The 144179-nt window shown below is 42.0% G+C and overlaps 1 protein-coding gene and 1 pseudogene across 1 annotated transcript; both read right to left on the minus strand.

Annotated features, from left to right (window-relative positions):
* Positions 1-12559: 12559 nt before the first annotated feature.
* On the minus strand, positions 12560-104109 carry LOC124619697 (toll-like receptor 6). Its single transcript, XM_047146252.1, has 9 exons — positions 103988-104109; positions 83902-84138; positions 73777-73950; positions 51327-51470; positions 46964-47158; positions 40283-40532; positions 20205-20377; positions 18467-18648; positions 12560-15062 (listed from the first exon to the last, which is right to left on the minus strand). Exons 2-9 carry the CDS (start codon positions 84049-84051, stop codon positions 14798-14800), a joined length of 1533 nt encoding a protein of 510 aa, XP_047002208.1. The 5' UTR covers positions 84052-84138; positions 103988-104109; the 3' UTR covers positions 12560-14797.
* On the minus strand, positions 52834-52951 carry LOC124620454 (annotated as a pseudogene).
* Positions 104110-144179: the final 40070 nt, after the last annotated feature.

The raw sequence follows: 144179 nt of genomic DNA on the forward strand, positions 1-144179 counted from the left end.
AGTGGGCATGCGGGAGGCCGGGTGGACGTACCGCCGAATTGCTCAACACGTGGGGCGTGAGGTCTCCACAGTACATCGATGTTGTTGCCAGTGGTCGGCGGAAGGTGCACGTGCCCGTCGACCTGGGACTGGACCGCAGCGACGCACGGATGCACGCCAAGACCATAGGATCCTACGCAGTGCCGTAGGGGACCGCACCGCCACTTCCCAGCAAATTAAGGACACTGTTGCTCCTGGGGTATCGGCGAGGACCATTCGCAACCGTCTCCACGAAACTGGGCTACGGTCCCGCACACCGTTAGGCCGTCTTCCGCTCTTGCCCCAACATCGTGCAGCCTGCCTCCAGTGGTGTCGCGACAGGCGTGAATGGAGGGACGAATGGAGACGTGTCGTCTTCAGCGATGAGAGTCGCTTCTGCCTTGGTGCCAATGATGGTCGTATGCGTGTTTGGCTCCTTGCAGGTGAGCGCCACAATCAGGATTGGATACGACCGAGGCACACAGGGCCAACACCCGGCATCATGGTGTGGGGAGCGATCTCCTGCACTGGCCGTACACCACTGGTGATCGTCGAGGGGACACTGAATAGTGCACGGTACATCCAAACCGTCATCGAACCCATCGTTCTACCATTCCTAGACCAGCAAGGGAACTTGCTGTTCCAACAGGACAATGCACGTCCGCATGTATCCCGTGCCACCCAACGTGCTCTAGAAGGTGTAAGTCAACTACCCTGGCCAGCAAGATCTCCGGATCTGTCCCCCATTGAGCATGTTTGGGACTGGATGAAGCGTCGTCTCACGCGGTCTGCACGTCCAGCACGAACTCTGGTCCAACTGAGGCGCCAGGTGGAAATGGCATTGCAAGCCGTTCCACAGGACTACATCCAGCATCTCTATGATCGTCTCCATGGGAGAATAGCAGCCTGCATTGCTGCGAAAGGTGGATATACACTGTACTAGTGCCGACATTGTGCATGCTCTGTTGCCTGTGTCTATGTGCCTGTGGTTCTGTCAGTGTGATCATGTGATGTATCTGACCCCAGGAATGTGTCAATAAAGTTTCCCCTTCCTGGGACAATGAATTCACGGTGTTCTTATTTCAATTTCCAGGAGTGTATATCGTTCCGCTCGGATTGTTAATTTAACTAACTTTCTATATCCTGGACTTCATTTGATGAAAGAATATAACAGTTTCCAACTTCACAAAATGTATTGACAACTGAACTGCATACTCGTCACATTAACAAAAACACTGACTGACATACTTCACAGATCTCTTTGACTGACTGACAAAACAACTCAACCACTGACTCCCTCGCAGCATTGCTGTTGTACTTTATATAGAATTTTAACAATAAATTCCAAAATATCCCATTATTAATTTTGTACAATTTTGATGTTACAATTAAAATTTACAAAATGTAGAGAAACTGATGTTACAGCCGAATAAGGTATAAAATACAATATAAATGGACATAACTTTTAAAGTATCATCACTAGTTTTAAATATGAACTAACATTCAATGACAGTACAAATCTTGTGCTTTATCTGACTACATACGTAAAATTTACAAGTAAGGCCTTCAGAAAATGGGGAAGTTGTGTGATGTAAACAATTGGAGAAATAAGTAGAAATGTAATTACAAGGTGTATTAATTACAGAGGAGGACACAAAAATAGATAACAAATGAAAATACATCGTTTGGTAATAACTTTTAAGCCATTTCTCAAGATAATGATGTTCTCTGTGTCAACCCACCAATCAGCTGCAATTAAGGTAATTAGAGGCGCCAACCACTTATGCCAACATTTCCACAACCTCTTAATATTTGCCGCCAGAAATTTAACACTTCAGTTTCTTGATTAAACATCTAATTCAGCACCTGTACATAATTTTGTTAATGACAATAATCCCCTGAGAATCATGATAATATACGCCCTTCCAGAACAGTCTATATGCTTTCACAATGAATATCAAGTGTTTTAGCAAACTGGACAGAATGACACACATACAAGTCCGTGGGAAGCACTGACTTGTCTGATAACTCTCCGGATGAATGTTTAGGTTCATTTGAAAGTATTGTATTAAAAATCATGAGAGGAAAAATATTAGCTGCCAATGACTCACCATATGCATCACAAGGGTGGCAGAAAATGAATGTCCAGCAGATCCAGAGATCAGCCTTCTATGGGATATGTTTATTACACTTCGCAAAACGGACATAATTGACATTCAAGATGTGTTCAAAACAAACCATTAACTTGCACCATGAGCACCAAACAAGAAATGGCTTGCCACAGTGATCACAAAGGTTCATACCATTAAGATCAAAGGCAAACTCCTTGGAAGTTAAAAACCATGTGGAGCATTCAGTTGGGTATCTAGTTTTAAAGAATGCATGTAGAATCATATTGGTGTAATGAGATGATGAGAACTGATGGAACATGATAGCATGCAACAAAATGCAGCTGCAGATAGTGTGATGATATGTTTTATAGGCACAGTAAAAAAACAACTAGAGGCTGAATTTGTCCAGTGATTGCAGGTGGTATGAATTGGAATGTCACACACTTTTCAGGAGGAACAGTTTACTCTAAAGGAGTATGATTTTTACGTGCACATCAGGAATAAAGGTAAAGCAAGTTATTTTGACCAGCTACTGGTCAGAACCAGTGCTCATACTATAGCTGTAGTTCTCTTACACCCATTTTCCCATTCTTGCTTGCTGTGACAAAAATATTCCCTACTCCCCTTGCAAGATCTCACACATGAGAAAGAATCAAAAGGGGCAGAGCACCTCCAACTTTTCACAGCACAAGAAATAACTCTCCAGCCAGTTTTATACCTCTAATTTCCAGGGTTCCTTTCATATGCATTTCCTCTTCAAACTCCCATTGATTGGAGTTGAAATGATGGGCTTAGTTTGTTTATCTCATCTACAAAATTTTTGGTTTATTCTGCAGTTTGCTATGCATTGCCAATTGATGCTTTGTTCGAAATTTCGTAATCTTACATTTTCCAATTATGTAGAACTATTTGAAGTTATGCAACCATCCACTGCTTCCCTTGAAATCACTGTAATATATCTTGTGCTATTTGATATGCATAACATAGTAGGTTACTATCATGCATATCCTCTCAATTGTATCAAGCATCCTGAAGCATGAAAACACTGGTTTTTATAACAAGTGTGCCATGTCCTCCCTTGAATATCTCTAGTTCTTCTTATGCACTACATGGTCATATTGCTGCAGATTTCTTCAAGATGTGTTCATAACTGTTTCTTTACTATGATGTGGATGATGTTGCATGTGCATAATTGTGTTTAGTACCTGTTCCATGGACAATGATAGTCCTTCACTATGTTTCACTAGACACAGTATATGTGGCTTCCTGTCTGACAAGGAGAATAAACTACATTGTTTGATACCTGTTTCAGTATCACTTTCACTTGTTAAGTATGTATTGTCATCATTTTACTCTTCTTGTACATTGTTCACGCAGTCGAGTGCATATGACACTGCACATTCCACTGACTCATCTTGCAGATACGCTAATATTTCATTTGCCACTTCTTTCTCACTCTGCAAAATTCCTTGCATTCCTTTCTGACAAAATGTCAATTTCTGCAACTGATGTTGTAGATGTAATGCAATGTTTACTTTGTTCATTGCACCACTGCTCTGCTTAGTATCAACAGCACCACTATTGTAGCAGTGTTGCGAGTTACTCATTGACTACCGTATTTACTCAAATCTAAGCTGCACTTTTTTTCCTGTTTTTGTAATCCAAAAAACCGCCTGCGGCTTAGAATCGAGTGCAGAGCAAGCGGAAGTTCTGAAAAATGTTGGTAGGTGCCGCCACTAACTTCTGCCATCGAATACATGTAGCGCTACACAGGCATGCTTTGTAGGCACAAAGATAAATACTGGCGCCAAAACCTCTGCGTCAGTAAATAAATTTAAAAAAAGGTGGTAAACGAGCTTTTTTTTCTCCGCTCCGAGTTTCGACCACTACATTTTTTTACATTATCCAACGAAGTAAATACAAACTCCGTATTGTTCATCTTCAGATGTTGCAGAAATTCAATGTACTACGAAAATCCGACTGGCAAGACTGTTTGGGATGTTTGTCAATATGGCCAACTCTACGTTCTGAATTTTTTCCTACCTGTGAGAAGAGATGGTTGCTAATAGGAACCTGATGAAATGTGAATCACATGCAGTATTCTCTTTACCATAAGAATAATATGAATATAAACATTTTGCCATGTATTCTTTCGTGTTTGCTGCTATCTCATTTAAATCCTGTCTGCCTAATAAACTACGAAACTAGAGTGAGACAACAGCAAACGCGGAAGAATATACGTATCGTGTCATGTTTATATTTGTATTATTCTTTTGCCTAGTAGTGATACAGTCAGAAATTAAGCACGGCAACTGACTAGATTTTTAAATCTAAGATTACTCTAATTTCTGTGTAGAATTTGATGTACTAAAGAAGCGGCCGCAAAGATTTTCAAACGGAGAAAAATTTTCACCTAACTCTCGTTCAGAACATGTTCTATCATACGCGGTCTATTATTTGGTTCTTGTTGATCATTATCAAAGAAAGCAGCAGTGTAAGTAACAACAAATAGCAGTCTCTTGCCATTGTTTCGCTAATGAGACGATTCCTCTCTTTTTTTTTCTTAATTGTAAGCGGCTTTAGCGTGCACAAAAGCAAGCCATGCCGTGAGCGGCGACAGGCCGTAAACACGCACTATCAGAATGCGACAAACAATGCATGACACAGTACAGTAATGCATTTTCAGCTTAGAGTGACGTAAACACCTATTACAAAGAAAACGGCACTTATCAGATCGAAGCAAAATAAGCAATCGATTCAAACCAGACGAAGCACGTGAAAAAGGAAGGGTACGCTTATAAATACGAACGGAGCGCCTGATGCATAGCAATGGCTACCTGGTAAAGCTTAACTGCTAAGCTTACGACTCGAACCAAACTACTGTAGGTGTATCGTCATTCATTCGAACTAAATTGTGTCTCATATTACAATGGACCAACTTTGTTTCGATTTGGAGGTGTGGCCTAAAACTTTTCTCTCCCCCTGAATTTCGAGTCTCAAATTTCAGGTGTGGCTTAGATTCGGGAATATTTTTTTAAAAATTTATTTCGGGTCTCATTTTTCAGGTGCAGCTTAGATTCGAGTGTGGCTTAGATTCGAGTAAATACGGTAAGCAGTTCAACTATGCTCTGTAGCCTCATGCTGTGCTCACCATTGGATACCTCCAATCCCATGCCCTATTGCCATTAGTAGCCAGTATTGTCATTGCATGGCAAACAACATGTGGGGCACTGAATGCTGTAAACATCATTGACCTTTTGTGAACTCGCATTGAAGGGGTTCCTTGTTAGTGTTTACAAATGTATATGACTATATTCTTTGAAAATACCAATGTAGTCAAGAAAATATTAATCTAGCAATGGAAGATACACAGCAGCTATGTAGTATAAATGACACCGCAGCACCTTTTTTTCAAAATAGCAGCTTTCTTTCTAATTTACTTGGTTAAATTTAGGTAGCACATACACGAATAGCATTAAGCAATTTATACGGTTTATTAGCTTTTTGTTAATGTATTCCATATCATTGAAGGTCCCCATGATGGAGCATGATGAATGAATCAATCTCCTGCTTCCTCAGATCTCTGCAGTTTCAGTCAAATCTGTCTGTTACCTATAAACTTAGGGAGAGAATTGTTGGCCAGTCCTTACCTTCACGAGAAGTATCAATAATGCCAATAGACACACTAATAGTTTCCTCCTTGGAGAGGAGAGAGAGAGAGATTGTGGAAGTTTAAAAAGGAAGGACCCATCTGTTGTGATTATGTTCTCTCCTTGTACTGAGGTCAAAGTGACTTGTCCTTAATTGTTAACCTTCACCAATTTATTCCCCCCAACTCCTCAAAATTAGGAACTATCAGTTCCAAAAGTGATGATGGTGTAGGTATTTTTATATATGTGACTACTGGCAGCACTGATATTACTGGCCAACAATTCTATATCAAAATTTTATAATTTTCTTTAGGAAATTTTCCTTTTGATACAAGTGATGGTTATTTGCTTAGTTCCTGTAGATTTGTGTCACCTTTATACTTTTTATTTAAGAAGAATGTGTTAATTATTTAAAAATGTGTATGTGAACCAGGGCAATAATGGCTTAGTATATAAAAGAGAGAAAAAGAAAACATGTTATAATGCATGTATGTTTTATACCTAAACATAATTCCCAAAAAGTTTTATTGTTGGCATTTGACCATTAAGTTCAGATAAACTATTAATTTCTATTGGTAAATCATTGTTGGACCTCAAAATAAGTTGTAAGCGGCCACCTGCTATTCCCATCAATTCTTGTTGGGAAGTTTGCTACCTAAAGTAATCTAGAATTGGACATCAGTAACTCAAGATGCCCACCTACCTGAAAATCAACATTATAGTGTCTCCAGATTGTGAATCTCCATTTAAATCTGCAAAGCCTTATTAATCTCTAACTACTTAATTAATATTAAGAGATTTTCTTCAGGTGATAGCTAAGCTCTTAGCACTTTAGATTATGTGTACCCATACCACTATTGTGGGACAACATTCTGTTCAGCTTAATATTGATTAATCTATAAGAGTGGGACTTTAATTTTACATATGATTTAGTGTCCATTTTGTAATTAATAATAAAAATCAATACCACCTTTACAAAACTTGCTGGCGAAGAGTTCTCGGGCTTCCAGCCGGGTGGCGATGTCTTCAAACTGCGACGTTTCGACGAGTGACATACTCATCATCTTCTGGCGAAGTGCCGAGACTTTGCGGATGCCGGTCCCTTTATACCTGCGGTGTGCCCCCCACCACCTGGCCGCAGGAGGCTGGGTCCAGTGGAGCCGGCGGGCGGGGTGGAGGGGGAAGCGGGTGCGCCGTTCGTGTCTCCGTCAGAGCATTCTGATCGCGTCTCGTGAGCTGGACGGTTCTTGTTGCGTTCCTGGCGTACTGCGGCTAATGCTGGATTCCAGGCCGTGCTCAGTTGATAGCCTTCGTCCCTGTTCACAAGATTCTCGTGGACCCGTATTTCTATTGATTCTTTAATGACGCTATCCCAATAGCTCCCGGCTCGACACAGCACCCTGGTGTTTTCGAAATCAAAGGTGTGGTTTTCTTTGATGCTATGTTCAGCTGTAGCAGATATCTCTATCTGTCCAAGTCGAACATGCCTGATGTGTTCCTCGCACCTTTTAGAGATGCAGCGCTGCGTTTGACCAATGTACTGCACACCACATTTGCAGGCAATACTGTATATACCAGGTGTGTTTAGTTTGAGTGGGTCTTTAGCTGAGCCCAGCAGCTCTTTCGTCTTCGGCGGTGGTCGGAAGACGGTATTTATGTTCGATTTTCTTTATAGCCTCCCGATTTTGGCTGATGTGGGCCCCAAATATGGAAGAAAGGCGAGTCTCTTGTTAACTTCCTCTTCCTCTTCCTGAAATTTGTCAGCCTGTCTCCTCTTGAAGGCCCTGCCAATCTGTGTTTCACTGTACCCGTTTTTCCGAAATACCTCTCTTAGGTGGTGTAATTCTTCTGAGAGGCTTTCTTTGTCACAAATGACGTGCGCCCTATGTACCAAGGTGGTCAGTACTGACTGACTTTGCGCCAGATGGTGGCAGCTAGTTGCATGGAGGTACAGGTCTGTGTGCGTCTTTTTTCTATATACTTAATGGCCCAGCGTGCCATCCGCTTTCTTCCTGATCAGTATGTCCAGGAATGGAATACAGCCATTCTCTTTTACTTCCATCGTGAAGGTGATATTTTCATGTATGCCGTTTAGGTGGTCCATAAACTCCTCCAGTGCCTGCCTGCCATGCTGCCACATCACGAAAGTGTCGTCCACGTAGCGGAAAAAGTGCCTGGGTTTACGGTGAGCAGTTTGTAGTGCCACCTCCTCAAAGTGTTCCATATAGAGATTCGCGATACCTGGAGCAAGGGGAGATCCCATGGCCACTCCATCCACTTGTTCATTATGCTCTCCATTGCACTTGAAGTAGGTGGTCATAAGTGCATATTCAAAGAGCTTCACTGTTTCAGGCTCGAAGTACTGATTAAGGAGCGCCAGGGCGTCTTGTAGCGGTACTTTCGTGAACAAGAAGGTGACGTCGAAGCTCACGAGTAGGTCATCACTCTGTATTCGGATGTCCTTTAGTTTTCTAACGAAATCTGCGGAGTTTTTCACGTGATGACTGCAGTGTCCCACCAGTGGTTTCAATAGTGTCACCAGGTATTTGGCCAGTCCATAACTGTGCGAGTTGATAGTGTCCAGAATCGGCCGTAGAGGCACCCCATCTTTGTGAATCTTGGGCAATCCATACAGGCGCGGTGTCGTTGGCGCTCTGGGATACAGCCGTTTCTGCACTGCCTCTGGTAGATCTGAGTCCTTCAGTAGCACCACGGTTTTCCTGGTCATCATCGATGTAGGGTCCTCGTTGAGTTTCCTGTAGGCTGGGTCTTGCAGCAGAGAGCAGATTTTCTGTTGGTAGTCGACTGTGCGAATCAGCACCGTCGCATTTCCCTAGTCTGCTGGGAGGACCATGATGTCAGCATCATCCCTCAGTGCGCGGATAGCCTCTCGCTCCGGCGCAGTAATGTTAGATTTAGGGAGTCGTGACTTGTCGATGATCCTGCAGGTCTCCCTTCGGATCTGCTCAGCTTCCTCCTTGGGTAGGCCCCGGACTGCTTCCTCTACGCTGCTGATGATGTCCTGTTTCAGTATGGTCCTTGGTACAGGTGCAAAGTTCAACCCTTTTGAGAGGACAGAAGTTGTGGCTGCATCTAGCACCTTATCTGTCAAATTTACAATAGCTCTGGTGCTATTTGTCACTTTCTGGGTCGACTGAGCTCCAGAGGGTCTGCCGAATTTGTTGATCTGTTTTGCGGCAACATGTCGTTTCTGCACCTCACTGTCGGCGTGAGAACTGCAGTCAACCCACTCCCAAGTGTGTGCCGGTAATGCTTCTGCCATTTTCAGGTGACATGCGATCAGGATGCGTGCATTCTTGTCCAATTCTTGCCGTGTGTAGTGAATGCGTTCCCTGACAATGGCCATCCCTGCTCACCGTAGAATATGTTTGGTTTTCTTCGTTTTCACAGGATGTCTTAATTCCGCAAATTGTGGCAAGATGTTCTTGTCTCGGCAACGTTGGAGGAAAGCCAATGAGCTGAGCAATTTGGCTTTCCTGTTGCATTCTTTCTGCAGCAGCTTGAAGCTACAGAGCATCTCCTCCCCGTAGAGGTGTCGTAAATGTGAATGTATGCTTTCCCGGCGTATACAGCTGGCGAAGAGTTCTCGGGCTTCCAGCCGGGTGGCGATGTCTTCAAACTGCGACGTTTCGACGAGTGACATACTCATCATCTTCTGGCAAAGTGCCGAGACTTTGCGGATGCCGGTCCCTTTACACCTGCGGTGTGCCCCCCACAACCTGGCCGCGGGAGGCTGGGTCCAGCTGAGCCGGCGGGCGGGGTGGAGGGGGAAGCGGGTGCACCGTTCGTGTCTCCGTCAGAGCATTCTGATCGCGTCTCGTGAGCTGGACGGTTCTTGTTGCGTTCCTGGCGTACTGCGGCTAATGCTGGATTCCAGGCCGCGCTCAGTTGATAGCCTTTGTCCCTGTTCACAAGATTCTCGTGGACCCGTATTTCTATTGATTCTTTAATGACGCTATCCCAATAGCTCCCGGCTCGGCACATTACCCTGGTGTTTTTGAAATCAAAGGTGTGGTTTTCTTTGATGCTATGTTCAGCTGTAGCAGATTTCTCTATCTGTCCAAGTCGAACATGCCTGATGTGTTCCTCGCACCTTTTAGAGATGCAGCGCTGCGTTTGACCAATGTACTGCACACCACATTCGCACCAGGTGTGTTTAGTTTGAGTGGGTCTTTAGCTGAGCCCAGCAGCTCTTTCGTCTTCGGCGGTGGTCGGAAGATGGTATTTATGTTCGATTTTCTTAATAGCCTCCCGATTTTGGCTGATGTGGGCCCCAAATATGGAAGAAAGACGAGTCTCTTGTTAATTTCCTCTTCCTCGTCCTGAAATTTGCCAGCCTGTCTCCTCTTGAAGGCCCTGCCAATCTGTGTTTCACTGTACCCTTTTTCCGAAATACCTCTCTTAGGTGGTGTAATTCTTCTGAGAGGCTTTCTTTGTCACAAATGACGTGCACCCTATGTACCAAGGTGGTCAGTACTGGTGGGGGGCACACCGCAGGTATAAAGGGACCAGCATCCGCAAAGTCTCGGCACTTCGCCAGAAGATGATGAGTATGTCACTCATCGAAACGTCGCAGTTTGAAGACATCGCCACCCGGCTGGAAGCCCGAGAACTCTTTGCCAGCTGTATACGCCGGGAAAGCATACATTCACATTTACGACACCTCTATGGGGAGGAGATGCTCTGTAGCTTCAAGCTGCTGCAGAAAGAACGCAACAGGAAAGCCAAATTGCTCAGCTCATTGGCTTTCCTCCAACGTTGCCGAGACAAGAACATCTTGCCACGATTTGCGGAATTAGGACATCCTGTGAAAATGAAGAAAACCGAACGTATTCTACGGCGAGCAGGGATGGTTATTGTCAGGGAACTCATTCACTACACACGGCAAGAACTGGACAAGAATGCACGCATCCTGATCGCATGTCACCTGAAAATGGCAGAAGCATTACCGGCACACACTTGGGAGTGGGTTGACTGCAGCTCTCATGCCGACAGTGAGGTGCAGAAACGACATGTTGCCGCAAAACAGATCAACAAATTCGGCAGACTCTCTGGAGCTCAGTCGACCCAGAAAGTGACAAATAGCACCAGATCTATTGTAAATTCGGGAGGCTATTAAGAAAATCGAACATAAATACCGTCTTCCGACCACCGCCGAAGACGAAAGAGCTGCTGGGCTCAGCTAAAGACCCACTCAAACTAAACACACCTGGTATATACAGCATTGCCTGCGAATGTGGTGTGCAGTACATTGGTCAAACACAGCGCTGCATCTCTAAAAGGTGTGAGGAACACATCAGGCATGTTCGACTTGGACAGGAGGAGGAGGAGGATATTAGTGTTTAACGTCCCGTCGACAACGAGGTCATTAGAGACGGAGCGCAAGCTCCGGAGAGGGAAGGATGGGGAAGGAAATCGGCCGTGCCCTTTCAAAGGAACCATCCCGGCATTTGCCTGAAGCGATTTAGGGAAATCACGGAAAGCCTAAATCAGGATGGCCGGAGACGGGATTGAACCGTCGTCCTCCCGAATGCGAGTCCAGTCTGCTAACCACTGCGCCACCTCGCTTGGTGACTTGGACAGATAGAGAAATCTGCTATAGCTGAACATAGCATCAAAGAAAACCACACCTTTGATTTCGAAAACACCAGGGTGCTGTGCCGAGCCGGGAGCTATTGGGATAGCGTCATTAAAGAATCAATAGAAATACGGGTCCACGAGAATCTTGTGTACAGGGACGAAGGCTATCAACTGAGTGCAGCCTGGAATCCAGCATTAGCCGCAGTATGCCAGGAACGCAACAAGAACCGTCCAGCTCACGAGACGCGATCAGAATGCTCTGACGGAGACACGAACGGTGCACCCGTTTCCCCCTCCACCCCACCTGCAGGCTCCGCTGGACCCAGCCTCCCGCAGCCACGTGGTGGGGGGCACACCGCAGGTATAAAGGGACCGGCATCCGCAAAGTCTCGGCACTTTGCCAGAAGATGATGAGTATGTCACTCGTCGAAACGTCGCAGTTTGAAGACATCGCCACCCGGCTGGAAGCCCGAGAACTCTTCGCCAGCTGTATACGCCGGGAAAGCATACATTCACATTTACAAAACTTGTTTTACATATGCATGTAGTATGAAATTGTTTTAGTGATTGTGCTTCATGTATCAGATAGGCTCAAGATAAAAAGCATTTATGCTAAGCAACATTATTGCTGATGTTCATTTACTCTTCAGTTTTTCGTAATTTTTTCCTGTATTGATTGTCATTTGACCACTTCATGCTTTTGAACACTGTGTTATTAAATGTTGGATTAAAACAGATTTACTCTGAACACCAATATTTTTGGAAAATCTTGTTGTTTGGGGTAAATCTACTTTATTGAAACATTTTTTCGAAAAATGTTGTGGTTTGGAGTAAATCTACTTTATTGCAACATTTAATAACAAAGCATGCAAAAGCATAAAACAGTCTGAGAATAACAAGTGACAATCATTACGTGGTATAGTTGCAAAAGCCCAAGAATAAAAAAAGCATCAGTAATAATGTCACTTAGCATGAAGATTTCATGTCTCGAGCATATTTGATACACAATGCACAATTGCTACACTGTAATACCCAAAACAAACTGAATGGTTCTGGAAATTTTGTTAGTAATCAACCTACTAATTATATGTACTCAACATTAATGCATTTTGTCAAATTATTTTTTGGTGAAATGAATGTAAGCTAACAAAAGTAAAGCTTAAGTCTTTAAATAAATAAATTTATTTGTGGAAATGTTAAAAATTACAAACGTGAATTCAGTTCATGATTGTACAATGTAATGATATACATGATGCATTCACAATTCTATAGTTCACATTTATTGTGGCATGTTATTTCAGCTTTCTTAAGCACAAAGTTTTCTTTATGCAAAGGTGCAGTAAAAAACTATTCCTTTACTTTTAGGTACACATCTGCATCTTAACCCTCTAGCGGGCATGCCTACGTATGTAGTGCGCCAACCACAAATAAAATTGTCTTGCAATGTTCCATTGTTAGCCCACAATTGTGAGTCCATACCCATTTCTTCATTATCACTTCAGTTAATACTGTGATAAATTGTGTTGTCATATAACAAGTGAGCAGCAGTAATATAAAAAACAGCAAGTTAAAAAAAAAAAAATGTTCCGTGCAAGAAAATAACCCAGATTGCAAGCAATGACCCACTCAAAACATTCAACAGCACAGTTGCATTACATCCCAGCCAACTGCACAATCCCACTATGAGGCATTTATCTACAAGATAATTAGTAACCAAACAAGTAGTTGGCTGGGATCTAATGCAACTGTGCTGTAGAATGCTTTGAGTGGGTAATTATTGTGAGGTAACACCTGTCCGTGGTAATAGAGTGATACAATGAGAGTTTATTACATCATTGTTTAACCAAACAGTGCTTCAGCTTGTATTATGTAAGTTTATTTTATCACTGTTTAATTAAACTAATAGTAAACAGTGACTTTATTAACATGTGTTTACCTTGGTAACATAAAGACAGCTATTCTTTCCATGTGTGCAAAACATGCTGCATGTCCACCCATATTATTAAAAATGGCAGACCCGCTCAAGGGTTAATGACAAGTAGATGAATATTTTTCTCATTAACTTTACAATGTTATCAGAACAGAAAAAAATCTACTTTTGCTGCTGCGATGTTTCTACTGTGTTAAAATAATGAGATCACTGTGATGGAGAATGTAATAATGACAGTTCACAAAATCACTGAGAGAATGACAATAACGAAGTTACCGTTCAGAAAACTCAAGAATAATTCACATAGTTTTGAGACTTCTGGGAAGCCCCGTATCTCAGAACGTATGCAAAAATCACAGTACTTAGCAGTACTTAACAGAGGATAATTTATGCTGTACAGAATAACCTACAGAACAACTGGGAGATCCAGCTTTGGTAATTATCATCTGGAGTGAAGTCCAACAGTGAGTGTGTGATGGTGGAAAACATGATATATGGAGTAATGTTGTTGCTTAACATGAATCTACAAAAGATCAAATACAAATAACACTGAATAATTAATAATTGCACTACAGGTTTGTACAACTAAGTTGATATTATTACGACATCTTGTTGCAATACTCAATGTCATAACACTCAATACTCAATGTGGTAACACTAGAATCTGTAGAAGAAATTAATTCACTTATACTCCTCCTGTTTAACATCTATCATATTACTGCACCACCTCCTTGCAAATAACATACTTTTTCTTCCGCCATTTAGTTGTTGAATCCTTGACATTACAATTTAACACACATGTGCTTCTTTGTTACAGTAAATAGAATTTGCAATACACATATTACTCTGTATGATTCAAATCGTTTTATACTGGACACCAAAGAGGGAAATGATAAGTTTCAAAAACTTGGATGTACTTCAGCACTATAAGGAGATACAGTAATGTTGAATTAGCATTCCTAATTTTTTTGCCATTACTGATGGCTTATCAATATGACAGCCATAGTTAATATATTTGTGCCTCTCAGCAGGTTGAAGAAATGGATATGAAGATGGAAAGAAAGACACAACATATGTTAAATGTGTGAGTAATTAAAGAAGCTTTTCAAAATTTGTAAATAATATTGGTGAAATAATTGTATATCATAATGGCTGCTGCTTGACTTTCAACAATAGAAAGCTCTTATTTTATGTGTTCTTATCCCCAGAGAAGTGAGGAGAACAGATGTAGACCTACGTAAGAAATATGGAATGTTTCTCCAACTACTGTGTAGGCCATTCCCCTGTTTGCAATTTAGCAATTTCTTCAGATACATCTAATCATGAAATGTACCTGGTTGTCACATATATAAGATAATAAACATGGTCTTTAAAAAATTGATCACTACTGATAGATAGTGATTAAGCATCAGACTATAAACCAGTCATCTGGTCTCAATCACCACACACTTTGACATCTCCTTACTCAATCATACCATTTTCATTGGTTAGAAACGGCGGTTTCGCCTGCGCACAGCAGTTCGCCGTCTCCATGTGAGAGCAACACCAATCACAATCAGGATGATCAGCAGCACACACAATCCTAGTATGACACCAAGTGCCACACCTGAGCCACCCATAGTAAGGCTGACATTCACATCTCCGTCTGAGGCTGCTGTCATGCGACTGAATGGTTCCCTGCACAGTGCAGGCTTCGACTGATTGAAGAAATGTACTAATCGCCTTCCTCGCAATGCTGCAGGTGTGCTACATCTGCAATAAAAATAAGATGTAACTGCAGTTGGTGTAAAACTGTCAACAATAAGTCATGTGGGCCTAAGAACATCTTACTGTGCCTTTTCTGAGAGTATGAATAATTTATTGTATTCTAGTAAACCGTTGTTTTCTAGTGTTAGACAATATGCCTCCTTTACAGTTATTTATTCAGCTGGAATTTTAATTATGGTAAAAACTTTTGGATACAGCAATTATTTCACAAGGGAACACTACCAACAGCTATAAGCCAATTAAAATTACTTGACTGCTGACTTCTGTCAATTGGTCACATCCACTGCCAACAACTAGTTGTTGTAGAAACAGTGATGTTTGCTGATGACACTAGCATTTTTATAATTTGAAGAGGTTTATAAAAACTGCCAAGATGGTTGATATCTCTCGGCATGTCTTACCACATACAAAGTACAAGAACAAACTGCATTCTTCCCACACACTCCATACACCATAAGCATGTCGGCTTTTTCTCTTGGTACACTCATGACCTACTACTTGGATGTCACACTATTAACTGACCAGTCAGTCACAATTTACTCAAGGAACACACAAGTGCACTGTAAACAAACATACGTAGCACCTATGCAAGCTGAATGTCAAAAACAAGTGTCGGTGTGGAAAATTTTCAAAATATGACATCTTGTAAATGACTTGCACTGGAATCCTGTAACATACACCACTGACATTCTAATTTACCCTACTTCTAGTATGCTAATGTCAATAGGTATTGTTACATTTCAAAAAGTGTTATGTTTGCACAAAAAATATGCTTTCTAACTATTATTCCAATCTGTTTGTTGTCCAACAATGTGACCCCTTGATGACCAGTCCATTGTGTGAAAACTGCACTTCAATAGCACTTTTCTATTTCTACAATATTTGCAGTCCAAGCTTTAGGTGATTCACCCTGTATAGGTCAAGAACAGGAGTGAGGAAAGTGCCAAACCTTGCTGTACACTGTATTTAATATTTCGTCATTCTGAACTGAGTCTTATTCCTTTTGCATCACTTGCCAATGTGGCAAGCTCTTTTCTGTTGCTAATATATTATTCCATTCACACAAGGGGACTGCCTTTATGAGTTTAGTTTATCCCAGTAAAATTTCATGGTCATACAATCGAAGGCCTTGGAAAGCTCACAGAAGTTATCAACAAGGTAATTTTTCTTGTTTAGTTCTATCAAAGCTGAGCTTGCTAGACTGTATATTGCTTTTGTGCTAAAAACGACTTTTACAGATTCAGACTGAGCTGTTGTTAATAATACAATCCCAATAATCTTCCGTAAGCTATCTTGTCCAGAATTTTTGAGAACACAGGAAGGAAGGAGATAGTTCTCTCAATAGAGGTCAGTTGATTATTGCCATTTATATAAATGGGTGCTGGTACTGCATACTTTTCTTTCACAGAAATGTACCTTGACTACGTAACTGGTTATGAAGGTAATGTAACTGAAGAGGGTAGGGTGGACGAGCAGATCAGCACAAGATTTTAGCACTTTATTTGCAATACTATCACAGTTGGAAGAGTGACACAATGATTTTTGTGACCTCTCTACAGACAATTTGGCAATACTAAAGTCTGCTGGTGGAGTGTGCAATGTCTCTCTAAGTTTAATGGATCTACTCTCATTGGATCTGAGATCTGTTCAAAGAGTGATGGAGATATACAGTTTGAGTATTACTAAAAGCAACAGAAAAATTCACAAATGGATCTAGCAACAGACTAGAATGGATTTTATAATTATGGCTAACAAAATGAAATTGTGTTTGGTGGGAATGGACGATTGTCAAATGATGGAAGTTATTTTCTAGAGTATTTGAGATAAGAGAAAACCATGGAGATGACATAATATAATGGGGTAGATAATATCAGAAAACATGTAAGAGCACAATGGGCACAAGTAAAAGTTCAAGAGAGGCCTTTATGCCACTGTGGATGATGATACACAGAGTATAAAAAGCAGTACCAGAAAGAAACAAACTTTGATAGGTGGTAGAGGATACCTGGTGTAGCAGCTGATTCATTTTGCTTATAATTCCAGATTTTATTGTAACAATATATCAGACCAGATACCAATAGTAACTAACCTTGTCAAACTACTGGGCTTATTTTGTTTCTTATTTATGTAAATGATATTGAGATTCCAATCAATGCCACTCATTTAACTCTGTTTGCTAATACAAATGTTTTTGTAACTGGTGTAAACCATGCACTGCCAACATCTGCAACCAGAGTTTTGGAATGTATGCAAAATTGGTTTTAAATGGACAAGTTAAATTTTACATTCCAAAAACTAATTATATTCATTGTAGAAAAACCTGAACCTCAGAATTCAAAACAACCCCGATGAGAAGGTAGCTGTCACCAAATTTTTAGGTTTGCATATTGGAAAAAAATTAGACAGTATGCAAAATAATCTACTTTCATTGCATCCATTCTGCTATTACCTCACTTTCTGAGATCATAATAAGGGAAACTAAAAATGATGTTCAAACAATGGAAAATCCAGGACATAATGTTAAAAACCATCTTCACTATACAAAAGCAAGCTCTTGGAATAAATATCAACAGTTCAAGGCTATCAGCCTTCAAACAGTTGTTTTAACATTTAAATATTCTACCTTTGCTATGCTTCTACATACAAGAAAGTGTAATCAATATAAACAGGTATACCGCCGTTTCAAAACTAACTTGATCTTCATTCTTATGATACAAGAACATGCAGTGATATCCATATAAAAAGGATAAGCAAGGTTCTATCACAAAAACAAGCCAACATTCATGATATTAGATTGTATAACAAACTTCTGACACAGATTTTTAAAAAAAGTTGTTGCCACTTAAAAAAGCAGCAATTTAATTTTTAATGACCAACTGTCATTACAGTCTAAATGAATGCTGGCAATAAACTTGCAGCAAATAACTATTGGTGCAAGTAACTATTTTTGTTTATTATATGTTAACAGTATTTTTAATCAAGTGTTTGGTATAATGTGAATGAGTATTTTTGACAAAAGCGTTAGAACTCAAATTTTATCTGTATGTAAATAGCAACTATATATTCCATACAAAATATCTTTTTCATACATTTTGTAATTGAGATTTTATTTGTGTGATACTGTCCACATAAAATACATTTTCATACATTTTTGTACCCAGAGGCATGTATGCAGTATAGGTAGGGCTCAGGTACTATGCACCTTTGTCTTGCATTTTTTTACACTATGTATTTTCTAATAAAATCCTTGCAATGTATATTGTCTCTGGATGAATAAACTACTACGACTACTGCTATTGCTATAGTAATTCAGCCTTGTGAAAGTATGAGTTTGGAGCTAGAAATACTATCAAACATCATTGATTATGGCTGTTAGTCCTGCTTATTACCTGAGCTCGTACAGAAGGTCAGCATGAGTTGTTGGGTATAGAAGTGTAACGACAGTGTCCACCATCCACTGCAGGGAGCATTGGCAGTCCCAGGGATTGTGCTGCAGATCAATCCATTCTAGATTTTCCCACTGAACTGTAGTCTGATCTAGGGTCTCCAGGGCATTGCCACTCAAATCCAGCTGTGAAGAACATTAATGAAAATATTATGGTATCAATACCTATTGCATTGAAACTATAAAACACAAATTTGTAGACATACAGACAACTTACGCCTTATGAAATAATGTGAGCTCATAGCAAAATGAGCCAAAAGTCACAAAGGGGTTTGTAACTGTGAATAACTTTTTGATTATTCTTTTCTCTTATCTTTTGTTTCAATTTCTGACAGGTGAAGTGTAAACAATCACCAATCCTTGGTCTTTAAGTCTGTTATGTATTGGTGAAAGTAATGATAAATAAAAAGTTATTCACAGTTATGAACCCTTCATGACTTTTGGGCCACCCTGTAAAAGTGATGACTGCCAAGTTGACATTTGCTTATTGATGACTCTCCTCTTACACAATACATCATCATCTTCTGATGCAAACAATTCTTTTTTTAAGCACCTTGATCAGTCATGTTAAGTTTGAATGGTTCAGTTTATCATAATTTTCTGTCCACAACAATAAATGTCTTTCAGTTAGGATGACACCTGTATTGAAACTTTTATCTGCACATTCATTGACTTTTTGGGCAATTCAGCTTGATGAAACATATATTAAACATGATTGCAATCTCATTTAACAAGTAATGCTTCATCTTCAACAATCAATAGTGAACAGTGTACACGCCAGAGGTGACTAAGTATTATTTTTTAAAGTAGCACACCCGGAGTTGATGTGGTATGCAGGTGTTTGCTACAAAACATCACCAGTTTAAAACCATGTGTCTCACATGCAATGCTCATTCAGTACCATATATGCCTAAAATTTTAATTTGTGATCATAGCCTCCTCATCTCAAAATACACAGCTTAGAGTTCTCTGCAATGTGTAATTTTTATCCTAAAGCTTTTGGAACACTCTTTGTAGACTACCTACAATGCACTTTTGCAATCAGCTCATAGATGTGATTATAATGCTGTCACTTGTCTCCCTTGAAAGTTCTGTTGAATGCTCCTTCCAACTCTCTGCTACTCGTTTTAAGGCCTGCTGCACGGTGACAAACTGTGATGGGCAGTGGTAAACCAGGTGAGTGGCTGTCTCTCTCATAGACCAGCTTCCATCATGACATTCCTAAAGATACTAGCTGATGTTCTGGCTGCAACTTATCTGTTAATTTATTCTGTGACTACTGTGTCATCAAAAAGATAGCTCACCTAATGTGGTGGCCCATGTGTGAATCAGTACACTGCTGGTATTCTGAACTGGCATGATCAACTTGCATGGTTTTGTAGCATCTCACAGTGACACTGAAATATAGCTGACACCTCATGTTTAGCATGATGTTGTAATTTGAAGGGTCATCTCAGGATATTCGTCTTCAGTATGTGTTTTGCTGCTGTGGCATACAGCTTGGTGCTTGTAATCATTGCATTTACTGCCTTCTATCAGTGATGCTTTGCAAATATGATGGTTCTCTATCACAGCTTTAGAAGTATTAATGTTCATTTTTATTAGTGCACAATAATTTGTTTTGAAAATCCATAACATATTTTTATGAACATGGCATTATGTTATATATACTGAGAACCTACCGTACACAGAGGCAATCCCTGAAAAGAGTCTGGCTGCAAGCTGCTCAGCATGTTGTTGTGAGAGAGTCGCAGTTGCAGAGTGCCAGTTCTACAGTTGTCACCACCAGTAGAACTCTCTGCAACATCACCTGTTTCTGCCTTCAGTAACCCATCAAATGCTCCTGCAGGCACCTCTTTTAGCAGAAGATCAAATACATTTTCATTAGATTTGCAATAATAGTCTGTCCTTCTGATAGAACTGTTTATTTACAGTCATTTCAAGAAAATAATTAAAATTTATTGTGCTAAGCTACTGTTACCTTTATGGAATTACACCAAAGTGCATGGTTATCAAATAAAATTTTAGATATTCAATATAATTATTGGAACCAATAACTATTGCTTTTTGTTACTGTTTATTTACATACCATAATAGAAGACAAAACTAGACAAACTGAGAAATAAAGCACTAAGAGAGATGGCTGGGATTAAAAGAGCACTACTACAGTGAGTCAGAATATATCAGGTTAATGGTGGAACCAAGAAGGACAGTTTGACTAAATCCAGAGAGAAAAAGTGAAGAGACTTGGGAAGAGTAAGAACACACCTGAAAGATGATATAAAGATGGACATTGCAGGAGAGGAGGAACACTAGATGACATCATGAACAGTAATATATACTTGCAGAGGAAAAGATAAAGGAGGCTTGTACACTGCACTGAGGGAACTGCAGCTGTTAAATGACAATGATGATGAACTAGTTTTAAGTACACAAGAACTCATCTTCAGATATTCAGTTGTTAAATGATAATGATATTGATGATGATAGTATTAATTTCAAGTACACAAGCACTCATCTTCATATAGTCAGATCATATGTCTTTCCAAATAGCTAAGTCTGACTTATTCTTTTAAAATTCTTAGGAAGTGCATCTTATTAACAAACAAAGTCACTTTCCACTTCACCAGTAACAAAATACATTGTAAGATCATTCACAGCATCCAATCCCAAACAAAATGCTTACAAAATCATGTGTGATACATGTCACTCCTAAACTAGTCAGACCATTAAAAGCTTTGTGGTTATGTATGAACAATACATGGATATTCCTGGAAATAAAAATTTAAACAAATCAAAGTTTTTTAAATGATATTATTGTATATTGTGATGCACTAAAATACAGTGAATTAACACTCCAGATTCTCTATGTTGCTCTAAAGGATATGAAAATGGATCTCTATGAATAATTAGAAATTTGCACAGAAAATGAAACGTCATCTTCTACTATATTTGATAGCCAAACAGAAATTGCTTTCAGTTCCTTCTTGAAGGATTTTCACTGATCACTGACACAGTATAATTAATAGCTGTGATAGTTACTGATTAACTTACATGCTATGTATACTCTAAGTACTTGTACATATAGGAAACAAATTCGAGACCATAATTCCTTATCTGTGTAAATCATACAAATTTATTTCTTGGACTTTGTGTATGTAGTTTCTTTGTTATATGAGGATGAATTAACCTTCAGGTATTGTCATTTTGTACTTCTCCTACCTCTAACCTCCTACTCTTACCATCTTGCGCAACATATCCACACATAACCCTCACTTAGTTTTTATAACACACAAATTACTCCTTACTTCTCTTGTGCAATGTTGGTTTAATTGCTACCTTAATATGTAGTCATGCTATCAACTGCAGTAATGATACCCGAGAGCAAGTTTTTATTAAAATACTGGCAGACCCTCTTTTAAACAAACCTTTTTTCCATTAGCAAAGAATCCTGCATCCAGAAACCATTTATTTTCTGCTAACATGTAACACAATAGTCTTGTTATTAACAGGAACAGATTTTTATGATGAACATCTGTTTCTGTTGCTTTCAAACATAGCATTTTTGCAAAGAAATTCACAAATACGAATTATATCTTTTGATACCTTCTTTCCTTGAGCTCTTTTTATATGTAAACACTATATCAAGCTTATGCTGATGTATTCATGTGATGCAGTACATCATTTAGAAGCTAGTGTCTGTATGCTTCTCGCAGAACTGCTGGCAAATATTTACCTGCAGGAGATCAAATTGTTAGTACTGCTAACAGATATGTACAACAGTACATATGAGTACAAGGAGCTATTCTAGCTTTTGAAACAATTACTTTCTTCCTCAGGTAAGAAACATAGACAAGTTGGGAAAAATTAGAAAGGAAGATTAGACTTCATAATGAGAAGAACCCATGAGTTGTTGACAACAGATAACTATGTGTATAGGTGAAATGAAATTACAAAGCCAGAATGAAATTACAATTATCTATAACAAGTCAAGTTACTTTAGGTGCAAAAATAATGTGCATCATTATGTATACCATATGTGCATGACATTCCACTTAAAATACATCCAGCAAAGTTGGTGCTTTTGCAGATGACGTGAGTGTTATAAAAATCTGGCTAGAACTACTTCAACAAAATAAAATGTTAATGGTATTTTTCAAAAAAATTAATAAGTGTAAAAAAAGTGTAAAAAAATGTAAAAAAAGTCCTTTCCAGATGTCTTGAAAATAAAATATATCAGGCATCACACCAGATGTGAGGTCTGACAAGACATTTAGCATGATGTCCAAGAATTTCTCTTTCAACTAATATGTGGTGAAACAGTCTGGCAGATTTTGAATCTTTGCCTTTTGTGGGTAAGTTCTCTACCAACTGACATATTCAAGCGCAACTAGCAACTTGACCAACAACCCTATTTTTGCCAGAATATTTCCTCAGCTTCAAAACTTCACAGTAGTTCTCCTGCATTCCTTGTGAGACTAGCACTCCTGTAAGAAATGATTTTGCAGAGAAATGGCTTAATCACAGCATAGGCAATTGTTTCCAGAATTAATTTTCACTCTTTAGTGAGTTTTAAAGCAGCCTAACTCTGCTGCAGAGTGAAAATTCCTCCTGGAAACAATCCCCTAAGCAGTGGCTAGGCCATTTCTCCACAATGTCCTTCCTTCCAGGAGAGCTAGCTCCACAATATATGCAAGAGAACTCCTGTGAAGTTGAAGGAGGGAGGAGGTACCGGAAGAAGTAGAGCTGTAGGGGTGGATTGTGAATCATGCTAGAATAGCTCAGATGGTAGAGCAATTGCCTGTGCAAGGTACATGCCCCAGATTTTAGCTTTGGTTCAGCACACCATTTTAATCTGCTAGGAAGTTTCAAATCAACACATATGCCATTGCAGAGTGAAAATTCATTCTATAATATGTGGCTCTCCTTTAATTTTGGAAACACACAGTATATTCAGTTCCACTGAACAAATTAACAGCTCACAAAAGTTTTGCACCTGCATCATGAGTTTGAGAAGTGTGGTTAGCATGGGAAGTTTCCTGCCAGTTGGTGAATACTACAGTGTTGTTACTAAAAAATCCAAGCACCAATGTGAGACACAAAACATTTAAGACATGCCACGTTGTGTTTTTTCATGGTCAACAATACCAGATGATGACCAAAATTTAAAAATTGTGGTTCTTAGGCAGCCCAATGACAATACAACAGAACTGCCCTACTGTCTATTTGGAGGCAACCCAAGTAAACAAATCATCATCATCATCACTATCAGTTTGAGCAGATTAGTGCTAGTCATAATTTATAGTTAGCATACTTCATAGAAGTGACTATTTCTACCTGTCAATGTAAAAACTAACTCATTCCGTAACTCTGAAGGCTCTCCTTCATGATAGTATTTATGGACAATGATGTGTGAATATCTGGTATCAGCCTGCATGCATCTCAAGGCATGATAGAAGACAGTGTTGCTTTTTCCAAGATTGACCTCACTGATGCATACCTCCAGCTTGCCTTAGATGAGGCATCTAAGAACACTGTCATCCTTAACACGCCATTTGGGTTGTGTAAGTACAGGCAACTCCACTTTGGCATTTCTTCAACCCCTGCAATATTCTGGTAACTTCTGCAACAACTGATAAGAATACTCTGGCATATGTCAATTACTTGGATGACCTTACTGTCACAGGACCCTCTTGCTAGGAACATTTGGAAAACCCCCCATACCTCGTTCACAACACTGCAACATGCAGGCCTTAGGTGTTGTTTGGAGAAGTGCAGATTTTTTCAGCCAGGAATGGAGTACTTGGGGCATTAGCTCTCTAAAGAGGTAATCCAGATCCAGCCTACCCATCAGGATGCTGCCACGATCACTTCTTTACTTCGTCCTAAAAACTTACGTGAATTACATGCATTTTAGAGGAGGCTCAACTATTACGCTAAATTCTTACCCCAGGTAGCCCACATTGCACAACCTTTCAATTACTTGCATAAATGGAGATCCCTTATGCCTGGACCCTCGCCTGCAACAAGGCTTTTGTCACATTTAAAACAATGCTGACATCATTGCACACTGCCTCAGGCCCCATTTTCCTGATCGTCTGTTGGTTGTGGCAGTCAATGCATCCACCTACAGTTACGGAGCAGTCTTGGCACACGAATATAGGGATGGTTCTGAACAGCCTATAGCATATGCATCCAAAACTGTAACACTGGCACAGCACAACTACTCCCAGGTAGAAAAGGAAGCCTTAGCAATAATGTTCACAATCAGTAAATTTCATATCTGTCTTTTTGGGACACAGTTCTCTCTAAATATAGATCACAAGCCATTTGTGGCTTTATTCAGGCTGCTATCAGTCTCTCAGAACAAACAGCGCAATGCCTCCAGCGCTGAGCACTGTTCATCAGTGCCTACAATTACGGTACACTCTCCTTTACAAGCCAACAGCCTAGAATGCTAATGCTGACTCACTGTCCCATCTACTGGACAATGTGGACGCTGATTTTGACCAATAGGAGGTTGAACATCAACATACATTGGAGGGTTTTCTCCTTATGGCCATGTGTGCAATGCACTGGGCCCCATCCTGCAACAGGTCCTTCACTATGTAATCCATAGATGGCCCCATTATCTCTCTTGTTGGTTGACGACAGAGCTCCACATTTGGAAACAGCATTCTCACCTCTCAGTTCTGGATGGTGTCATCCTTTTGGATCTGAGATGGATGCACATCAATTGGTTACTCCAGCAGAATTGCGTTGTCAGCTATTGAGCTTGCTTCACTGGGGTCATTGGGGCATGTCCCACATGAAGACACTGGTATGCCACTATGTGTACTGGCCCAGGACCAATGGTGACATCAAAAAGATGGTCTATGATTGCGCAGCATGCACATGGCACCAGGCAGCAGCCCTGCAATCCTTTGCACCTGGCCTACTCCTCACCTCCCCTTGGACAGCATCCATCTCAATTTTGCAGGCCAATTCTTAGGTTCTATGTAGTTGCTCATTGTGGATGCTTATTCAAGGTACTCCTATGTTGTCCAAATCCACAATGACTCAGGCCTACCTTTCTGCCTTAGCACAAGTTTTGGCCATCAAAGGGTTGCCTCACACTTTAGTCTCTGACACTGGCCCTCAATTCATGGCCTCTGTCCTTGAGAACTTCTGTGCTGCCAATGGCATGAAATGTATCTTAGGCCTCTGTTCCATGCTTCCTCCAATGGTGAAGCTGATCTTCTGGTCTTGACTTCTAAGCAGCAGACAAAGAAGGCTATTGAATCCTCTGCCATTATGGCAACCTTACTTTGGGTTTGAGCACTTATCACACCATACCGATTAACAATCATAGTCCTGTGGGGCTCCTGCATGGTTGCCAACCTTAGAACTTATTGCATCTGCTGACACCATCACTGTCAGAACCTCGCTTGTCCCTCCAGGCATTACACTCCTGGCCCAGTGATGTGGGCACGCTCCGAGGCCCAGACTCCAGCAACAGTAATATACGCTCACGAGTGATGAGTTACTACAGTCCAAACATAGAAGGGGCTTGAGCTCCATTACCGCTTCAACCTTGAACACAAGCACCCCCTCCGCAGGGCCCTTTTCTACTGTCTTCTGGTGCCAATGTGACACAACAGCCAGAACCTTGAGCTGCTACTGTGGGTGTCCTGTTGTCACTCTGGCCCTCCTCTCTAACTCCCTATGGATCAGTGGTTCCCCCTGGCATGCCATCTCCATCGATATCCCAATGAACACTGCCAACTGCACTCTCTCCCCACGGCCTACAGTCAATGAGATGGCACTTTCTCTCATACCTTCATTTCACCTTCCACAGCAATATTCACAGCATTTCCAGCTGTATGCAATGGTTTCTGGATGCCACTGTCTCACCACGTGAATACACCAGCCAACAGTGTCCTTTGTTGCCCACATAAGTACTGCCATAACTTGACCACACAGTTAGTCATGTACTTCATCTGATGGTGTCCACTGTGATACCGACTATTCATTGATAACTTTGCTTTGGTAGTGCTTTTCCTCTTTGGTCTTGATTTGGACTGTGGCTCTTACTTGACCTGTTGACAGCATCATGTCAAAGGGTCATTGCACTTTGTTGTTACATAGGTTGCTATTGACTTATTCCTGTTGTGTCGGGTCTGCCATTTGCTCCAGCATGGGTTTGAGTCCCATCTGCAGGCAGCCTTCCCACCTTGTATCACCATTTCTCTGGTTCTCTGACATGTACACCAGTATCTGGACACTTGTGGATATAGCAGAATGAATGAATGAATAAAATGAGTTTCCATATGAACTATATGGAACCCATTATGAACAATAGTACAAAATACTCAGTACTTGGTGCATAAATAATGTGAGCAAGGGAACACTTCAGAAGTAATATGGATCAATGGCACTGGGTTATCTCTGTTGATATGTCCAGTATTTGTCTGTCTCCTGACAATCATTATAGAAGAGTGTGCATGAGGCCAGGTATCACTAAATGTCCAAGGTTGCAGATTCATCAGGCAGGTGGGTCAGTCATGTTGTGGACTGGTATCATGTATGCATATTGGATGCCTGTGATTAATTTCAATCTGAGGACTGTGGTGCATTAAGATAGGATCCTCCTACATGTTGACCAGCACTGCAGTCAACATTGATGATGCATTTATTTCTGAAGACCGTAATGTATGAGCACTTCATGCTGACCTCATGAACAACTTCTTCCATGAGGCATTAAACTAAACTGAAGGCCTTTGCAGGACCGCACATGGGATTATTTTTCTGGGAGATGGGGGCCAACCTGGAAGCTAATTTTACTTACAAGTACATCATTCAAAGGATACACTTCAATTTTGATCTGCTTTGAATGTATTGTAGTGTAGAGAAAACTAAGAGACACATATTTTTTTATATGTTCCCATATGGTTGTTAAGAGGGTGAAACACCCCTTGAAAAAAATATGAGTGTAATGTTTGTGAATGAACACTGTTGAAACAATACATGTATACGGTTTTTAATGTATTTAACAACAGGGCACCCAGATTTAGTAATTTTTTTTCTAAGCTCTCAACCCCCCCCCTTCCCCCCCCCCCCCCCCCCAATTTTTTTTTTCGTTATGACATTTTATTAAAGGCATTTTTCATACCAAATTAAATCACGTAAGGTGAAGTGTATGTATAAGATGTATTTGTCAGAAATAAGCTAGAAATATCTCTATATCGCTGTACATGCGCCCGATATATGTCTGCTTCAGTGTCAGTTGTTATGTTGGATTGTTTAATAAGGCTTTCCCAGATAAATAATTCTAAATGTATATTCTTCTGTAGACATATCTTGTGTTATGTATGTGTTTTCTTTTTACATTTGATGTGCTTTTTGTTTTCAAGTGGTAACCTTTCCAGATTTAATTATGTTATATTTAAAATCATTTGTATATTATTATTGTGAAATTATTGTAAACCTTTAGAATAATGAGGAAGTGCAGATCTGCAATGGTCAAAAAATGCAGAATGCTCTGATTTTTCAAGGGCATGTTTCACCCTCTTAAAGGGGGTGCTTCTTATTTTGCTCTACACTGCAACACACTGAAAGTCAATGAAAATCAAAGTGTATCCTTGAGGTACGTTTATTTGCCATTATGATTTTTATATTATAATTAAATAATAATAATAATTAAATAATTTTTTATCATTGAGCTCTTTACATGCAAAACACCTTTCACTTGACCTTGTCGTAGTCAGGAATAGATAATATTAAGAAAGCTGTTTGGTACTATAAATTTTCCATCATATCTGATATTATCCCTAACTTTTTTTTTGGGGGGGGGGGGGGGGGACACATTGGTGCATTGGCTCCTTGGGCACCCCTCTGTGTGCATACTGGCCCTTTGGCATCTGTGACATAAGTAAAATTGGACAAGTATGGAACCAGTTGAAACATGCAGCATGTCGATGCAGGATCCATCACCACACACTGGATGACCTCAGAATCACTGGTGAAGAACAAGTTCAGGTATAAACAGCAGTATCTCAAGAACATAGAGGACAGAATGTCATAGAGATACAAGTATGTTACAATACACATGGAAAAGCATCACAGTACTGAATAGTTTCCAGCAGGATATTGTGATTTTACAGGTGTGCAAAGATGTATACTTCAGAATAGAATGCCTTTGTTTTGATTATTGTTTTGTTTTTATTTTGTATTCATTTTTTCATTCCCTGCACCACTTGAATCTAATTGCATATATGTTTACAGATGGTCCAAAACTTTTTGTGCAATTTATAATAACATCAGTAGTGTTACAAATGAATCAGAATCAGTGAATGTGGTAGAATGCTCCAAATTTTGTGTGTACATATGGATGAAAATCTGATCTGAAGAAAACATGTAATCAGATGCCTCACATAACTAAGATCAGCAACTTTTGTAAATAAACAAATCAACACCTTCATATATTATGCATATTTCTACAAATTCATGTCTTAAGGCATACTTTTCTGGGATAAGAACACTTTGGAGAAATTTATGCTAAATAATTCATCATGATTTTGATGAGTAATAAACCCCCCAGTTATAACATTGGAAGAAAGTGTGCCTTTGGCATTACTGGAGCTGTGAGTGGCTAAGAAAAGGATTCAGTATACACATATAAAAATCTTTTATCATTTGCTCAACACCATGCCTGTCAAGAAGCAAAACAAATGTTAAGACTAGTCCTAAATCATTTCTTTTTGACCACTGTTTCTGTTCTACTGATGAATATTTAATTAAATACTGGTAGCATGTGTAGTGCAGCAGACAACTATGTTGATCAAATTGTTGCAATTGGGCTTCACTTTCTCTGAAGGTAATGACAAATACGAATATGTTCATTTCTATTGAATTTATGCTACTGTGACTTTTAATATACTGTAAATAGTCATGCAAGGAAATCATGTATATATGGTCTGTAAACTGACTCATTCTGTGTCACTTTAAGAGAAATCAAGCAAATATAACTGAACGAAGTGCTGTGTTTAATTTTCAATGCTCATATTGTGGATTTACCAACAGAGATGTTGAACATTTCTCACTGTGGGGCATACTTTTATTTACATCTTCATTTAATCAAGTGCACCTCAAAATGCTTGATGTTGATATTGTTAAAATTTGAATGTGAGTAGACAGGAAAGAAGTGGTGGTCTTCAAAAACTTTTAACAATGCATGGCTGTTTGTGAACCCTAATTTCATAATTACAGCAGTGACATCAAACATACAAGCTGTACTCTCACTTGTTTTAAAGAAGCTCCTTGAGAATTTATCAATTCTAAAAGTGTTCAGTTTCAATATGAGGAACATTATTGACATTCCAAAGAATAATTGAGAACAAGCAGTAAAAATAAATTTTCACTTATCCAATATGTCTCATCGTTCTAGTTGGTAAAGCATAAGCACACTGCAATTACTTTGTGAATGCCTTTCTTGAGAAGGCAGGAATCATCCTAACAAAATGGCTTGTGGTGTATGCTGTGATTAACTCAACTTATCATACTTCAGGCCAGTTGAAATTTCCAATGCATCACTGCACCAACCATCCTCATTCATTGAATGATGTGAGGAGGATCACCATTGAAGATTGTGTCAGGCTTGAACAGAGTGAACATTGTTACAATGTGTAAGACGGAGCAACACAGTACTAAATGTCACCCAGCAGCAAATTTTAATTTTGCAGATCCGCAAAGATATGCACCTTTGAACAGTGAAATATTTTTAGTTTTGTGTGCCTTTACTCTTGTTCTGTGTCCCCTTTGAATATAATTTCACACATGCTCACAGATAAAGTCACCAGACCAAATATTAAGTGCCACCTTAAGAGAAAAGTAATGTATACGTGCAAGTTGGTCATATGGAAATGTTTAAGTAGGATGGGTGACTGTGGATAAGTGATGTAATGGCAGAAAAGAGGTATTGTGTTTGTATATGTATATGACCCCACAATGAATGCAGTTGCCTGCTTTGTTGGTGCATCAGTGCAGACTGTCCAACATGACTACAAGGAATGGTATACCACTCACAGCTATGAAATGTGGTCAGGGATAGAAGATGAGGGATGGAGCAGTGGGAGGGGGGGAGGGGGATTGTCCTATATATACATGGCGCCAGCCCACTGCTGGTCAGTACATCAGCGCACCTGATGATGGCAACGTGGTCGATTGCTGAAATATTGTGTCCTATGCACACTCATATCAGGCTGTTCACCCAAGATTTATTTCATCGTGTATGTCATTGCTTGTCAGTTACAAACCTGACAGCAATTGCTGTTGCCTGTGAATGCAGGTCCATCTGAACAAATATCCCAGCAAACACTATGAAGGTAGCTGTACGCTTCTGACATCTCAAGTCAACTCCCTCGGAAAAGTCCATTATCCATAGGGGCACATAAAGTTGCTCATCTTCAGTGGGCCAAATAACACAGAAATTTGACAGCAGTTGACTGACAGTATGTAGTGTGATCCGCTGAGTTGCAATTTTGCCTCTTTTTCAATCAATGCAAAGTGTTCAGTATACTGTCAGTTCAATGAGGCATTTTGCCCTGTAGTCTGTGAGGGGTGTAGTTCAGTTCGATGTTGTTTCTGAGGTTCCTCTCATTGAGATAACTGTATACATGAATCAGGACGTTTATTTCAACATTCTTGGTGACCAACTGTTATCCTTTCTTCCACATTTGAATAATGAGTATGCTGTAATCATTCTATTCCTATAAGATAACAACAGCCATGTTCATAGCTGACTGTTGTAGGCACAAATAAGAGGAGTGAGTAAGGATAATGAAACAAGTGAATAATCCTAATAAACATAGGTCTTGAAACCAATGGTTTCCTTGATACTGTGTGTTGTGATTGATTCCATAGCCACATCCCCAGCAATCCAAACTACAGATATGCACTAGAGGACAAATACTTTACAACAAGTGTCCAACATGACTATTGCTTATGTGAAGGTGGACTTCAGCACGTCTCCTCATCAATATCTCTACATGTTCAAAATTCCAGGTGTGTTTCAAATACACTGACAACCATCTGAAATGCTTTCCCAGTGTTCAGTGCCACTATCAACAGGATTGCAATACACCAAAGCTTTTAAATATCCCCACACAAAAGATCCAATGGGTCCAAGTTGGGAGATGTGGGAGGCCATGGCACAGGTGAGCCACAACCAATACACTTGCTTTTGGAGATTCTGTGGAATCCTGCCCACTCTTATCTTATAGGGTGTCTAGGAAGCTGTTTTCTTGGATAGCTAGACAACATACAAGCAAATCATATTAATGGAGTTTATTACAGTAATTGAGTTGACAATACTTAAACTTTTGTTTCTACATGATGGGTTGCAAGCAATTGGCGACATGCAAATAATCAATGTCCTTTGATAGATACAATTTCCATGCAAGCTCATCACGCAGGTTCATATGTCACTGCTATCGTTAATATTCTCTGTGGCTCTTCTAGTACAACTTTTCTAGTCCTCTCTTCTAGTGCCAGTCTACTAGTGAGGCCACAGCTACATGGCATGATGCTTTCATTCTTTTCATGTAGATGCCATTCCTGTCGTGGTGACATCCTAGTCAGCATGCTGTTGGCTGGCGTCTTCTCACAGCCCTCTCTGCTGTATTATTCTTGATCTTCGAGCCAGAGCTTATTGTTACGCCAGAACAGATTCGTGCTATGTGTTCTCAAGCAGCAACATGGAAGTGTGCCAGTGTACCGTCATGCATGTGTGACATACACATCCGTTCACCAAAGGGACACCATCTGAATAGTTGATCAGCTTGTGCTTTAGGAAGTTAAGGTCATACAGCTAGTGAGTCAGCCAGTTAAGAAAAGTGGTCATATCAACTGACCACCAACGACACCTGCCCAAATATTAATGGTAAATCTCCACTGGTAGCACGTGAGTTCTAATAAACCCAAATATGTGTGATGTGGATGTTTGTAATACCTTTTTGGATAAAGAATGTTTCGTCTGTAAATAGCACGTGCACGAGGAATAGTGGATCATTCCCACTTTGTTTAAGGCTCCATTGGCAGAAGGTAACCAAGATTGAAAAGTCAGGTGCAGCCTGGGCTTGCAAACTGTCCCTCGAGTAATAACTGCCATTTGGTGGAGCGTGAAATGGGTTGTGCTGCAACAATCCTTTTGGTACTTGTGCCCAGCATTGCAATCACTTGTTGTAACACATGCACACCTCCTTTCGTCGTGTTGACTCTATTCTTGGTCTACCTGCAAGTTTCCATGTTGAGTTTAAATGAACCAGTCCTAAAATAGCTGTTGATAGGATCTTGTGAACACTTTGCTGTCTGGCTGTCTTCTATGAGGGCATGTCATGATCCAATCGAGTTGTCTCCCAGGCTTTGCCATTAGCACACCCATGCCTGAAATGGATGTCAGCCATTTTTTCATTTGAAAATGAGTGTATAGACATGGCAACCCCTTCAAACGCTATGAGGGGGGCTCAAATGAAAACCTTGAAACTACTGTTACCAGTTATGTAAGGACTGCCCTACAGGTGGCAGCATGCTACATACAAGCGAAACGCTTCCACAATACCAATTCAAAATAGCAGTCCCGCTTGCTACATGCTCGATGGAAGAACGACGTTCTGTCGCATGTTGTCTGGGCAATGAAGGTACAAAACCTACTGAAATCTACTGCTGAATGGAGGTCCAGATGGCGATGCATGTCTGGCATTGCAGCAAGAGTATGAGTGGAACAGAAAGTTCCGAAACAGCGTGCCTTCTGCGACAGACACCCAGCATGCAGATCAGGCACATTGCATTATGACACTGGAGCCTACTGCAGCAGTTGAAGCCGCTGTGATAGAAAATCATCGTGCGAGAGTGGATGAAAGAACCGCAAATGTGAACATTAGTCATGGTTCAGCACATCATTCATGATGTGCTTAAGCTTCGCAAAGTGTCTGCACGATGGGTGCCACGAGAGCTAACTCCAGAAGTGAAAGAGCAACGCGCTGACATCTGTGAAGAACTTTTGCGGCTCTCTGAAGCAAAAGGTGATGGCTCCTTCGCGAGAACCATTACAGGAGACGTCATCTGGGTACACTACCACCAACATGAGAGCAAGCCAGGAATTGCGCCATTCCTCATAACCAAAACCAAAGGAGTTCCGGATGCAGCCATATGCAGGGAAGGTTCTGCTGACTCTCTTTTGGGATGAACACAGCATTGTCTTGGAACGCTACAAGGCTGGGGGAGACAACATCACCATTGTGGTATATTCCAATACGTCAAAAAATCGGCTTTGGCCTGCAGTAAGATCAAAGAGACGTGGACTTCTGACTACAGGTGTCAACATGACAATGCTCGCCTCATATTGCCCATGAAAGATTTGCAAACATCGATGACCTGCACTTTGATACTGTGCCACATTCGTCATACTCTGCAGACCTCTTACTGAGTGATTACTACGAGGCGTGTTTTTTAAGTAAATACCGTTTTGAAATTAAAAAAAGACGTGCTAAGATATCTCAATAATTTTATTTTTACATGAAAGCCTGTGCCTTAATCTACTTTTCTACATAATTTCCGTCAATATTGAGGCACTTGTCATAACGTTGTACCAGTTTTTGAATATCCTTCTCATAGAAGTCTGCCGCCTGACTTGTTAACCACTGCATCACCACTGTTTTGACTTCGTCATCGTCTTGAAGACACTGACCGCCCAGGTGTTTCTTCCAGTGCAGGAGCAGATGGTAGTCACTGGGCGCAAGATCAGGGCTGTATGGAGGACGATCTAGAGTTTCCCCTCGAAAAGATGTGATGTGATCTTTGGTTTGATTCGCCACATGCGGACAGGCATTGTCTTGCAGCAAAACGATGCCCTTGCTCAACTTCCATAGACTGTTGCTATGATTCAGGTGTGACGTAGGCCACCCATGTTTCATCGCCCGTAACAATTTGGCTTAAGAAATCATCACCGTCGTTGTGGTACCGCTCAAGGAAAGTCAAACTCTAAACGTTTGGTTTTGTGCACATCCGTCAACATTTTCGGTACCCAACGTGCGCACAATTTTCGGTAATTCAAGTGCTCGGTCACAATGCCATACAAAACACTACGAGAAACATTAGGAAAGTCATCCTGCAAGGAGGAAATCCGTCTGTTTTCTCTCACCTTATTGTCCACTTCCTGCACCAAACTTTCATTAACGACCGAAGGGCGCCCACTCCGTTGTTCATCATGCACATTTGTGCGACCATCTTTAAATGCTCTCATCCATTTTCTTATCATTCCATCACTCATAATGTTTTCTCCGTAAACTGCAGAGATCTCACGATGGTTATCGATCGCTTTTAGGCCTTTAGCACTAAGGAATCTTATAACAGCCCGTACTTCACAGTCGGCGGGACTCACGATTATCGGAGGTATCTTAAACACTCAGTACACAACGTAAACAAGGAAGAATCAGACTGTAATGGCGTCAATGCGTAGATTAAGGTACAGGTTTTCATGTAAAAATAAAATTATTGAGTTATCTTAGCAGGTCTTTTTTAATTTCAAACTGGTATTTACTTAAAAAACACGCCTCGTACTTGTTTGGACCACTTCAAAGAGACAATGGGAGAAAACAAATTTCGTTCCGATGAAGAGGTGCAGCAGACAGTGCACGACTGGCTGCACACACAATCGAAAGAATGTCAGAGAAATCCGTGCATTTCCTACGCGCTGGAGGAATTGTGTTGGACGCCAGAGAGACTATGTCGAAAGACGATGTACTCCACTTTTGTTCTAAAAAAATATTAAAGTTTTCATTTGACTGCCACTCGTACATGTACACATTCCGTTTGCTGCCTCACGTTGAATAAAAAAAAGTTAGTGTTTCATTCGACTCAACTCGTACATGTGCACGATACATTTCCTGTTCACTGTGGGGACTGGTACCTGGAAGATAAAGCCATGTTTACACTACATAGTCATTTTTCTCTTATTACCGACACGGGCTGAAACTTGAGCTATGATAGATTGGTTCAAGGTCACTGTTTATTTCACATTAATGAAAGTAGCGTACCGATCTAACAGACAGCGATATGCCAGCAGCAAAGCCACAGCATAAACGTAGCATTAGGTATTAACAGTATTGTAACATTGGCATGACTGCACGTGTGCATACGTCGTATCTAGGAAACTAATGGTTTCTGGACCTATGATTTTTAGGATTATTTGCTTGTTTCGCCCCTTTATTTGTACCAATAATAGTCAAACACTCTGTACACGTTCTTAGTTTGACAGACTCTCTGTCGCATGTAGACTGGCCCGCTTAATCCCATAGGAAATGTCAGGACTATCTGAAACAGCGGGTGAAACTTATCAATGAATATCGCACCAATGTAGTAGCCCTGCGGGATCTATGCATCAATGAGTGGCATCAGATGAGTACGGCAAAGTTGAAGAAACTTATGGACCCCCTTCCTCGCCAAAAAGAGGCCATTACCAAGGCTGGAGCAGTTCTACATGATGTTTGCGTGACATCTCCTACAGGTGACTAGTTTTTGTGAGGTTTGCTTATGTATGTAGTACAAAAAAGGGAACCCGGCGATCAGGCCTTCGAGATCATGCGATAGTTGTGTCATCCTCAGTCATTGATCATCAGAGGCGGTATGGAGGGGTAAGGAGTCAGCACACCGCATTCTCGCCTGTTGCCAAAGTTTTGACCTTGGAGACGCCATCTCTCAATCAGCTACCTCCTCAGTTCGCATCAAAATGCTTAGTGGACACCGCTCGAGTTCTCGTATCAAGGAAAAATTCCTGCCAGCACCAAGAATCGAGCCCATGTCCCCCACATGACGGTCTGTCGTGATGGCCACTCGACTATGGAGATGGTGTAAAACGTTTTTTTAGTACCTTTTTGGCACAGGGGCCATTACGAGAACGGCTCCAGAGGCCGTTTCAGGTCTTAAACATCAGTGATGTACATATGCAGAGAGAAGCGATGAATGAATTTTTTTTTACCAAGGCCGGGATTCGAACCCAGGTCGCCTCCTCACTACTCAGACTGCACGGACTACCCTAGCATGTGTTCTTCTACAATCCAAATTCCCATTCATGCCTCAGCCGAATCAGAATTCCCCTTAAAGTCGAACAGCACTGCAGAGGCTCTCCAGCTGTACTGGAATAGCACCTTAGCATCGAAAAAACGGAAGATGCAGCCTGAAACTCAGTCATAGGTGCTTTTCCAATGTTTCCAGAGACCTTTTGAAGTGTCAGATATCTATGACGTATACATGCAGACTGAAGTGACGAATGAAAAGTCTCAACTTGTGCCAAGGCTGGAATTTGAAACCACGGCTCCTGCTCACTGGGCAGACGCACTAACAACTACGCCACGCTGCCACAGTGGCTTTGCACAGCTGCACGGACTATCCAGCTGCGCCTCCCTCCTCAATCCAAAGCAGAGTGGCGTAGTGGTTAGCACATTTGCCTAGTGAGCGGGAGATCAGGCCAGAATCCCTGCCTTTTGGTACAAGTTCCCATTCGTCGCTGCAGTTTGCATACATACAGAGGGGTCCAAAAAAATGTATCCACTCTTTAAAAGTCCATAACTTGCAAACTAATTGACGGAGTTGTCTCATTTTTGGTGGAAGTGTAGCTTAAAGTCCAACTTAAAGATATCACTGTAGGTGTTCGAAATGGTCACCATTAACATCCACACACAAACGATGCCGCCGAACTGCAGCACGAACTACTGACTGCAACGTGTTCAGTTGAATATTTGCACACGAATGTACGATGGATTCTCGAAGTTCATCCAATGTGGGTGGCTTTTGTCGATAAACGACGTTCTTTAGTGTTCCCCACAGGTAAAAGTCCTGAGGAGTTAAGTCTGGGGAACGTGGTGGATACTCCACAGCACCTCTACGGCCTATCCATCTTCCTGGTAGATTTTCGTCGAGATACGCCATAACACGATTTCGGTACTGGACTGGGGCACCATCTTGATGAAAGTAAACTCTTCCGTCTCCATACAAGTCTCGGATGGCAGGTAAAATGATGTCTGAAGCTTCTGAAGGTACACCTCACCGGTAACTGTGCCGTCAAAGAAGAATGGCCCAATCAAGCCCCGGTAAGACAACCCGCATCACATATTTACTCCTGGCAAATTCACGGCTTTGTCTACATGGACGTTCGGATTTTCGGCGGCCCAGTAGAGGCAATTGTGGCGATTTACTGTACCATTGAATTTGAACTGTGCCTCATCAGACCCCACAATCATGTCTACAAACTCTTCATCGTTGCGCACTATGTTAGTGAATCACTCGCAGTACTCCATTCTATGATCTGGGTCGTCATCGTTCATTGCGTGTAGCTATCGTGGGATGTAGCACTTCCACTTTGCTGTCTTCAAAATTCGCCGAACACTTGAGCGACTCACTCCAGTTTCATGGGCACACTGTCTCATAGACTTCTGTGGTGAGCGAGTGAATTGTTGTAACACACGACGGAAGTTAGCTGGACTTGTTACTGTTACAAGTCGTCCAGATCGTTGTTTGTGTACACCTTTAACACAGCTTTCGGCTTCAAATTTGTCATGAATGCGACGAATCGTTAAACGTGTTGGTGGCTCAGTTTGATACTCATTTCGCCATTGCCGTTGAACCTCATTAATGTTTTCATACTTAAAATACCACTTCAAAACTGACTTCTTTTCATTGAATGTAAGGCCGGTATTACACTATCAAATTTCTATGTCAATGATTTGATCAAAGATGTGATCCAATATTCCGTCACATATATTTGACAAAGATCTTTGACGTAGCGCTAGAAATGGTATTACACTCTCATCCAATTTTTCGTCAAAGTTCAAGATGGCTGACAACAACAACTTGTTATTAACCGCAGCAGTTGCATGTACCACAATTGCACAGTGTGCACATGCGCAAGAGAAGCGGGGGAAAAAAAGGAAACACTCCTGGGTGAAACCGTGGGTTTTACGACTACACGATAAAAGCATTCAACAAAACTTGTTACGTGAGCTTATAGTGGAGGGCGTCAAGTCGTACATCAATTACTTAAGAATGGATGAGCATACATTTCTGTATGTGCTCAGTGAAGTGTATCCTCATATCACAAAGCACAATATTCACTTAAGAACTGCCACATCTGCAGAAGACAGGCTCACTGTAACACTGATTCCTTGCTACAGGAGAGGGTTAGGTTAGGTTAGGTTAGGTTAGGTTAGGTCAGGTCTCCAATCTTCGTAATCTATTTTTGTATTCAGTGTGCCTCACATTGTAAAGCGCCTCATCAGTTTCATACATCTCTATTAATTTCGTAGTTGTTGGCACACACCAATTGTATTTGCCTGCAATGTTTATAAAAACACTACAGACGATAGAGTGCAGCGATGCTAGCGCTCCATGTGGTAACATGTCACATTGCAGTGAACAGAAGACAAGCGTCTTCTTTGATCAAATCTACAGCGAGGCCCTAGATTTGATCCAATATTGGACGACATTTGACAAAGTTCCCTATTACACCATCAAATATCTTTGACAAAGATATTGGACAAAGATATTTGACAAAGAAATTTGATAGTGTAATACCGGCCTTACTCGAGTAAATATGGCTGGCGCAAGGCTTAGGCTGGTATTACACTATCAAATTTCTTTGTCAAATATCTTTGTCCAATATCTTTGTCAAAGATATTTGATGGTGTAATAGGGAACTTGGTCAAATGTCGTCCAATATTGGATCAAATCTAGGGCCTCGCTGTGGATTTGATCAAAGAAGACGCTTGTCTTCTGTTCACTGCAGTGTGACATGTTACCACATGGAGCGCTAGCATCGCTGCACTCTATCGTCTGTAGTGTTTTTATAAACATTGCAGGCAAATACAATTGGTGTGTGCCAACAACTGCGAAATTAATAGAGATGTATGAAACTGATGAGGCGCTTTACAATGTGAGGCACACTGAATACAAAAATAGATTACGAAGATTGGAGACGTGACCTGACCTGACCTGACCTGACCTGACCTAACCTAACCTAACCTTCTCCTGTAGCAAGGAATCGGAGTGTTACAGTGAGCCTGTCTTCTGCAGATGTAGCAGTTCTTAAGTGAATATTGTGCTTTGTGATAAGAGGATACGCTTCACTGAGCACATACAGAAACGTATGCTCATCCATTCTTAAGTAATTGATGTATGACTTGACGCCCTCCACTATAAGCTCACGTAACAAGTTTTATTGAATGCTTTTATCGTGTCGTCGTAAAACCCACGGGTTTACCCAGGTGTGTTTCCTTTTTTCCCCTAGCTTCTCTTCTGCATATGCACACAGTGCAATTGTGGTACATGCAACTGCTGTGGTTAATAACAAGTTGTTGTTGTAAGCCATCTTGAACTTTGACGAAAAATTGGATGACAATGTAATACCCCTTCTAGCGCTACGTCAAAAATCTTTGTCAAATATATTTGACGGAATATTTGATCACATCTTTGATCAAATCTTTGACAAAGAAATTTGATAGTGTAATACCGGCCTAACTAGGTGCAACTAAGAACAAAACACTATCTGGCGACTGTCATCTGACAAAACAAAACAATGCAATACAACGCTCGTGTGGCGATTGCCGGAACTACAAACTATTACACTGCCAAAGACGAGACAACTCCGTCAATTAGTTTGCCAGTTATGGACTTTTAAACAGTGAATACATTTTTTGGACCCCACTGTATATCACAAGAGAAGATAAGGTACCTTGCAGAAGCGGCAGGCTGCTGAGGGAGAGGTATCGCAGGCGCAGGAAGGCCGCGTTCTTCGGGAAGAAGACGCTGCGCAGCAGCTTGTTGCCGTCCAGGACGAGGACCTCCAGGCTGGGCAGGCGGTCTCCCGTCAGCTGCGGCGGCACCGACTCGAAGCTGCAGCGCGACGCCTCCAGGCGGCGCAGCGACGGGGCCGACAGCTCTGCCGGCAGGGACGACAGGGGGTTCCCCGAGATGTCCAGCTCCTGCCGGCGAGTCGTCTGGCTCATCACCACAGCTCACAACTGCATTACCCGTGACCAATCAACATCTGCATCTCCCATGCATGTGTCACTACGTTAACATGTGACATAACTTCCAGTAGACGAGTCCCTAATATCAGTAACTGTTTTTAAGGTTCCGTACCTAACTTGGTAAAAACCTTATAGGATCACTCTGTTGTCCCTCAGTCGGTCTGTCTGCGTACAGGATGGTCCATTGGTAGTGACCAGGCCAAATATCTCACGAAATAAGCATCAAACGAAAAAACTACAAAGAACGAAACTCGTCTAGTTTGAAGGGGGAAACCAGATGGCGCTATGATTAGCCCGCTTGATGGCGCTGCCATAGGTCAAACGGATATCAACTGCGTTTTTTTTTTTAAATAGGAACCCCCATTTTTTATTACATATTCGTGTAGTACGCAAAGAAATATGAATGTTTTAGTTGGACCACTTTTATCTCTTTGTGATAGTTGGCGCTGTATTAGTCACAAACCTATAAGTACGTGGTATCACGTAACATTCCGCCAATGCGGACGGTATTTGCTTCGTGATACATGACCTGTGTTAAAATGGACTGTTTACCAATTGCGGAAAAGGTCGATATCGTGTTGATGTATGGCTATTGTGATCAAAGTGCCCAACGGGCGTGTGCTATGTATGCTGCTCGGTATCCTGGACGACATCATCCAAGTGTCTGGACCGTTCGCCGGGTAGTTACGTTATTTAAGGAAACAGGAAGTGTTCAGCCACATGTAAAACGTCACCCACGACCTGCAACAAATAATGATGCCCAAGTAGGTGTTTTAGCTGCTGTCGCGGCTAATCCGCACATCAGTAGCAGACAAATTGCGCGAGAATCGGGAATCTCAAAAACGTCGGTGTTGAGAATGCTACATCAACATCGATTGCACCCGTACCATATTTCTATGTACCAGTAAGTGCATGACGACGACTTTGAACGTCGTGCGCAGTTCTGCCACTGGGCACAAGAGAAATTACGGGACGATGACAGATTTTTTGCACGCGTTCTATTTAGCGACGAAGCGTCATTCACCAACAGCGGTAACGTAAACCGACATAATATTCACTACTGGGCAACGGGAAATCCACGGTGGCTGCGACAAGTGGAACATCAGCGACCTTGGCGGGTTAATGTATGGTGCGGCATTATTAGAGGAAGGATAATTGGCCCCCATTTTATCGATGGCAATCTAAACGGTGCGATGTATACTGATTTCCTGCGTAATGTTCTACCGATGTTACTATAAGATGTTTCGCTGCATGACAGAATGTCGATGTACTTCCAACATGATGGATGTCCGGCACATAGCTCGCGTGCGGTTGAAACGGTATTGAATAGCATATTTCACGACAGGTGCATTGGTCGTCGGAACACCATACCATGGCCCACACGTTCACCGAATCTGACGTCCCCGGATTTCCTTCTGTGGGGAAAATTGAAGGATATTTGCTATCGTGATCCACCGACAACGCCTGACAACATGCGTCAGCGCATCGTCAGTGCATGTGCGAACATAACGGAAGGCGAACTACTCGCTGTTGAGAGGAATGTCATTACACGTATTGCCACATGCATTGAGGTTCACGGACATAATTTTGAGCATTTATTTCATTAATGTGGTATTTACAGGTAATCACGTTGTAATGGCATGCGTTCTCAGAAATCATAAGTTTACAAAGGTACATGTATCACATTGGAACAGCCGAAATAAAATCTTCAAACGTACCTACGTTCTGTATTTTAATTTAAGAAACCTACCTGTTACCAACTGTTCGTCTAAATTTGTGAGCAGTATGTTTGTGACTATTACAGCGGCATCTATCACAAAGCGAAAAAAGTGATCCAACTAAAACATTCATATTTCTTTACGTACGACCTGAATATGTAATAAAAACTGGGGGTTCCTATTTAAAAAACGCAGTTGATATCCGTTTGACCTATGGCAGCGCCATCTAGCGGGCAAACAATAGCGCCATCTGGTTTCCCCCTTCAAGCTAGACAAGTTTTGTTCTTTGTAGTTTTTTCGTTTGACGCCTATTTCGTGAGATAATTGACCCGGAATATTGGTGAGTCATTGCAGCAACATGCCATACCATGGCCCGCATGTTCACCGGATCTGACGTCCCCGGATTTATTTCTGTGGGGAAGTTGAAGGATATTTGCTATCGTGATCCACCGACAACGCCTGACAACATGCGTCAGCGCATTGTCAATGCATGTGCGAACATTACGGAAGGCGAACTACTCGCTGTTGAGGAATGTCGTTACACGTATTGCCAAATGCATTGAGGTTGACGGACATCATTTTGAGCATTTATTGCATTAATGTGGTATTGGCCGGCCGGGGTGGCCGAGCGATTCTAGGAGCTACAGTCTGGAACCGCGCGACCGCTACGGTCGCAGGTTCGAATCCTGCCTCAGGCATGGATGTGTGTGATGTCCATAGGTTAGTTAGGTTTAAGTAGTTCTAAGTTCTAGGGGACTGATTACCTCGGAAGTTAAGTCCCATAGTGCTCAGAGCCAACGTGGTATTTACAGGTAATCACGCTGTAACAGCATGCATTCTGAGAAATATTATGTTCACAAAGGTACATGTATCACATTGGAACAACCGAAATAAAATGTTCAAATGTACCTACGTTCTGTATTTTAATTTAAAAAACCTACCTTTTACCAACTGTTCGTCTAAAATTGTTAGCCATGTTTGTGACTATTACAGCGCCATATATCACAAAGCGAAAAAAGTGGTCCAACTAAAACATTCATATTTCTTTACGTATTACACGAATATGTAATAAAAATGGGGGTCCCTATTTAAAAAAACGCAGTTGATATCCGTTTGACCTATGGCAGCGCCATCTAGTGGGCCAACCACAGCGCCATCTGATTTCCCCCTTCAAGTTAGACAAGTTTCGTTCTTTGTAGTTTTTCCGTTTGACACTTATTTCGTGAGATATTTGGCCCGGTCACGATCAATGGACCACCCTGTATAAGCTGACTCGCTAGAAGAGCGCAGGCGCCAAGGGTTAAGGCTGTAACGTCATCGTAGACGAATCATAGAGCACGGCGACATGCAGTGCACCTGAAGATTACGAGCAGCTGTCTCGTCGAAATATTGTGCAGGTTCCACAACATTATCCGACGCGACGCCCGTGGAGCATTGAAGTACTTTACATTTGTCGATTTCGTTCTCTTAAGACCGAGATGTTGAGCTGTATCAGCGAGGAAGTCCTGAATCCAATCACGGATCTGATCCGATACTCGGTAAGCTCGTATTTTATTAGCGCAACTGTATCGAATGCCAGCCGAAAGTCAAAGTAGACATCATCTACTGGTCGCCGCTGTCTACGGTACTCCGAACCTCATGGGCGAACAGAACAAACCGAGTTTTCCAAGCTCACTGTTTACAGAGCCTATGTTGATTTTTATCGAAATTTTCTTTCTCCAAAAACATAATAATGCGTGAGCATATAACACATTCCGTAATTCGACAAAAAACTGACATGCCTGTAAATAAGCGTATTTGTCCATGAAAAATGTAATTTCATGATAAATAAGATCTATGCCAGACCGAGATTCGAGTATAGGCCTTTCAAAGGTGGATAAATGCGAGATAAAGCCTAAAACCAAGAGGAAGCAGACAATAGTATATGATTAAAAGATTAATGGCAAACATCTGAAGCCTTTCATATCATTTAAATATTAGGTGGCAAGAAAAACTCCTGACAAGTGCGAGCAGGACTCGATCCCCGAGGGCTCCGTACAAACTTAATTTGTGTATATATAGTTTATCCATTCCAGGAATCGACGATTTTTGCTTGTTATCTATTTGGATACTGGCAAGTTATCAAAATATGTGTCATAAATGGCAGCACCATTTGACTGCATTAACGCAGTCGCTTAAATTTTTTACATCGCCAAGGGGTCGTAGACTTGAGTATGTGAACTGATACGTCTAACCGCCCCTGAGAAAAAGGGTCAAACAGACAGACAGACAATAAAGTGGTCTTATAAGGCTTCCGTTTTCACCGATTGGGTACAGAACCCTAGAAAGCGATATGAAATGGGTATGAACACGATACATCGCCAACAGGGAATGTGAATGGAAGATTTATATATTTTGGAGGGTTCTGGGACAAGCAGCATCTGTGAAGGGCATCACTTACAATTGCACATGCCCACTTCTATTTCATTTTTGTTACAATCATAATTACCGATTATAATCTAATCTCTCCCCTGATCCTTATAGTTTCATTTGTTTGCCTTTCTCTGTTAGTAATTCACATCACGCGCCTCTTCACAGTGCGTCGAGTATCCCTGAGTTACTAATGATTTTCACAACAAACGTTCAGTTCTTGCATAATACAGCGCAGAAAACTGTATATTCTTTCAGTTGTCAATGTACATCCGAGAGAACATTTATGATGGCTGTACACTTCCCGAAAGTAAAAATTGGATCCTAGAAGTACTTTCAAAAGAACTTTCTGCGAACAAACACGTCGTCGTTTCTACGAAAACATGTGAAAATATTAATCGATTACTTGGCTGCCACTCGTCGCGAGGTTGCCAACCAACACAAAATTTACTGTTCCCTGCATTTCGCGTTGTTTTCACTACATACGTTTATCTGTTCAATTATTGAATGACCCCGTATTAAGCCTGATATGACAGTTGATTGGCCGGCCGGAGTGGCGGAGCGGTTCTAGGCGCTACAGTCTGGAACCGCGCGACCGCTACGGTCGCAGGTTCGAATCCTGCCTCGGGCATGGATGTGTGTGATGTCCTTAGGTTAGTTAGGTTTAAGTAGTTCTAAGTTCTAGGGGACTGATGACCTCAGAAGTTAAGTCCCATAGTGCTCAGAGCCATTTGAACCATTTGACAGTTGATTTTATCACTGTAGTGTGTTTTCTGCACAATACATTTACGACAGTTATGGAGTAGATTAAGCATGGGATCCATCATCTAAATACACTTCCTCTGAAAAAAAAAATGATGCCCGTAGAAGACATGGCCAGATGTCATTGTAGCATTGTACATGTAAGTGATTAGAACTTTAATTCTCTCTGACAGGTAGAATGGCCACCATAGTGTATCATTATTTCTCGTGTTTAGTATTGTTGCAAGGGCTAGTAGGGTATATAATGGGCGTGAATAGATGGCACGTACTCATTGAGATGGCGTTATCAGCACCTGATACAGACTGAAAAGGGCCTCATTGTTGGTCTCCATTTGGCCGGCTAGTCTGATCGCGCAATACCCACATTTGTGGAGCAGTCCGATGTGACAGTGGCCTGACATTGGACTGCGTGAGAACGTGAGGGCAAGCTTGTTAGGGTTCGTTACCACGATGGGACCTCTTTCGGTGTGTAGCAGGTGCTGATATCACTGTCTCAAATGAGTACTTGACATCTCTGTGTCCTTCATAGTGATCACTCAACATCTGACACTGTTCACTCCCCTCATATACCGTTCCAGCCCTGGTAACAACACTAAACACGAAGAAAGTCAGGTTGTGGTCGAACGCGTCATACCACCACAAGGGAGGACCTCCATAGTGCACCAGGCACATCGAAAATCTTTCGTGTCTCTGCCTGCCATCCCAAAACAAGTAATGGACTTTCTGCAACATTCTGTGTCATCTTGCACCGTTAATCAGAGACTATGAGCAGTCGGAATAGGGAATTGCCTCCCCACGTGTCGGTTAGCATTAACATCACAACACAAACGGCAGTGTTTGGACTGGTGTCACTATCAGGGAGCACGGTCTGCTGATGAATGGCATCGCTATGCTTCGCTACGCATCGCTATGAATCGCACATTTGCAGTGCCCCAGATGACCATCAGTGGAGAAGATGGAGGTGATTTGGGAGGAGGTCCCATTCTTCCAGTGTTTTGGAGAAGCACAGTGATGTTACTCCTGGTGTTGGGTGTAACTTTAGGCCATGACTGACGGTGACTTCAGGAAGTCTGATGGCATAACAGTACATCACAAAAAAATGGTTCAAATGCCTCTGAGCACTATGGGACTTAACTTCTGAGGTCATCAGTCCCCTAGAACTTAGAACTACTTAAACCTAACTAACCTAAGGACATCACACACATCCACGCCCGAGGCAGGATTAGAACCTACGACCGTAGCGGTCACGCGGTTCCAGACTGTAGCTCCTAGAAGCGCACGGCCACTCCGGCCGGCTAACATGACATACCCTCTCAAGCTGTGAAGGTTCATTTCCTTTCCTCCTCCCGTTCAGGATACGTCACTTTTTTTATCAGATAATGTAGGCTGGGATCTGGGAGTTCTGAAAGAACTATCTCCAAATGTGGACACCTTAAACTGTTGGCGTCGGACTTACCGGCGACTGGGAAGAGCTGACGCTGTGTGGACACTCACCACGAGATTGTGGAGCCCGACCCCGTCGAGGCTGGTGATGGCGTTGTCGGGCACGCGCAGGATGGTGGCCACCGGGAAGCCAGCCAGCAACTGTTGCACCTCCAACAACCGGTTGTTGCCTGCCCGCACGTCGCGTACTGACTTGGGGCCACTGCCCACCACTCCGTCCAGCATGTTGCCCGATACGTCTAGCACCTGTCGGGGCGACCACAATGGTATACAATATGTGTTTCCTATCCAGTACCAGACCGTGATAAATAAGTAATCGAGCTGTGCTGTATAATCAGGTGGCTATAGACGGTGATTCCGCTACATGGGCACTAACTGCAGGAGACGATCCTTCAGAGTATAAAGAGCTTTTAGGTCATTTGCACTTTTAATCAAAAATTCATAATGTTTAGACTATCTGATCGAAAGTATGTGGGCACCCCTATTTAATGTAGAGTTCGTCACTAGATCTCAAGAGTGGTGGACTAGCCAGTATAAAAGGAGGCAGGAAGTACTGTGTTGTCAGTAGAGAGGCATTAACTACAGCAGTATGGGTCACTCAGGGGAGCTTAGTGGTTTTCAATGTGGACCAGTCATTGGATATCACATGCATAACTAATCAACCAGGGACGTTTCAACCCTACTAAATCTACCCAAGTCCACTGTCAGTGATGTCACTATAAGGTGGAAACGGGAAGGAACAACCACAACCAAATCAATGTCAGGCAGATCTAATGCACTGGCGAAGAGGGACTGTCAGCACTCTGAAGTATGGTTGTACAAAATCGAATGAAATCAGCGGAAGGGATCATTCGAGTTGCAAAGCACAACCAGCAAGCAGTCCAGCTAGTGCAATGACTGTGCTTAAGGAGTTAAAAAGAATGGGGTTCACTCCTCATAAGCCATACATTTCTACGATAAATGCTAAGTGACACTTGAAGTGGTGTAAAGAGCGACGTCACTGGACAGAGGATGACTGGAAACGAATAATATGGAGAGATCAATCGCGCTACACCTTCTCGCACTGCGATGGAAGGGATTGGGTTTGGCAACTGACTGGAGAATTTTACCTTCCACAATGTGTAGTGCCACCAGTGATGTATGGAAGTGGTGGTGTTACAGTATGGCGATGTTTTTTTGTGGTTAAGGTGTGATCCCCTTATTGTATTTAAGAAAACGCTAAATACTGGGGGAAATGAAGACATTCTACAGTATTGTGTACTTTGTATGCTAGGAAAAAAAAATCTGTGACAATGACTGTTTGTATCCGCAAGACAATCCACGCTTTCATAAAGCAGCGTGAGTGAGGAAATGATCTGTGCGCAATAACATTTCTGAAACTGACTGACCTGCCCAGAATCCCGACCTGCACCCAGCGGAATACCTTTTGGGCGATTCAGAATATCGGCTTCACTCCAGACCCCAGCGTCCAACTTCCTCATATTTCGGCTCTAGAGGAAGAATGGCCTACCGTTCCTCCATACACATTCAGAAACCTCATGGGAAGTGTCCGCAGCAGAGTCCAAGGCATCATGATGGCAAAGAGTGGACATACCCTATATAAACGGCCACAACAAACGTCTGGATATTGTTTCACAGATTGTGTATGCTACAGGGCATTTATTAATTCATTATATCTGTACATTACAATGCACGCACGACGTCATGCGATGAGACCACCATTGGACAATCTTCAAAGAGTTCTAAGCATGTACAAACATGACAGCAGCATCTGATGCACAAATTCAAATCAGCCATCCTGTATCTGAATGGCTTCACAGGCAGAATGAAATCTTTGTTCCAGTGTCTACATGTCCAGGATGGGCTCCGCATTCACGATTTATTTCTGGTACATCGACAGAAAGAAATCTAAAGAGGTGAGGTTTGGCAACTGGGCAGGCCATGCAACTGGATCACCTCACCCGAAGTATCTGCCAGGTCAAATGATATTGAGATGACTAAGCACGAAAATACAGAAGTGAGCTAGAGTACCAACATGTGGAAGCCATGTTAGCCTTTGTACCACCAGATGCGTTCCAGCAGGGAAGACCTCCAGACCTCTTCCCCATACACTGAGATTGAGTCAGTGTTAATGGTTCGCTGCCACTATACCAGGGGCATCCTCCGTAGCCCACAAGTGAGTGTTGTGAAGGTTCATGATACCACATCTCATGAAGGTAGCCTCATCACTGAATAAGGTGGCCTGTGCGACGAACCAGCAACAAAACCGTCGCCATGGAGGTAAGTCTACAGGTAAAAAAGCCTGCACACACTGTAAGTGTTTCTGACTGTGGCAGTTATTGTGAAGAATGATCCACACAATCGTCTGGCTTACATTATGCTGGCAGCCAACCTGTCTGGTGCGGAGACCCACGTCATATTCTACAGTGTTCAACACCTGTTCCTCCAAGGCCTGTGTACGTATGGGGCTCACCCTCCTTTTGTAGTTACCCATTCTCATAAACGAACCTGTCCCACGCACATGACGAAACATGGTTGCAAACAGTTCACTATTCAGTTGCTGTTGGTGGGGATACTTTTCCCAGTGGAGATGTGCTGCCACCAACCACTGCCAGTTACCTGCCTGCGTATAAAACCATGTTGGCCTGTTAATTTTTGGTATACCAAGCCACCATCTTTCACATGACACACGTCCACACCAGAGGGAGTCATCTACAGCTGTGAGTTAGATGCCTCCTGGCTATGTGAGCACACCACATCGTGGAGAACATTACTGCCATCTTGAGAGTATATTCCAACTGCCTGAAGTGTTCTCATGACTGCTTCCTTTCATTGAAACCTTCATAGTCGGAGAGACTTTACCTCCACCCTAAAGAGGATTTACTTCCCTTAGAATGGATTTCCAGCCATTTGTCCCTATAACCTTCTTCTTATTCCCTCAGGGACCATTTCCGGCAGAGTTTGTCTCCATTTAGCAAAATCTCTGTGTATAATATGATACACTGTTGGCCATTAAAACTGCAAGACTAGGAAGGGTAACAAATAAAGAAATTGTACTCACTGTGTATATGACGTCTGCTAGGAAGAGTACAGGGCTAAATTTGAAGGTATACAGGGTGTTACTCTGGAACAACAACGGCTCTAACACAGCTGGGCATCGAGTCAAGCTAAGCGTGGATGAAGATAGGGTACGTCATTCCATGCTGCTTCAACTTTGTGCCAGAGTTCAGTAATTGCAGTGGATGGCAAACAATGGTGTGTCAATCGCTCTGAATCCTTGATCAAATGTTTTCAGTGAGTTACGTATGGAGAACATGTTGGCCAGGGTAACAGTTGAATACCCTATGTATCAAGGTAAGTGAGATAGCACTGACAACATGCCATCTGTGCAACGCCCATCTTTCGCAGTTCAGTGGACGTCCAACTGCGGTAGAGGCGTGTAAATTCCAGCCTTCATCGACGATGAACGGCAGTCAGTATATCAACGTCCACTGAACAGTCGTTGAGGATATACAGTTGGTAGCTCCTTGGTTCATCTGGGCGGTCAGTTGCACAACAACGCACGTCTATTAGCCCGTACACGTCTCTGAAACAGTCGTTCCCCCCTGTCATCTATGCCCCATGGTACATCACAGTTGCCTCAGTGTTGGTTTTGGATTTGGATTGGGCCATTTTGTCATGCACAGTTTACTTTAACCACGGCGACACGCGAACAGTTTACAAACTTAGCCGTTTCGGAAATGATTCCATCCTTCGCCCAAAAGATAATGATCATGCCCATTTGGACGTCAGATACTCTTAAATCGCTCCGTTTCCACATTACAACAACGACTGCACAGTTTTCCACGTCCCCTAGACACCCTTTATTTACCCTACTTCTAGCGCTGCCACCTGCCACATGTGAATGGTTATTCCACGTTGACGTGGAAAGGCGGTGATCACATTAAAGTGACTGCACCGTGTACTATCAAACATTAAGAGTAATGTGAGGAAGACATTTTTGAGAATTTTCATATACAGCACAGCACTTTATTGAGTCATGGACTGTGGAAAAATGGGAAAAGAAGATAATTAAAAGTCTGAGATGCGCTGTTACTGAAGTATGCTGAAAATTAAGTGGATTGAAAACACTGACTGGAAGAAATGGCAGGATGATAGGATATTTATGAAGACATCAGTGATTAACTTCAGTTATACTAGAGGGAGCTGTAGAGGATAAAACCTGAAGGGGAAGACAGTGATGGGAATTTATTCAACAAATAACTGAGTGCTATACGAAGACGAGGAGTCTGGTACACGGAAGTAATTCTTACAATTAGTGGACCTCGTAAAATCCAGTCAGGTGACTGGTGACCTAGAAAAGGTTCAGTACGGTATCACTGGAAGTGTAAACACAGCAAGGCTCGTTACATACCTGGAGAGCGTCGACTGGGGCCAACATGGCGAGGTCAAGTGTCTGAAGACTATTACCGGAGAGGTAGAGCTCGGTAAGTCCAGACAGCCCGTGGAACATGTTCTCCTCCAGGGTGGTTAGCTTATTGTGGGACAGGTCCAACACCTGATTGAAGAAAAAAAAAACTCTATTTAGCTAGTTAAATATCACAATGAGAAAAAAATTTACTTACTTATTTGGTCTAAAAGTTCACATGTGGAAGAACCGGTTTATAAAGGTAAGGTGTGTGGGATGTATCTTGCAATAGTTTAGTACATCGTTCTGGGCATCGTGACGATTATTACGGTCCGATACTGGAAAGAATGCTAGCGACAGAAACGTGGCAGAGAAGTAGGTTGTGCCGGTGACCCGCTGTATAACAGAATAGTACCCACCGTCCGTAAAAAAAAAAAAAAAAAAAAAAAAAAAAGTGACTGACTTGATTACTTTTTGAAACACTACTTCGTCTCATTCATAGTTAGGACTACTTATACACAAAATTTACTCTTGCAGTTTCAGCCGTTTAGCCAGTTTCGTGTTGAGTAAAACTACAAAATACATGACCTTATGCCACTGAAATGGTTGAATTATATGTGCAAGCTGTTTTTGCAGGTTTACTGGCCTCCGCTTCAAAATCGCTAAACGGTCTTAAATGTAATAATGAATTTTAGGCGTAAATAATTTTTAATAGACAAAGGCGACGATGATGAGTTTCAAATGGTTCAAATGGCTCTGAGCACTATGGGACTTAACATCTGTGGTCATCAGTCCCCTAGAACTTAGAACTACTTAAACCTAACTAACCTAAGGACATCACACTCGTCCATGCCCGAGGCAGGATTCGAACCTGCGACCGTAGCAGTCGCGCGGTTCCGGACTGAGCGCCTAGAGCCGCTAGACCACCGCGGCCGGCGATGATGAGTTTCAAAAAGTTTTATAGTCGTATGAGTGCGAACCTCAGCCACGAGAAATTATTGATATGATTACGTTCCAGTGAAGTAAACATTTTAAACTGTCACATCTTTTCAGCAAGTAATATTGATGAAGCCGGCCGGTGAGGCCGATCGGTTCTAGGTGCTTCAGTCTGGAACTGTGCGACCGCTACGGTCGCAGGTTCGAATCCTGCCTCAGGCATGGATGTGTGTGATGTCCTTAGGTTAGTTAGGTTTGAGTAGTTCTAAGTTCTAGGGACTGATGACCTCAGATGTTAAGTCCCATAGTGCTCAGAGCCATTTGAACCATTTGAATATTGATGAAAGTCCTCATTTCTGTATCATCGTATCAATAGCACTCCGTCATCAGGCCACAAGTGGCCCATTGGGACCATCCGACCGCCGTGTCATCCTCAGGTGAGGATGCGGATAGGAGGGGCGGGTGGTCAGCACATCGCTCTCCCGGTCGTTATGATGGTTTTCTTTGACCGGAGCCGCTACTATCCGGTCGAGTAGCTCCTCAGTTGGGATCACGAGGCTGAGTGCACCCCGAAAAATGGTAACAGCGCATGGCAGCCCGGATGGTCATCCATCCAAGTGCCGGCCTCGCCCGACAGCGCTTAACTTCGGTGATCTGACGGGAACCGGTGTATCCACTGCGGCAAGGCCGTTGCCCATCGTATCAATAGAGTTTCCCTTCATTCAATTGAAACATTGCGAATCCTCACTGATATTATAAAAAAAAAGCAAATCTCCGCATTCTGTGGCGGAGTGCTCAATCGGGGATGACCGAGCACCGTGTCATCCTCCGCCAGTGGTGTTGTATGGAGGGGGGTGGGGTCAGCACACCGCTCTCCTGGCCGTCGTGGGCTTTCTTGACCTAGCAGCCGCTACTCCTCATTTAGCCTCCCATGACTGTCCTCCCACCGTGGAAAATGCCTGGCAGTACCTGGAATCGCATCCGGATTATCTGCATAGCAGCAAGACATTCTGACCACTGAGCTACATAATAATTCATTCTACATATCTACATCTACATGGATACTCTGCAAATCACATTTAAGTGCCTGGCAGAGGGTTCATCGAACCACCTTCACAGTTATTTACACCACTGGTCATTAAAATTGCTACACCACGAAGATAACGTGCTACAGACGCGAAATTTAACTGACAGGAAGAAGGTGCTGTGATATGCAAACGATTAGCTTGTCAGAGCATTCACACAAGGTTGGCGCCGGTGGCGACACCTACAATGTGCTGACATTAGGAAAGTTTCCAACCGATTTCTCATACACAAACAGCAGCTGACCGGCATTGCCTGGTGAAACGTTGTTGTGATGCCTCGTGTAAGAAGTAATGTGTACAGTCACGTTTCCGATTTTGATAATGGTCCAATTGTAGGCTATCGTGACTGCGGTTTATCGTATCGCGACATTACTGCTCGCGTTGGTCGAGATCTAATGACTGTTAGCAGAGTATGGAATCGGTGGGTTCAGGAGGGTAATACGGAACGCCGTGCTGGATCCCAACGGCCTCGTATCACTAGCAGTCGAGATGACAGGCATCTTATCTGCATGGCTGTAACGGATCGTGCAGCCACGTCTCGATCCCTGAATCAACAGATTGGGGCGTTTGCAAGACAACAAGCATCTGCACGAACAATTCGACGATGTTTGCAGCAGCATGGACTATCAGCTCGGAGACCATGGCTGCGTTACCCCTGACGCTGCATTACAGACGGGAGCGCCTGCGATGGTGTTCTCAACGACGAACCTGGGTGCACGAATGGCAAAACGTCATATTTTCGGGTGAATCCAGGTTCTGTTCACAGCATCATGATGGTCGCATCCGTGTGTGGCGACATCGCGGTGAATGCACATTGGAAGCGTCTATTCGTCATCGACATACTGGTGTATCACCTGGCGTGATGGTATGGGGCGCCATTGGTTACACTTCTCGGTCACCTCTTGTTCGCATTGACGGCACTTTGAACAGTGGACGTTACGTTTCAGATGTGTTACGAGCCGTGGCTCTACCCTTCATTAGATCCCTGCGAAACCCTACATTTCAGCAGGATAATGCACGACTGCATGTTGCAGGTCCTGTACGGGCCTTTCTGGATACGGAAAATGTTCGACTGCTGCCCTGGCCATCACATACACCAGATCTCTCACCAATTGAAATCGTCTGGTCAATGGTGGCTGAGCAACTGGCCCGTCACAATACGCGTCACTACTCTAGATGAACTGTGGTATTGTGTTGAAGGTGCATGGGCAGCTGTACCTGTACACGCCATTCAAGCTCTGTTTGACTCAATGCCCAGGGGTATCAAGGCCGTTATTACGGCCAGAGGTGGTTGTTCTGGGTACTGATTTCTCAGCATCTATGCACCCAAATTGCTTGAAAATGTGATCACATTTCATTTCTAGTATAATATATTTTGTCCAGTGAATACCTGTTTATCATCTGCATTTCTTCTTGGTGTAGCAATTTTCATGGCCAGTAGTGTATTATTCCAACCTCGTATAGCGCGCGGAAAGAATGAACACTTGTATCTTTCCGTACCAGCTCTGATTTCCCTTATTTTATCTTGGTGATCGTTCCTCCCTATATAGGTCGCTGTCAAAAAAATATTTTCGCATTCGGAGGAGAAAGTTGGTGATTGGAGTTTCGTGAGAACATTCCGTCGCAACGAAAAACGCCTTTCTTTTAATGATGTCCAGCCCAAATCCTGTATCATTTCTCTAACACTCTCTCCCATATTTCGCGATTGCACAAAACATGCTGCCTTTATTTGAAATTTTTCTATGAACTCCGTCAGTCCTGTCTGGTAAGGATCCCACATCGCGCAGCAGTATTCTAAAAGAGAACGGACAAGCGTAGCGTAGGCAGTCTCCTTAGTAGGTCCGTTACATTTTCTATGTGCTACTAAAACGCAGTCTTTGGTTGGCCTTCGCCACAACATTTTCGATGTTTTCCTTCTCATTTAAGTTGTTCGTTATTGTAATACCTAGGTATTTAGTTGAATTTACCGCTTTTAGATTAGACTGATTAATCGTGTAGCCGAGACTTAACGAGTTCCTTTTAGCACTCATGTGGATGACCTCACACTTTTCGTTATTTAGGGTCAACTGCCACTTTTTGCACCATTCAGATATCTTTTCTAAATCGTTTTTCAGATTGTTTTGGTCTTCTGATGACTTTATTAGTCGATAAAGGACAGCGTCATTTGCAAGCAACCGAAGACGGCTGCTCAGATTGTCTCCAAAATCGTTTATATAGATAAGGAACAGCAAAGGGCCCATAACACCACCTTGGGGAACGCAAGAAATCGCTTCTGTTTTACTCGATGATTTTCCGTCAATTACTACGAACTGTGACCTCTCTGACAGCAAATCACAAATCCAGTCACATAACTGAGACGATATTCCATAAGCACGCAATTTCACTACGAGCCGCTTGTAGTAGTGTCAAAAGCCTTCCGGAAATCCAGAAATACGGAATCGATCTGAAATCCCTTGTCAATAACACTCAACACTTCATGTTGAATAAAGAGCTAGTTGTGTTTCACAGGAATGACGTGTTCTAAACCCATGTTGACTGCGTGTCAATAGACCGTTTTCGTCGAGGTAATTTATAATGGCCGAACACAATATATGTTCTAAAATCCTGCTGCGTATCGACGTTAACGATATGGGCCTGTAATTTAGTGGATTACTCCTAGTAATTCCTTCTCATGAATTATTATTGTGCATAAATTATCAATTCGAAACAAAAGAAACAGCGCTGTGAGGAGAACACATTCCTTTCGGAGAACTGAGTTCTTAAGGCAATTTTATTTGTCCTTGACTTTGAGCGAAGCATACCTATTGAATATCTAACTGAAGTCAAGTTTAGCAGCTGTGTCGTATTCTACCTGACAGGATAATTGAATTTGACAATCTACTAGATCTTAAGTAGTTCATAACTTTTAACTCGCTGAGACTCCGCTGATGAGATGCTCCAGTCACTGGAGTTGTCATAAACATCCTCAAAGCTGTTACAATGGTTGGGTGAGCATAACGTAACCCTTACTTTAAACGCAATTTCAAAATATCGAAACGGCAAGCTGTGGCAGAGCTGTTCATCAGCTCTTTCTACTGGAATTCCAAAGCCACTATTTCGCTAACTAGCTCAGGTGTATCGATATTTGTGCAATATTTACTATCAAAATATGCGGCATGTTTTTCAGAATGAGATAAGTTGAAAGCATTTACAACAGTAAATTAAAGAGAGTGAAATGGTTAGTTATATGTGAGATGTGTTTCCCAGTTCACTTAATTTGTTTCACATACACTATTGGCCATTAAAATTGCTACACCAAGAAGAAATGCAGATGATAAACGGGTATTCATTGGACAAATATACTAGAACTGACATGTGATTACATTTTCACGCAAATTGTGTGCATAGACACTAAGAAATCAGTACCCAGAACAACCACCTCTGGCCGTAATAACGGCCTTGATTTGCCTGGGCATTGAGTCAAACAGAGCTTGGATGGCGTGTACAGGTACAGCTGCCCATGCACCTTCAACACGATACCACAGTTCATCAAGAGTAGTGACTGGCGTATTGTGACGAGCCAGTTGCTCGGCCATCATTGACCAGACGTTTTCAGTTGGTGAGAGATCTGGAGAATGTGCTGGCCAGGGCAGCAGTCGAACGTGTTCTGTATCCAGAAAGGCCCGTACAGGACCTGCAACATGCGGCCGTGCATTACCCTGCTGAAATGTAGGGTTTCGCAGGGATCGAATGAAGGGTAGAGCCACGGGTCGTAGCACATCTGAAATGTAACGTCCACTGTTCAAAGTGGCGTCAATGCGAACAAGAGGTGACCGAGACGTGTAACCAATGGCACCCCATACCATCACGCCGGGTGATACGCCAGTATGGCGATGACGAATACACCCTTCCAATGTGCGTTCACCGCGATGTCGCCAAGCACGGATGCGACCATCATGATGCTGTAAACATAACCTGGATTCACCCGAAGAAATGACGTTTTGCCATTCGTGCACCCAGGATTGTTGTTCAGTGCACCATCGCAAGCGCTCCTGTCTGTGATGCAGCGTCAAGGGTAACCGCAGCCATGGTCTCCGGGCTGATAGTCCATGCTGCTACAAACGTCGTCGAACTGTTCGTGAAGATGGTTGTTGTCTTGCAAACGTCCCCATCTGTTGAATCAGGGATCGAGACGTGGCTGCACGTTCTGTTACAGTCATGCAGGTAAGATGCCTGTCATGTCGACTGCTAGTGATACGAGGCCGTTGGGATGCAGCACGGCGTTCCGTATTACCCTCTTGAACACATAGATTTCCACATTCTGCCAACAGTCATTGGATCTCGACCAACGCGAGCAGCAATGTCGCGATATGATAAACCACAATCGCGATAGGCTACAATCCGACCTTTATTAAAGTCGGAAACGTGATGGTACGCATTTCTCCTCCTTACATGAGGCATCACAACAACGTTTCACCAGGCAACGCCGGTCAGCTGCTGTTTGTGTATGAGAAATCGGTTGGAAACTTTCCTCATGTCAGCACATTGTAGGTGTCGCCACCGGCACCAACCTTGTGTGAATGCTCTGAAAAGCTAATCATTTACATATTACAGCATCTTCTTTCTGTCGGTTAAATTTCGCGTCTGTAGCACATCTTAGTGGTGTAGCAATTTTAATGGCCAGTAGTGTACTTTGAAGCACTACAGTATAAACAGTTTCATTCATCTCTTCAGCTGGTAGATATTGGCCAAAATCGGAATGCTCGAGTCATATAGCGTATTTGCTTCGGCATCTGCATGCCAACCTTTGGTAACCTACAAAGTCGTAGTGAAGTAGCAGCAAAAACTCCATTGTTGAATGTGAGCTAACTGCGTGGGTGGCAGCTGTGTGAACTAAGCGTACTCTGAGCACATGACTGATGCGACGACTGTTCAGTAGTAATCATTTATGACACCACTTGGACGAAATGACACTCCGACAAGAGCATACGTTTAGTCTCGGGCCGAGGGAAAGCCTTCTTCTAGTAGACAGAAGAATCCACACGAGAGGTACCAGAACACGTATTCCTTCGGGTTAAATCTTAAATGGTATTTCTTGTTTTTTTTTTTCAGTCACTTTTTGCCCCCTCTGTGCCCGCCCCCTTGGAGGGTGCCTATCTCGCCAGCCCAGTTCATGCACAATCGCCATTGTTATCGTTCATGTGTGGGATGGTGCGGAATCCATGTGAACTTCATCCAGTTCTGCTTTGATTTTTGTGCCAGTCCAACCCTTCAAATGAAAATGTTTAGTAACAGAACGAAACTCGGTTTTCTCCATTTTGAATCGCAGTCATCACAGCTTACCAGCCTTTGTCTTTTTTCATCCAACGCAAGTTCCAGAGTATCCAACAATGAAGCATAACAGGGTTCAGAAACAGGTCCGCCTTTTTCCAAGTAATCTATGAGGATTCCTTCTTGGGAATCCCCAAAAAAAAAAAACATTTGCCATCACCTTTCCAGCTGATAAATGATCTTCGTATTCTTCGGTGAACTTTCGCCATCCTTTGTCCACTGTTTCGACTGTCGTTTTGACTGGTGTATGATGATCCAGGTTTCATCAACAGTCAGAAATCGGTGCAAGGAGTCTGCGAATTGCGATTAAATATCGCCAGACATGGTGTTCGAATGTTGTGCCTGGTGCGCTTTCGGTCGACTGCGAGCAATCGCGTCACCTACCTCGCTCGCAGCTTCTTCATAGTCAATTCTCAGTTTAGGATATTATGTACTCGCTCAGTTGAGATGTGTAGAGTCTGAGAAATGACGTGAATTTTTATTGGGCGGTCTTGCTTTACCATGTCATGGATTTTGTCAATGCTTTCCTTTGTGGTGACTTCAGTTTGACGGGCCGTGCTTGTCCGACCACACTTCAATTCATTAAACCGAAAGTAAATGGTGTCCAATGGTGGTGCGGAATCCATGTGAACTTCATCCAGTTCTGCTTTGATTTTTGTGCCAGTCCAACCCTTCAAATGAAAATGTTTAGTAACAGAACGAAACTCGGTTTTCTCCATTTTGAATCGCAGTCATCACACTGACCAATTCAGGCTGTAACAATGACCTGTACGCTGCACATTGTTGAGATTCTTGGAATAATCAAGCAACAAAAGTTTTCCATTATTTCAAGGAAATTTACCAGACTTATTAAACCACCCTGGTATTCTGAAGTCGTGTTTAACATGAGAAATATAAAATATTTGTTCGAATTCTTAATTTGGTAAGAGCATGTGGCACTCAATGCCCAGTTTTAATTCAGCCATCCGACTCTTCAGATTATTTATCTCGTTGGTATTCCACTCATCATATAATACTTCGATCATTAACACTTGCAGATGGTGATTTTTCTTTGCCTTTTGTACAGGCATGGCCATAGAAGGATAAGTGGTCTGTTGAATGGGATTTATCCACAAAACACAGGGTTTTGTATTCAGTTTTTGGAAAATATGTTAATTATTCATATAATATAGCATTCTTACAAACTTATCGTTCACTCCTCTTATTTTAATTCAGAAGTCTACATATGTTCTCGAATGTACTACGTTCGCTTTAACTACACCTGAGAGGAAGTAAACTGCCTGCAGCAGTGATGATTTTTTTTTCTTTAAATGAAATTTTCAATTATCCCGGTAAGTTCATATTGCAGCTGAAGTCCAAGATACTTGGTTGCGTAAACGGAAACTTCGAAACAAATTTCTGTTGTCAAGTTAGCTCAGGTCTTTCCCATTTACTAGGTGTTGTAGGATAGAGACTGCAAACACATTTGCATAGCACGAGTTATATCTACAAGGCGTAATTCACAGACACTTATCATGAGTAGTTGCATGTGGTCTGTTGTAAGGCTTATGATTTTAGTTTTGTCCTAATTTAACTTCTGCTACCTCTCCTGTAATTACTCCGTTGTGCACTTGTCGCTACGTAGTTTAAAAAACATAGCTAGCTAGATTGAGTCCATGGGTCAGATTTCATACAAATGAATAATTTGTTAGACAATAAAAATCGTAGTTATAGTCTCTTACGCACTCGCAGGTTAATACATAAAGTAAAGTTTTCAGTTTGTGGTTGTGATTATAAAGTGGCAGCTCCGAAATTGGCTAAGTATTTTGTTTACAGTGTGCACTTCAAGAAAAAGTGTCGTGGAAAAAACGTAAATTACACTTGCAGGGATCAATCGAATGTTTTTTCTTTACGATTTGTATGAAGGGCTAACAGAGCAACCATGGAGTAAAAAAAAAAAGAGAGGTGGTGCAGCAGACTTAACATGGGTGTAAAAAAGAACGGAAATAGGTCTATAGACTTATGTTGTACCACTTTTGGAACGGGAGTGGGCGAGGCCTGCCGCCATTTTAAATAGCCCAAAACATTAACAAATGTTTACTATTGCCATTTGTTCATTATTTCTTACTATTGCCATTTGTTCATTATTTCTGTCGTGTACACGCAACAGTTGTTTTAAATACTAAACATTGCAGTTCTTACACGAAAAACATAGTGTCAGAAACGTAATTTAGAACGTTTTTCTGTTCTTGAGCGCGTATTTGCTCTAGTAATACGACACATTTGGACCCATTAATGTAAATTGTTTTTTTCTGATATATTTCGAATAACCAGGAAGAGTAGGGTGTGATGTGAAAAGAATGCTTCCGCATTCCATTTAATTCCACTTTTACTGTATTTTATCGATAACAAACTAAGATGGAAATCTGAAACAAATACTTGTTTGTTTATAGCAAATGCAGCTGGAACTCCGAAACAAATGATTGTTTGCTTACTGGTACTCCACTGTGTTCGTCTCATTTTCAGCTTTCAACTCGAATGCACTACATTTTTAAGGTTCTCGTTTACAAAAAACTTTCCTACATTTTCTTTGTTAGCCCATAAACATGTACAATAGAAAAGAAGCAAGGCAGGCTATTCTATCTTGTGCATGTCAACGATTATCGAAACGTCAAAGAAACGGAACAGCTTAGAGGTACACCTCCATACATAATAGAATTGCTGTTTTTTTAATTTTTTTTAGAGTTCTTGTTGTCAGTGCACTAGTCTCACTGTAGTTTACACAACTCCTCACTTTGAAATGTTACGTACGATACGTCATCCAGTATGTGGCCAATAATACAAATTTAAACCACTACAATAAAAGTAAAGAACGCAACCGTAATTCATGTAAACAAAAGAAAATGTTTCTAGAAAGGCTCCACTTACAAATGAAATGTGATTTCTTTAAACTTTAGATCGCGATCAGTTCATTAGTACACCCATAAACGGCGGAAGTTATCATTTTCGATGAAATAACAGCGTCTACAAACAATGAAAGAGCCAGATGCTATCTGGGATGCGACCTCGAAGGCGACAGACATCCTCAACGGTCGGAACTGGGCGCAGGCACGTCAGAGCGACGTCAGGGGGAAGTACCATGGCGGTGAACCATGGAGGTATAAATGCGGTGTCAGCAATGTTTTGGGTTATATTGGATGGCGAACGTCGGCTTCAAGTTTGCGACGTAATGACAACTCCCTTCTTTTTTTATCTTCACGAGAGCAACAATATCACGACTTCCTTCGTTCAACTTTTGGTAATCAATCATAAACGTCGATGAACACTGAGGATAAAGTCGGATGTTGTTCCAAAAAACGTCGATGATTTGCGCAATGTGAGTGGCGAGGATCGGCATATTTACCGCGATATAAAAATAGAGGTAGACAAATCCGAAACTGCAGTACATTCGATTTTGTACGAACATTTATCGGCGGGAACGATATATTCCCTAAGGATTCCGCACATTTTACCAAAACTCAGAAACAGGCTGGTGTCATTGTTGGTGTATGGAGATGGTCAAAAAATTCGCGTGAGTGATTGCAAAAGCCGAATAAAATATCGTAACATCGCTCGAATCTGGGATATATTCATACGAGTAGGGAAATAAGCAGCATAAACAGTTTGCATTTCAAGACGAACCGAAACCAACAAAAGTAGTTCATTCGCGGAACACTTCTAACAAAACGATCGCTTGTTTCGTTATGCTGGACATTGCTTTAGAGCAGAGGTCGTCAAGTAGTTTTTCTCAACAGCCCAAAGTGACGTTGTGGGCATTTCCTCGGATCGCATATGTACCGACCTTATTATTAATAGGTAACCTACTTAAGTTAATACGTCTTGAGCCCGAAATTGAATAGCTATCGTAAGGGTGCGGTAAGTTGGCCGCCAGTCAAAAGGTGGCACCATTTGGAAAACTTCGTGTCCACACTTCTCTGTAAACCTCAGCAACGCGGACGTTGTGACAACGTAGTTGCCTGGTGAAGTGGTGTTGAGTTGTCTGTGTGAGCGGATTATTAATTGATTAATATCATCAACTATACTTACTTGTAAATACGCTCCTGGAAATTGAAATAAGAACACCTTGAATTCATTGTCCCAGGAAGGGGAAACTTTATTGACACATTCCTGGGGGTCAGATACATCACATGATCACACTGACAGAACCACAGGCACATAGACACAGGCAACAGAGCATGCACAATGTCGGCACTAGTACAGTGTATATCCACCTTTCGCAGCAATGCAGGCTGCTATTCTCCCATGGAGACGATCGTAGAGATGCTGGATGTAGTCCTGTGGAACGGCTTGCCATGCCACTTCCACCTGGCGCCTCAGTTGGACCAGCGTTCGTGCTGGACGTGCAGACCGCGTGAGACGACGCTTCATCCAGTCCCAAACATGCTCAATGGGGGACAGATCCGGAGATCTTGCTGGCCAGGGTAGTTGACTTACACCTTCTAGAGCACGTTGGGTGGCACGGGATACATGCGGACGTGCATTGTCCTGTTGGAACAGCAAGTTCCCTTGCCGGTCTAGGAATGGTAGAACGATGGGTTCGATGACGGTTTGGATGTACCGTGCACTATTCAGTGTCCCCTCGACGATCACCAGTGGTGTACGGCCAGTGTAGGAGATCGCTCCCCACACCATGATGCCGGGTGTTGGCCCTGTGTGCCTCGGTCGTATGCAGTCCTGATTGTGGCGCTCACCTGCACGGCTCCAAACACGCATACGACCATCATTGGCACCAAGGCAGAAGCGACTCTCATCGCTGAAGACGACACGTGTCCATTCGTACCTCCATTCACGCCTGTCGCGACACCACTGGAGGCGGGCTGCACGATGTTGGGGCGTGAGCGGGAGACGGCCTAACGGTGTGCGGGACCGTAGCCCAGCTTCATGGAAACGGTTGCGAATGGTCCTCGCCGATACCCCAGGAGCAACAGTGTCCCTAATTTGCTGGGAAGTGGCGGTGCAGTCCCCTACGGCACTGCGTAGGATCCTACGGTCTTGGCGTGCATCCGTGCGTCGCTGCGTTCCGGTCCCAGGTCGACGGGCACGTGCACCTTCCGCCGACCACTGGCGACAACATCGATGTACTGTGGAGACCTCATGCCCCACGTGTTGAGCAATTCGGCGGTACGTCCACCCGGCCTCCCGCATGCCCACTATACGCCCTCGCTCAAAGTCCGTCAACTGCACATACGGTTCACGTCCACGCTGTCGCGGCATGCTACCAGTGTTAAAGACTGCGATGGAGCTCCGTATGCCACGGCAAACTGGCTGACACTGACGGCGGCGGTGCACAAATGCTGCGCAGCTAGCGCCATTCGACGGCCAACACCGCGGTTCCTGGTGTGTCCGCTGTGCCGTGCGTGTGATCATTGCTTGTACAGCCCTCTCGCAGTGTCCGGAGCAAGTATGGTGGGTCTGACACACCGGTGTCAATGTGTTCTTTTTTCCATTTCCAGGAGTGTACATTATGTAATACAACATAAGATCAAAAATTTTTTGAATGCAATTTTTCTTCTCCTCATTGCGTTGTATGACAACAGCTTTAATTTAACTGCACGTTTTAAGATGACTGTCCCTATCGTGAATATTCACGAACCCAAGTCACTTTAGCAGTTGACAGATGTAAGGAGCATACGCCCATGAGCTGTCAGCACTGGAAGGCAAACAAAATATTCCGCCTCTCACATTCTCTAACCCTGCAACGGCCACGCTACGTACTTACCCCTCTGCCCTGAGTTAAGCGGCCAACTTACGTTAGCTCATGGTCGAATTCACCAACGTCAATTAAAATTAAGCAGATCTTAAAATATTAATACTTATGTAAGTATTTTTGATTGTTGCTGAGCAGGAAAGATACACTCTCAAGAAGTTCTTAAAGTAAGTAGACATTTTCCGATTTGACTAGTTGCTAGATAAATTTGTCATACAATACGGCTAGGAACTGCGGTTCGCAAGAATATTTGATTCGTGCCACATTTTGACGACCACTGCTTTAGGGGACCAAAGGTAAGTTAATGCTGAGTGGTATACGACAGTTTGTTAGGGACAAGGAACAGATGAAATCGTGAAAAATTACCGAAACGTCGCATCGTTCTTCATCATGATTGTATCAATTGTCGAACAGAACCATAGAATATGTGACAGAGCAAAAACAACGAATCAATGTCTCAGTGCTTGTATTTACTTTATTTATCGCCTAACGAGTTATTATTAGTATTTCATCCACCCTTAGCATCTGTAATCGTGTGTAATGAAATAATAAGCAACCAGTTGCATAAAAAATTTAATTTCTTTACCGGTTTTGGGCACTTAGTGCCCCTCTTTAGAAGGTTATACCTATCGCATTATTTGCGAATGTCAACAATAAAGTGCATACAGTAAAAAGCCACGGTCCTAAAAAATATACTGGAATAATGAATAATACAGTACTGAATCTGTTAATACAGTAAGAGCTCTTAGATGCTTACATTTGATTCATAGTGTCTGTACAAAGTTAGTTCTTATTATTTCCTTATATCGAGCAAAAAATGCATGTACAGGGATTTTCATCACCTCAAGAATTCTAAAACCGTGTTTTTAGGTACCAACATTAGAGAGGAATGAGTATTATCGGGACCGCTTCGAACAAATACAAGAAGCGTAAAAAGGTGAACATTTTGTGAAACATAATAATATTTGTACCAGATAATGTTTCTCTTGAATTGTTTCGGTAGAGTTGTAATGGGGATACAGAAGAGATGAACACTGGAAGAAGTGTAAGTCAGGGGTGCTCACTGTCACTCAAGCTGTACAGCATATACGGAGAAGAACAGGTAAGTAGGGCCATAGAGGATGCAAGAGGCATAGTAATTGGAGGAGAAAGACTGTAACATACATGGATGATCAAGCACTGCTGGTGCAATCAGAACAGAACTGCAGCAAATGTTAAAAACATGTCCAAGAAGGACTCAGGAGTGTGAAATGAAGATAAATATTGGAAAGTAATTCAAAGAAGGGGTAAGAAGTTTGGAATAAAGAAAGACAAAGGAATTAGAATAAGCAAGAAGGAAGCGTCGGTTAACATATTCTTAGACGGATAAAAGATAGAACCTTCCCGTGCCTGGGAAGGTTAATGGCATGGAATGCAAGATGTACGGAGGAAGTAAGAAGCAGGATATCTATGGGAAAGAGAGCATCTGAGAAGGTGAAGCACTTAAACAGCTAAAAGTATTTCAGTCGCGTTGAAGAAAATATTTGCTGAATGTTAAGTCTGGAATGTAGTGTTATAAATAGTGAATTACGAACAGTTAAAAAGAAAGAAGAAAAATGTTTAGAAAGATTTGAGAAATATGGCTATGGAGGAGAATCATTGAGGTGAACTGGCAGACTTGAAAATGAAGGAGTAATGGAAAAAATAGGGATCAAAAAAAGATTATCTGAAGTGATCAGAAATAGCAAAACCATATTGCTGGGACGTATGCTCCGTAGAAATTGTCTGCAACATTGAATTATAGAGGAAAGGGTGGAAGGGAAGAGAAAAAGAATTAGGAAGAGAATAAGAATGATGGACGACATGAGAAATGTACGAACATACAAATACATGAAGGAAGAGGCTCAGAAATGGACACGAAAGAGGGCCTCCAGTTGAAACCTGTCGTAAGACAGATATATAAATGACAGTTCCTAAATTGTTTTCGTCTTCTCTAAATAATGAACGTGGCATACATGTATGTTTCATGTCTGTGTCCAAACAACTTAGAAAAATTACAGAAACTACCAGACACGAAGATGTAAAATCTAAGTGCACGAGAAACATAACTAACAAGGGACGATCCTACTCATTACCGATTTCGTCCAAATTTATGGTACAGGGTGACAATTATTGAAGTATATAAAAACAAACGTAAATTATTTGCAAACTACTGCTTGCACACATTTTATTCGACATGTTAAAGTCGCTACAGATATTCGGATTTAGTTTGTCACATGTTCGATATGCCTGCCATCATTGGCGATGATGTGACGCAGATGAGTAGCGAAATTCTGCATGACCCGCTGAAGTGTCGTAACATCGATGCTGTCGATAACCTCCTGAATGGCTGTTTTCAGCCCATTAATGGTTTTGGGGTTATTGCTGTACACCTTTCCTTTAATATAGACCCACAATAAGGAATTGCATATGTTCAGATTCGGAGAATATGGCGGCCAATCGAGGCCCATGCCAGTGGCCTCGGGGTATCTCAGAGCCAGAAGGCGGTCCCCAAAGTGCTCCTCTACGACATCAAGAACTGTCCTGCATCGATGAGGTCGAACTCCGTGTTGCATGAACCACATATTGTCGAAATCAGTGTCGCTTTGGGTAATGAGAATGAAATCATCTTCCAAGATCTTCACGTACCATTCGATAGTCACCATTCCATCAAGGAATATCGCACCGATTATTCGGTGACTGGACATTGCACACCACAAAGTCACCCGTTGAGGGTGAAGAGACTTCTCGATTACGAAATGCGGATTTTCAGTCCCCCAAATGCGCCAATTTTGCTTATTGACGAACCCATCCAAATGAGAGTGGCCAACAACAACAAGGCGCTTGCGCATGCACATACTAATTCCCATCATGATCCGTGGCCAACCGTGCAGTTTGGACGTCGTAACACAAACCGTTCAGAAGTTATGACGATTTTGTTTCATATAGTTCAATAATTGTCTCGCTGTAAATGCAGAGCTTGGCTAGATATGAAAGCGGAAGTTCCAGACGGCGAAGAGCTATTGAAAAAAGAAGAAAAAAATAGCATTTTTGGCGCTGGCCCAGCGAGGCATGAGCCATTTGCGGTAGGTTAGCACCCAGGCAGCGGTTAGCGAAACGCAAAGGGTACAGAACAGTATTCCGAGAGACGTGGGTTCGAGTTCCTATGCAGTTTTTATCTTACTTGGACTGCAAATAAATCTAGATAATGCTCGATGTATGGACGAAGGTTTCTCGGGTCTCCAGCCGGGTGGTAGCATTGATATCTCGCGACGTTTCGGGAAGTGTCATACTACCTATCTTCTGGCGAAGACATCTTCGCCAGAAGATGGGTAGTATGAGACTTCCCGAAACGTCGCGAGATATCAACGCTACCACCCGGCTGGAGACCCGAGAAACCTTCATCAATAGTTTACGCCGGGAAAGCCTACAGTCACATGCTCGATGTATTGTTTTTATCAAGATTTTTATAAGTGACATGAGGAGCAAAGGCAAGGGAAATTTGGGACCGCAAAGGAATTTAAACGCCCCTGTATTGACCGACCAAGTGGAACAGGCATGGAACTCCGTTCCACAAACTGACGTCCGGCACCTGTAAAACACCATGCATGGAAGTTTGCCTACTTGCATTCAACATTCTGGTGGTTACACCGGTTATGAAAGTACCAGCGTTCCACATTTGCAATGGCTTACCTCATGCTTACATTAATCTGTGATCTTGCAATCTTATATATCTTACGTAGAAAAATGTATTCCAGAAATTTTTTCATTCTACTTCAATTATTTGTTGGTGTTGCAATTTTTTTACGTCACTTATTTTGATATAGCTTTCTCGGGATGTGATTTCTTTTTCCCTCTCGATAAGAGTTGTTTGAAGCTTTCTGGACAAACTCTTCAGCTGAAGATAAAAACAGGCATCGCATATGTCCACCAGCGAAGTGCATTTGAGGGGAATCCTATCTTGGAAATTTATTTGCAATACTAAATTTTCTTAACCGGGGCATGGGTGTGTGTGTGTTTGTCCGTAAGATAATTTAGGCTAAGTAGTGTGTAAGCTTAGGGACTGATGACCTTAGCAGCTAAGTCCCATAAGATTTCACACACATTTGAACATTTTTGAACTAAATTTTCCTTTACCTCTCCTTTTCATGCACTTTATGAAGATCTTAATAAATACAGTATATTGAGCGTTATTTCGATTTATTTGCAGCGCAAGAAAAGTAAAAATTGTAAATAAAAGAAACATTCTGCATAGCGACGAGAACTACGAGCCTCGGATTTTCGTTCTTCACTCTTTCCTCTGCGCTAATCGCTGCTCGGAGGCTGCACTGACGTAAATGGCTTCTGCCTCGCCCGAACCGTTCCAAAATTCTGTTTTCTTCTTAACGCTTGGCCGTCTGGAACTCCTAGTTCTGTCACTTCCATTTCTGACCAAGTACACAGTAAATCTGGACGAAATCGTTGATGCCTAGTAGGCGCACCGCAGATAAATCGAAATAACACTCAATACACTACTGGCCATTAGAACTGCTACACCAAGAAGAAATGCAGATGATAAACGGGTATTCATTGGACAAATATATTATACTAGAACCGACATGTGATTACATTTTCATGCAGTTTGGGTGCATAGATCCTGAGAAAGCAGTACACAGAACAACCACCTCTGGCCGTAATAACGGCCTTGATACGCTTGGGCATTGAGTCAAACAAAGCTTGGATGGCTGCCATGTAGCTTCAACACGATACCAAAGTTCGTCAAGAGTAGTGACTGGCGTATTGTGACGGGCTAGTTGCTCGGCCACCATTGACCAGACGTTTTCAATTGGTGAGAGATCTGGAGAATGTGCTGGCCAGGGCAGTAGTCGAACATTTCCTGTATCCAGAAAGGCCCGTACAAGGCATGCAGCATACGGTGGTACATTATCCTGGTGAAATGAAGAGTTTCGCAGGGATCGAATGAAGGGTAGAGCCACGGATCGTAACACATCTGAAATGTAACGTCCACTGTTCAAAGTGCCGTCAATGCGAACAAGAGGTGACCGAGACGTGTAACCAATGGCACCCCATACCATCACGCCGGGTGATACGCCAGTATGGCGATGACGAATACCCGCTTCCAATGTGCGTTCACCGCGATGTCGCCAAGCACGGATGCGACCATCATGATGCTGTAAACAGAACCTGAATTCATCCGAAAAAATGACGTTTTGCCATTCGTGCACCCAGGTTCGTCGTTGAGTACGGTATCGCAGGCGTTCCTGTCTGTGATGCAGCGTCAAGGATAACCGCAGCCGAGGTCTCCGAACTGATAGTCCATGCTACTGCATACGTCGTCGAACTGTTCGTGCAGATGGTTGTTGTATTGCAAACGTCCCCATCTGTTGACTCAGGGATCGAGACGTGGCTGCACGATCCGTTACAGCCATGCGGATAAGATGGCTGTCATCTCGACTGCTCGTGATACGAGGCCGTTGGGATCCAGCACGGCGTTCCGTATTACCCTCCTGAACCCACCGATTCCATATTCTGCTAACAGTTGTTGGATCTCGACCAACGCGAGCAGCAATGTCGCGATACGATAAACCGCAATCGCAATAGGCTACAATCCGACCTTTATCAAAGTCGGAAACGTGATGGTACTCATTTCTCCTCCTTACACGAGGCATCACAACAACGTTTCACCAGGCAACGCCGGTCAACTGCTGTTTGTGTATGAGAAATCGGTAGGAAACTTTCCTCATGTCAGCACGTTGTAGGTGTCGCCACCGGCGCCAATCTTGTGTGAATGCTCTGACAAGCTAATCATTTGCATATCACAGCATCTTCTTCCTATCGGTTAAATTTCTCGTCTGTAGCACGACATCTTCGTGGTGTAGCAATTTTAATGGCCAGTAGTGTATGTTGTATTTAATAAGATCTTCATGAAATGCATAAAAAGGAGAGCTAAAGGAAAATTTGGCATTGCAAAGAAATTTCCATGATGGGATTCCCCTAAAATGCACTTCGCTGGTGGACACATGCGATACCTATTTTTATCTTCAGCTGAAGAATCTGTCCAGAAAGCTTCAAAACAGCTCTTATCTCATCGAAAGGGAAAAAGAAATCATATCCAGAAAAGACTACATCAAAATAAGCGACGGAAAAAAATTGCAAATAACACTTCCGTGCCAGTTGGTAACTGGGTACTATAAAAACCTTCACTGGAATAATGATGTTCACTGACATGAACCACATTCCATTGTAATTGAACGATACGCGCCATAGTGCTGTATTTCACGTGACAACGAGGATGAAATGCACGAACTAGATGAATATAAGTCACACCCACACAGGAGGGGAAAAAAAGTAAAGTTTTGGGGGTCACGAACCTCCTCCCCTCCCACAAAACGAAACTTTTAACACAATATTTCTTACGTTTATAAATTTCCAGATTTTACTGTAAATGTTCGGAGAATAAAGTATCATGAAAAATGAGTCTCTAAAACGACAAGTAGATCTAGTAATTACAAGTCACTTTTAATACGGCATGCTTCCCAGTTACTTGCATGAGGTCCTGACCGGTAATGTTCCAGTCATCTAAAGCAGCTCATTCACAGGCTGACAGTATCTGCTGTCAATGACAGATAACTCGTTACAGTTCGTGAGTACACAGGTGGATCCACCGAACCTCAGAAATTTGAGTTAGGGCAGACGGAAAGGGAGAGATATGCTACTAATAAAAAAGAGGTAACAGAAACACTGGCATTCCACACGTACGCGGAAACGACCGGATAAAAAATGACGACATCTCTTCATTTAGATGTTCGGACAGCCATAGAACTGTATTCATAATCGTTGTGATGAGTAGACGTCTTGATTCTGGGTTGTGCAAATTATGCCACTGTCAAGGTTATGAGAGTTTGTTGCCGCTATCGTTCTTAAAATAATTTCATGGCGCATGTAATTCTCATGTTCCGAAAACATTGCTTTTCATATGCTTTTTATTTCTCTCGATTACAATTTCTTGGACGTTATGCTAAAGCGATGTACTGAAGACTGGTGTAAACAAATCACTATCGTTATCGTATTCCATTTTTAATATATATTATTGTAAATAAACAGTTTATACGGGTTTGGTCTCTCGAGGGCACATAAAATAACTTGTGCCTTCTTTCTTTTTTTACTTTCTTTCCAGTAGTTTTTCATTCTTTCTCTAGGTTGTTCGCTTCTTTCTTCTGTTCATATTGCCCCTGCCTTCTATGTTTTACCCTGAAAGCCCTTGAAACCTTTTGCTTTTCCTCTGAACTTTTCCCTGTTATTATTTTTCCTCTGATATTTCAATTTCTATCATGTCTGTTTTAAATCCTTTCATCCACACCATTGATGTTTTAGGTTTCTGTCAAAATAGCTATAATACCTTTTTGTTTTTCATTCTCATTTCGCTTCTTTTAGGTGTCTATACAATAAATTCTTCCTTATCTCATGTCTCCAACATTCCTTCTATTGCGCCGGCCGGTGTAGCCGTGCGGTTCTAGGCACTTCAGTCTGGAACCGCGAGACCGCTACGGTCGCAGGTTCGAATCCTGCCTCGGGCATGGATGTGTGTGATGTCCTTAGGTTAGTTAGGTTTAAGCAGTTTTAAGTTCTAGGGGGCTGATGACCACAAATGTTAAGTCCCATAGTGCTCAGAGCCATTTGAACCAATCCTTCTATTCTCTCGTAAACTTCTTTATTACTTCTTAATTTCCATTTCCCATTGTCATACTTTGGTCCCAAGATTTTCCTAACTATTTTGCTTTCGTTTATTTCTATTTCACCTAATAGTTCGGCTGCATTTAACGAAAGGCATTCTGAAGAAAGGCATTCTTGTGTAACGACAAAGTGGTAGTGTCGAAATTTGGCGTTTGTGGACAATGATTTCTTTTTGAACAACTTTTTTTTTAAAACTGAAAAGTTAGTATCTTTGCCCAAAGCATTCAGTTGTATTATCTCACCGACTAAAATTAGTAGTCATTTTTGTTCTTCCGTAGTCAGTTTCCAAGTGTTTCTGTGCCTCCTTTGTGTCTGCCATACACTCTGTTTTTCCAAAAAACGTACGCAGACCTGCTTTTGAAGGTGTCTCTTGTAGAGGATTTATCTGCATTGCTGCATCTTCGACAGATTCAGCTTATATTGCAACATCGTTTGCTACTGCCATACAATCAATTCTCAGATTATCAACTTTTCTCCTAATTACAATTTTTTAAATTCTTTCTTCTTCAGTTCTGTTCCTCCTTTCCATCACTGTCTTTTTTAGTACGCAGTTGAGCAGCAGGGACACTTTATTACCATATCAAAACATTTTATACATTTTGTTGTTATCATTGTTAAAATCATAGGAGTCTGTGGCAATTTAAAATTGGAGGAGATGGGCATTTCTATTTGGGGGAGGGGAGGGAGGAGGAGACACAGTAACGAAGTGCCACTTCCCCCCTCCCCCTGCCGGCTGTAGTGGCCGTGCGGTTCTAGGCGCTACAGTCTGGAACCGAGCGACCGCTACGGTCGCAGGTTCGAATCCTGCCTCGGGCATGGATGTGTGTGATGTCCTTAGGTTAGTTAAGTTCAATTAGTTTTAACAACTAAAATCAAAAGCTCATAGAAATTCCTAAAACACTTAAGAACATTTAAGTTTTATTTTGCAACGAAAAAAAATGTCAGTGTACTTTTTCTGCTTTAGTGCCCTCCAGTGGGCTTGATCAAGTGCATTTTCTAATGTGATCAAGGCCGCAAACACATCTGCATCTATTACTGTTCTATGCATATATGTGCCCAATGTTCCCAATGACGACTTTGCCTCTTTTAGAGTCAGAGATGACTCTGTTTCTCCTTTTTAAAAACGGCGAGGTTAGCTTCACTTCCTCTCTCTGTATGATTCTTTTTCAGCGGTCCGATCTTTCTGCTTCAGCACTATTGACAGCGTGGATGGTGGAATCCCGAAATTTTTCGACACATCCTTTTGTTTTCACTCCACATTCCACGGCCTCAACAAACAGTCTCTTTTCTGTGTGAGTCAAACACTTGCACATCTTTGAAGTCATTGTTGGAACTGATCTGTGTATTAATTACATAATGAATTTTTGAGTAAACAAAGGAAGGTCGTGAAGATTTGAATGACGAAACAAATTCACAAACAATTGACAAAGCAACTTGAACTGACCAGTGTAAACTAGACGCTAACTTCGAATTAATCAGTATTTACGAGTGGCCTATCATTATTATCGCTTCGATTCATTCGTTCATCAGATGCTTCCCAGAGATGCTTCGTCAAACTTCCTGCAGTTTTTTCTTTTATTTCAAAAGTTTTTTACGCAAGATGATCACGAATTGAGTGAGAACTGACCTGTAAATTCGGTGCGAAGGCGAACAGTGCTCGTGGCTCAACGTTCTCAATAGCGTTGCCAGAGAGGTTGAGAAAGTGCAGGCTCTCGACGCTGGTAAACGAATCAACCTGCAAGGACTTGAGCTGATTCTGAGCAAGATCGATGAACTCCAGCGAACTGAGGCCAGAAAACACCTGTCAGAAAAGGAAAATACCATCTCTTAATTATTGGCCAAATTATCTGCATAGGACCGCTGGAACTTTAAATAGTGTCAACTAATTATTTACAAATTACGCAAAATAGATACATGTTCCAAAGTGGTACTGTTCTTCAGAGTTGTTACCAGTATTGTGATGTGGAAGTCGTAGGATACCATTAGCAGCGCGAGCTGTGTCGATGGTTCGAGTGAACGATCTGTTGCCCGACGAATCTCTGTAACGGTTATGAAGCGAATGCTTCCTTCAATTTAGGAATCAAGTTGAAGTCGGAGTTTCTGAAGTCCGAGAACTGTGGTTCGTTAATTTTTGGAACACAGCTTAGAAAAAGAACCGGCGACACTTTCTGCAGGATCCGCAGATCATTTTGCAGGACAACGCTCGGACGCTTACGGCGCACGTTGTGACTGATTAGGTCGATCGTTGCGGCTTGGAAGTGCCGTACCATCAATCACACTCTCCGGACTTAAGCCCTTGCTATTTAACCTGATTCCTAAATTGAAGAAATCGTTTCATGGCATTCGCTTCAGATCTGTTACAGAGATTCGACGGGCAATAGACTGGTCCACTGGATGTATCAATACAACTGGCGCTGCTAAGAATATCCTGCGACCTCCACGACGCCGACAACAGGTTACACACAGTCCTCGTACACGGAGAGCAAAGCATTGGGCAGAAATTGTAGAAACAGATAGTACAGTAACTTTCGACTAGCGTTCACTAGCATGGGTGACAAACGTGTCTTACAGCACAGAACACAGGAAAGAAAGATAATATTGCTTTGTTTATACTTACGCCATGCATTAACTGAAGTTGTCCAATGCATCTTGAAATGTAATACAATGAATAATGTATACTTCTAGACGACTCTACTTACGGCTAGGCGATTTCTACACAGTACAGGATGTTTCGAGAAGACTCATCCTGAAACTCCTGGAAGATTAAAACTGCGTGCCGGACCGAGACTCGAACTCGGGACCATTGAGGTTGTGGTGGAAGTAAAGCTGTGAGGACGGGTCGTGAGTCGTGCTTGGGTATCTCAGTCGGTGGAACACTTGCCCGCGAAAGGCAACGATGCTAATTTCGAGTCCGACACACAGTATTTATCTACCAGGAAGTTTCATTATTAGCACACATTCCACTGCCGAGTGAAAAATTTATTCAGAAGACTCGTCATATTTCACAAAACTGTATCTTCTACACGAACGAAGATACAAACTTAGGGCAAATTTTATGTTACGCAACTTGAAGTTACTGGTTCGTGTGATAGTCAGTACGGGGTACCCTTGGGACAGCTAGGTGTCTCATTCGCTCGTTCGTAACCCAATGTACGTCATTTTTCAACAGAATGAACCACCATCACTGTAGGACCTGCAATACATTTTTTCTGAAAGCATGTTGGTTTTCTTCGGGATTACCCAGTGTTTTGGCTACAAAACCATAGTTTTCAAAATAATCTCCGTTCAGTGCGACGGCCTTATGCCACCTTACTGGGGAGGCGTGTTTGCCCACGTGTTGGAACTCTACTGGTCGACGTCGAGGCCAATGTCTTGCTGCACCAACAACTTTCCCATTATCCACAATAGTTTCCCCCGGAGAGTACCCTTCACTGGGCTTAACAGATAGCAGTCGGAAGGAGAGAGATCCGAGCTGTAGGGTCCATGAGGAAGAACAGTCCAATAAAGTTTTGTGAGCTCCTCTCTCGTGCGGAAATTTGTGTGAGGCCCTGCGTTGTCATGGAGAAGGAGAAGTTCATATACATTTTTGTGGTGATTAACACGTTTAAGTTGTTTCTTCGATTTGATAAGGGTAGCACAATACATTTCAGAGCTAATCGTTGCACCATGATGGAGGACATCAATCAAAATAACCCCTTCAGGGTGCCAGAAGACAGTCGCCATGACTTCATCAGCCAAGGGTGCCGCTATGAACTTTTTCTTCGGAGAAGAGATGTTGTGGCGCCACTTCATGGGTTACCGTTTCCGTGTGTCATCGCCTATGACAATGTTCGACAAAAAGTTATCACGATCAGCCTTAACCCGCAAGCAGTTTCACGCAGAAGGTCCTTCGTGGTTCTTCATGGTCTTCTGTTAGGCGGCCAGGAATCCAGCAGGCACACACCTTTGAGAACTCCAAGTAGTGGACGAGTGTGTCAGCAACACCAACAGAGGCGTCCAGTTGAGCAGTGAGTTTTTTGATTGTGATTGTGATCTCGTATGAGAGTGTCCGCACGTTCCAACAATGCAGGAGTCAGCTGTGTGCGGCTAGCCGGCACGTGGGAGATCGGACAGGTTTGGGCGACCTTGTTGCGGTGATGACAAACGCCTTGCCCAACGACTTACCGTGCTTTTGTTCACAGTCATATCTCCGTAGACATTGTGCAAGCGCCTATGAATAATATCTCCGATGCTCTGGTTTTCCGCCAAAGAATGCCTATGACAGATCTCTGCTTCGAACGCACCTCCGTTGTAGACGTCATTTTGAACGCTACGTATAGCGGCGCCACCAGTCGGAACTTCATGGAACTACAATGGCTGAAGCAAGAATATTCCACAATATCCCACAATAAATTTCGCGTTTTTCCAACTGAAACTGTCCGATAAAAAAAAGTGTTGCATTACTTATTGAATGCCCCTCGTAAAAAGTACACAAGGTTGTATTTGCATACATGTAAAAGATATACCCTTGTGAAATAGCATAGTTGCTTTAAAAATAAAACTTTTGAAGTACGATGCATAAGTTGATTTACCATAAGTTTCTATCTTCATTCCTCTAGAAGACATCTTATCCTTTTCGTTCAGAGGTATTGCAGCCCTTGATGTGCCTCAGCCTCCTCAAATATCTGCATCCACACGTCTCTGTTCTCTGCTTTTCTCTTTCATCCTAGAATTTCTATCTTGGTAACGTCAGTCAACATTTTTGAACCATCTTATTCTTGGTCGGCCCTTCCTCCTGGTGGAATGTAATCTTCCTTTATTATTCTTTTCGACATCCTATCATTTACTATCTTCACCATGTGTCCTAATTAGTGTATTTACAAAGAATGAAATTACTTCACTACATATTTCACCTTTACAAGCTGTTGTAATTCATGGTTTTATCTCACTCGCCAACTCTCTTCCTCCCTCAACATTTTTGATGTAGTTTTTTGCCGGACTTCCTCTGTCAAATGCCCTTCGATAGTTTACATCCACTTCTGTCAGCGACCACATTTCTGACAACTGGTCCTACAACGAAACAGTTTGTTCTTAACTTTATTATTCTTGTAATTAGAGAATCCTTAAATACTTGTGAGTTCACACAATACGCATTAACTCCTGCTTGTATCATTTATTCAAAAGACTGCCTCATATTATTACCACAGTTTAAAGGACTTCTAGTAATGGGAGCATCTGGTACAATTAAAATATCCGTTAGAGGCGTTCAGGTCTTGTAGTGTTCTTCTAGCCTTGCAACTGGATATGATCGTGTATTTTGTTTTGCTGTCGTTTACAATGAGTCCAGTTTTTGCTCCTTCTGCTTGTATTACTTCAACCACTTCTATAAGGATTTTTAAATCCCTTGCCATAATTGCATTAGTAAATGCACGCATGGTATCTCATCATTATTGTACGTTTGTGACCTACTTTTTTATCGCATTATGAAAACTATCGAGGAAGTTAACTGCGCAAAAATCTTGTGTAACAGAAGAAATATTTCAGCTGATCGACGAAAGAATGACATAAAAAATGAGCGGGGGAAGAAAGGCCAGCAATATTAGTCTTTTGGGAATGAAATACATAGAAATGAAAGGCCACCAAGGCGAAGTGGCTGCAGGAAAAATGCGAAAAAAGTGATAAAAATCGTCGCCGGAAGTTTTGATTCAGCGTACAGAAAGCTCAATACAACCTTAATTGAAACTAGAAAGGCAAACGCGTCAGCTTGAAGAGTGCAAGAGGAATTCCTCTGCTAAACTCAGAAGAGAGAGCGGATATGTGGAAAGCCTCTAGGAGGGTGAAGGAAATATCTGATAACGTGTTAGAAAAAGACATGGGAGTCGATACTGAAAATATTGGGAACACAGTACAGTATCAGAATCAGAGTTTAACAGAGCTTTGGAATATTTACGGTCAGACAGAAAGGTTAGATAACATTCCTTTGGAAATCCCTTAATCATAGGGGACAGTGGCAAAGAAACGAATAATCAAGCTGGTTTGCGGAATCTATGAGTCTGGAGATATATCGTTAGGCTTTCGGAAAAGCATCATCTACTCTATAACGAATACAGCTAGGACAGCTAAATGTGAGAACTACCGTATAAAAATCTTAAAAGCGTCCAAATTGCTGACGAGAATAATATACAGAAGAATGGAAAAGAAAACTAAGGATGTGTTACACACCCATCAGTTAAGATATAATAACGGTAAAGTACAGAGAGGCATGTCTTACGCTGCACTGGATAATGGAAGCAATACTTAAGAAAATTCAAGGCATGTTCATAAGATTTGTCGACCTAGAAAAAACCATGTAGGAGGAAGTGAATCTTCCAAAAAATGTACGAGTAAGGCACAGGGAAAAGGGGGATAATATACAGAACTAAGAGGGAAAATACGAATAGAAGGCCAAGTGTTCGGATTAGAAAGGATATAAGACAGGGCGGTAGCCTTTCGCCGCTGCTATACAATCTACACATCGAAAAAGAAGAAGTAAGACCTTTAACAGAATACGATAACAACAAACAATAGTGTGACACCCAGAGAAATAGTGTACTCAAGGCGACATCGCTAGTAACTTTTCAAGAACACTGCATGACATCTACACACACGAAAATCCGTACGGCAAACCTCGAACAGACACCAAACAAACACAGCAACAAGATCCTTGGGAGGACAGTAACTCAAACACAGACACAAACACTGAAGTAGATGTAGACACAGAAAATGAGACAAACACAACAATAATATCAGACATAGACCCGTTACTTGTTGTAGTTGTTGTTGTGGTCTTCAGTCCTGAGACTGGTTTGATGCAGCTCTCCATGCTACTCTATCCTGTGCAACCTTCTTCATCTCCCAGTACCTACTGCAATCTACATCCTTCTGAATCTGCTTAGTGTATTCATCTCTTGGTCTCCCTCTACGATGTTTTCCCTCCACACTGCCATCCAATACTAAATTGGTGATCCCTTGATGCCTCAGAACATGTCCTACCAACCGATCCCTTCTTCTAGTCAAGTTGTGCCACAAGCTCCTCTTCTCCCCAATTCTATTCAATACCTCCTCATTAGTTATGTGATCTACCCATCTAATCTTCAGCATTCTTCTGGAGCGCCACATTTCGAAAGCTTCTATTCTCTTCTTGTCTAAACTATTTATTGTCCACGTTTCACTTCCATACATGGCTACACTCCATACAAATACTTTCAGAAACGACTTCCTGACATTTAAATGTATACTCGATATTAACAAATTTTCCTTCTTCAGAAACGCTTTCCATGCCATTGCCAATCTACATTTTATATCCTCTCTACTTCGACCATCATTAGTTATTTTGCTCCCCAAATAGCAAAACTCCTTTGCTACTTAAAGTGTCTCATTACCTAATCTAATTCCCTCCGTATCACCCGACTTAATTCGACTAAGTTCCATTATCCTCGTTTTGCTTTTGTTGATGTTCATCTTATACCCTCTTCTCAAGACACTGTCTATTCCGTTCAACTGCTCTTTCAAATCCTTTGCTGTCTCTGACGGAATTACAATGTCATCGGCGAACCTCAACGTTTTTATTTATTCTCCATGGATTTTAATACCTACTCCGAACTTTTCATTTGTTTCCTTCACTGCTTGCTCAATATACAGATTGAATAACATCGGGGAGAGGCTACAACCCCGTCTCACTGCATTCCCAACCACTGCTTCCCTTTCATGCCCCTCGACTCTTATAACTGCCATCTGGTTTCTGTACAAATTGTAAATAGCCTTTCGCTCCATGTATTTTAACCCTGCCACCTTCAGAAGTTGAAAGAGAGTATTCCAATCAACATTGTCAAAAGCTTTCTCTAAGTCTATAAATGCTAGAAACATAGGTTTGCCTTTCCTTAATCTTTCGTCTAAGATAAGTCGTAGGGTCAGTATTGCCTCACGTGTTCCAACATTTCTACGGAATCCAAACTGATCTTACCAGAGGTCGGCTTCTATCAGTTCTTCCATTCGTCTGTATAGAATTCGCGTTAGTATTTTGCATCTGTGACTTATTAAACTGATAGTTCGGTAATTTTCATATCTGTCAACATCTGCTTTCTTTGGGATTGGAATTATTATATTCTTCTTGAAGTCTGAGGGTATTTCGTCTGTCTCATACATCTTGCTCACTAGATGGTAGAGTTTTGTTAGGACTGGCTCTCCCAAGGCTGTCAGTAGTTCTAATGGAATGTTGTCTACTCCAGGGGCCTTGTTTCGGCTTCGGTCTTTCAGTGCTCTATCAAATTCTTCACGCAGTATCATATCTCCCATTTCATCTTCATCTACATCCTCTTCCATATCCATAACATTCTCCTAAGTACATCGCCCTTGTATAGAACCCCTATATTCTCCTTCCACCTTTCTGCTTTTCCTTCTTTGCTTAGAACTGGGTTTCCATCAAAGCTCTTGATATTCATGCAAGTGGTTCTCCTTTCTCCAAAGGTCTCTTTAATTTTCCTGTAGGCAGTATCTATCTTACCCCTAGTGAGATAAGCCTCTACATCCTTACATTTGTCCTCTAGCCATCCCTGATTAGCCATTTTGCACTGCCTGTCGATATCATTTTTGAGACGTTTGTATTCCTTTTTGCCTGCTTCGTTTACTGCATTTTTATATTTTCTCCATTCATCAATTAAATTCAATATTTCATCTGTTACCCAAGGGTTTATACTAGCCCTCGTCTTTTTACCTATTTGATCCTCTGCTGCCTTCACTATTTCACCCCTCTAAGCTAGCCATTCTTCTTCTACTGTATTTCTTTCCCCCATTCCTGCCAATTGTTCCCTCAAGCTCTCCCTGAAACTCTGTACAACCTCTGGTTCTTTCAGTTTATCCAGGTCCCATCTCCTTAAATTTCCACCTTTTTGTAGTTTCTTCAGTTTTAATCTACAGTTCATAATCATTAGATTGTGGTCAGAGTCCACAGCTGCCCCTGGAAATGTCTTACAAATTAAAACCTGGTTCCTAAATCTTTGTCTTACCATTATATAATCTATCTGATACCTTTTAGTATCTCCAGGGTTCTTCCATGTATACAACCTTCTTTCATGATTCTTAAACCAAGTGTTAGCTATGATTAAGTTAAGCTCTGCGCAAAATTCTACCAGACGGCTTTTTCTTTCATTTCTTAGCCCCAATCCATATTCATCTACTATGTTTCTTTCTCTCCCTTTTCCTACTCTGGAATTCCAGTCACCCATGACTATTAAATTTTCGTATCCCTTCACTACCTGAATAATTTCTTTTATCTCATCATACATTTCATCAATTTCTTCGTCATCTGCAGAGCTAGTTGGCATATAAACTTGTACTACTGTAGTAGGCGTGGGCTTCGTGTCTATCTTGGCCACAATAATGCGTTCACTATGCTGTTTGTAGTAGCTTACCCGTACTCCTATTTTTTTTATTCATTATTAAACCTACTTCTGCATTACCCATATTTGATTTTGTATTTATAACCCTGTATTCACCTGACCAAAAGTCTTGTTCCTCCTGCCACCGAACTTCACTAATTCCCTCTATATCTAACTTTATCCTATCCATTTCCCTTTTTAAATTTTATAACCAACCTGCCCGATTAAGGGATCTGACATTCCACGCACCGATCCGTAGAACGCCAGTTTTCTTTCTCTTGATAACAACCCGTTACTTAAGGAATATAAAACCTAAAATAGATCAACAAGATAATTATAGGAAATGCAGACACACTACATGATTGATTTACGTATCTAAACTGCACTTTAAATATGCTAACTAAATAATGTAAAGGAAATGACTAATGTAAACAATGAGACAATCAGTAAGTCTAAGTAATACGCCACACAGCGAGGCCAGGCTTGAAGATTAAGTTCCGAGGCACCCCTGGCACCCATTACATTAGTTAAGTGAAACAGTAATAATTAACACTAGTTTTTAGGCAACAGAAACAAATACACACAGAGTCACTCATGACGTATTTCATTTCGTAATGTAAGAAGAAATAGTTTTGAACGCTACTTCAGGTGAGGCAGTCCCGATGTTTCCGTCGAGACCCTCCCAGCTGGAATAGCAAAACCACAAACCATAATTTGCACATTATATTTCGTTTTAACAGTAAATAAAATCAACAGACAGTTCCTTTCCTATCTTTATATTATTTTCTTCTAAATTACTAACATTAATTATTTTAACCCTCCCTTTCCTTCACCTACTTTAATTTTCTTTGTAACTCATTGTTACAACTCTTCTTTTTATTGCTCAAAACAACTTTTGCTAGTTATGTGAAACATTGTAGTGTTATATATAAAATTGTAAAATGTGCGACCTGCTTTAAAGATATTAGGCAGGATATCTTTAAATGTACACTATGTGGTCAAAAGTATCCGGACACGCCCAAAAACAAACGTTTTTCAGTTTAGGTGCATTGTGCTGCCACCTTCTGCCAGGTACTCTTTAGTTATTAGAGATCGTGAGAGAGCAGAATGGTGCGCTCCGCGAACTCAAGGACTTCGAACGTGGGTGAGGTGATTGGGTGTCACTAGTGTCATACGTCTGTACGCGACATGTCCACACTCCCAAATATCCCTAGGTCCACAGTTTCCGATCTGAGTGTGAAGTGGAAACGTGAAGTGACACGTACAGCACAAAAGCGTACAGGCCGACCTCGTCTGTTGACTGACAGAGACCGCCGACAGTTGATAAGCGTCGTAATGTGAAATAGACCATCACACCCATAAATGCCAAATGACGCCTCGCTTTGTGTAATGAGCGTAAACATTGGAGGATTGAACAGTGGAAAAACGTTGTGTGGAGTGACGAATCACGGTACACAATATGTCGATCCGATGGCAGGATATGGGTATGGCTAATGCCCGGTGAACGTCATCTGCTAGCGTGTGTAGTGCCAACAGTAAAATTCGGAGGCGGTGGTGTTATGGTGTGGTCGCGTATTTCATTGAGGGGTCTTGCATCCCTTGTTGTTTTGCGTGGCTCTATCACAGCAAAGGCCTACATTGATGTTTTAAGCACCTTCTTGCTTCCCACTGTTGAAGAGCAATTCGGGGATGGCGATTGCATCTCTCAAAACGATGAGTGCCTGTTTATAATGCACGGCCTGTGGCGGAGTAGTTAGACGACAATAACATCCCTGGAATGGAATGGCCTGCACAGAGTCCTGATCTGAATCCTGTAGAACACCTTTGGGATGTTTTGGGACGCAGACTTTGTGCCAGGCCTCACCGACCGACATCGATACCTCTCCTCAATGCAGCACTCCATGAAGAATGGGCTGCCATTCCCCAAGAAAGCGTCCAGCACCTGATTGATTGGATGCTCTCGTCAAGGCTAAGGGTGGGCCAATACCCTACTGAATTCCAGCATTACCGATGCAGGGCCCCACGAACTTGTAAGTCATTTTCAGCCAAGTGTCCGGATACTTTTGATCACATAGTGTACAATAAGTGAAATGAAACGAGAAATGCAACTAACCTTATCCTGTTATAGGTGCCCAATTCGTTTAGTGGTCAGTAAAGTGCTGGCCTGCAGGTGCTATTACACGCTAATTTAAAATAAACAAACATGCAGTGGGGATCGACGTCACATCCATAAATTTTTCCCATTATTTGATTAGTAAAAAAGCGTAGAGGAGACAATCGTGTGAACCTGGATGAAACATTTTGAAACACGCTGTATTTTAGCTACAGCGGACGAGGCGAGGGTGAGAGAGACAGACCTTTTTGTTGAGTTCGGTAAGGATGTTCCGGGCGAGGGAGAGGCGCTGCAGTAGGCGCATGTTGGAGAAGGCCCCCGAGTGCACGGAGCGGATGAGGTTGTCCGACAGGTCGAGCAGGCGCACCTCGTACAGGTCCAGCGGGTAGACCATGGTGAGGCCGTTCAGCCGGTACGTCGCCCACAGGAGGCGCCCGTGGAACCCTGCCTTGGCGTACGGCGACGTGTCCGCCTGCGTCTCCTGTCGGAACAGCACACACACACATGACAACTCCAGGCAAGTCACTGCAGTTAAGAGTGCAGCAAGCTTTCAACCAAGCATTCGATGGCCACTGGCAAGTGGACTGACTGTTGCACATACGCCCTTACATACTTTAGCTGCTGGCTGTGACGTCGTTAGAGCTTACAGCATCGCCATTTAATGTAAGTCACTGTATGACAACATACACTCTAAGAGAGAGAGAGAGAAAAAAAAGGAACGACTCACCACTGAGGAATTATCCCAATGGGACGGAAATCGGTAGATGTGATGTAAATGCACAGAGAAAAAATTACAATTTCAGAAAAAAATGGATTAGTTTGTAAGACGTGTATATTTCTATTGTCTATTGTCAAATCACAATTTATGAAAGATGTTTATATTTTATTAATAGGATTAAGTAGGAATAATTAATAAAAAATGGTTCAAATGGCTCTGAGCACCATGCGACTTAACTTCTGAGGTCATCAGTCGCCTAGAACTTAGAGCTAATTAAACCTAAGTAACCTAAGGACATCACACACATCCAAGCCCGAGGCAGGATTCGAACCTGCGACCGTAGCGGTCACGCGGTTCCAAACTGAAGCGCCTAGAACCGCACGGCCACACTGGCCGGCCAATAATTAATATTTGTCGTGTTGGAAATAATGGTGGTAGCAGGGAATGTCTGCACTGTATTGTTGGCAGCAGAGACCGCACATTGATATAATTTTAAAAAGGGCGGGAGAGACCGCGTGTGGATACATTTTAAGAAAAGAGCGGGAAAGACCGCGCATTGATACATTTTGTAATGGTAGCAGGGATTGTCAGCTCCAGAAAGCATTGTTGGCGGGAGAGACCGCACTTTGGCGTTCATAGGAAGTCAGTACTAAGCGAGAAGTGAAGCGAGTCGGTAGCAGGTCTGAAGCGAGAGGTTGAGAGGAGCGGTGTGCCTGCCAGCCACCAGCTATGATTTACAGGAGATTGTAAACGGAGGAACAGAGACATCAGCTAACTATTATCATAAGAGGAACTAATATTATTGAAATATATCTTTGAGAAACTCAAGACTACTGATGGTATGTTTGCGCAATGCTAGTTGTAAGATTATTGTTGAAAGTAAGTCCCATTTAAACGTTTGTAAAATCATTTCATTCAGAATATAATTAATTTTTGCCAGCAATATTGCATTACTGATTATAATCCATCCCAAAAACCATCAACGTAAAACTTTGTAAAATTTCATTGTTCTCAAGAAAAAGTTTAACTATGAATTACGTAACGTCAATCAAATTAATTAAAGAATAACGTCAGCTTTGCTATTAAAGAATAACGCCAGCTTTAGTAATAAATACCGCCACTTGTTATGACAGCCCACCAGCAGCTAATTTAGTATAGTAAAACAGAGTAAGTATATTCATGTCGCAGTTCGATGTAGCAGTCAGATGGCGATCCAGTAACAGTAAAAAAGGTAAGGAACAGTTTTGGGTTGTTGCAGGTAACGACTGAGGGCCACGACGACGACACATTCTATGTTTCGTCGAAATAATCAGAAAATCATTTTTAATAAGCAGCAATTAAATTTGTATGCGAAGATTGAGAAAGAGAATAAATTTCAAAGGGAATATTTCATTTGTTATTATTAAGCAAGAGATAGAAAACCGAAGGGAAGGTTTCATAGGTTATTGTAAAAAGGAAGGTTGCGTAACAAAAGAGATATAGAGGAGACGGGAAGGTTTCACGTTATTCAAGAGAAAGAGCTTCACAAACTGAACAAGTCAGTAACGCGTTGGTCCATCTCTGGCCCTTATGCAAGCAGTTACTTGGCTTGGCACTGATTGTCAGAGTTGTCGGATATCCTCCTGAGGGATACCGTGTCAAATTCTGTCCAAGTGGCGAATCAGATCTTCAAAATCTTAAGCTGTTTGGTGGGCCCTGCTCATAATGCTCCAAACGTTCTCAATTGGAGAGACATCCGGAAATCCTGCTGGCCAAGGTACGGTTTGGCAACCAGGATGACAGGCAATAAAAAACTCTTGCCGTTTGCGAGCGGGCATTATCTTGCTGAAATGTAAGCCCCGGATGGCGTGCCATGAAGGGCAACAAAATGGGGCGTAGACAATCGTCGACGTACCGCTGTGCTGTAAGGGGGCCGCGGACGATAACCAAATGGGTCCTGCCATGAAAAGGAATGGCACCCAGACCGTCGCTCCTACTAGTCGGGCCATATGGCGAGCGGCAGGTTGGTATCCCACAGCTCTTCACGGCGGCCCCGGACACGTTTTCGTTAGTTATCGGGGCTCAGATCGAAGCACGACTCATTACTGAAGTTAATGAGATTCAAGATGTGTCTGGAGACGTCCTGCAACGCCGTGGGATTTAGACGATCTAAAATGTTCAAATGTGTGTAAATTCCTAAGGGACCAAACTGCTTAGGTCATCGGTCCCTAGACTTACACACTACTTAAACTAACTTATGCTAAGAACAGCACACACATTCATGCCCGAGGGAGAACTCGAACCTCCGGCGGGAGGGGCCGCACAGTCCGTGACACGACGCCTCAAATCGCGCGGCTACTCCGCGCGGCTAGACGATCTAAAGCGTCAGTCAGACAGAATTTGGCACGATATACCTCAGAAGGACATCCAACAGGTCTGTCAATCAGTGCCAAGCCAAATAACTGCTTTCATAAGGCCAAGAGGTGGACCAATGCGTTACTGACTTTCTTAGTTTGTGAAGGTCTTTCTCTTGAATAAATCATTCAGTTTTTCTGAAACTGTAATCATTTGTCTGTGCATGTACACCACATCTACCGATTTCCGTCTCATCTGGATAATTTCTTCGTGGTGCTTCTTTTTTTTGTGTGTCCTGGAGTGTATATGGGTGTACGTTGACTCCCACATATGGCGATGTTATGGACCCCAGTGACGTCACAGCCTGCAGCTAGAGTATGTGAGGACGTATGTGCAGCCCATCACCACTCATTCCACTTGCTAGTTGCCATGGAGTACTTGGTCGAAAGCTCGTTGCATTTTAACCACTTGACGCGGTTCGAAGACCGAGAACACTTTATTCAAATCACCATTTGTAATACTACATACTGTACACTTATTATAAGGCGCAGTTAAATGAAAGCCAGACAGATGGGAAGATAGTAAATAAACTGTTTAATTGTTAATAAATTTATCCCACTGTGTGACAAGAGGCTTAATGACTTCATGGGAAAAATTTTGTGGTTGCCTATGCTCTACGGAACCATGAGCGCACCGTCACGTGCACGTCTTGATCCGAAGCAAATTGACGGCCACGAATGTCTTTCTGGGCTCCAAAAATACGCAAATCGGCGGCAAAAAGTACCCGCCCACATGTTGGCAAGGTCGTTTCGTCTACAATTCATAAGTTTAGCTGGGAAGTGCTTACACATCCTGCACACACACCCGATATCTCCCCGTGCTACTCTCATATTTTTGAGCCCTGAAGAAAGACAGTCGTGGGCGCTGATTTGCTTCAGACGAAGACGTTTAAGCCTGAGTACAATCGTGTTCCTATAGGCAACCGCAAAACATTTTTGCTTGAAAGCACTGTCCGTCTTGTCTCACAGTGGGTGAATGTATTAACAGGTAAGGCGACCACTTCTGAAATAATAAACAGTTTACTTTTTTCCAGTTTCGTTTTCATTTGACTGCCTGTTATACATTAGACTATATTAGACATTTTTCAAAATAAAATGTGTATTACTTTCTTTTTAGAAAATCCACCATCAGTAGTTATATAGTACAATGGAACCTCAATTATCCCATCTAGGTGCGACCTTGTGTCACCCAGATTAAGGAAAATCCGGAGATGCAGAAAAAAATTGGAATGATAATGGTTACTATCATCAATATACATGTTATATTTGTTTTCAAGTAAACATATTAATTATACATTATTGTCACATACATTTAAATGTGAACATTTTAGGTTACGTTTTACCATGACTGTTATTGACATCGAATGAAACAATAAGTTTACTGTTACCAGTCACTGTTTATCTCCCTGACGCGTTTAAAAGGTTTAAACTTCATCATCAGGTGGATTTACATTCGTTAGTATGGCATATGTGTGTGTTGTGTTATGATTCTTGGAGGAACTTGTTGCACTGTCTAGTGGAGAAACAAAACACTGTTTCAGAACACGGTTTTGTTTTTTTGGACAAAAAACTAAACATATATCTAAAGATAAAAATAAATAAGTAGCACAGAATACCTCCAGTGGTCACAGATTCCTTTCACTGCCGTAACACATCACATGTATGCTGTCATATTTTCTAAACAAAGATGACGTCTGGAAACTATTAGCTGCAAGGAACATATAGCCAAACAGAAACGTTATCACAAAGTACAAAGTATATACATCACAACAACGTTATTATGAAATAAGTTTTAAAGGGTTTTGGAGATCTTTGTTTTGATATGTTGAATACATGAATTGGAATAAATATTTCAGGTGGTATATAAACCCGATTCTGTTAAGTTTATATAGCTTAAATTTTACACTAATTTATATAATCAGGTGACATGCTGCAAACTTGAAGTTCAATAATTATATTGGCTACATTGCTAAAATTATACATAAATAACAATTTTGGTTGGGATTCAGTGATAAAAGACTAGAGGCAGAGGGAGAGGTAGAGAAAGAGAAAGAGAGAGGGAGAGAGGGAGAGAGAGAGAGAGAGAGAGAGAGAGAGAGTGGAAGAAGTGGTTGGATAGAGCAAATTTTCCGAAGCAGGTGTTTCTAATATTACGAGTGTATCAGTTACATGTAATAACTAATAAAGGTTGGGGTAATACATTGATTAAAGCTTTAAAATATGCAGATAGATATACCATTTGCAGCATTATTTGATGTACATATAATTTCAGGCTGACAGGTGTACAAGCTGTTGGTGTGATGGTATATTTGCTAATGAGATCAATCCATTGCAGATTTGGGGGATGTCATGCTAACATAACTAAATATTTACGGTAAACATTAAGGTGTGTGTGTGTGTGTGTGTGTGTGTGTGTGTGTGTGTGTGTGTGTGTGTGTGTATCTGTGTGTGATGTGCATTGTAAGTTTAATAACGTAGGCAGTTGCTGAAAACAGAGATGATCCTATTGTAAACATCGTCATTTTTGTCATTTAAGGTGGATTCAGATTGCTTGAACACCAAGTATGCGGCAGTATAGATTTTTTAGACCTTACCATTAGAAGAAAGAATAACAGATATCAGTTTGAAATTTATTGGAATTATGCCTCAACACATACTACAACCCACAGCTCCTCCTGTCGCCCCCCAGCCCTCAAAATGGCAGCATTCCGGTCCATGATCGACAGAGCTATCCAAGTACATCTCTTTGAAGAAAATGTGAACAAGAAACTGAAATAATGAAACAAACAGCTATTGCAAATTGTTAAAACAGCCCAATAGCAGATACGGTAAAACATTCAATAATGGCAAAGAAATCACATCACAAAAAACAATAGAAAACAACACCTTTCATACAATCCCATTTCTATGTTATATTTCATATCAGACTGCCAGTGTCTTGAAACGAAAAGGCATAAACATTCTTTAAAAAAAGGCATAATCATGTTCTTCACCACAGATGTCAAAATTGGACTAAAGTTACCTCACAAAAGCAATACACGAAATCCAATTCATCAGACAGATGTGTGCGAAAAAGAATGATTGGACTGCGACTGCGTCGCCATATGCGAGACAGGTAGATCATTTGAGATAAGATTCAAAGAACACATGGCAGCACAAGAAACTAAAAATACCACACATTAGCATTAGGCACCAGCTTGCATGAAACAAAACACCATGTTAACATCACAAGTATCAGCCGCCTACACATCCAACCTAATGGCAAAAAACTAGACATCCTTGAAACACTATGAAACAAAAACCCTGAGTTAATATCACAAGTATCGGCATCCCGCACAGCCAACCTAAAGGCAAAAAACTAAATATCCTTGAGACACTCCAAATATATAAACACCAAACAAAACAATCTGAATCAATATTAAATGAGAAAAATGACGATATTTACAATAGAATCATCTCTGTTTTCAGCAACTGCCTACGTTATTAAACTTACAATGCACATCACACACACACACACACACACACACACACACACACACACACACCTTAATGTTCACCGTAAATATTTAGTTATGTTAGCATGACATCCCTCAAATCTGCAATGGATTGACCTCATTAGCAAATATACCATCACACCAACAGCTTGTACACATGTCAGCCTGAAATTATACGTACATCAAATAATGCTGCAAATGGTATATCTATCTGCATATTTTAAAGCTTTAATCAATGTATTACCCCAACCTTTATTAGTTATTACATGTAACAGATACACTCGTAATATTAGAACCCCCTGCTTCGGAAAATTTGTTCTATCCAACCACTTCTTCCACTCTCTCTCTCTCTCTCTCTCTCTCTCTCTCTCCCTTTCTCTTTCTCTACCTCTCCCTCTGCCTCTAGTCTTTTATCACTATCTCTGAATCCCAACCAAAATTGTTATTTATGTATAATTTTAGCAATGTAGCCAACATAATTATTGAACTTCAAGTTTGCAACATGTCACCTGATTATATAAATTAGTGTGAAATTTAAGCTATATAAACTTAACAGAATCGGATTTATATACCACCTGAAATATTTATTCCAATTCATGTAATGAACATCTCAAAACAAATATCTCCAAAACCCTTGAAAACTTACTCCATAATAAAGTTGTTATGATGTATATACTTTGTCCTTTGTGATAATGTTTCTGTTTGGCTATATGTTCCTTGCAGCTAATAGTTTCCAGACGTCATCTTTGTTTAGAAAATATGACAGCATACATGTGATGTGTTACGGCAGTGAAAGCAATCTGCGACCGCTGGAGGTATTCTATACTACTTATTTTATTTTTATTTTTTGATAGACGTTTAGTTTTTTTCAAAAAATAAAAAATAGAAAAAACAAAAGCGTCTTTTGAAACAATGTTTTGTTTCTCCACTAGACAGTGCCACAAGTTCCTCCAAAAATCATAACACAACACATACATATGTCATACTAACAAATGTAAATCACCTGATGACGGCGGCTTAAACCTTTGAAACGCATCATGGAGATAAATAAACAGTGACTGGTAACAGTAAACCGGCTGTTTAATTCGATGTCACAGACATTTTTTACAGAAAAGGAAATAAACGACAGTGAGTTTTGTACACTGAAATAAACTTTAAATTTCTCCTGAGCGAAATTCGTAAGCCGTTTATGGGAAAAACGTTCATACAAGGGTCCCAGCAGCATTAGTTCGAACTGCTTCCGCCTGGGGTTCCAAATAGCCACTATTTTTCCAAGCTGCGGAGGCGCTCTTGTATGTGTCATAATGTATTCAGACAAAGAGCCAATTTCGTGAGCTAATCCTTCAACACTGTCGTCATTGTCTGCAGACAAACAAATGGCGATTATTTCCTCAGCAATAATCATACCGTTGCCAGCATCACTGCCGTTCCTCAGCCAGTCATTAATGTCATTAACATCTATTTGACATAGCGTGATGATTTAAGTGATAAACGATATATGCAGTGATGATTTTATGTTATTTACAACATAAATTCTCTTTTAGGTATAAACAAATTCATTGTAATCTGTAAAGATGTTATTATGTTCCATGTACCATAAACGTTTGTATCCAAAGTTCTGTATAACCGCCATGTAATGTTTATGAGAAAGGAGAATGCTTTGGTCCTGCAGGAAAAATTTAATCTGTGCTAATTTTGTTAAGATGGAGGGGACAAATTAAAGCGTGTTAGCTGAAGCTGGGACGTGGCTGTGTAAGGTTGGGCAGTGGGGACGTGTCGTTTTATAAGGGGTAAAGAGTGGTATTTCAGTGGAAAGGAGACAGTTTTACTAATAGTAATAGTCGAAGGCTGCATGATGGACAAGAAAAATATAATACTGAAATGGCGGAAGAAGTTTTAGAGAGCAGATTGTCATAAAGACATTCTTGTAACGAGCTACTATATTTTAAGAAGAAACACTATTTTTTTTAACTAACAACGAATAGAGGAGACTAGGAGACAAGCTCGCTAGAGACAAGATTCGAGATAGAACATTCAGCAGCGCATTGTGCAGAAGACAGAAGATTATCAAGACGAAGAATCAGAGATCGAAAGTACGAGAAGAGAGAAATCGTTATTACAAAACGCGAGTGTACCCTGCATTAATGCAGAGTAGATACGAAACAGTTAAAGATGTTATTACATCTGAAAGACTGAAATTGTGAACTACAACGATGATACGAACTTCGTTATAAAAGTGACTGGTATCGATTGTCTGTACTTGAGAAAGTAACAGTTAACACTGTGACTATTTCTAAATTATTTACTTTAACTTGATAGTTAAATATTAATGATGTAGCACCATGACACTCAAATAAGTTGTTGTGTGTGAGTTTACAAACGGTGTCTGATTTTCGCCTAATATTACTCTTGGACTCCTTGCTCCGAAAGAAAAATTTAGGACTTCGAATGGATTGGAGATCTACATCGACAGCTACATGGTTACTCTGCAATTCACACTTGAGTGCATCTACCGTACCACTCTGGAATGGCGCGTGCGAAAATGGAACATCTAAATCTTTCCCTTCGAGCTCTGATTTCTCTTACTTTATTATTATGATCATTTCTCCCTACGTAGGTGGGTGTTAACAAAATATTTACTCATTCGGAAGAGAAAGTTGGTGATTGAAATTTCGTAAATAGATCTCGCCGCAAAGAAAACCGTCTTTGTCTCAGTGACTGCCACCCCAACTCGCGTATCGTATCAGTGACACTCTCACCCCTGTTGCTCGATATCACGAAACAAGCTGCCCTTCTTTGCACTTTTTCGATGTACTTCGTCAATCCCACATGGTAAGGATCCCATACCGCGTAGAAATATTCCTTCAGAGGACGGACAAGTGTAATGTAGGCTGTCTCTTTAGTGGGTTTGTCGCATCTTCTAAGTGTTCTTCCAACAAAACGCAGTCTTTATTTCGCCTTCCCCACAATATTGTCTATGTGGTCTTTCCAATTTAAGTTGCTCCTAATTGTAATTCCTAGGTATTTAGCCGAATTGACTGCCCTTAGATTTGTGCGATTTATCGTATACCCAAAATTTATCAGATTTCTTTTAGTACCCATGTGGATGACCTCGCACTTTTCTTTGTTTAGTGCTAATTGCCACTTATCGCACCATACAGAAATCCTCTCTAGATCATTTTGTAATTGGAATTGATCGTCTGATGATTTTACTAGACGGTAAATTACAGCGTCATCTGCAAACAATCTAACGGGGTTGCTCAGATTGTCACCTAGATCATTTATACAAATCAGGAACAGCAGAGGGCCTATGCCACTACCTTGCGGAATGCCAGATATCATTTCTGTTCTACTCGATGATTTACCGTCTATCACTACGAACTTGACCTCTCTGAGAGGAAATCACGAATCCAGCCACACAACTGAGACGATACTCCATATGCACGCAATTTGATTAATAGTCGCTTGTGAGGAACGGTATCAAAAGCCTTCTGGAAATCTAGGAATATGGAATCTATAAGATCCCTTGTCGACAGCACTCATTACTTCATGGGATTAAAGAACACAAGCACAAGAACGATATTTTCTGAATCCGTGTTGGTTATGTATCAATAAGTCCTTTTCTTCAAGGTGATTCATAATGTTCGAGTACAATATATGCTCCAAACTCTTACTGCAAATTGATGTCAGTGATATGGGTCTGTAATTCAGTAACTCCCATTTCCTTCCTTGAATATTGGTGAGACCTGTGCTACTTTCCAGTATTTATAGGAACAGACCTTTCGTCAAGTGAGCGGTTGTATACATTTGCTAAGAAAGGCAGTATTGTGTCTGCATATTCTGACAGCTAACAGCTGTTCTGGTTTCGAATTCTGGAATATTTACTTCGCCTTCTTTCGTGAAGGAATTACGGAAAACTGTATTTAATAACTCCGCTCTAGTGGCACCATCATCGGTAACATTTCCATCGCTATCGCGCAGTGACGGTATTGATTGTTTTTTGCCACTGGTGTACATTACATACGACCAGAATTTCTTTGGGTTTTCTACCGTATTTTGAGACAATGTTTCATTGTAGAAACTGTTAAAAGCATCTCGCATTGACGTCCGCACTTCCGCACTTCTAGATTTTCCTGAGTGTTTGAGAACTAAAGCTTATGGGTCAAAATATTTATAAGTATATCGCAATTTTTAGTGTTGTTTATGCCAAATCTGTCATTTCATTCGTCAAGCACACACTTGAGATCTGATATCCCATTAGTCTGTCATTAAGAGTCTGATTAAAATCAAGGGTATTATTTTTTAAAGTTTTCCTAAATTTCTGTAAGTTCTCACTATTCATAATCTCTTTTAGTTCTTCTAATTTTCGATGCTGTTTAAACTAATCACATAGTTCAATATTTCCTGAGCATATCCACTTTTTCCATTTTTAACCCTCTCTGTTAAAGCTACTTCACATATTTCGTTCCACCATAATTTCTTTTTACTGCTGATTGACCAGATAATTTCTATTCAGCGTTACCAGTTTCTTTAGATAATTCTGGCCAGTCACCATGTTCAGCTGTTCTAATTTCGTCTTGATACATTAGAACTGATTCTTTTGTTATATTAAGTCTGTCTGTACTATATTTTCTTAGTTTCTGTGATTTTCTTTTTAGTTTCTGAAGTATGAGATTAACCTTAATGTTAGAGAGGTAGTCATCAGAATCGCCAACGGTCTTGCCTCAGTGGTAACATCGGTTCCCTTCAGATCACCGAAGTTAAGCACTGTCTGCCTTGGCTAGCACTTGGATGGCTGGCCCTCCGGTGTACCGAGTGCTGTTGGCAAGAGGGGTGCACTCAATCTTTGTGAGGCCACTTGAGGAGCTACTAGACTGAGGAGTTGCTGCTCCGTTCTCGTAAACTGTCAACGGCCGGGAGTGCGGTGTGCTGACCACATGCCACCCCATATCTGCATCCCGTGATGTCTATCGGCTGAACGATGACACGGCGTTCGGTCGGTACTGTTGGGTCTACCGAGGCCTAGTCGGACGGAGTTTAGTTAGTTACTTAATGATCAGAATCAAATTAACCGTACCTTACTACTTTCACATTCGTAATTTCCTTAGCACTTTTTTGAGATACAGATACATGATCTAACTTAAATTCTCCTGACATCGGGGTTGGAGATATTCAGATTTTAGCTTTTCTTGAGAGCTTGAAGAAGCTCGACATCTGTTTCGGGTGAGAATATTGACATAGGCTGATCAGTTTCATACTATTTGTGTTGTTTCTTTTGTGGACTGGGTAACGTCCTACTATGTTTCTAAATTTGTTTTCTCTTCCTGTTTTAGTACCGAAGTCACTGAAAAGCAATATAATGTTCATCTTCGGTAGTTTGGATGTATCAGTTTCTAAAAGATCCCAAAATTATTCTGTTCTTTTCGGATTCCTCTGCCGGCCGAGGTGGCCGTGCGGTTCTAGGTGCTACAGTCTGGAACCACGGTCGCAGTTTCGAATCCTGCCTCGGGCATGGATGTGTGGGATGTCCTTAGGTTTAAGTAGTTCTAATTTCTAGGGGACTGATGACCTCAGAAGTTAAGTCCCATAGTGCTCAGAGCCATTGATTTTTTTTTCGGATTCCTCCTGTTTCCTTCATTTGCGGCGCTTGGCGATTAACAAGTGTGTATTATTTGTTTTTGCAGTCGACTGACAGGATAGATAGTCTTTCTGAGGGTCAGATTTAAATTCTGTTAGATCCCTTATTATTTTTCAGTAACGTATGTATTATATTTTTTTATGTCTGCTTACTAATGGTACTTCCTACCGAAAATTGTTGTCAATAAAGCATCGTTCATTAGAAGTAGCTTAAGGTGGTAACGCGAATTCCTTCTTTAAAATTAGGTAGTGGTGTCTCTCGTCACTGTATGAAATGGAGACTGTGATGGTACTGCTGCCTGACAAATAATTTTAGCTCTCGGTATCGGTCGTATACAGGCGACACGATTTCCTGCCGTCCGGGTGTTACCTTGTTATGTGTCATACCTGCGTAGGCCAGGCACGCTTCGATAATATCGGCAAAGACTGATACGCCAGCTGTTTACTGTCAGATAAGATAAAAGCAGAAAACGCCTCCATAGCGATCGTTTCGTCGTTGATACGTCCCACAGGCCGCCATGGTACTGGAATTTCTGCCATCCATCCTGTTCACAGATGAGGCTCCCTTTAAGAGGGCCATGTGTTAGAGAGAGAGAAAGAGAGGGGGTGGGGTGGGGGGCAGAAGGGAGAGAGAGAGGCTACTGGCATGACTGTCGAGCACAAGATGGGCAACACCGCGATATGATCGGAAAGTGGTTTTATTGTGAGTGGAAACCGTAACGCAAAGCTTAGTTCCTTAACTGATGTCGCGTAAATATCGAGTAACGGAGCTCGGATTATTAGCTTTCACGTTTCTCCACCACTTTTGTAAAAATTTCGCTACAGATCTTACATTTGAGAGAGCTTGCACCACGGTCGAGTAGCGGATGTCCAGCTAATCGGAGATCCCATGGCCGAGTAGAAACTGAGTTCTTCAGATTATCACGTGATACGTATGTCGGATATCACAACTACTTTGATCTGAAAAAAACTGCCTTCACCAAAATGACCGTGAGCAGTTGACGACAGAGGCCGCCGCCGACTATCGTGGATAGCAACTGCGGATAGACAGAAACAAAAGACTCAACTTTCCAATATACTGTTAAAATCCATTCAAAAACCAAGATCACACAAAATATAGTTTCTTCAACACAAACGGTTCCAACAGTCTTAGCTGCCATCTTCAGGTCTGTAAGATCATGCAATACATGGATCATATATCATAAATTAAAGTGTAATATTTGATATGAAAGTTTTAGCCCGGTATTATAAACATCCGAAAGTGTACCTGTACATTTACACACCTTAAACATTTTTTTTGGTAGTATAACATGTTCATTTTACGCTGGATCTCATGTACAAGATGTCAAGTGGATAAAACTCATCACATAATAAACGTTTGTCATCGCTAAAATAATTAAAAACACACAGGACCTTGTCCAAAAGGCCATGTCCATATACATATTGTTCACAGACGCTTGTTACACGATACAAATACGGTACATAATACCACATCTGTATACATATGCTGGATAGATACTAAACCACTTACAACTGACTGTATTATTACAAAGATAACATTTTTACAGTGTGTTGCAGCCGCTAGATGGCTCTTGCATTGAAACTATGTAACACATCGTAAACACTTCTCTTTTTGTACTTAAAATTAACTACTTTAGTGAGGGGCCTTTCAGCACATTAAGAATAACGAAATTTTACTTTACTAATACCTGAAATAAGCCCGCCCTGATAGCCGCGCGGTCTAATGCGCTGCTTCCCGAGCGGAAAGGTGTGCCGGTCCCTGGCACAAATCCGCCTAGAGGATTAGTGTCAAGGTTCGCTGTGATGGTTTTTAAGGAGGTTTTCCATCTGCATCGGCGAGTGCGGGCTGGTTCACCTTATTCCGTCTCAGTTACACTATGTCAGCAATTGTTGCGCAAACACCGTTTCCACGTACGCGTGCACTATAAATATACTACTACGCAAACATTCGTCTGGTATGAGGTCCTCAGTCTCCTAGACTTAGAACTACTTAAACATAACTAACCAAAGGACATCACACACATCCATGCCCGTGGCAGGATTCGAACCTGCAACCGTAGCAGCAGCGCGGTTCCGGACTGAAGCGCCTAGAACCACTGGGCAACACCGGCCGGCTGAACGACTGGGGATAGGACTTTCATATTCACAGGACATATACGTTAGTAATTTCTGCAGAAATGATTGGCATTTCAATTGCCTCGTCTCAGAATTTGTCCTGTTGCCTAGTAGGCAGATGGTCCGCCATAGGCCCTAATAATTTGTTCCATGCGTGATGGCATCGACGCGTAAAAGGCAAGAATGGCGTCCTGTGTTATAGCCATCCATGCTACACTCTCCCGGTTTTAAAGTTGGCATTGGGTCACAGCGCTGCACGTGTCGTTTCACCGTATCCCACGTATTTTCTATTGGCGACAAGTCTGGTGATCCGGCGGGCCATGGCAAAAGTCTGACATCCTGTGACACCAAGACGGCAAGTGCTAGTGCAGCAACATGTGGCCGTGCATTGTCTTGCTGAAAAATGGCGTCTGGTGTGTTATGCAGGAAGAGTATGGCTACGGGTCGCAGCATGTCATTCACGTAGGTCATACTGGACACATAGCCGTGGACATGCGCCAAGTGTGATTTGCGGTTGTATCTAATAGCACCCTACACCATGCGGCCTTGAATTGGTTCTGCATGTCTTGTGTGAATGCAGTCACTGTAATGCCACTCTCCCTGACTGCGACGAATCGAAATGCGGCCATCATTTCCAAACATACAATACCTGGATTCGTCCGAAAACACTATATGATTCCTGTCCCCAGTGACATGTTCCATACACCATTGCCATCTAGCATGTTTCTGCACATTCGTGAAAAGTAGGCGGATAAGTGGAAGACGCGCACTTAACCCATGCTGTAAAAAAAGGCAACGGACTGTCATACCTGTTAGCGTACGATGTGTTACAGGGTTCCACTGTTGCGCCAGAGCCGAGGAGGACACAGATCTGACCCGACCTATCTCGTCGTTTTCTACGACTTTCCGTGAACCATTCTGCACACACCCGTTGCACTGCCGAAACACTTTGTCCCACGTGAGCAGAAATTTCCTGAATGGACCCATCACATTCTCGTACACCTCTTTCAAACTCACTCATTTGTTATTTAGTGCTGTTAAGTGATGAAGCGATTTTCAGTGGCCTATAAAGTGCACTAATAAAAAATTGTCTATACTAAAAGCTCGTAAACATTTTGTAAATAGTCTGCCTGGGACACTCCCGAAATTACTTTCATATCTGTTGACGTTTTTCCCCGTAACCAATCACTACACAGTAGATTGACACAGAATACGCAGAGGATGCTGGGTGTACTAGGTATGAAGGGATGAAAATGTCTGTATTGCCAAATGAGTAAAATAGTTAACTAGTAATCCAGTCCTAGTAGCAAGTTACCTATCTAACAGCTTACAGGGGTAATAAAAATTTGATTTCCATTGCTTCATATAATTATCGACTTCAATTAAAAATCTAAAAATGCTGTCATAGTTTACTCACTAAGAAGAATCAACTTACGGTAAAGTTAGAAACTAATTGTATGTATTGTGGCACTTAACTCAGGGCGCGCAAAATACCTAAATTACGCTGTGCAGTCAGATTAATGTGACCACCACCGGTGTGGCGCGTTTTGAAACGACGACTACGTATAAAGCTTTAGAAGTTGCAGTTACTGCAGCAGTTGCGTTATCTTAACAACACAATCCCACAACAATGAATTGGAAGAAGTGGACAACAAGAGCTTGTTCATTTCCTTTGGCCTCCCAAGTCTTCAGGCCTCAGACCTTGCGAATTTTTCTCTGGGGGTATATAAAAGACAGGATCTTTGTCCCTCCTACGGTAGCTACTCTTGAAGATCTGAGAAATCGAATTGTTGAAGCGGTAAATTCAATAAACAGGGACCGGTTAATTCGTGTGTGGAATGATGTGGTTCAAATGGCTCTGAGCACTATGGGACTTAAATGCTGAGGCCATCAGTCCCCTAGAACTTAGAACTACGTAAACGTAACTAACCTAAGGACATCATACACATCCATGCCCGAGGCTGGATTCGAACCTGCGACCGTAGAGGTCGCGCGATTCCAGACTGTAGCGCCTAGAACCACTCGGCCACTCTGGCCGGCGAATTTAGCCGACAGGAAGAAGATGCTGTGATATGAAAATGATTAGCTTTTCAGAGCATTTACACAAGGTTGGCGCCGGTGGCGACACCGACAACGTGCTGACATGGGGAAAGTTTCCAACCGATTTCTCATACACAAACAGCAGTTGACCGGCGTTGTCTGGTGAAACGTTGTCGTGATGCCTCGTGTAAGGAGGAGAAATGCGTACCATCACGTTTACGTCTTTGATAAAGGTCGGATTGTAGCTTATTGGGATTGCGGTTTATCGTATCGCGACGTTGCTTCGTGCGTTCGTCGAGATCCAATGACTGTTAGCCGAATACGGAATCGGTGGGTTCAGGAGGGTAATACGTAACGCCGTGCTGGATCCCAACGGCCTCGTATCACTAGCAGTCGAGATGACAGGCATCTTATCTGCCTAGCTGTAACGGATCGTGCAGTCACGTCTCGATCCCTGGATCAACAGATAGGGACGTTTGCAAGACAACAACCATTTGCACGAACAGCTCGACAACGTTTGCAGCAGCATGGACTATCATCTCGGAGACCATGGCTGCAGTTACCCTTGACGCTGCATCACAGACAGGAGCGCCTGTGATTGCGTACTCACCGACGAACCTGGGCGCACGAATGGCAAAACGTCATTTTTTCGGATGAATCCAGTTTCTGTTTACAGCATCATGATGGTCGCATCCGTGTTTGGAGACATGGCGGTGAACGCACATTGGAAGCGTGTATTCGTCATCTCCATACTGGCGTATCACCCGGCGTGATGGTAAGGGGTGCCATTGGTTACACGTCTCGGTCACCTCTTGTTCGCATTGACGGCACTTTGAACAGTGGACGTTACATTTCAGATTTGTTACGACCCGTGGCTCTACCCTCGATTCGATCCCTGCGGAACCCTACATTTCAGCAGGATAATGCACGACCACATGTTGCATGTCCTGTACGGGTCTTACTGGATACAGAAAATGTTCGACTGCTGCCCTGGCCAGCACATTCTTCAGATCTCTCACCAATTGAAAACGCCTGGTCAATGGTGGCCGAGCAACTGGCTCATCACAATACGTCAGTCACTACTCTTGATGAACTGTGGTATCGTGTTGAAGGTGCATGGGTACCTGTACCTGTACACGCCATCCAAGCTCTGTTGTACTCAGTGCCCAGGCGTATCAATGCCGTTATTACGGCCAGAGGTGGTTGTTCTGGGTACTGATTTCTCAGGATCTATGCACCCAAATTGCGTGAAAATGTAATCCTATGTCAGTTCTAGTATAATATATATGTCCAATGAATACCCGTTTATCTTCTGCACTGCTTCTTGGTGTAGCAATTTTAATGGCCAGTAGTGTATAACAAATCGGTTCCTACAAGGACAGCTCCGAGTAAGACGCCCTGTATCTGTCATTGCGCTGACGCCAAACCATCGGCATTTGCGACCTCAGTAGTGTCAAGTGAGAGTTCATTGCAGGCAGAGCTGACAGTCGGTTGTATTCTCTGATAAAGGTGGTTCTGGCTCGGTGTTCTGTCTCGGTGACAGGGATGGCTGTGCGTTGGTTCAAGGGAGGCCAGTTGAGGGTCTACAACCGACTTGTCTGCGTGCTAGATAAATGTTCAAATATGTGTGAATTGCTAAGGGACCAAACTGCTGAGGTCATCGGTCCCTAGACTTGCACACTACTTAAAGTAACTTATGCTGAGAACAACAGACACACACATTCCCGAGGGGGGACTCGAACCTCCGGCGGGAGGGGCCGCGCACTCCGTGACATGGCGCCTCAGGTACGCTGGACCTACATCTGGAGTTAAGGTCTGGGGTGCGATTTCGTATATGACAGCAGGAGCACTCTCGTGGTTATCCCACTGAGCCTTTTTGCAAATGTGTACGTCAATCTGGTGATTCAACCTGTCATGTTTACGTTCAGGGAGTGTTTTCCAACAGGATAACGCTCTCTCAGAGACCACTGTTGTAGCTCTACAGAGAGGCGACATGTTGCCTTGGTCTGGTCGATCGCCAGATCTCTCTCCAATCGAGCATACATGGACATCATCTGACGGCAACTGCAACGTCATCCACAAACAGCATTAATCGTCCACTTATTGACCGACCAAACGAAACAGCATGGAACTACAGCCCACTAAGTGACATCCAGCAGCTGTAAAACACAATGCATGCACGTTTGCATGCTTGCATTCAACATTCTGGCCATTACACCTGTTATTAATGTACCAGTATTTTATATTTGCAATGGCTTATCTTGGCCTTACGTTGACCTGTAATCTTGCAGTGTTCATCACGTACATTAGTCGCCTAGACAAATGTATACCCGAAATGTTACACTAATGGCCATTAAAATTGCTACACCAACAAAAAATACAGATGATAAGCGGGTATTCATTGGACAAATATATTATACTAGAACTGACATAGGATTACATTTTCACGCAGTTTGGGTGCATAGATCCTGAGAAATCAGTATCCAGAACAACCACCTGTGGCCGTAATAACGGCCTTGATACGCCTGGGCATTGAGTCAAACAGAGCTTGGATGGCGTGTTCAGGTACAGCTGCCCATCCAGCTTCAACACGATACCACAGTTCATCAAGAGTAGTGACTGGCGTATTGTGACGAGCCAGTTGCTCGGCCACCACTGCCCACACGTTTTCAGTTGGTGAGAGATCTGGAGAACGTCCTGGCCAGTGCAGCAGTCGAACATTTTCTGTATCCAGTAAGGCCCGTACAGGACATGCAACATGTGGTCGTGCATTATCCTGCAGAAATGTAGGGTTCCGCAGGGTTCGAATCAAGGGTAGAGTCACGGATCGTAACACATCTGAAATGTAACGTCCACAGTTCAAAGTGCCGTCAATGCGAACAAGAGGTGACCGAGACGTGTAACCAATGGCACCCCATACCATCACGCCGCGTGATACGCCAATATGGCGATGACGAATACACCCTTCCAATGTGCGTTCACCGCGATGTCGCCAAACACGGATGCGACCATCATGATTCTGTAAACATAACCTGGATTCACCAGAAAAAATGACGTTTTGCCATTCGTGCACCCAGGTTTGTTGTTCAGTGCATCATCGCAGGCGCTCCTGTCTGTGATGCAGCGTCAAGGGTAACCGCAGCCATGGTCTCCGAGCTGATAGTCTATGATGCTGCAAACGTCGTCGAACTGTTCGTGCAGACGGTTGTTGTCTTGCAAACGACCCCATCTGTGGACTCAGGGATCGAGACGTGGCTGCACGATCCGTTACTGCCATGAGGATAAGATGCCCGTCATGTCGACTGCTAGTGATACGAAGCCGTTGGGATCCAGTACGGCGTTCCGTATTACCATCCTGACCCCACCGATTCCTTATTCTGCTAACAGTCATTGGATCTCGACCAACGCGAGCAGCAATGTCGCGATACGATAAACTGCAATCGCGATAGGCTACAGTCCGACCTTTATCAAAGTGGGAAACGTGATGGTACGCATTTCTCCTCCTTACACGAGGCACCACAACAACGTTTCACCAGGCAACTCCGGTCAACTGCTGATTGTGTATAAGAAATCAGTTGGAAACTTTCCTCATGTCAGACGTTGTAGGTGTCACCACCAGCGCCAACCTTGTGTGAATGATCTGAGAAGCTAATCATTTGAATATCACAGCATCTTCTTCCTGGCGGTTAAATTTCGCGTCTGTAGCCCGTCATCTTCGTGGTGTACCAATTAGTGTATTACTCTGAATTCATTATGTTCTGGTGTTGCGATTTTTATTTTGCTTCAGTGTATGCAATTTGCATTTCAGAGAGTTATTTATTTCAATTCTAACCAGATTAGCTTCCATTTCGGTGGTAATACCTTTCAAAAGCTAATTTATTCTGTGGCAGTGGTGGAGCAGTGGGTACGTACCCCGCCGACTTTGTTGCGGCCGGTGCCGCGCGTGCAGTTGAGGATGAGGGACGGTTTGTCGAAGGCTTCCCGGCCCAGCGTGGGCGGCCAACCCGCCGGCACCTCGCAGCAGTGGCAGCGGCCACAAGGTGGACACGGCGCCGCCGCCCCGGCGCCTGCGCCGCCAGCTGCAGCTGCAGCTGCGGCCGCCACGAGCACCCAGCACCACAACCAGCACTGCAGCCGCACCGTCTGTCGAACCAAACAAAGCCAACACCTCAGATCCACGGGCACTAGATTAGGCGGTACATTAAAGATCGTCAGCCAGTGAGGAGAACATACACTGCCGACTCACATTGTTACCAGTATCTTCTGGAAAGTGGTATACACGGGGAGTCTGTGAAGTCGCTGTAGCTCTCTCGATTTTTTTTAGATTAGATTAGATTAGATTTACTTTCATTCCAATTGATCCATAGTGAGGAGCTCCTCCAGGATGTAGAACATGTCAGAAAAACAACAATACATGACAAATATTTACAACTCAAACAAATAAGCTAATGTACCATTCCACAGGTACCAAGTGGAATGGTCGTCTTTTTTTAATGGACACTATATGAAAGAATCATTTTACAAATACTAATGCAATGATTTTAAAATAAAAAAGTTTTTTTTATTTATAAGGTAATTAACGTGTAATACTACTACTATAATACTTATTTACAATGAACAATTACTGCACTGAAATGGTGCAGAAGTTAAATTGTACTTACACACACACACACACACACACACACACACACACACACACACTTATTTACAATGAACACATTACTGCAAGCAGTTGGCCATCAATAAATCCTTTAGGCTTCTCTTAAACTGAATTTCATTGGTTGTTAAGCTATTTATGGCTGCTGGAAATTTATTGAAAATGTGTGTTCCTGAATAATACACACCTTTTTGTACAAGACTAAGTGACTTTAAACCCTTGTGAAGATTATTCTTATTTCTAGTATTGATTCCATGAATTGAGCTGTTGGTTTGAAAAAGTGATATATTTTTAATGACAAATTTCATTAAAGAATAAATGTATTGGGAAGCAGTAGTTAGTATCCCTAGTTCCCTAAACAGGCTTCTGCAGGATGTTCTTGAGTTTACGCCACATATAAATCTTACTGCACGTTTTTGTGCCTGGAAAACTTTAGCTTGGCTTGATGGATTGCCCCAAAAAATAATCCCATATGACATCATAGAATGAAAGTAAGCATAGTATGCCAGCTTTTTCATTTGTATATCCCCTATGTCAGACACAATTCGCATTGCAAATAGAGATTTGTTGAGACGCTTCAGCAGTTCTGTGGTGTGCTTTTCCCAGTTGAATTTATTACCAAGCTGTTATCCCAAGAATTTAACACTGTCCACTTCTTCTATCTGCTTTTCATCATATGTTAGGCATATACTCGTGGGACACCCCTTACAAGTTCTGAGATGCATGTAGTGTGTTTTTTCAAAGTTTAGTGACAAGTAGTTGGCTAGGAACCAGTGATTAATGTCCACAAATACTTTATTAGCTGATCTTTCTAAGGCTACACTTGACTTGCTATTTATTTGCAATGTTTGTATCATCGGAAAACAAAACGAACTTGGCATCTGGTAATGTTACTAATGAAAGGTCATTGATATACACAAGAAAAAGTAAGGGACCTAAAATGGAATGTTGTGGGACCCTACATGTAATTAGTTCCCAGTTGGATGATGCCTGATAGCTTGATACATGTCTCTTTCCTAATAACACCCTTTGTTTCCTGCCAAAGATATAAGATTTGAACCATTTTGCAGCATTTCCTGTTACACTATAATATTCTAATTTACTTAAAAGGATATTGTGAATTACACAGTCAAATACCTTTGACAGATCACAAAATATACCAGTTGCCTGCAATTTTTTATCTAATGAATTAAGCACATTTTCACTGTAATTGTAGATAGCCTTCTCAATATCAGAACCCTTTAGAAACCCGAACTGTGACTTTGACAGTATGTTATTTGAGATAAGATGGTTATAAAGCCGATTGTACTTTTTCTAAAATTTCTGAGAATGCTGGCAAAAGTGAAATTGGACGGAAATTTGATGCTATTTCTTTACTCCCTTCTTAAACAGTGGCTTAACTTCAGCATATTTTAACCATTCAGGAAATATTCCACTGATAAACGACTGGTTACGCAGATAGCTTAATATGTTACTTAACTCAGAAACACATTCCTTAATTAGCTTTGTTGATATTTCATCATACCCACTAGATGTTTTTGATTTTAAAGATTTTATGATGGACATTATCTCTGCTGGGGTCAAATTCATATTATGGAAGTTACTTGAAATGTCTGGTCTGAGGAATTCCATAGCAGCATCTACAGAACCTGACAACTCCATCTTTTCCGCAACAGTTATGAAATGTTTGTTAAAAAGTTCTGCAACACTATACACATCTGTCACCAATGTATTATTTACTCTTAATGCTATTTGTCCCTCTTCATGTCCGGTTCTACCGGTCTCCTCCTTCACTATATCCCATATTGTGAAGGAGGACAATTGGGGTAATAGATCGAGTTGACAAAAGTCACGGGATAGAGATATGCACATCTACGGATGACGGTATTACCACGTGTACAAGGTATAAACTGATAATGGCGGACCTGTCATTTTCACTGATGTGATTCAAACGAAAATTGCGGTCGGACGAAAGTAATTAAAAAATTTGATGGGGGAATGGAAGTCGGAGCTAGGTGCGTGGGGCATTCCATTTCGGAAATCGTTAGAGAATTCAATATTCCAAGGTCCACGGAGTCAAGAGCAGGCCGAGAGTTCCAAATTTCACCACGGACAACGCTGTGGCCAACGGCTTTCACTTAACGACCGTGAGCAGTGGCGTTTGCGCAGGGTTTTCAGTGCTAACAGACAAGTAACATTCCTTGAAATAATCGCAGAAATCAATGTGGGACGTACACTGAACGTCTCCGTTAGGCCAGTGCGGCGAAATTTGGCGTTAATAGACTATGGCAGCAGACGGATGAGACGAGTGCCTTTTCTAACGCACGACTTCGCCTGCAGCACCTTTCCTAGGTTCATGACCATACCGGTTGGACCCTAGACGACTGGAAAACAGTGAGCTGGTCAGATGAGTCCCGATTTAAGTTGGTAAGAGGTAATAGTAGGATTCGAGTGCGGCGCACACGCCCGAAGCCATGGACCCAAGTTCAAAAATGGCTCTGAGCACTATGGGACTCAACTGCTGAGGTTATTAGTCCCCTAGAACTTAGAACTAGTTAAACCTAACTAACCTAAGGACATCACAAACATCCATGCCCGAGGCAGGATTCGAACCTGCGACCGTAGCGGTCTTGCGGTTCCAGACTGCAGCGCCTTTAACCGCACGGCCACTTCGGCCGGCCATGGACCCAAGTTGTCAACGAGGCACTGTGCAAGATGGTGGTGGCTCCATAATGGTGTGGGCCGTGTTTATAGTGAATGATCTAAATCAACCGTTGACTGACTGGAAACAGTGATATTTGACTACTAGGAGACCATTTGCAGCCATTCATGGACTTCATGTTCCCAAAAAACGATGGAATTTTAAGATGACAATGCTCCATGTCTCCGGGTCACAATTGTTAGCAATTGGTTTGAAGAGCATTCTGGACAATTTGAGAGAATGATTTGGCCACCCAGATCGCTCTACATGGCTCATAATCGAAAGGTCAGTTTGTGCACAAAATCCTCATCGCCAACACTTTCCCGGTAATGGACGGCTATAGAGGCAGCATGGGTTAATATTTTTGCTGGGGCTTTCAATAGTTGTTGAGCCCATGCCACATCGGGATTCTGCACTACACCGGAAAAAAGGACGTCAGACACGATATTGGAAGGTATCCCGCGGCTTTTGTCACCTGTTTGTAAATAGTCGTCCTGTTCTGAAGCATTTTGAAGCTGGCAACTTCTTCATTATTGTAGTGTTCTGTTTCAGTTGACGCTTGTCACTATTATTTAAACAGTGAGTCCATAAGAGAGTGTAAGACCCGTTTTCAGTGTTTTGAACATTCCCCCTTTATTTGAATTCTGGCCCACAAATGAAGAAACGCAACCTGACTAACTTCATTTTCGATTTCGTAATGGTAAGGAATTTTGTCGTTACGCAACGGAATAATTACAAAAGCTTTAACTTAAGCTAAACCAAGTTACAACTGAAACCGTAATCCCTATAATGCATCTTGTAACATATCTTTTCTCCTTGGCAGAGAGCAAAGTGAGAAAAATATTTAAAACGTTCAAAATAATAGGGAATGGATTAATAAAGTTTGGATCGGGGAAAACACATCACAAATGTGATGGCAAATTGTGGTTAGTTCTGATTTCGTATAAATAAGTCAGCAGCTTCTAATTTTTAGGATTACAGTACTTAAACGATACGACACCCGCTACGGTCGCAGGTTCAAATCCTGGCTCGGGCTTGGATCTGTGTGATGTCCTTGGGTTAGTTAGGTTTAAATAGTTCTAAGTTCTAGGGGACTGATGACCACAGCAGTCAAGTCCCATAGTGCTCAGAGCCATCTGAACCATTTTTGATACGACGCCACAAGCAATCGGTAGTCCTGCCACATTCATCTGAAAAATAAGAGCTTATCAAATAAAATAATGCGGTAGAGATGAAGGGGTTCTACAATAAATACAGACACTTTGACACTACTTCTTCACCGTTTCGCTCTCGAACAGCGCGCGGGATAAAGGAACTCATATCTTTCCGTGCGACCACTGATTTCCCTTATTTTATTACAATGACCATTTCTCCCGACGTAGGTAGGCACGAACAAAATACAGGGTGATTCAAAAAGAATACCACAACTTTAAAAATGTGTATTTAATGAAAGAAACATAATATAACCTTCTGTTATACATCATTACAAAGAGTATTTAAAAAGGTTTTTTTTCACTCAGAAACAAGTTCAGAGATGTTCAATATGGCCCCCTCCAGACACTCGAGCAATATCAACCCGATACTCCAACTCGTTCCACACTCTCTGTAGCATATCAGGCGTAACAGTTTGGATAGCTGCTGTTATTTCTCGTTTCAAATCATCAATGGTGGCTGGAAGAGGTGGCCGAAACACCATATCCTTAACATACCCCCATAATAAAGAATCGCAGGGGTTAAGATCAGGGCTTCTTGGAGGCCAGTGATGAAGTGCTCTGTCACGGGCTGCCTGGCGGCCGATCCATCGCCTCGGGTAGTTGACGTTCAGGTAGTTACGGACAGATAAGTGCTAATGTGGTGGCGCTCCATCCTGCTGAAATATGAATTGTTGTGCTTCTTGTTCGAGCTGAGGGAAGAGCCAATTCCTGGGCTGCGAACAAATGCTTGCTGGATGCGTGCTACATTTTCATCACTCGTTCTCGGCCGTCCAGAACTTTTCCCTTTGCACAAACACCCATTCTCTGTAAACTGTTTATACCAACGTTTAATACACCACCTATCAGGAGGTTTAACACCATACTTCGTTCGAAATGCACGCTGAACAACTGTCGTCGATTCACTTCTGCCGTACTCAATAACACAAAAAGCTTTCTGTTGAGCGGTCGCCATCTTAGCATCAACTGACGCTGACGCCTAGTCAACAGCGCCTCAAGCGAACAAATGTACAACTAAATGAAACTTTATAGCTCCCTTAATTCGCCGACAGATAGTGCTTAGCTCTGCCTTTTTTCGTTGCAAAGTTTTAAATTCCTAAAGTTGTATTCTTTTTGAATCATCCTGTATTTTACCTGTAGTAGGAGAAAGCTAGAAATTGACATCTCGTGAAAAGATCTCGCCGCAACGAATAACGCATTTGTTGTAATGACTGGCACCCCAATTCGCGCATCATGTCCGTGACACTCTCTCCCTTGTTTCCAGATACAACAAAACGAGCTGCCTTTCTTTGAACTGTTTTGATGTCCTCAGTCAGTCCTATCTGGTAAGGATACCGTACCGCACAGTCAAACTCTAGCAGAGGACGGACAAGCCTAGCGTAGTGAACCTCTCATAGTGTATTTGTTGAATCTTCTAAGAGTTCTGTCAATAAAACGTAGTCCTCAAGTGACCATTCGATTTTAAATTGTTCTTAACTCTTATCCCTAGTTTTTAGTTAAATTTACAAGCTTTATATGAGTGTGATCTATAGCGCAACCCAAATTTAACCACTTTCTTTTAGTAGTCATGAGGATGACCTCAGCTTTTCATTATTTATGATACGAATGCCACTTTTAGCGACATACAGGTGCCTTGTCTAAATTATTTTGCAAATGATTTTGACCATCTGACGACTTTACGAGACGGTAAATGACAGCATCATCTGCAAAAAAATCTCATGTGGCTGATTGACTCCTAAATCCAAACGTATTATAAAAACGGCTATGGTCGTGTGTACTTATGCGTGTGTGTGTGCTCGCGCGCTTGTGTGTGTGTTTCTGTGTGTGTGTGTGTGTGTGCGTGTGTGTTTTCCACATCTCCTACTAAACCACTTAATCGATTTCAACCACACTTGTTACGGATATACCTCAATGTCACAGAACAATTGCTATGGGGATAACAACCACCTGCATGTCGAAGGGGTGTGGATGAGGGTGAAATAGAGAGTGTAGCTCGCGACCGTGAATTCCCAAATTTCATTCATCCAATATTTGAAAATGAGAGCACTTAGCGACTTGCAACTAACTTTACACATAATTTAAAACTTTCATAAAAATTCTTCTCGCTGACGCGGACAACCCCTACAAAATGTTGAAAGAAAAAATGTGTATCGATTACTACTTTTTACTGCTGTTCATGCAGTCAAAGTACCTCGTAAGGTAGATGTTATTATTTAATACTTCTTAACTACTAACTGTATCCTCACACATTGTACGGACAGTATACACATCTGTCACTGAATGTATCACTGTACAACACATAGTTCAGGAGATATGACTTCACGAGCAATGAGCTGCGTGAAAAACTGCAGCATCATGCATGGCATTTAAATTTATTACTTCTCTGCTACTAACCCTACGAGCAACAAATTTCGTCGACAGTATACACATATGTTGCTGAATGTACGTAAAATATTACGTAATTGTACAACACATAGTTCAGAAGATATGGCGTCAAAACATTAAGCGTAAGGCCAGACGATGCTTGGTACTGGTGTGGACGCACAGTTATAAATAAATACTTGAGCACCATCAGGCTTCTCCGCTAAGCCCTATAACACTTCTTTGGGGACGCCAGATATCACTTATGTTTTACTCGATGACTTTCCATCAATTACTACTAACTGTGACCTTCCTGGCAGGAAATCACGAATTCAGTCACACAACTGAGACGATACTCCACAGGCACGCAATTTGATTGGAAGCCGCTTGTGAGGGACCGTATCGAAAGCCTTCTGGAAATCTAGAAATATGGAGTCAATCTGAGATCCCCTGTCAGTAGTACTCATTACTTCATATGGATAAAGAGCTGGGTGTGCTACACAGGAATGATACTTTCTGAATCCGTTCTATCTGGCAATAAATCGTTTTCTTCGGTATAATTGATAATGTTCGAAAACAGTACATATTCTAAAATTCTACTGCAAATCTACGTCAGTGCTATGAGTCTGCAATTCAACTGATTACTCCTGTTTCGTCTCTTTCCAGTCTTCAGCTAGGCATCTTTCATTGAACGAGCGTTTGTGTATGATTACTAAGCATGGAGCTATTATATCAGCATACTCTGAAAGGAATCTACATCTACATCTACATCCATACTCCGCAAGCCACCTGACGGTGTGTGGCGGAGGGTACTTTGAGTACCTCATCGGTTCTCCCTTCTATTCCAGTCTCGTATTGTTCGTGGAAAGAAAGATTGTCGGTATGCCACTGTGTGGGCTCTAATCTCTCTGATTTTATCTTCATGGTCTCTTCGCGAGATATATCTAGGAGGGAGTTGACTCCTCGGTGAAGATATGTTCTCTAAACTTCAACAAAAGCTCGTACCGAACTACTGAGCGTCTCTCCTGCAAAGTCTTCCTCCGGAGTTTATCTATCATCTCCGTAACGCTTTCGCGATTACTAAATGATCCTGTAATGAAGTGCGGTGCTCTCCGTTGGATCTTCTCTATCTCTTGTATTAACTCTATCTAGTACGGATCCCTCACTGCTGAGCAATATTTAAGCAGTGGGCGAACAAGTGTACTGTAACCTACTTCCCTTGTTTTCGGATTGCATTTCTTTAGGATTCTTCTAATGAATCTCAGCCTGGCATCTGCTTTACCGACGATCAATTTTATATGATCTAATTGGTATACAGTCCAGACTGGAAGATTTGCTTATATTGAATGATATTCAAATATTTGCCGAACGGGTGCGTGTAAGCTACCTCCTTTGTGGGTGGACTACATTTCCTGACGACTCTTATGTGTGTGACTGGTTCCAGTGATTGTTCTGCAATCGTGTTATCATGTAAGGGCAGTCAAATGAATGCGAGACAGACAAAAAAAAACCAAGGTAACAGTTTATTATTTCAAAAGTAATCACCACAACTGTTAATACAGTTATTCCGCTGTGAGATAGTCATTATTAATTCATTACTCCACTGTGAGATATTCATTATTAATATTCATTATTAATTCATGGATAAATTTTTGCATTTGCCTTTGGATCCATGATTGAACGCAGGCGGGTACCTCTGCGTCGGAATCAAATCGACGACGCCATGAATGAATTTCTTCAGAACTCCAGAAATATGGAAACCGGAAGGCGGGGGGGGGGGGGGGTAGCGAATGTCTGGAGGATGTGTAAGGGCATGCAACTGGACTATTTCCTACGTGACCGTCAACCTGCGAAATTACCGTCTACAACCTGGCTTTCTCGCGGTGACTTCTTCAACTACGTACTGTTATTATTTTGGTACTTATGAATGCACGTTGTTGCATGACTACAGCTAACGATGCTTTCCAATGTTTATTCACAGCCTTTTCATATTTTGAACGATCTTAAGATCGTTGCGAGAGAGCAACGGAAACTAGTTATCGAAATTTAATTGTGACAGGAAAATTGCGGACTAGGCATTAATTTGCCAGTGGGTACCACCATTCTTATCCGTCATCTATCAGAGATCATTGGAACGGCGGAAAGTTCCACGGGACTGGAAGAAGGCCCATGTCATAGCAATCTATAAAAAGGGTAGAAAATCGGATGCACATAATTACCGGCCAATTTCACTGACATCGATTTGTTGTAGAATCATGGAACACATTTTGTGTTCAGACATAATGACCTTTCTAGACTCTGAGAAGCTCATCTGCAGGAACCAGCACGGTTTTAGGAAACAGCGGTCATGCGAGACAGAGCTGGCCCTCTTTGTGCATGATATACAACAGGCTCTAGATACCGGCTCCCAGGTTGATGGCATATATCTCGACTTTCGAAAGGCGTTCGACTCAGTTCCGCACTGTCGCTTGCTACAAAAAGTGCGCGATTACGGTCTATCCAATGGCATATGTGGTTGGATAGAAATTTTTCTAACAGACAGGGAGCAGTATGTCGTCCTGAACGGGGTAACTTCAACAGAAACAAGAGTAATTTCAGGTGTGCCCCAAGGCAGCGTAATAGATCCTCTGCTTTTTACGATTTACATAAACGATCTGGTTGACGGTATTGACAGCGGCCTTAGACTGTTTGCCGATGATGCTGTAGTCTACAGGAAAGTAGTACAACACGAAAGTTGTGAACAAATCAATGAGGATTTGCAGAAAATAAATGCGTGGTCTCTCAATATTAGTAAGTGTAACCTACTGCTTATAACAAGGCGAAAATCCCCATTAATGTATGAGTACAAAATAAATGATCAGTCTTTGTAACCGGTAACATCAGTCAAGTATCTGGGTGTGACTATTCGAAATGATCTCAAATGGAATGATCAGATTACACAAATAACGGGTAAGGCGAACTCTAGATTGCGGTTTATTGGTATAATCCTGAAGCGATGCAGTTCTTCTACTTCTACATGACTACTTTGCAATTCACATTTAAGTGCTTGGCAGAGGGTTCGTCGAACCACAATCATACTATCTCTCTACCATTCCACTCCCGGACAGCGCGCGGGAAAAACGAACACCTAAACCTTTCTGTTCGAGCTCTGATTTCTCTTATTTTATTTTGATGATCATTCCTACCTATGTAGGTTGGGCTCAACAAAATATTTTCGCATTCGGAAGAGAAAGTTGGTGACTGAAATTTTGCAAATAGATCTCGCCGCGACGAAAAACGTCTTCGCTGTAATGACTTCCATCCCAATTCGCGTATCATATCTGCCACACTCTCTGCCCTACTACGTGATAATACAAAACGAGCTGCCCTTTTTTGCACCCTTTCCATGTCCTCCGTCAATCCCACCTGGTAAGGATCCCACACCGCGCAGCAATATTCTAACAGAGGACGAACGAGTGTAGTGTAAGCTGTCTCTTTAGTGGACTTGTTGCATCTTCTAAGTGTCCTGCCAATGAAACGCAACCTTTGGCTCGCCTTCCCCACAATATTATCTATGTGGTCTTTCCAACTGAAGCCGGCCGGAGTGGCCGTGCGGTTCTAGGCGCTACAGTCAGGAACCGCGTGACCGCTACGGTCGCAGGTTCGAATCCTGCCTCGGGCATGGATGTGTGTGTTGTCCGTAGTTTAGTTAGGTTTAAGTAGTTCTAAGTTCTTGGGGACTTATGACCTCAGCAGTTGAGTCCCATAGTGCTCAGAGCCATTTGAACCATTTCTTTCCAACTGAAGTTGTTTGTAATTTTAACACCCAGGTACTTAGTTGAATTGACAGCCTTGAGAATTGTACTATTTATCGAGTAATCGAATTCCAACGGATTTCTTTTGGAACTCATGTGGATCACCTCACACTTTTCGTTATTTAGCGTCAACTGCCACCTGCCGCACCATACAGCAATCTTTTCTAAATCGCTTTGCAACTGATACTGGTCTTCGGATGACCTTACTAGACGGTAAATTACAGCATCATCCGCGAACAATCTACGAGAACTGCTCAGATTGTCACCCAGGTCATTTATATAGATCAGGAACAGCAGAGGTCCCAGGACGCTTCCCTGGGGAACACCTGATATCACTTCAGTTTTACTCGATGATTTGCCGTCTATTACTACGAACTGCGACCTTCCTGACAGGAAATCACGAATCCAGTCGCACAACTGAGACGATACCCCATAGGCCCGCAGCTTGATTAGAAGTCGCTTGTGAGGAACGGTGTCAAAAGCTTTCCAGAAATCTAGAAATACGGAATCAACTTGAGATCCCCTGTCAATAGCGGCCATTACTTCGTGCGAGTAAAGAGCTAGCTGCGTTGCACAAGAACGATGTTTTCTGAAACCATGCTGATTACGTATCAATATATCGTTCCCTTCGAGGTGATTCATAATGTTTGAATACAGTATATGCTCCAAAACCCTACTGCAAACCGAAGTCAATGATATAGGTCTGTAGTTAGATGGATTACTCCTACTACCCTTCTTAAACACTGGTGCGACCTGCGCAATTTTCCAATCTGTAGGTACAGATCTATCGGTGAGCGAGCGGTTGTATATGAGTGCTAAGTAAGGAGCTATTGCATCAGCGTAATCTGAAAGGAACCTAATCGGTATACAATCTGGACCTGAAGACTTGCCCGTAACAAGCGATTTGAGTTGCTTCGCAACCCCTAAGGTATGTTCGTGTTTCAAATTCTGGAATATTCCATTCATCTTCCCTGGTGAAGGAATTTCGGAAAACTGCGTTCAATAAATCCGCTTTAGCGGCACAGTCGTTGGTCACAGTACCATCGGCACTGCGTAGCGAAGGTATTGACTGCGTCTTGCCGCTTGTGTACTTTACATACGACCAGAATTTTTTCGGATTTTCTACCAAATTTCGAGACAATGTTTCGTTGTGGAACCTATTAAAGGCATCTCGCATTGAAGTCCGTGCCAAATTTCGCGCGTCAGTAAATTTTAGCCAATCTTCGGGATTTCGCGTTCTTCTGAACTTCGCATGCTTTTTCTGTTGCCTGCAACAGAGTTCGGACCTGTTTTGTGTACCACGGGGGATCAGTTCCATCTCTTACCAATTTATGAGGTATGAATCTCTCAATTGCTGTTGCTACTATATCTTTGAATTTGAGCCACATCTCCACTACATTTGCATAGTCAGTTCGGAAGGAATGGAGATTGTCTCTTAGGAAGGCTTCTAGTGACACTTTATCCGCTTTTTTAAATAAAATTATTTTGCGTTTGTTTCTGGTGGATTTGGAAGAAACGGCATTGAGCCTAGCTACAACGACCTTGTGATCACTAATCCCTGTATCAGTCATGATGCTCTCTGTCAGCTCTGGATTGTTTGTGGCTAAGAGGTCAAGTGTGTTTTCGCAACCATTTACAATTCGCGTGGGTTCGTGGACTAACTGCTCGAAATAATTTTCGGAGAAAGCATTTAGGACAATCTCGGAAGATGTTTTCTGCCTACCACCGGTTTTGAACAAGTATTTTTGCCAACATATCGAGGGAAGGTTGAAGTCCCCACCAACTATAACCGTATGAGTGGGGTATTTATTTGTTACGAGACTCAAATTCTCTCTGAACTGTTCCGCAACTATATCATCGGAGTCTGGGGGCCGGTAGAAGGAGCCAGTTATTAACTTAGTTCGGCTGTTAAGTATAACCTCCACCCCTACCAATTCGCACGGAGTATCTACTTGGACTTCACTACAAGATATACCACTACTGACAGACACAAACACTCCACCGCCAATTCTGCCTAATCTATCTTTCCTGAACACCGTCTGAGACTTCGTAAAAATTTCTGCAGAACTTATTTCAGGCTTTAGTCAGCTTTCTGTACCTATAACGATTTCAGCTTCTGTGCTTTCTATTAGCGCTTGAAGCTCAGGGACTTTCCCAGCACAACTACAACAATTTACAACTACAATTCCGACTTTTCCTTGATCCAAGCACGTCCTGTATTTGCCATGCACCCTTTGAGATTGCAGCCCACCCCGTATTTTCCCGAGGCCTTCTAACCTAAAAAACCGCAAAGGAAATAGCTTACAATAGGTTAGTTCGTCCAGTCTTAGAGTATTGTTCGTCTGTATGGGACCCTTACCAGTTGGGTCTGATTCAAGAGATTGAGAAGGTCCAAAGAAGAGCGGCAAAATTCGTGACTGGTACATTTAGCCATAGCTAGAGCGTTACAAATCTCATAGAAAGTTTGAAGTGGGACACACTTGCAGATAGACGACGCGCTAAACAGAAGGGACTGCTTACTAAATTCCGAAATCCAATCTTTGCCGAGGATGTAGAGCATATATTATTACCACCAACTTTCAAATCACGTAATGATCATCATTCAAAGATAAGGGAAAGAAGAGCTCGTACTGAGGCGTTGAGACAGTCGTTTTTCCCTCGCGCGATCCGCGAGTGGAACAGAAGGGGGGGGGGGGGGAATATGACTTTGGCGCGAATTGTGCCCTCCGCCACACACCGCTTGGTGGCTAGCGGAGTATATATGTAGATGTAGAAAAGTTTTTACTTTAAAAAATTTCTTTTTATTTAATAAGTGTTTGGTTGTTTTACTTATATGCTCTGTATGGATGTTGTCATTTAAAAAAAAAAAAGATTTGAACGATGTGTTGAACCGTTATGGCAATTATACTAATAGAGAATATTTTAATGACCTGGAGATGGCTCTTGTGTAGCTGAAACTAGCAATCAAAGTAAAAATTTATTTGTGATCTTGACTTCGAAGATTGTCAATCTTTAACATAAAAATTCTTATTGGTTATATTTAATACTTTCAGTAACAAATTTGTTGTGACATACATCAACATGTTTAAGGTTCTTCTGTTGCTAGCATAGGATTTAAAAGCAACCGTATGTGACAGTTGTCATGAATATTTACTAAGCATGTGTATCTTTTGTTGGTTTGAAACGCTCTTACCGTAGGTCTCCAGCCCAGAGAAATGTCACTGTACACACGTGAAGCACACTGAGTCCTCTTACACAGGAAGGCGACATTCTCTAACTCAGATGTCACACTGGAGATACCTTAGCCGATACGCAGCGTTTGAATCACGCAGATTGCAACACGACGCGTCTCCTTATCGAACAGCCGTTCGCGCGATGTTTCACCTGGCGAGACGTGTGGTGTGGGTGACAACGCCACGCTTTCACTACTGAGGAACGCTCTGTCCCTTGAGCCACGGCCGGCTGAAGAAGGAAATACAGCACGGGGGTTCCCTGCTTGTCGGGATAGTCTAGAACTGTTAATAAGATGTACTTCGAGACGTAGCAAGTTTCAACAGCTCTGCTTGCTTTGGTGCAAGTATCATTCCTAACATATCTAATTCTTTTTTATGCTTAATCTAGATATGCAAACTGTATTTTTGTAATCCTATTTGTTCGGAGTATGACTGATAACAATGAAATACATATTTAATACTTCTATTGTTGTCTCGCGCTGGTTTGAGGGAGCTCCTCAAGCTAGTCTCGTGCAAGCGTCTTCATTTCCACATAGCTACTGGAACCTACAGGTATATGGACATGCTAACTGTAGTCAAGTCTCGGTCTCCATCAACAATTTTGACCCCTAATACTTCTTTCCATTACCAGACTGACTATTCCTTGATGCCTCAGGAAGTGTACCATCAACCGATCCATTCTTTTAAATTGGCAATATTTATTTTTCTCCTATTCATTAGTTTTTCGATCTGCCCTTATACAGCGTTTTTCTATAAGACCACAGTTCAAAAGTATATGTTCTTCATTTCCATATAAGGCTACACCTAAAAAAAAAACTTCAGAAAATAACTCTTAACAGTTAAATTTATATTTGATGTTAATGTGTTGCTCTTTTTCAGAAATACTTTCCTTCCCATTGCCAGGCTTCATTGTACACTTTTCAAACAGTTGTTTCGGTCTCCAACTAGCCAAAATTTCATACTACTTTTAGTATATCGTTTGTTAATCTCCTTCACATAGCATCACCTGATTTAATTCGACTACACTATGTTACCTTTAATTTACTTTCGTTGATATTCATATCATAACCTCTTTTCATGACACTATCTGTTGCATCCAACTAGTCTTCCTAGTCTCCTGCAGGGTTTTAGAGAATTACAGTTTCATCGGCAAAATTCAGTGTTTTGCTTTTGTCTTCAGCTTGAGCTCCTTTTCCAAATTTTCTCCTTCTTCCTAAACCTTGATCACTATTTCTGGAGTAATTGTTGCAACAACTACGTCAATCATGTTCCGTAAGTCGGGTAGCTGGTAGCGGAGGCACATACACATGATGACTCTTTTTCTTGAGTAATCAGTATTCTGAGTTGTTTGATTCGGCTCGTCACTAATTACTCTCCAGATCCGACATCTTCATCTCAGAATAGCACTTGCAGCCTACCTCCTCAATCTCTGCCTTCCCCTACAGTTTTTGCTTTCTATATCTCTCTCTAGTACCATGGAGGTTCTTCCATGGTATCTTAGAAGATCTCTTCTTCTTGTCAGTGTTTTCCTTTCTTCGCCGATTCCGTGGAGAAACTCCTCATTCCTTACTTTACCAGTCCACGTAATTTTCAATATTCTACTCTAGCACCACATTTCCGACCCTTCTAGCTTCTTCTGTTCCGGTTTTCTCACTATCCGTGATTCACTACCGTAGAATGCTGTGCTGGAGATGTACATTTTGAGAAAATTCTTCCTCAAATTGTTCCATGCTTGATAACAGTAGATTTCTCTTGGCCAGGAATGCGCTTTTTGCCCGAGATAATCTGCGTTTGATGTCCTCCTTGCTTCATCCGTCATGATTTATTTGGCTTCCAAGGTAGCAGAACTCCTTAACGTACTTCGTGATCATCATTTTTTAAGTTTATCGCTATTCTCATTTCTGTTATTTCTCATAACTTTGGTCTTTTTCCATTTAATCTCAGTCCATATTCTATACTCATTAGACTGTTCATTCCATTCAACAAAACCTTGAATTCTTTCTTTCACTGAAGATTCCAATGGCATCAGCGAATTTTATTATTGATATAACTTCAGCGTGAATTTTAATCCCCGTTTTGTGTCTTTCTTTTATTTCCGTTTTTGTTTCTTGGGTGAACAGATTGAAAAGTAGTTAATCCGAGCACTTCGTTCTTGGGCATCTGTTCTTCTTTTTCCCTCTTGGTCTTAGTACATACTGTATATCACGCATCTCCCCCTGTAGCTTATTCCTACTTTTCTCATAATTTCGAACATCTTGCACCATTTTTCATGGACAAGCCCTTTTTCCAGGTTGGCACATCCTATGAGCGTGTCTTGATTTTTCTTCAGTCATGTTTCCATTATCAAGCACAACGTCAGGACCACCTCTCTGGTGCCATTACCTTTAAAAGCCAAACTGATCGTCACCTAACAGATCTTCAATTTTCTTTTTCATTCTTCTGTGTTTTATTCTTGTCCGCAGCTTGGATGTATGTGACGTTAAGCTGTTTGCCCGATAGATCTCGCATTTATCTGGCCTTGCTATCTTCCTAATTTAGTGGATGATATTTTTCTGAAAGTCCGATGGTACGTTGCCAGTCTGAGAGATTCTGCAAACCAACATGAGTACTCGTTTTGTTCCAGTTTTCAGAATTTCCTTCTGCCTTACTTGATCTCAAGTCTTCCAGAACTGTGTTAAATTCTCACTCTGATATTGGATCCCATACGTCTTCCATATCGACTCCAGTTTCTTCTATCACATCAGACAAATCCTCTCCCTCATAGAGGCCTTTAGTGCACACTTTCCACCCATCCGCTGTCTCCCCTTCATTCATCAGTGGAAATCTCATTGCACCCTTAATGTTGCCACACCTGTTTTTAACTTTGCGGATGGTTGTTTTCACTTTTATATATGCTAAGTATTACCCACAATCAATTCTTTTTCGATTTCTTCACACCTTTATTACAACCATTTCGCCTTGGCTGCCCTGCAATTCCTATTTATTTCATTTCTGAAGGATTTGTACTGCTGCATTCCTGTCTTTCCCTGAATATTTTGGTGTCAATTGAAGTACTTCTTCTGTTACCCAAGCTTTCTTCACAGCTCTCTTCCTTGTATCTACATTTGTCTGCCCACCATCCGTGATTGCTCTTTTAGCGGACGTCCACTCCTCTGCAAGTGAACTGCTCGCTGTAATATTCCTTATCATAATATCCATATCGTTGGCGAACTTCAAACTCCTCTTTTCTCAATAATTCCGTACGCCACAGCGATTCTCTTATACGATTCTCTTAAACTTCAGTCTAGTCTTCATCATTACTAAATTTTGATCTGAGTCCGTATCTGCTCCTGGGAATGCCTTACAGTCCAGTATCTCGTTACTGAATCTTTGCCTGGCCATGATGTAATCCAGCTGGAATCTTACAGTGTCTCCTGGCCTTTTCCAAGTATATCTCCTCTAGTGATTCTTGAAAAGAGTGTTCACTATTACCATGTGCAAATTATTTCAGAACTCTGTCTTTTTCCTCTCTCATTCATTCTGCCAACCTCAGATTCTCCCGCAACCATTTCGTCTACTTCTTACACTACAACCGCGTTCCAGTCCCTCATGATTATTGGACTTTCATCTCCCTTTGCATGATGAATTACCCATTAAATATCTTCATACATTATTTTCTATCTGTCCCTCTTTTGCTTGTGACGTCGGCATGTATACCTGGACAATGGTTGTCGGTGTCGATTTGCTGTCGAATGTGAAGATAACAGCCCTATCACTGTAGTGTTCACGTTAGCTCACTCTTTCCTCTACCTTCCTATTCACAATGAGTTCTACTCCCGTTATACCATTTTCTGCTGCCGTAGATATTAGCCTACATTTGTCTGACCAGAAATCCGTATCTTCTTCCCATTTCACTCCCCTGTACCTAGACTGAACCTTTACATTTCCCTTTTCAGATTTTCTAGCTTTCCTAATGCGTCCAAACTTCTGAAATTCCAAGTTCCTACTCGTGGAATGTCATCCCGTCGTTGGTTATTCCATCTTTTTTTTGTGGTTACTTCCCGCTTGGCAGTCCCCTCCTAGAGTTCCAATGGGGAAATCATAATGACACTTTTTGAATTACAGGCCACATGTCCTGTGGATACACATTACGTATCTTTAATGCAGGGGTTTCCATTCCCTACTGCATCCTCATGCCGTTGATTATTGCTGATTCTTTCGCATTTTATGGGCAGTTTCCCACACCAAGGCCAATGGAATGCCTGAACTCTGTCCGCTCCTCCGTGCTCTTTGTCAAGCACGTCTGCGGAACGATCGTGACTTCTTACACCGGAAGTCTTTGGCCGCCATTGTTGCTGATTTTTATTCAAAATTTAAGCAACAGCTGGATCGAAGACGGAATATTTTGATTATTTGTCTAAGATGCTACCCCTAGACCACGTTTCTTTGAAGGGAAACTTGTTGCAACTGTACCATTTCATGGGGATTTGTTGACCCCCAGATACGCACATCCAGCAACATTGCGTTTGCAAAGTTGGCTTTAGAGCTTGTAACAGCTGCAGACGATAAGGACGTAGTTGTGATCCCTCTTCTTAAAAGTCTCCACACGGACGTCACTGGAACAGGTAACTCACCACTAACATTCTGAAGTGATTCCTTGTGGCTACGCATGAAAGACTCTCTCGCTCGTTCAGCACGTCCTACAGTCACTCTTGGTCGTACCATACTCCTCTATTTGCAAAGCCAGCAGGTAGTTTAAAACTGATGAGGCCATGTTATTATCACTTGGTAGATTTCAGTGGAACTTAATATGGAACTACGTTGCACTGTAACAAAAGTTACTGCCCTTGCAAACAGTAAAAATACAAAAAGCATTCCGTTCACAAGTCGCCATCTTTGCTACCAGCGCTACGTAATGGAGGACACAAGAAACAGTGCATGTGCATGTGCACGGGTATACAAACAAAACTGTTTGAGTTCTTCTCTCATCTGATGTATTATTTACAATAGTAAGTTGAATGTAATAAACGCAACAAACCTTAAACTCCGATATTCATCCTGTAACACCCAGTATACAGGGTGTTTCAAAAAGAATATATGAATAACGAAGTATTATTTTGTCCAAGCTATCGATCACTACGCCTCGGCTCGGCTATTGGAGAAACTAAAACATAGGTTAGTTTATATTAATAGCCGCTAGATGTCAGTTGTCATCTGTTTTGCTTGGAAACCGTCATGTGTTTAAAATGGTACTTAATGGAGCTGGCGACTTAGCATGTCTCAGCTGCGCTCCACGGTCACCGGATTTGACACCCTCTGACTTCTTCCTGTGGGGTTGCGTTAAAGACAACGTTTATGTACCACCACTCCCACAGAACCTGGACGAGTTGAAGAACCGGATCCGTTCTGCCATAACATCAGTGACGAAGGACGTGCTTGCCCGAGTATGGGAGGAATTTGAGTGTCGATGTGACATTGTTCGTGTTGCTGATGGAGGACATATTGGACATCCGTAACCTGAACTTGAGAGGTTCGTAAACAAGTGTGTAAAGTTTCATATTCGAATGTCTTAAAGTTGAATAAATATATGCATTCGAATTACGCATATTCTTTTTGAAACACCCTGTATTATAGGTGACCCTATTGATGCTGATCTATCTGTCGGATAGGGATGTTGAACTCAGCGGCCCCTCCGTGCTTTTCGACACCAGTAAACTGTGTATAGGCACTGGGATTTTCATCGTCTCCTTCCCCTTCAACCACAACAACACAAACACAATACTCTGTTTCCTAGCTTTTATCATGTCCTACAGAGTCCGCTGTTTTCGTCGTGTATCAAATTTATTTCATTTTAACTTTGTGACCGGATACCCTTTATGCCGCCACAGTCGTGAGCTAACCTAAAGTTGGGAAGTCACGTCAGCCATCTGTCAGTGAATCGTGTAAACTGCTAAGAATTGCATTGTACAATACACAGCTGTAATACCTTATTCTGACTGTAGACAATCGCTTTCGGTACGAATGAGACCACATTCGTTTCCCCTTCAGTAATAGGAGAAAAAAAGGTAACGAGGGTATATAATCCTATAGGGTGGCCCTCGAGAACTACGAGGGCATTTTTTTTTTTTTTTTTTTTTTTTTTTTTTTTGAACCTCCAATCTGTCACGAGATGGAAACCACAGCGAAAATAAAAAAGTTTTATTTGCAATTCTTTAAGTAGTCGCCGCTCTGAGTTAGACATCTGCCTAGCATTGTACCAGTTTTTCAGTACCATCGTCATAGAAGCGTCTGTGATTTCCGCCAGTTCCCTACGCTGGTCTGCAGATAGGCTCTGCCAAAATGCTGCCCACGTAGCAAGCGGTTCATGTGAGCGAAGAGATAAAAATCAGAGGGAGCTATGTCCAGGCTGTACGGTCGGCGATCAAACACTCCCCATTAAAAAGGCTGCAGTAGCGTCTTCATTGCATCTGCAATATGCAGCCGAGAGTTGTCATGAAGAAGGAAATGTAGGAGAGTTACTTTAAGTGGGCGGCATGAAATGAGGCGAAACAACTCAGCAGGACTTCACATTTGGCGTGAGCGACTATTTTCTAGCATCTCTCTGTTCGCTCAGAACTGAGAAGTGTGACGTGACTCGAAAGACAGTCATGCTAGAGAAACTACCCAGCACATCTGCACGAAACTTCACCGGATTTTCACTATACTTTTAATTTTTCAGCCAATAGAAGGTCTAAATAAATATTCCTCGCAGTACATTTTCGTTTGGTTGTTACGAGATTCAGTGTCTATTTGCACCAATGTAATTTATGGATACCTATTTTACACACCTTTGCATTTCTGAAAAGGCAAACACAAGTTAATTTTTGAAAAAATACGTCACAAAAGTCGCTTCCATTATTGGCAATGTATTAGCGGATGCTCCTCATTATGTTCTCAGTCATTTCTTGAGGAATGACGTCTACGTCTTCCTTTATTGCTGCTTTCAACTTATTAGTATTGTGTAATCACCATGAGAAAACGGTGTTCTTGAGGCAACGCTAAAGAATGAAAATCAGGGGCTGGAAGTTCATGTGATCTCGATGGACATGGGGCATCACCGAACCGTGAGAGAAATCGATGTGGAATGTGACGCCTCATTGTAGTCAACTGAATTATGGGCCGTACTCTTATGTGCTGTGGCACCATCTTGCTGTAACCATATCGCGTTTAGTCGGCAGTGTCCCTACAGCTGTGGAATGAAAGAAATTGCTAGTCATGTGTTAATCGTTGCCACATACCGCTTAATTCTCACTGACTGGCCGACCATTCTCTTAAAAAAATTGGCCTAACGATTCCAATGAACTGTCCAGTAGCACCCTAGACAACGACCTTTGTGCTACCCTGTGCCTTTTCGTGAATGAACAACGGATTTGCGTCCGAGCAATACCAGAATTTTTTTATTGACAGATCCGCTTGTCTCACCAGACATCAAAAGTTGTCAGAAACGCGTCACTCAAGTCAATACAGCCTAGTAACGTTACGCAGAAATTACGTCCATTCGCTTAATCTGTCGAGCATTGTTGTTGAGCCACTTGCAGCTTATAAAGATGAAATTTTAAATCTTGTTTCACAGTATTCTGCAAAGACGTGCGAGGGATTTGCAATGTCCTGGAACGGTGACTGGTACACCGCTACGGGCTTGATTGGATGACTGCATGAACTCGTTAGATATTTTCCGCCGTTCGAATTGTCATCTTAGGTCCCTCATGCGTCACATTGTTTACAAAACCCGTTTCACGCGACTTTTTGTATCCTTCTTGATACTGTCCTTAGCTCTGGAACATGCAGTGGGCGTTGGACAGCCCCAACGCTCTGCACGCGACACAAGTCCTCCACTGCCTCAGTATCCGTCTGAACTAACCAACGTACCAAAGTGAACTGAATGGCGTACTATGTAGATCCGATCAGATGCCGTAGATAGTGCAAGCACTTCTACATCTTAGCGGTGTGGCTAATTGGAGGTGTATTATCTCCAGTAGGTCACCCTGTAATTCATAAATGTGTGATGCTCTACAGACACATGACGCATAACGGCTTGTGTTAGAATTGTACACACATGTTATCTGGCTTTCTCCTTTTGTTGTTGGACAGTCTAAGATGGCCTGCTACTGGACAGAAAAAGTTTATTTTTAATAAAAATAAGGTAGTATAACTGTGTATTGTAGAACGCCATTCTTAACCTTCCTAACATTTGTCTAGTACCACTTACACCTGTTTCTGTATCGTACTTTCTGAGGCAGGGATTGGGCATCTACAATCATTTCCCTAAACGAGCGTGGAAAACCATCTAAAAACGACACTCTTCCTGGCAGGTGTGCCAGACCAATGATAGTTAACCCGTGCGCGGACTCGACCCGTGTCTGGCTCACCCAGTTTCGCATTAAACTACACAAGCAGATCAACACAATCGCGGCACTACACTGTATAAACACTCATCACAGTCATCCACAAAACCAAATATCCACGGGACACTACATAACAATGTTGAGGGTAAGTTTCTTGTTACATTAGGTAGAGTCCACATACGCCGTCATGCAGGCGAGCAGCTGCTCGAAACAAGTGCACCGCCAAGGACGCAGGCCGGTGGAGGCAGTATTGTGCTGTGCGAGACGTTCACCTTGGATTCCCAGGGAACATTATTTCGAACTGTTTGCTTCTCTTCGTACTTGATGTATAGCCCGACAGCGATGGCATCTCCCAAGTGGATAACTGTCCATGTCACAAGGCCAGAATCATGCTATTGTGCTCTGAGGAGAATGATAGTGAACCCACGTTGACATTTTGGCGGCGAAATTCACCTGACGTGGAACCGATGGAAAACATGTGTGATGTTATCCTGAGTCAGCAATGGCTCTGAGCACTACGGGACTCAACTGCTGTGGTCATAAGTCCCCTAGAACTTAGAACTACTTAAATCTAACTAACCTAAGGACATCACACACATCCATGCCCGAGGCAGGATTCGAACCTGCGACCGTAGTGGTCGTGCGGTTCCAGACTGTAGCGCCTTTAACCGCTCGGCCACTCCGGCCGGCTATCCTGAGTCAGCGCAGAGCCCTGAAGCCACCGGTCTGTAATTTGTCGGAACTATGTGACCTACACGTTGACATCTTGTGCCACATACCAAAGACTTGGAAGCTACTAAGGGCTAGTCGAACCCATGCTACACAGAATTGCATCTGTACCGGTGCTGAAATGGACCAACACGCTATTAAATACGCGGACATCACGATTTCGCTCACCAGTGTATACTGACCTGGCAGTGTAATCATTAAAACCATGGGGCTTTTAAATCAACAATCAACATTTCTGAGATATTCCTACGGCACGCAATTTATTTAATCACTTCAAAAACTCTACTGGCTATAAGATTATGCCTTTTTTCTAAAGAAATATTGATTTACACTTCGGTAGTATTTATTGACGATAGAACATTTATTTACCGGCGACCTGCCGATCCACTCTGATGACAGATTTGACATCTTGATTGTAGCACACTGAGCGTTGTCCTGTCTTCCAGAAAACAGTGAGTCACTTCCTTATCATAGCGTCACACTCTCGACAGAGGTAATAACCCGAAGTCTCGAGAGACACGCAGGGCCCGTGGATAACCGAATTGCAACATGAATGTGACGTGTTGGAATTTCACGAAATATATGTGCCGTTCTTTACTTGGAAACACGATGCTATTGCGGTAGCTTACAGCTCCCTCTGCGCTTGACCGGTTTCAGTGTACGGTGATATAATTGTCTTCAAACGACTCATTTCTACTTTCGCAGGTAAACTCCAGGCAATGGGTGCCGTTCTGTAGGTGTTTCCAGTAGTAAAGTAATCGCGCATAAATCTCAGTAGTTCTCATGAAAAATGTGTCCATTATTCTGTAACACATATCTTTAGCAACTTGCTAGCAAAATTTTCAGAGGAATACAGCGGATTTATTGGTGGCCAACACCTTCTATTTCGTCGACGAGCTTCGTAGCAGACCGAACTGATGTGTGTATTATTAGTTCTATCGTATGGTGTAAATTTGGCACAGCTTGTCATTTGCATAATGTGTAAACATTGTAACCACTTTTCAGTGAGCAAGAGTGATTTCAGGAGTGATTTCAGGAGTGCCGCAGGGGAGTGTCATAGGATCGTTGCTATTCACAATATACATAAATGACCTGGTGGATGACATCGGAAGTTCACTGAGGCTTTTTGCAGATGATGCTGTGGTGTATCGAGAGGTTGTAACAATGGAAAATTGTACTGAAATGCAGGAGGATCTGCAGCGAATTGACGCATGGTGCAGGGAATGGCAATTGAATCTCAATGTAGACAAGTGTAATGTGCTGCGAATACATAGAAAGATAGATCCCTTATCATTTAGCTACAAAATAGCAGGTCAGCAACTGGAAGCAGTTAATTCCATAAATTATCTGGGAGTACGCATTAGGAGTGATTTAAAATGGAATGATCATATAAAGTTGATCGTCGGTAAAGCAGATGCCAGACTGAGATTCATTGGAAGAATCCTAAGGAAATGCAATCCGAAAACAAAGGAAGTAGGTTACAGTACGCTTGTTTGCCCACTCCTTGAATACTGCCCAGCAGTGTGGTATCCGTACCAGATAGGGTTGATAGAAGAGATAGAGAAGATCCAACGGAGAGCAGCGCGCTTCGTTACAGGATCATTTAGTAATCGCGAAAGCGTTACGGAGATGATAGATAAACTCCAGTGGAAGACTCTGCAGGAGAGACGCTCAGTAGCTCGGTATGGGCTTTTGTTAAAGTTTCGAGAGCATACCATCACCGAAGAGTCAAGCAGTATATTGCTCCCTCCTACGTATATCTCGCGAAGAGACCATGAGGATAAAATCAGAGAGAGATTAGAGCCCACACAGAGGCATACCGACAATCCTTCTTTCCACGAACAATACGAGACTGGAATAGAAGGGAGAACCGATAGAGGTACTCAGGGTACCCTCCGCCACACACCGTCAGGTGGCTTGCGGAGTATGGATGTAGCTGTAGACGTAGATACAAAAACGTTGGAAGTGTTTTATGTACCGTAATATTGCCGACAACTATTTTATTCAGTTTCAGATGTACAAGGACATTAATTTTTTACCTTGATAGACGTATTTGAGGACAACTTTATTTCGGATCTGTGGAATCAACATTAAACCTAAGGGCACTAATTTTTTTTGTGAAATATATATGGGGCACCCATCCATTATCTTTACAGCCTTTCACTACTTTAAAACTATATTAAATAAAACAACTGATTTTCAACATCTGACAAGGTAACACGTAAACTTCTTGTTTGTATTTCAGGTGCCGTAGGTCTGATGAAAAATGTGGACGACACAGGAGAAATTTGAGTCTGTGGCCTAGTTAATAGAAAAGAAGGCCACTAGAGACGGAGCACAAGCTCGGATTAGGGAATGAAATCAGTCGTGCCATTTTAAAGGAACCATCCCGGCATAGGCTTGAAACGATTTATGGAAATCACGGAAAACCTAAATTAGGATGGCCGGAGACGGGTTTGAACCTTCGTCCCTCCCAATACGAGTCCAGTGTGGTAACCACTGCGCCACATCTCTCGGTAGAAAAAGAAGTCTGATAACAAAGTGCAACAAAAAAATTCCGGGTTCTATAAGTTATTTATGGAAATAGTTTCTCCATAAAAAGGGGCTGAACTGCCCATCTGTTTCAAATACTGAAGTGGAAAGGTACGGCAGGCGTTTTCGAAGAGTCTGACAAAATCGATGCGCACGGCGGCCAGACAGCTCGAAATCCCACATCAACAGTGCGCTAAGCCTTCCATAAGAGTCTACGTCTTTATGCTTAGAAGCTGCAGCCGTTTCAAGCACTAAAGCCGATTGACGAACCACAGTGCGAGTAGTCAGTAGTGGATATGCTAACCAAGACTAATGCAGACAACGACTTTTTGATGGCGATTTGTTTCTGCGATGAGACAGCTTTTCGTGTTTACAGTAAACTAAACTGACATAAAATTTGTATACGAGAATCGGAGTGTTTTCTCGTTACACGTGACATGTAAAGAGGCAGTACCAAGGCCGATGAGTGGTTTGGACTGATGCAGAATTGCTTCATTTGGTTCATAATTTTTCGCGACTCTACTGTGAGCAATGCTGTTTACCTGAGCACGTTACCAGTACTGGAACGCTTGCAGCCTGACGACATATCCCAGCAGGATGAGGCATCACCTCAGTGGTTCCTAAATATCCATAAATTTCTGTATGAAAAAGCTAGAGCCGGGTAAATAAAACAACGGCGGATGAACTACCTCATTACAATGGGTTATCGGTTCAAGAAGTTCATCGATCAACGTTCGAATGCACAGACCGATTTATACAAGAATTCTCACGACGATACACAGCCGTGAAGAAAATCACCAAAGCTTTCTAAATTGTTGAAACAAACTTTGTGCTTGAAGGTTCCGATGACGCTCAGGCTGTAACACTGGAGAATCTGGCAGAAATTCAAGGTAGGTCTGTTAAGGGGAGATGCAGTAAGAAATAAACAGTTATCGTAGGCATCTAAGTGCATCTGAAACGAGTGTGGACGTTGCCGCTAGATGGGCAGCCCAATCAAATCTACAATTTATAAGGAAACGGGACTTCAGTGAGTCATTACCCTGTATATCACTTATCATCCAACACTTCTTGGCCATTTGTGTCTCCGTAGCAACATGCGAGATTAGTTTTCCTGCACTGAAACTCGTAAAAAATTGTCTGCGCTCTACGACAAATTAATAGTGACTAGCCGATCTGTCCATTTTATTCCATGAAATTCTACTCTTTATTGATTCTTTGCATTTTACCTGATGGTTATTGTGTTAATGCTGATTAGTGTTCTAAGTTTCTCACTTTTAAGTATGTATATTACAGTTACTTGAGAGCCGGCCGCGGTGGTCTAGCGGTTCTGGCGCTGCAGTCCGGAACCGCGGGACTGCTACGGTCGCAGGTTCGAATCCTGCCTCGGGCATGGGTGTGTGTGATGTCCTTAGGTTAGTTAGGTTTAAGTTGTTCTACGTTCTACGGGACTTATGACCTAAGATGGTGAGTCCCATAGTGCTCAGGGCCATTTTTGAACAGTTACTTGAGAGTAGTGTACACACTTTACGTTGATATTTTTTTGTCAGCCGTTGCAACTATATTATTCATTTTTTACAAAATGTGCACTTCAAACACATCAGTTTCAAAGCAGACAAAGACCTCATTTAGTTTTCCCACCCAGGTACTCCGTCGGGCTTATTGCACCAATGCCAAAGAGTCTATGCAGTCATTAATATCTGTGATCTGCAAAGCCTGGTTTCGCAGAACAATGGCGTCTTTGAGGATGGTTGTCAGTTATTTTGTGTTATGCCAGAATAAGTCATAAACCGTTTTTAAGCAAATAAACACTAGTAGAACAATCGGTATTGGTGTTTTGCACTTTTTAATAACGTTATACTATAAACAGGAATAACATTCTGAGCATCGCGTAACCAACAGTACAGTGGTAACTTGGAGTGTTTATGACAATAAGTTTCATCACCCTTATTGGGAAGCACTAAAACTTCGAAACTAGAATTTGCACTGAAATCTGTCGAATATGGTGTATCACTTCAAGAGTATATACAGATATAAAATTGTACATAATACTTATTATTTTCTTGCATAAGTGAACTAATGTTTAATTTACAAGGGATCTTAGAGAGAAGGGGACCGTGAAACTGTGGAAGCGATGAAAATAGACAGACACATGTAACTCAGTTGCACGATAGTGAAGGTGGTACCTTTTTCATGGCTGTGACGTAGTGTCCCAGAGATACAGCTTGCAGTATTTGGTTCCGATGAACTGAGTGTTGCAGACGCGACTGGCGCCAAACTAACGTGGTTGTTCGTTTGTCAGGAGCTGATAAATAACGGCGAGAGCAGATAAGATACAGGAAATCGTGCAGTTACTCTGATGCCATCTCTCCGGCTGAAACCAGAACTACTCCCACCTGGGAAGCGAAGACCCGTTCAGCGCCGTCTGCACTCTCTATGCGTATATGTGTCATACTCTCGGAATCTGTCCCATCTGTGTGTGTCTGCCACGGTAGGTTACGAGGAAGCAAATAGGCGCCGGAATCGTAAGCTGTGTGTCAGTGCCGTTAACGACCTGCAGCTGAGGACAGTGAATTGCTTTCGGAAAAATACAGGTAGCATTTGTACCTAGACTCTTACCCAAGTCTGCTAATCCGTTGTAGTTCTCTGACAGTGTACATGAAGGTTCTCCTGAACTGTGTTAGTTGAAAGGCGTTAGCAATGGAGGAACTTGTGACTCTAGTAACGTTTCAGAACCTCTGTAATTATGTTATACGTATGATAATTCCTCTGATCGACCATCTCTAACCCTCCAATATTCTACCTGTTTTCACTACCAGTGAGCGCTATGCTGGGTAACTGAAGTCCAATTATCAGAAAACGTAATTACAATTCCAATGATGGAAATTCATGTTTTATTACTACGAAATTATTTTTAACAATCCATTAAATAGTGAAATCAGTTTCCACATCGCAATTTACACGCAGTCAAGGCATAAAGACACTTTAAGCATGCTGTAAATAAATGTTTTACATTTTTCAAACAATGGAAAATCCAGGATGGAATGTAACAATATTATAAGAAAGAACTGTGGTTTCAGTTGTCTGAGACTGCAGTCGTGGGTGTGAGTTGTGTTTGCGTGAGCGTGTGTGTGTGTGTGTGTGTGTGTGTGTGTTTGTGTGTGTGTGTGTGCGTGCGCGCGCGTATGTGTGTCTATTGTTGACAAAGGCCATTGCCCGAATCTGCGACTCAGCATCTCCGCTATATGGAGAGTAGAAACTTTCCTTCTCATAATATTGTTTTACCTTTTTCTCGCTTAATCATTGTCTCTTTTGGCCTTGTTGTACAACTAATCACAAAACACAGTATTCTAGATTCGAAAATATTATTTGAAAACTCCTATCTGTTACAAACCAAATACCACACACTCAACAACTGATACCTAGACTTCATACTCTGCGTATTTCAAAACGACATTTGTTTTCGAAGAAAAACGAAGCCAGCACAAAGAAGAATTATTTATAGAAATGCAGGTTATGAACATAAACGTAGCTTGCATCATTCCCCCTTCAATATCTAATTCAATTACTTGTACTTTTTGCGGAAATTCGCAGCTAGACCAAACCGAATAACTTTCTTTGATGAGATTTTTGGAGGTGTGGGTAGCTCATGCACAAGTGAAATTCTCAATAGGTCATCCTGTAGACCACTGGTGTCTTAAGTTCACAAGGATCTACATCTACATCTAGATGGATACTCTGCAAATCACATTTAAGTGCCTGTCAGAGGGTTCATGGAGCCACCTTCACAATTGTCTATTATTCCAATCTCGTATAGCGCGCGGAAAGAATGAACACCTATATCTTTCCGCACGAGCTCTGATTTCCCTTATTTTATCGTGGTGATTGTTCCTCCCTATGTAGGTCGGAGTCAACAAAATACACTCCTGGAAATGGAAAAAAGAACACACTGACACCAGTGTGTCAGACCCACCATACTTGCTCCGGACACTGCGAGAGGGCTGTACAAGCAATGATCACACGCACGGCACAGCGGACACACCAGGAACCGCGGTGTTGGCCGTCGAATGGCGCTAGCTGCGCAGCATTTGTGCACCGCCGCCGTCAGTGTCAGCCAGTTTTCCGTGGCATACGGAGCTCCATCGCAGTCTTTAACACTGGTAGCATGCCGCGACAGCGTGGACGTGAACCGTATGTGCAGTTGACGGACTTTGAGCGAGGGCGTATAGTGGGCATGCGGGAGGCCGGGTGGATGTACCGCCGAATTGCTCAACACGTGGGGCGTGAGGTCTCCACAGTACATCAATGTTGTCGCCAGTGGTTGGCGGAAGGTGCACGTGCCCGTCGACCTGGGACCGGACCGCAGCGACGCACGGACCGTAGGATCCTACGCAGTGCCATAGGGGACCGCACCGCCACTTCCCAGCAAATTAGGGACACTGTTGCTCCTGGGGTATCGGCGAGGACCATTCGCAACCGTCTCCATGAAGCTGGGCTACGGTCCCGCACACCGTTAGGCCGTCTTCCGCTCACGCCCCAACATCGTGCAGCCCGCCTCCAGTGGTGTCGCGACAGGCGTGAATGGAGGGACGAATGGAGACGTGTCGTCTTCAGCGATGAGAGTCGCTTCTGCCTTGGTGCCAATGATGGTCGTATGCGTGTTTGGCGTCGTGCAGGTGAGCGCCACAATCAGGACTGCATACGACCGAGGCACACAGGGCCAACACCCGGCATCATGGTGTGGGGAGCGATCTCCTGCACTGGCCGTACACCACTGGTGATCGTCGAGGGGACACTGAATAGTGCACGGTACATCCAAACCGTCATCGAACCCATCGTTCTACCATTCCTAGACCGGCAAGGGAACGTGCTGTTCCAACAGGACAATGCACGTCCGCATGTATCCCGTGCCAGCAAGATCTCCGGATCTGTCCCCCATTGAGCATGTTTGGGACTGGATGAAGCGTCGTCTCACACGGTCTGCACGTCCAGCACGAACGCTGGTCCAACTGAGGCGCCAGGTGGAAATGGCATGGCAAGCCGTTCCACAGGACTACATCCAGCATCTCTACGATCGTCTCCATGGGAGAATAGCAGCCTGCATTGCTGCGAAAGGTGGATATACACTGTACTAGTGCCGACATTGTGCATGCTCTGTTGCCTGTGTCTATGTGCCTGTGGTTCTGTCAGTGTGATCATGTGATGTATCTCACCCCAGGAATGTGTCAATAAAGTTTCCCCTTCGTGGGACAATGAATTCACGGTGTTCTTATTTCAATTTCCAGGAGTGTATTTTCGTATTCGGAGGAGAAATTCGTGAGAAGATTGCGTCGCAACGAAAAACGCCTTTCTTTTAATGATTTCCAGCCCAAATCCTGTATCGTTTCTGTGACACTCTCTCCCATATTTCACGATAATACAAAACGTTGCTGCATTTCTTTGAACTTTTTCAATGTACTTCGTCAGTCCTATCTGGTAAGGATCCCACACCGCTCAACATTATTCTAAAAGAGGGCGGACAAGCGTAATGTAGGCAGTCTCCTTAGTAGGTCTTTTACAGTTTCTAAGTGTCCTGCCAATAAAACGCAGTCTTTGGTTAGCCTTCCCCACAACATTTTCTGTGTGTTTCTTCCAATTTAAGTTGTTTGTAATTGTAATACCTAGGTATTTAGTTGAATTTACCTCTTTTAGATTAGACTGATTTATCGTGTAACCGAAGTTTAACGAGTTCCTTTTAGCACTCATGTGGATGACCTCACACTTTTCGTTATTTGGGGTCAACTGCCACTTTTCGCACCATTCCGATATATCTTCTAAATCGTTTGGCAGTTTGTTTTGATCTGATGACTTTGATATTAGTCGATAAACGACAGTGTCAGCTGCAAACAACCGGAGACGGCTGCTCAGATTGTCTCCCAAGTCGTTTATATAGATAAGGAACAGCAAAGGGCCTATAACATTACCTCGGGGAACGACAGAAATCACTTCTGTTTTACTCGATGACTTTCCTTCAGTTACTAAGAACTGTGACCTCTCTGACAGGAAATCACAAATCCAGTCACATAACTGAGACGATATTCCATAAGCACGCATTTTACTACGAGCCGCTTGTGTGGTACAGTGTCAAAAACCTTCCGGAAATCCAGAAATACGGAATCGATCTGAAATCACTTGTCAATAGCACTCAACACTTCATGTGAATAAAGAGCTAGTTGTGTTTCACAAGAATGATGTTTTCTAAACCCATGATGACTGTGTGTCAATAGACTGTTTTCTTCTAGGCAATTCATAATGTTCGAACACAATTTATGTTCTAAAATCCAGCTGCATATCGACGTTAACGATATGGGCCTATAATTTAGTGGATTACTCTTGCTACCTTTCTTGAATATTGGTGTGACCCGTGCAACTTTCCAGTCTTTGGGTACGGATCTTACATCGAGCGAACGCTTTTATATGATTCTTAAGTCTGGAGCTAATGCATCAGCATACTCCGAAAGGAACCTAATTGGTATACAGTATGGACCAGAAGACTTGATTTTATTAAGGGATTTAAGTTGCTTCACTACTCCGAAGATATTTACTTCTACGTTACTCATGTTGGTAGCTGTTCTCGATTAGAATTCTGGAATATTTACTTCGTCTTCTTTTGTGAAGCCATTTCGGAAGGCTGTGTTTAGTAACTCTGCTTGGCAGCACTGTCTTCGATAGTATCTCTATTGCTATCGCGCAGAGAAGGCATTGATTGTTTCATGACGCTAACATACTTCACATAAGACCAGAATCTCTTTGAATTTTCTACCGGGTTTCGAGACAAAGTTTCGTTGTGGAAACTCTTACAGGCATCTCGCATTGAAGTCTGCGCTAAATTTCGAGGTTCTGTAAAAGATCGCCAATCTTGGAGATTTTGCGTCTGTTTAAATTTGGCATGATTGTCTCGTTGTTTCTGCAACAGTGTTCTAACCAGTTTTGTGTACCAAGGAGGATCAGCTCCGTTGTTTGTTAATTTATTTGGTATAAAACTCTCAATTGCTGCCAATAGGCAGGTTTCAGACTATCAAGTGTGATGTTCGTTGGCACATTGAAAGGCTACTCAAAACTGCTATTTAAACCCAGATCAAGAATCAATAACTTTGATCCGTAAGTTTTAATCTCCGATTCATTTGCAACATAAAGTTTGTAGTCTGCCTCTTTAACCCTATTCTTGGGGGACGTTGGTATAACAGAAACATCGACACTTCTCAGGTCTGCAGTTTTAGCCGTGACGAAAATGGAAATAGCAGTACTTTTAAGAGCTATTGTATCTCGGCTTGCTGCGGCCTCTGCTACGAGAATGTCGTCTCGATTGATGCTATCGCTTCCTAGATCTGGAGTTTCGGGCTTCGGTTTCAAGCCCTTCGATTCTTACCAAAAGAATTTTTCAGTGACACAAGATAATAACATGCAGCTGGGGACATTTCAAGTTGCTGAGTGCTTCGCATTTCCATCATCTGATCAGCAATTTCCATTAGTTTGCCCACATTTTCTTCGGTAATTATTAAAATATTTCGGACGCTTCCAGGAAGTTTGCCTAGTTAGAGGGTTTTTAAAATTTTGTCCAAAACGTTCGTTCCTCCATAACCTTTCATTTTCCGAAGCAGCGGACTGGGTTTCACGTCTGTTACTAATTTTCTGGCTAGTTTCTTAATTTGACACTCTTCACTTTCCTTAAAAGTCATTAACAGTCTTACTTCAGCTAACGAATATTTGTTGCTTTCGTCATTGTTCACCAGATCCCATGTATTTTCGAAAATCAGGGCCCTAGTTGTGCTAACAACTAACTGAATTTGGTTGGTTCAATCTGTATTCCCGAGACTGTAAATTGTGCTTCAGCCTTACAAAACGGTATATCCGGCTTTTCAGTCCAGGACGGAGGAAGTTTCACACCAACTTTGTACACTTCTGTCTTCGTATCACTGTTTGGGATGTTACTGTTCCCTCTGTCTGCCAGCATATTTATTTCTTGTCACGTTGTAGTCACCAGCTGTTGGTCTTCCTGTAAATTTTAGATTCGAAAATAATATTTGAAAATTTCCATTTGTTACAAGATAAATATCACATAACTCAAGCAAAACGACTGACACCTAGACCTATTATTCTATGAATTTCAAAATGTCACTTGTTGTCAAAGAAAAATAAACTCAACACAAAGGAGAATTATTTACAAAACTAAAGGTTATGAACGTAAACGTAACCACACAGTCTCTCTGCCGTTGTTCCTTTGACAAGCACAACTGCGTCCTGCTGTAGCAGTATTATCTTTTGGGATAGTTTGTAGGAGTATAACTCAATGTTATTTTCCCAAAAGATCACTTCGGCATCGACTGTCACATCCTCTTCAACATGATTATCATCACCTCACTCATATTGTTCTGATTCATTCCAACCATACTCGTCTCCTCTCCAGGACCACTTTCATCTTCACAGTAAAGTACCCAGAGAATTCCCTCGTAAGATGACTATTTCCCTTCAGTTTTTAGAAAAACTGATTGATAAGCTATCTTATTCATCTCTGGCACCTATATGATCTATAATTATGGAGCCTATTACTGATACTATTATTGTTACTGGAACATTAGCACAGTCTTGTATCGCTATAAGAACTTCATAAAAACGAAAATGTGTAAAGAAATACTCACTGTAACACTGTAGTGGGGTACGTGGTGTTCCAAAAAAAGTTGCTAGTGAAAAACACAACCACTCCTCCAATTTTTCGCCTGCTACTGAACATGTAGAGACAAGTGCGCAGAGATACAATGAAATGCTGCCGTGTCTTACAAATATTTAAAATAAAAATGAACAGGGTCTACAGGATCACACCCTAGCCTTCCAGGGCGAAATGACCTCGACGTTATAAGAAGGAAAAAACACTATATCCTACGAGAGGTTGAAACTTCTGTTTTTTTGTGCTTATTTGTTAATGTCTCCTCACCCGCTAAACCCAACAACTTGCATCATCTAACAAACATTCTGCTTGTAACATTCACACTCTCCTGTTTCTTCAAGAGACAGATTAACTATTCGTTTTCCTTGATGCTGTGGCAGAAGTCCTTCTAAATTGTCCCTTCTTCAGATGCAGTTTTCCCACGTTACACTGCTGTCTTAATGTCCGCTTAATTTTAAACACTCTTCACAAGACGTGCATTTCAAATGATTTCAGTATATTTAGCTCAAGATTTTACTTCCATTCTATGCTAAAAAGAGCACATTTTTTTGAAACTAATTTTTCATTTCACGCCAGTTGACTTGTTACATTTTAGGAATCGGATTACTGTCTAGTAGCGAGGTTCGCGTTCGTATAGGCCTATTACGTTTGTGACTGTTAATGACCACCGAGTGCCTTAATTTCTACAGTTATGGGTAGATTGATTTTTCAAATTACATTATTAGAGAAAGAAATACTTGACATGAGAACAGTTATAGGATTTAGTTTCATTATTTTTTTTTGTTTGATCCGCCTTCGTAGCTGAGTGGTCAGCGTAGATGGCACCCATGCTGAGGACCAGAGTTGTTGTTGTTATGGTCTTCAGTCCTGAGCCTGGTTTGATGCAGCTCTCCATGCTACTCTATCCTGTGCAAGCTTCTTCATCTATCAGTACCTACTGCAACCTACATCCTTCTGAATCAGCTTAGTGTATTCATCTCTTGGTCTCCCTCTACGATTTTTACCCTCCACGCTGCCCTCCAGTACTAAATTGGTGATCCCTTGATGCCTCAGAACATCCCTTCTTCTAGTCAAGTTGTGCCACAAACTCCTCTTCTCCCCAGTCCTATTCAGTACCTCCTAATTAGTCATGTGATCTACCTATCTAATCTTCAGCATTCTTCTGTAGCACCACATTTCGAACGCTTCTATTCTCTTCTTGTCCAAACTATTTATCGCCCATGTTTCACTTCCATACATGGCCACGCTTCATACAAATACCTTCAGAAACTTCCTGACACTTAAATCTATACTCGATGTTAACAAATTTGTCTTCTTCAGAAACGCTTTCCTTGCCATTGCCAGTCTACATTTTATATCCTCTCTACTTCGACCATCATCAGTTATTTTGCTCCCCAAATAGCAAAACTCCTTTACTACTGTAAGTGTCTCATTTCCTAATCTAATTCCCTCAGCATCACCCGACTTAATTAGACTACGTTCCATTATCCTCGTTTTCCTTTTGTTGATGTCCATCTTATATCTTCCTTTCAAGACATTGTCCATTCCGTTCGACTGCTCTTCCGAGTCCTTTGCTGTCTCTGACAGAATTACAATGCCATCGGCGAACCTCACAATTTTTATTTCTTCTCCATGGATTTTAATACCTACTCCGAATTTTTCTTTTGTTTCCTTTACTGCTCGTTCGATATACAGATTGAATAACATCGGGGAGAGGCTACAGCCCTGTGTCACTCCCTTCCCAACCACTGCTTCCCTTTCATGTCCCTCGACCCTTATAACTGCCATCTGGTTTCTGTACAAATTGTAAATAGCCTTTCGCTCCCTGTATTTTATCCCTGCCACCTTCAGAATTTGAAAGAGAATATTCCAGTCAACATTGTCAAAAGCTTTCTCTAAGTCTACAAACGCTAGAAACGAAGGTTTGCCTTTTCTTAATCTAGCTTCTAAAATAAGTCGTAGAGTCAGTATTGCCTCACGTGTTCCCATATTTCTACGGAATCCCAACTGATCTTCCCGAGGTCACCTTCTATCAGTTTTTCCATTCGTCTGTAAAGAATTCGCGTTAGTATTTTGCAGCTGTGACTTATTTCTTTGGGATTGGAATTTGTAAGACGTTTGCTTTGCCAGCGATGGGCGAGGCATGACAGAATCTCTGACCAGAGAGTAGTTTGTCGTTTGTCGTTAGTTGTTGCTTCAGTAGTCTGCGCTTGTCTGCGCGAGTCGACAGTAGTAGTCTGGTGTAGTCTGCGGGAGTCGGCATGTGTCGGTTGTGTGCTCTGCTCGCGACTCTGGTCAGGACTCTGGAGGATGAGTATTGTTGTAGAAGGTAAAGAAGCAGCCTTGCGCATATTTAACAATGTATGTTAATTGTAATTTAATTTGTTCCAAAAAATGCCCCAATAATAATTTTTATAATATAAAGTAACTCTTTTAAAGAAAAACATTCATTTCAATTTAAAGAATATTTCCAATGCATGATCATTCCTTCCAAGAATAAAAAAAAAAATTATACGCCAGCATTGCACGAAGCTGTGTCGCAAAATATCTAATTAAGAGCAGATATATTTGCAGTTTTTATTGAGGTAAGAATTTTTGCTTTTTTTTATTCAGAATACAGGGCCGTAGGGCAGCGCTGCTGTCCTCATAAAATTTATTAGGTTACTAAATTTTATTATTATCTTGGTGTTTCGGAATTTTTTCTGTTTCGAACTTGACATTAAATGAGAAAAGAATTTTTGTGGGAACATTAAATGTGAATGCATTTCTGCACCCAGACTATAAATCAGAGCCAATTTTGTTCAGAGGCCACAATATTAAAAATTCATTTTTAATTATAAATTTTTCTGTGGGGAGGATACACTTGGCTCATTTTCATTTTCATTTTTTGTGGGGAGGTTACATTGGCGACATCCGGCCAGGATCGTATTTTTTTTGTGAATCTTCTGAGAAGTAGGCATATATCTGCTCTTATTTACTTGAACGTAATTTGCATCTGGCGCAACGCATTTTACTAATTTGTCACTCTTTCTTTCACAGATCATCGGCAATTTGTTGCTCTTTGTTGTATTTGTTGTTTGTTGCATTTTGCATTGTCCTTGTTTCATTTGTGCTTAATTTTGTTTTGTGAAAAATGCCGCGAAAACTGTTAACAGTACATCGCGATGTGTAATGAGTGAAATAGCCGATTCGAATATTTTGACTGATAGTGCTTGTGACACTCAGTGTAATGATGAGAATCCCCTAATTGTAGACAATCAGTGCCTACTGAGCACTAGTAATGATTTTTATCCTAATGATGAACAAATAAATTTAATTGTGTCCTCTGTTAATTTAAGGACAATTGATGACGTGGCACGTTCTGTTACAATGAACGCCGCCCAGTTCGACACGCCCGATTTGCAAAATTTACTTAGCGAACAGATAATTGTTTCTAACGAAAATGAACAGTGTACTCAAAGTACGACAGATTTATTTAATTCCGGTGTAGTGACCAACAGTGCACATCCGATTAGCAAACATTTTCGAGAATCACAGAATAACCAAATGGTTACACAAAACGTGACAATTGCAGGTAAGCCATCAAACAGCACAGAGAATACAGTAGGTAATATTGGCATGGATCGAGTCATAGCATTAATGATACAACTTAACGAGAATCTCAAACAACAACTTAGTGAACAGAACAAACAACTTAATGAAAAATACGACAAAGTTATTGAATCGTGCAAACAACTTAATGAAAGTTTCAAACAGCAGAATGAAAATTTCGACAACCATTTCAAACAACTTAATGAATCGTGCAGACAATTTAATGAAAGTTTCAAACAGTCGAACGAAAAACACCACAACCTTAATGAACAGAACAAACAACTTAATGAACAGATTACAGCCGTTACTGTGCAACGATATGATACTAAAGAACAATTACGTGACGAAATTGAGGCTTGTGCTAGTAACAGTAGTGAAGAAATTAGATCTGTTGCACAAGAATTAAGTAATACACATGCAGCCACAACAGAATCAGTTAGAGATGAAATTAATGCAGTCACTGAACAATGTTCAGAAAACGCAGCACAGATACGCGACGAGTTTAATTTAAAGTCACCAGAACTTTCACACACTCTGGATACGGAAGTCGATAAGAAATGTGAACAACAAAACAACCAAATTGAGGAACGTATTATAGTAACAGAAATGAAAATTGTTTCAGTCACTAACACGTCACAACATACGGCACATTCCGAACATTTGTCACACTTACACAGCCAGTATAACTTAAGTAATTTACAGAGACTACGCGACTTAGAATCCGAAGTGACACAGACAAACAGATTCTCATGCAATCCTGAACCTGTTCACACATTCAGAGACGATAACGTTGATTGTAAGCAATTTGTATCTGTAAAAAAATCTAAGGTATTTGAATATGACAGAGCACAGGTACACGCTTTGAACTGTATACGACAATTTGCTTTTGTATTTTCATCAGTTTGGCCTGTAATGCAGAAACTGGAATTGGACTGGATACAAAAATTTTCTTTTGAATTTTCACCTGCATTGCCTGTAACGCAGAAGCTAAAATTTATTTGCAACGCATAATTGACCTCAGGGGATTCATTACACTTTAATGAATATGTGCCGTAGCGTGCACAGGGCCCCGAGCCGTAGTAGTGCTGTTTCATCTTTAGTTTTCTGCACTGCTGCCTTTTCTTCTACTATCCTTTATATCTATCTGAATAGCTCTTTAACTATCGCTCTATCTAGGTTTAAGAATGAGTAAAGAAAACCTGATATGACAAATTTTACCGAAAGTGACAGTTTTCTTTAGACACACCCGAAATGACAACTACCGGCGTAATTTTAATAACAGATAAAATTGTAATCATCAGTATGTACAGCATTTTCAGCAATCGTCAAAATTATCAGCAACAGCGAATGCATTTTGGTAACAATAGAGGTTTTTCACAACAACAGCAACAAAACCAACCAGTTAGCATACCTAACCAACAATGTAATGTACAAGGTCAACCAAGCTCTAATGTTTCGCCGCCTACACGTATAGCATCAGCTCCAACAAATAGTAACGCACAGCAACGAGGGAATCAGTACGTACAGAAAACACACTATTTCAATTCCTATCGCAATGCTCCGTATAGAAATGACTATCATGACATATGTAAAAATAATGAGCACAGTTTTCAGCCTAACAGTCGGTATTACCAGCAGCAGAATCATCTACAACAACTGGTTATTATGAATGAACCAGACAGTAGGTATCATCCAGAACGTAAGACGTCAGGAAGAAATAACAGAACAGTACAAATAGTGGAAATGCCGCAACATCCTCCTGCAAATAATAGCATGTCAGATAGAATTTGACTAGATACAGTACAGGTTGCATATTCCAGTAACGCAAGCAATAATTTTGACACGCAGAATCTTGTTCACGAGAATGCTATTTGAAACATGCTTTGTTGAATGCACCACTTTTATCGCACCCAGATCTTACCAGAAATTTTTCCATTGCCACCGACAGTTTTAACACCTCTTTAGACATACATATTTTTCAGGAAATTGAAGAAGATGGTTGTACAGTAATTAAAAATATTGGCTTTTGCAAGTCGCATTCTGTCACCTGCTGAATGAAATTATTCTGTTACAGAACTTGAAACATTATGTGTTGTATGGGCTTTTGCAAGATTTAGGCATTTTCTTTATTGAAGACACACTACCGTTTACACAGATCATACAGTGATACAATTTTTACTTTCGGCTAAATTTACACACGACAGATTAAGTAGATGGAAACTTTATTTGCA

Source organism: Schistocerca americana, chromosome 6 (genome assembly GCF_021461395.2).
Source record: "Schistocerca americana isolate TAMUIC-IGC-003095 chromosome 6, iqSchAmer2.1, whole genome shotgun sequence".
NCBI classification, from domain to species: Eukaryota; Metazoa; Arthropoda; class Insecta; order Orthoptera; family Acrididae; genus Schistocerca; species Schistocerca americana.

Excerpts from the sequence above, each read along its gene's own strand:
- LOC124619697 (XM_047146252.1), bottom strand. The coding sequence starts at position 84,051 with ATGGTCTACCCGCTGGACCTGTACGAGGTGCGCCTGCTCGACCTGTCG. Across the intron at positions 40,533-46,963 it reads TCGGGCTCCACAATCTCGTG|GAGCTGGACATCTCGGGGAA; the intron begins GTGAGTGTCCAC and ends ACTCGCCGGCAG. Across the intron at positions 15,063-18,466 it reads GACCTTCTGTACGAGCTCAG|ATGTAGCACACCTGCAGCAT; the intron begins GTAATAAGCAGG and ends TTTTTATTGCAG.